We start from the raw sequence: 130395 nt of genomic DNA, 5'->3' as shown, positions 1-130395 counted from the left end.
TGTTTGCCCTTATCTACTCTTCAGCAGAGTAGGCTACTGTGCACCTGTTTGGTGCCGCAGTGTTCACTGCCATAAACAGCGCACAGCAGTGACTGGATGCAACTTTCCAAAAGGTACCATTAAAAAATCCCCTTTGAGCAACAAAAGAAAAAGGACTGGATGCAACTTTCCAAAAGGTACCATTAAAAAATCCCCTTTGAGCAACAAAAGAAAAAGGCATATAATAGCAAAATTAACTCATCGGTTTGCCACTGCCTGACTTGGCGCAGAGGGTTAGGGCGGTGGTAGGCCTAGTCATTGTATTGACGTGGTTTTGATTCCCACCGCTGCTATGCTCTTTTTTCTTCCGTAATTACCAAACAAAGTTCGAAGGGGATTTTTTAATGGTACCTTTTGAAAACATGCTGACCGGATGCCTGCGTCCCACACCATTGGACAATCTCCCCATTCTCGCTGGCATCCAACCTACTGAGCTTCGTCGCGAAGAAGCCACTCTGTCCTTCTGTCGACGGGCACTGGAGCCTAACCACCTTCTCCACCACAACATCTCTGCTCTCCCAAACGAGCAACTCCGTCGACTGAAATCAATACACCTATTCGTGCCAGCCGCTCAAATTCTGATCAAAGAAGCTGATGAACAAGACATCTCTGCGGCTACTTGGACGGACCATAGCCTGAATGGAAATCAAGCAAAATCAGACTATATTCGTTCATCCACGACGCCGACACACGCCCCATCGGCCTGACAATACCAAGACAGGCACGTGTGCGCCTCAACCATAGGCGCCGGGTTTTGAAAATTGCCGGGGGGGCAATCAAGTTTTACGTCACAATGTCTGGCTTTGATCTCCGAGTAATAATGATACGGCAAGCTTGGTTACTAAATTAGATTATACGAATAGGCTATTACAGCAAGATGCAACAAAATTTGTTAAGTTTTGGTATTACAGTAAGAAAGAAAAGACCCAAGGAAAATTCACTTTCGCTCAAATGACACGCAAAAATAAACTTAAAGAAAAAAGCCTGTGAAACTTTGCATAGCAGAAAATAGTAGTGTTGGTGTAGAAATTTTCCGACTCCTGCCCAGAGCATTGTGACGTAATACGCCACACGACCTCGTTCGGTGGAAGTTCTTCTTTCGTTTGAGACTAGATCAAATTTCAGGGCAGGTGGTGGAGAGCCAGGTGAGTGTAGCTTCGTCCAGCGTTGCTATACCATGCGTTCCATTTGGTGCCTTGTAGATGGGACATTCGAGAACGACATGGTCAGCAGTTTGTTCCTCCGCGCCGCATTCGCAGGCCGATGAGGGAGCCAGACCCCACTTGTGCATGTTGGAATGGAAGCGACCGACTCCGGTTCGGATTCTGTTGAGCTTGACCCAAGTCGGCCGAGGAAGGTCCATACCAGGGGGGCGCGCCACCGGGTGGGGAATAAAACCATGTAGTTTGGTGTCGGTGGCGCACCATGCTGCATTCCAAGTGTCTTCCATGAAGTGTGCTGCGCTGATGGCACGATCGCTGAATGGTTGTAGTAATTTAACAGCAGCTGGCACAAAGGGGTGTCTTGACTTTAGTTGCCGGGGAGATTCCTGAGGTGGGATGTTGAGTTTTGCATGGAGCAAGTGGTCAGGATCCCCCGCCCGGCGAGCCAGGTGTATAATGGCTCCCTTTCGGCGAAGCTCAGCAGGTTGGATGCCTGCAAGGATTGGTAAATACTCTGTTGGAGTTGGGCGCAGGCATCCAGTCACAATTCGCAATGCGTCGTTGATTGGGCTGTCCATGAGGCGGGTGTGGGCACTGCGGCACCAGGCAGGGGCGCAGTATTCAGCAGTGGAGTGAACCAAAGCCAGGGTTGCAGTGCGCAAGGTGTCAGCACCTGCGCCCCAAGTTGTGCCTGCCAAACGTCTCAGCAGGGCGACGCGAGATGTCAGCTTTTTGCGTAGTGACTGTAAATGGTGACGGTATGTGAGTGACCTGTCAAGTGTAACCCCAAGGTATGTTGGTTCTGGGCAGGGCGGCAGAATTTTGCCGTTAACGGTCACTTTCAGATCACGTTTTGCCTCCCTGTTGTTGAGATGGAAGGCTGCCGTCACAGTTTTACTTTCGCTGAGCTTCAGTTTCCATTGATGAAGGTATCCAGATATGGTCGTCATGTCTTGGCTCAACGTCGTTTGTAATGATTGCCAGTCTTTCGCAGAGTGCAAGATGGCCAAGTCATCAGCATATGCATATTTGTGAGATGTTGTTGATGGTAGGTCATGCGCATAGACGTTGAAAAGGAGGGGAGCCAAGACTGATCCCTGTGGGACACCGTTTTTGAGTCGCCGCAGTCTACTTGGTTTTCCGCTTCCGGTGGTAAGGGTAAAACTCTTGTTGTGGATGAGTTCCATGATCATTTTGACCATGTGCCTGTCAGGGAGTAGGCGGAGTAGCTTGTAGACTAGGCCACGGTGCCAAACAGTGTCATAGGCTGCTGTTAGGTCGATAAAAACAGCCTCCGCTTTCTTTTTTGCCGAGAAACTCTCCTCAATATCCTGAGTTAGTAGTGTGACTTGGTCTACAGTTGACCTCCCGTGTCGGAATCCAGCTTGTTCGTTGGGAAGCAGTGGGTCAATTATTGGTTCGACACGGGCGTAGATCAGTCTCTCAAGGATCTTGAAAGGGATGCAGAGCAAGGAGATGGGGCGATAGCTCTTTGCATCGTCTAGTGGTTTGTTTGTCTTAGGGATCGCGACGACCAGAGATCTTCTCCATACTTTAGGAATCTTGAGGCGGCGCAGGCAGGACGACAGGAAATCGCATAACCAGGATTTTAGAATATAACCCGCGTGGATGATAAGCTCTGGACATATCCTATCTGAACCAGGGGCCTTACCAGGTTTTAGGTGCTTGAGGGCAGCATTGAATTCGCTCCGTGAGAAGGAGCTAGAAATGCTCTCCTGGTCAGGTGTGTTGATCTTCCAAAGCTTTGTCACTTCTTTGGTAACAAACCGATCGGAGGTACGATCACACGGCTTATATATTCCATTTTTTATTACCTGTGATGCGATCTTATTAGCAGGAATGGGACATTGTCGGGGTGATTGTCTTGATCGTCCCGTAAGGTTATTGAGTGTGCTCCACGCTGTACGGCTTGAGTGCGAGAGATCGATAGATTGGATGGTCTCTGTCCAGCGTTCTTTTCTTTTTGCATCGAGTCTTTCCAGAAGAGCCTTGGCGGCTGAGGGTGTTGTTTGACCATCTGAAGAGCTAACAAAAGATTGATAGAGGCGCTCGCACTCTGCATCCCAGCACGGAGTGTAGTTACTTCTACGACCGCGAGGGATGGCTTGTTTGGCACATGTTAAGATGGTGTTGCAAAAGTCCTGGTAGGCCTCGTCCACATTGCGACAGTTAGGTGGAGGTAACTCATTTGTGAACTTGTTGGTAAGGAGGCTAAAGCGATTCCAGTCGGCTTTACGGAAGTTCCACCGCTTGACTGGTTCACTCGGAATTGGTGTCTTGAGCGGTATTGCGGTAATGAGAGAAGGTCGGTGTTGAGACCGAGGGAACTTCTGTAGCACACGTCTGTCCGGAAGCTGATTGTCGTTGCCAGTGCTAGCAAAGGCCATGTCTGGGTTTGTTCCAGTGCCCCATCGCCCGGATGTGAAACTGGCTTCGTCTTTGGTGGAAGTTAATCAGTTATGTGACGTATTGACCAGCTACACGGCGCTTTGACTCTTCAAGCGCAAGTCGTTGGTCTGATGAAAGCCTTTCAGAGTGACTTTACTGATTTTTTTAAAAAGCCTTCTAAAACCGTGCGAAGAATTATTATCAAGATAAAGTCATTAAGCATGACGATCGACTGCTAAGACTGGTGTGTCCGCCGTGAGACTTGATTTGTCCGCCGAGATAGCTGCTCAGACCGGACACGTTTGTCAGCCGTCAACAAAAACGAATTTCGAGGCCTGTAGGCTACTTCGAATTATACGCTGGTCACTTTGAACTTTAGCTCTTTTAATACGCGTAGATACTAAACTGAGCAAACAGCAAACTGCATCTCATTATTGACAATCCCAAGAAAAAACAAAGCGTAAGAAATCAAGAAAAACGTTTTTCAATCATTGTTACTATGCTTTAACGGCACCATCCTGGCGTTTATCAGCTACCGTACTTTTGTTTCTTTTGTTATCTTAGGAGCAGCGCTCTTGTTGCAACAAGTAGATCTTTTAATTGAGATCGATCCGCAATGAAGGTCAAACTAACGCAAATTTGAACTTGGAAACATTTGATTTAGGATTTTTTTTAAATAATTTGCGGAGGGGCAGCCACCCCGAGCTAAATTCACGGGGGGGGGGGGGCGCCGCCCCTCCGCCCCCCAGAGTCGGCGCTTATGGCCTCAACTGTCTCTGTACGGGCTTCGGGGCTTTCTGCTCAACCATGCACCAATGAGGAATGGCCTATTTCCCCTTCTGTGAATGTGGTGCCGAGGAACAAACAGCAGACCACATCCTCAATGACTGTAAGCTACCATCTTCAAGCCACCTAGCGGACCAGAAGGTCTGCGAGTCATGAATGATGAAACCAAAGTGGCTGTTCTTTAGTAGCCTTCCAGTGCAGTCCGGGAACATCGTGAATCTGGGGTGGTAAAAGGATAGACCCTAGGTAGGGCGGACGCGCAACTCCGTTGTTCCGCCAACATTAGAAGGGTAAATTGCCAATTTGACATTTTTTTCACGCTTTGCTGCTGACTTGCTTTCAACTAAAAACTTTAAATTACTTCAAAACCAACTTCACTCTTTTTATATAACCCATAAAAAATACATTATTTTGTAAATAAACTAAAAATTACCCTTCTAATGTTGCGGATGAACGAAAAGCGGATGTAGTTACGCATCCCGGTCCTAGGCCGCAGAAGCTCACACGACGACGACGATCAAGATCTAAAAATTACAGAAAGATAATAATGCAGTAAACAAAGGCAAAATACCACATGGTAGGCTATAAATATTTTTGTTAAAAAGCAATACTTTTCAAAAGTCAGTAGCCTACCATTGATCAGCTGTAGCAGTGAGAGTAATCTTTCACTGATTGATTGGATAGTTGGCTACAGTACAAGAAGTGCACAGTAGCTACACTTTATGTCATCGCAAAATCTCGATGCTAGTTAGGTATATTCATAATTTTCTGAGTAAGCTAATAGCTGAACTCATAAACTATGCAAAACAAAAAAAATATGAATTTTTTCTTAAACGATTGTTTTAAAGCTTCTGTAACACCTTCATTATTTCTTGTATTGCAACAAGTTTCAGAACAAATGGCTTCCTAAGCCTAGTATCTACACCGAATTCCCACGCATTCAAGCGTAACTCTCTTTAAAAACGTAGTCCGCAGCAACCAGTGTTGCCAACCTTGCGGGTTTCTTGCAAGGTTGGGCTTGTTTTTTGTGTTTGCCTATCTTTTTTTGAGTTTACAAACAGTTTGTTTTTAGCCAGTCAAACTTTTTCTAAACTTACTTTTGACACTAAAACTAAGAGTTTTTTTTATTGTAATCAACATTGTATCTTTTCTTTTAAAGATAATTACTGCCTAGAATGGCCTAAAAGTATATCTCTTTCTGAAATGAACGTAATATATTGGTTTCAAGAAGTACCTTTAAAATTTTTAATTGTCAAACTGCGTGCTTGATATTGACTGGTATTGGTTGCAAACTATTGGGCTTGTTTATTAAATTTACTTGCTTGTTTTTAAAAAATGACCTGGCATCACTGGCAGTAATATTATTTTTTTTTAGTGGGAAAGTCCAAACATAGAAATCACATGATAGTGACTAGTGAGTTTTTCGTTCTTGGAAACTGACGTATATAAATGGAAAATTTTCAATCGTTTCCTAGTTCTCATTCTTTGGTTTGAAAGTTACTTGACTAAACTTTTAAACAGATGTGGGCTAATGAAAATATTGAGACTACTGCATAGACACCAAAGTCAACGACCTGCAAACTTTAATTTGATTGATTAATTGAATCTTTATCCTTGGACTGGGAAAGCTTCTTGCAGAGCTTAATCCTGGCAGTTTCGCATACTTGTAGAGGCTTTGAATTACTGATGCAGGCCCGGTCACCGAGATTGGCAGAGTGAAGTTTTCCGATTGTTGCCGGGGAATTATTCCATTCATTAGATGCCGCTGAATGGAGAGCAGTCCTTAACGTGCATTGCTCAAGCGCACACCCCGAGAGTCGAACCAGCGCCGCCATTGATCTTGAAGTTTCTTCGTTCCAGAAGTGACGCGCTAACCAATTGAGCTATCGGCTTTAGTGAAGAAAGGAAAGGTTTTGTTTGGGTATGTATATCAATAGTTCACTAAAAGCCTTAACAGCCTGCTTCACAATTGGGTCATCAGAAGGAGCTCAGTTGGTTAGCGTGTGACTTTCTGAGCTTCAAGATCAAGCGGCCCTGGTTCGACTCTTGGGGCGTGCGATTGAGCAACGCATGTTAAGGACTGCTCTTCATTCAGCATTTCAGCGGCATCTAATGGATGGAATAATTCCCCAGATATAAGACTTCAACAATCGTAAACTTCACTCTGTCAATCTCGGTGACCAGGCCTGCCAGTGATTCAAAGCCTCTACAAGTATTTCAAACTACCTGGATTAAGCTCTGCAAGAAGCTTTCCCAGTCCGAGGATAACCTAAAGATTCAATCAATCAAAATGTTAAAGTATAATGCTATTGTGACTGTGAAAATTCAGTTTGCACATTCAAGCGTCATTTTATAGAAGTGGTCATATCTACAAAATCATAAGCTAAGCCATTTTACCTATGCCACCGTATATAGGCTACTCGAGTATAAGTCGAGATTTTCACAAGTGATTTTCACCTCAAAAAGACAGGTTTGACTTGTGCACAAGCAAGCTGTTGTCTCCAGCCTTTAAATTTACGAATTTTTTTGCTGCGGCAAAATAAATGCAGACGTAGATTATGGGTTGTGAAATGGCGTCAGCCAAAGTAAAAGTTTTGAATACGTTTATTTGCAGTGATTTAAACTTATTTTTTTCAAATTGAATGATTTCCTATCAATTCTAAATTTTATACACTTGTTGAACAATATACAAAGCTCCCGAGGCAAAACAGCAAAAAGAGCTGTTTTAAGCGATCAATTTTTTATTTTTGCGTGTAAGATAATCGTTCTTATTATGTAACATTCCATGATCGTTGAAGTCGATGTCAAAACTTAGCGGCTGCATAATGCATTCTGTTGAATCATAATTGATCTGACATCGAGAAAACCTCATTGAAAATAGCATGTCTAATTTAGCTGGTTTACTTATTCAGTCTTCAAAATTAGCCTCGGCAATTGCCGAGGTGATTGCCGACGCAGATGTATGAATAGCGCATTAGCGTCGGCAATAAAAATGCCGAGGCCACACGAGCGGTTGTAAGGTTAGGTTTAGACATTTCCCCAGTCTTTATGCCACAGCCATAGATTTGATCCTTAGTCAAAGAGACGTGTGGATGGGTAGGCCTATCAAAGCACGAAAGCAGCAAAACGTGGACGCTTCATTGCGAATGGCGAAGACAGTGTAGATTTACAGCCAAGCGATGAGCCTCTTGATGTTTCTGATTTCAGTGATGACGCGACAACCTCATCCTCCCATACAGCATCTGATGATTCCGATTCTGACAGCTAGTTCTTTATTAAACAGACTTTGTGTTGCTCGCAGTATCCCAATTGTGCCGAAATTATATTAGTCTATGTAAATCGAGGCAATCTTCTCGCCGGGAGCTATTAATTTGTTACCAGTACCTGGTTGAGCAATTAACGCATTTTATTATAATTCAACATCTCTAGATGTCGAATTAATGTAAAACAAATGTAAATTTTTTATTGGGCATTATTGTTACACAATATAACCCGCCAGGAATATTAAATCGATTTGTGCTGACTCGAACGTTGAATCAACCCAAAACTAACTTTCTTTCCCCCCTGTGAGTTACGGTATTTAACGTGAATTACAGCGTGCGTAAGCAACAGAGTGCGTACAGTTATTTAATGTGAGTTACAGCGTGCGTAAGCAACAGAGTGCGTAATCGGCAATCGCATTGCTCACTTTATTGCTACTTTTGGTATTATTACATCACAACAAATTAAACAGTGCGGTCGTGATAGAGACTAACTCTAATATATTTTTCGCTTTTTGTTTTGCATGTTTTGGTACAATTTTTTTGTAATAAACGTTCACAGCAAAGCAATTGCCGAGGCAATTTCAACTTTTGCCGTTTGGCCTCGGCAACGTTTTTGCCGAAGTAAAAATATGCTAATTTCGAAGACTGCTTATTATTGCCGTGAATAGTAACTATTCCATCAGTGTAAGATACTCCATGCTTTACTTTGAAATTGCCTCACCGTTTGTCAATGCCAATACTTAGATGGACCATTGAATAGCAGTGTAAGGAATAAGCTATTCGACTTATACATGGGAGAAGGAAGTATCATCGATTTTCAGCTCAAAAGTAAGGGTTTAACTTATACACGAGATCGACTGATGCTCGAGTATATATACGGTATGCTCTCTTAGTATCGGTAAATGGACATTATCATTACCCTGATGTTATATGACAGTTTTCAGTTATTGAGCTATAATTATAAAAAGCTATTAACTTCTAATTGAGAAAATAAAATATCTTCTGATAGTTGTTAAACAATGCTTTTTATGACCGACTTGGTTACATGTCTTGTAATAGATATGAACATATTTTCACACCAGTTAGTTCCATCATAATCAGCTAAAAATCGATTTTGATCAGCTAGCAGCTAGATCATCTTCAATTATGCTCAAAATCAAATTGAATTCGAACTTAGCTGAAGATGATCTAGCTCAGTGATTCTCAAACTTTTTTTTGTTGCGACGCCTCTGGAAAAATTTTCTGGACTTGCGACGCACCACCAAAAAAAAGTAAATGAAAAAACTTACAATTAAAGTTTTGTTTATTGATAGCCTACAACAACAAAAAGCAATGCATATTATTTAATGTGACGTGTGGGCTTGTTTGTTTTCACAAAGTTCATTGAATCTTGGGAGAATTTTTGAAATTGCCACCCGCATTTCTCTTTTGCTGTTTATTCGTGATCGATATTTGGTTTTATCACCGCCAAGGCAGAAACTCTTGTTTCACATAAATACGACGTGGCGAATGGGATAATAATTTGTAGTGCTTTCTTTTACCAAACCTGGATAATCGTCATTCATTGAATGAATCCAAAAATTTGCCGATTTCCTACAACGAAAAGATCACGAATCCATTTGTAGTTTGAAAAAGTTTTTGGGAAGTATTTTGCAAATTCCGATTCGAGCTTTGGCAAATGTTGCCCAAATATGCTTCGCAAATTTGAAGGGGAAAAATGCACTTGCAACCTCAACTCTTCACTGTTTTCAAACTGAAATAACACCAAGAAAAATGATTCAGAGTTTCCAATTTTTTTTGTTTTTGAAGGATAGACATCCAATACTACGTTAGGCCTTAGGCTATCAGCAGTGACATTTTTTTAGTTAATTGCGGTGTAATCGGCTAAGTGCATCGGACACATGTGTTCCAGCAGTCCTCAAAGGGTTAACTTCATTTTTATAAGATAAACCGAGTTCAGCCACAAAACTGAACTATTCTGTGACGCCCTTCATCATCATGAAGCCCTTGGAAAAGTGAAACGACGCACCAGGGCGTCGCGACGCACAGTTTGAGAACTACTGATCTAGCTAATTGAAATCAATTTTTAGCTGTTTACGATGGAACTAACTGGTGTGAAAATATGTTCATTTGTATTACAAGGCATGATTCATGTGAAAATATATTCATTCATGTATTATATATAGAACTTCTAATTGGTTTCAGAATTTTACTTTATCAATATTGTTTACTGTAATGAAATTATTTCGTAGTGGATGCTTGTTACCAGAATTTAATGGTGGAGTTCATCCTGTGCTGCATAGTTGCACATGGAAGCCAATTGCCACTTCAAAGTATGGCCCTCAACAAAGAAATCACCATGCTGTGTGTATTACTGGAAGGTATTTGTACATGTATGGCGGTCGTGGAAATTATGGAACGCAGAATGATTTTTGGAAATATGACCTTGATACCAAATCATGGTCTCCTGTTAAACCAGCAGGAGAAAGGCCTCCTGCTTTGGAAGGACATTCCATAGTTGAATATGATGGTGATCTGTACATGTTTGGGGGTGAGAACAGTTTTGCTTCTGCAGGAGAAGTTCCTTTATGGAAATTTAACATTAAACTTTGCACATGGAGAAAATTAGAAGGAACAAACAATAATGTGCCAACAGGTAGACGAGAGCATATTGCTGTTCGATATCGTAATTTTTTATGTGTTCATGGTGGATACGTGGACTTAAAAGGCCCAACTAATGAAATGTGGATGTACAGCTTTAATGATGGCACATGGGATCTAGTTGAGGCCGCCTCTTCTGAACAAGGTCCACTTGCTAGGTATAAACATGCTGGAATTATCCATAATGATTTTTTATGGATCTGTGGTGGGCTAATGGGAATTACTGATAAAAATGAGACTCAAGTGTGGACTTGGTGCTTTCTATCATGTTGTTGGAGTCAAATTCGAACTCGAGGAGCACCGACACAGCTTTTCAACCATGCAGCTTGTGTTGTTGATGATAAAGTTTTTATATTTGGTGGTAACCAGGAAAATGGTAAACCTGGATCAAAACTGTGGAAGGCTGCTATTGATGACGTTGATTCGATGGGGTTTCAGAATTGGAAACATTGTCAATTTAAAGACAAAGTGGTTCCATCTTCAACTTGTAATTCTTGTTTTGTTGTAATACCTGAATCTCTTTATTATGGTTCAAAAAAGGAACTTTTTAAGCCTTCTAAGTTGTTGCGGTCTGATCTTTGGCAACATTCTGATGAAAAAAATAAAAAGCCTGAATTAAGTACAGACATGAATGCAATTAACAAAAGCTATGTTTCATCCAAGCTGCCAGTTATAGAAGTAAAACCCAATTCTCACCAAAACGATGATTTTGATATGAAAACAACAGAGCTGATACACTCTTCTGGTGCACATTCGAAGGACAATTCTTTGCGTTTTGCAGAAGAAAATTTAAGCTTCCCTCAACCTTATGACTGTTTTGAGACCACTGATGACAGGAAGTCATTAATTCCTTTAGGGAGATCTAATGGTGACACTGTCAACAATACAAATTTGCTTAATGACAAAGGTGACAATAATTCTAAAAATTCACTGGACATATTTGATGACATAGGATGTGAAAGAGGTGACAATTTCTTCGGATTTGAAAGTGACAAAAATAGCTTACTATCTACTCAAAAGAAAAAGGTACCCAACCAACTAAATTATCTCAATACAAAAGAAAATGGAAATCCATCTCTCAATGGTTTTAACAATCCCACGTATGATTATTCTCCGCGCTTGCACGAGGCAGAGACCGTGAAGCGGTTTTCTTACAATCTATCAAGCACTCAAGTACCTTGGCAACCATTGCAAAAGAAGAACAGGTTTGTCACAACTTCCTTCATTGAAGCTGAGCCGCACGTGGAAGAAAAAGTTGATCAACCGCTCTCGAAAAATGAAGTACGATTTATAAATGGCGGAACAGGCGAAAAAGTTGTGCTTCCTGATATGTTTGTTGAAAATGCCAAATTATTAGACCAATTGGAAAATACCGTTGTTCGTAAATCGGACATTACTATTGAAACAACTCTTTCAAGAAGGAGTGAGGTTTTTTTATTTGTGATTGGTGGCAAAGAAGATAGGTCAAGTAAAGCCTTGGGCAAACAAGGCATCAGTATGTGGAAATGTCACATTACATATGAATATTAATATTGCTAGGATTAAAACAATGAAAACTATCAATACTACAAAAAAGTGCTCAATGCTAAGCAAAAAAGCAAAGCAGAGCAAATATATGAACGTTACATTCATATGAATGAGTTTTTCGCTATTTTAATGCAACTATTTTTGTGCATTAACATCTGCAAGTTTTTGTATATTTTCAGTAAGTTTCATTTATATGTGACTGTTATATTCCAAGAGATTACACTTTGTTTTTCTTAACCAAAATTGCTTGCTCGTAGGCTGTAGCAATTGTAATCTTGAGGATATTTTAATGGCCACCAAACTTTATCTGATTCCAAGGTCATACTTTGTCACAAAAATTTTCCTCAAACATCTTTCCATGAATTTATCAATGATTCAAGCAGTGGGATAAATAACAAATTACCAATCAAAGAAATAGAGAGTACTACCGGTACACTAAATTGATAAATTCAAATTTATTGTAAAACTTTCGCCATCCCAGTGTGGCTTCGTTAGTATTGATTTTCATACAAACATAGGTACTAAGATGGGGGTCATTTCATTATAATTCATCCAGGCCATGGAACCATAAAATTTAGAATTGTCTCATTTTTTCACAGTTTAAAATGCTTAAAATTCTGAGTTATTTGGCACAAATTTTGTCAAAATTGGTTGAGCGGTTTTTGTTTTATCGCTATTTTAATGTTTAACCACCAGGTGGCGATTTTTTTAATGAGCAGCATAAAAATGTTTATATCTTGGGACCTAGTTGCCCAATCTTCATAAAATTGGTATCTATCCCCCCATTTTCAGGGGTGGGCTTTCCAAAAATAAAGGTTAAAATGAGCTAGGAGTTATACTTTTTGTGATATAAACATTTGTAGTGCTTCGATAGCATGGCCGATTTCGCCATGCGGCCATGCATTTTTTTCAAAATTTTTTTGATCATTATTATTAGCATAGATGTTATATTCCAAAAATATCTTTTAAATCACTTACAATTCACAACCTCATAATAAAAATTGTACACAAAAATGCAGAATTTTTAAAATAGTCAAAAACATTGGATTTTAATTTTTTTTCATCAGCCAATACTGGGTGGTCCGCTCCTCCCCCCCTTACTACGCCACTGTATGTCAAGCAAAGAATAGTAGTATAATACGTTATTACACAAAGTGAAGGAGTCAAGACAAAGATGAAGGAGTTTAATACATCGAATGGATGTAATGAGCTTGTCCGATACGTGGGAAATAATTATATCATTTTTCAAACATGTCTCGCTGCTACTGGTAGGACAGTGTGCACAGTACAATTGTGTTACTTTAGTTTATCAGAAGTTACATTAAAGAACAGCGACAGTCTTAATAGTAAAGTGAGCTATATGCTTTATGCAACAATCTAAGAAATACATAAAAATCTGATAAAGAAAGTATATACATTGCAAAATAAAGTCTGAGGATATAACTACAAGTGTATACACTTCTGCTATCATTTCTGAATTAGAATATATAGGCTTAGTCTGCACTGATCATTGTAAAATTACATACATACATCATTGTAAGGTTATTATTGCCAAGAAGTATACGAAACATTAAAGACAGTTTTAAGTGACTTTCTGCAATAAAATACAATTAAAAAGGATTCAATAAACCTATAGTTTTGCATGCATAACTAGTGCATCCCATTTTGCATTTAACATTATGTGACACTGGAAAAATATGCTCACTGCAGAACCATTACAACATGTGAGGGGCAATAATCGGAATGAATAAAAATGCAATTGAACAAGGGCCGCCATGCATGTAAATAAACCGACAACCACGGTTTCTACCATGTAGCTAAACATGTGAGAGGCAGCATAAATTATTATACAATTGAACACGGGTTGCCATGTATGCGAATAAACTTTAAACCACAGCATGTACATTGTACAGTAATTAAGCATTGTGAGAGGAAGCAAAAATATAAAACATAAATGAACAAAGGTTGTTGCACACTTGGACACATAGAACAGCATGCCATTTTTGTAGCATATATCAAGACCTAGACAGCAATTTCAGGCAATCAAACCCAACATAATAGAAGCCAATCAATGCTCATCTTGAATGCAAATGAAGCGACGGTTCACAGTTTCCATATTTATAGCCGAAAATGTGTATATTCTGCCAGTTGTAGTGGAAGGATTGTCCAAAATCGTCAGGATTGAAGAAATGTACATGTAACACTTATCTTCACGGCCAGGCCAATTGAAAGATGGAGAGGGGCCACAAGGATGCATAAAATTGACCAGAACATCATTCTTTTCTTTGTCCACGATTTCAACAAGCCCAACCCACCACTGTTCATCATAAACACATGCTACATAAGACATGACACTTACATCTTGGATGTTTATCCTTGGGGCTGCATCGAAGAAACAATGTGTGCCAGCGAATTGTGAATTATCTGATGCGAGCTTAAAACTGAAAGAACCAATACAACTTGAACTAAAGTAATGGTATCCACGAGTACCAGGCACAGTGCTTCCACGCTGGAATCTTTGTTCAAGAGTCTGCAAGTTGGTTATTTTTTGCCACAAGTCATGGTAAATCTCAATGTGACGGGATTGGTGGAGTAGTAAAAAGGAAGCTGGGTAATAGGGTGGAGTGAAAAAAATTTTTTTTTTCAAATCAAAAAATCAGATTAACCCGAAGTGGCGTATGGACCTAAAATCAACTTCTGAAAAGGTTTTGGGTTTGTGCCACCTACACCCAGGTGGCTCATAATTTTTAAAGGTCATCCGAGGGTCAAATTTCATAAAAATCCCATAACTTGGAAACCGGTTAAGCTAGAATGTTAGTTTTTGGCTTAAAATTTCCAGAAGGTCCATGTTTATATATGTTCTAATGCAACTTTTGTCTCTATTTTAACTACCGTACATAAGCTGATAATAATAATAAATGACATTTTAGTTTAAAAACTAAAATGTCCTTTGTCTCTAATAAATTGACATTTTAGTTTAAACTAAAACTAAAATGTCATTTTTTATTATTATTAGCTTATGTAGTTAAAATAGACACAAAAGTTGCATTAGAGCATATATAAACATGGACCTTCTGGAAATTTTAAGCCAAAAACTAACATTCTAGCTTAACCGGTTTCCAAGTTATGGGATTTTCATGAAATTTAACCCTCGGATGACCTTTAAAAATTATGGGCCACCTGGGTGTAGGTGGTACAAACCGAAAACCTTTTCAGAAGTTGATTTTAGGTCCATACGCCACTTTTGGTTAATCTGATTTTTTAATTTGAAAAAAAAAAATTTTTTCACTCCACCCTACTGGGTAACGAAAGTCTAGGCAGACCAACTGCTAACCAAACTTTGACTTCTGCAGCTGCCTTTCAATACTGCTCTGAAGCTGTAACAAGTGTAACTTTCTTCTATATAAAAGCTGAGGAATACTCAAGAAAGTAGGCCAGTAAGAAATACTCAACAAAGATTCCAACGTGGAAGCGCTGTGCCAGTGTGCCTGGTCCTGAATTTCTTCATTTACATGCATGGCGGCCCTTGTTCAATTGCGTTTTTATTCATTACGATTGTTGCCCCTCACATGTTGTGATGGCTCTGCAGTGAGCATATTTTGTCCAGTGTCACATAATGTTAAATGCAAAATGGGATGCACTAGTTATGCATGCAAAACTATAGGTTTATTGAATCCTTTTTAATTGTATTTTATTGCAGAAAGTCACTTAAAACTATCTTTAATGTTTCGTACACTTCTTGGCACTAATAATCTTACAATGATGTATGTATGTAATTTTACAATGATCAGTGCAGACAAAGCCTATATATTCCAATTCAGAAATGATAGTAGTTATATCCTCAGAATACTAGTGTGACTTTATTTTGCAATGTACTTTCTTTCTCAGATTGTTATGTATTTCTTAGATTGTTGCATATAGCTCACTTTACTATTAAGACTATCGCTGTTCTTTAATGTAACTTCTGACAAATTAAAGTAACACAATTGTACTGTGCACACTGTCCTACCAGTAGCAGCGAGACATGTTTCAAAATGATATAATTATTTCCCACATCGGACAAGCTCATTACATCCCACATCAGACAAGCTCATGCGGCATCTAATGAATGGAATAGTTCCCTGGCAACAAGACTTCAACAATCGAAAACTTCACTCTGTCAATCTCGGTGACCGGGCCTGCGTCAGTGATTCAAAGTCTCTACAAGTATGCGAAACTGCCAGGATTAAGCTCTGCAATAAGCTTTCCCAGTCCGAGGATAAAGATTCAATCAATCAATCCTTTCGATGTATTAAACTACTTCATCTTTATGTCTTGACTCCTTCACTTTGTGTAATAATGTATTATACTACTATTCTTTGCTTGACATACAGTGGCGTAGTAAGGGGAGGAGAGGCGGACCACCCAGTATGGGCTGATGAAAAAAATTAATATCTGCATTTTTGTGTACAATTTTTATTATGAGGTTGTGAATTGTAAGTGATTTAAAAGATATTTTTGGAATATAACATCTATGCTAATAATAATGATCAAAAAAATTTTTAAAAAAATGCATGGCCGCATGGCGAAATCGGCCATGCTATCGAAGCACTACAAATGTTTATATCACAAAAAGTATAACTCCTAGCTCATTTTAACCTTCATTTTTGGAAAGCCCACCCCTGAAAATGGGGGGATAGATACCAATTTTATGAAGATTGAGCAACTAGGTCCCAAGATATAAGCATTTTTATGCGGCTCACTTAAAAAATCGCCACCTGGTGGTCAAACATTTAAATAGTGATAAAACAAAAACCGCTCAACCAATTCTGACAAAATTTGTGCCAAATAACTCAGAATTTCAAGCATTTTAAACTGTGAAAAAATGAGACAATTCTAAATTTTATGGTTCCAAAATTTCAATTTTCTGGATGAATTATAATGAAATGACCCATGAGACAAAAAAGTACCAATTTTTATATAATTTATGCACCGCAGTGTATCTTGAAACAAAACATGTTTTGCATTCGCCGAGAAGGTCAGTCGGTGGTTCATCTTTGAAAAATGTTTGGTTCGTCTTAGCACTTATCTAACAAACTTATCAACTTTGCCTGATTGCTTGTTCATGATTGAAATATTTTTGTATTCAACTTCTATGTTGGGATCCTACCGTACCTTAGCAAAGCTTATTTTGTGGTCTTCACAAGTGTTTTCAGAGGCGAAATTTTGTGTGTGAGATCTGCAGCTGTGCGGAGTTTTGTTTGTTGTGACATTTTCGGTCAGTACACGCATCCATTTTATTTGGCTAATGCAAGCCTTTATGAAGATGCAAAACAATGTGAAATGGTGGTCGAGTAATAACTCGATACATCCTCAACCAACTGCACTATTTAAATCACTTCATTAGCTCTTACATAGACCATGCAACACCATGATTCATTTATATTCCACATGTCCAAGAAGATGATTTTGCCATGACGTGTTGACTTTTTTGTAGAAAGATGCAAAGTCATTTCTTTTTTGTCAGCTGCACCAGTGGTACTGTAAATTTCTTTTAGTGTTCATATGCGATATTGCCTCCATTTGTTAACAATAGTTGTTGTTTTTTGCGCCAAGATTTCTTGGTATTTGCTTGCTTTAAACTCTAACCATTGATCTTTCTGAGTTCTACACATGTGTTGATTGTGCTCTGCAGTTGGCCAGTTGATTTCCAGACCATGACATAGTGCTCTACTGATTTCTGTCATGTAGAAATGGATATAGTTTTTTTGGAAGTGCATGCAGTTTTCTTGTAACTAGTGATATCAACGTTTCAAACCCCCTTGATTTGCTGCACTTGTACATATGATGTAACCAGTAGCAGATTTATTGAAAATTAAGTTTATCACATTTTTTATAAATAAACATTGCAAAGAAATATGCTTTGCAAGCCTTGGGCGTCCTGGGCATTTTTTTTTTCTTGTTTGAGTTGCAAAATTTTCTTAGGGGGCATGTTATACAGTTTGTTATAAGTGCTCCCTCTTCGGTCAGGTGTACCATATTGCAGAAGTTTGTTTTTATGGCGTATTAAATTTGCACTACTTGTGTTTAACAAATGATTTTTATTAATTTTAGAAAGTTCTTTTTTATTTCAACCTAATGCACTGGCTGTTATTATATGCTTTGTTTGGTGGAATTCTTGTTGCTGCAGGTCAGTTTCGAGATGATAACACCAACTCCACTTTCTTAGGAAACAAACGGCTCCTCAGTTTGCGCTATTGACAATTAGACACCCGTATATAATATTTATAACTCGCGAGATTTTAGTTATGTTGTATGCAAAAAAATTTTGTAAATGTTCATTTTTGTAATATGTTACTTACTTACTTTACCGCTTAGATCACTTTGGTGTGTGAAGTACCAGTCCCGCCCACGATTAGTATTAGGAAATGATGTGCGGAATTGATGTTAGAACAGTGCTTGGCCAACCTTAGATAGTTTTTCCATTGTGTGAATCTATTACATGTGGATAACTCCTGATGCCGTTCATGCGCAACTAGCAATATTTTTTTTTCATTGTTTCAACGACGAACGACGTTGAAGCGATATAAACTGGCTGAGCTGTATCTTCAAATTCGTTACTGTATTTCGTGTTATGTGAACGTTAACCGATGTCCAACTATCAGTTAGTTGTGTTACTATACAATTTAGACCACTGCAACCTTTTGTACATTAACTGAGCTGAGGAAAGTGATTACGTGTTGCTTTATCTTTGTGACAATTATTTATTGTCTTTTTTACTAATGTACTTAATAAATTTTGACAGAGCATGAACTTGGAAGTGCTTCATATATAGGTAATCCACTCAGGGACTGTCCAATTTTTGGTATTTTTTTGCTTTGCTCTTTGGAAACTGTGATCCAAGTAGGACATTATCAACAAAGACTAACTCGTGTTAAAAAGCGAGCTCGCTAATTAACAGAAGAAGTGATAGATACATTCGCCAGGAAAGTTTATTTGTCAGTGTTCTCCATTTCTGTCTAGCGACCATGCTCACACCAGACAGAATTACAGTTTCCGCAAACCTAACTACAACTTTATTCACCATCGCAAATTCATTCTTCAATAGATTTTATTTAAAATGAAATTCACTTCCAAGTGCGCTTACATCGTTTTACCGCAAAATATTCCACGATTATCTATAAAAAAATAACAACTTAATTTCATGATCAAACAAGCAATAAAAAATACATGATGTCTTTCAGCTAATATTATACCTATGATAAAAAGTTTGATGGAGAGTTGTACGTCAATAATATAAACGGATTGAACAAAACATGACAAGTAATTCAATAGTCGAGAGCACAGATCATTGCTACACCTCTTTTCACCCAGTACTTCTGTTCCTGGTCTGTTGGGACTTCAACAGCAATGACGTAGTTGGTGGAATGGCCGGTGGTGGACAGTGTGCCAGCTCTGGTTAGGGTCTTGTAGATCGGGCACAGATAAATACCAGTTTTTGGCACAACCCTGTAAAAAATATGCTTGATTTTATTGATCAACACAAGTGCTCTGAAAAAATGACGGATAATTGCGCAATTGGTGGCTTGTAAATAAACTTTTTTATTGCTCTGGAGAAAGATTCACTCAGAGATACCAGTTTAGTAGAAATCCGTGGATTCACCGGTAGGCAATTGACTTCCATGCTGTGAGTAGTTTGTCATCGCATGCTCACAAGTCACGACTGCTTCCACTAAACCTACTTTTGTCATATCCGCAAGCGTTATATTGCAACGTCACTTCCACAAACAACGGTCTGACCACTGAATCCTACTTTATGAACCTTTGCACAGCCAATCCTGTTGTTGTGTATAGGCTGGTGGTTCTTTATACGTGACACAAAATAATTTGAAAATTTCCACTTGACCTGAAGGTATTTTCCATTTATTTCAAAATATTTCCAGGTAAATCAGAAACGTAACTTTTCACATATCGGTGTCATACAATAGCTTTCTATAAACGATTCGACATTGCTGTGTTTAATTTTGTTTTCTCAAGGTCAGTATTTTTTTTGTAGTAAAACTTCAGTCATTGAAAGGCTTAAAACTCACATCAGTCAGCTTTGCAAAGAACTTTAATTCACCCACTGATTTTGGTTTAGCTGGAGCGAAATCAAACGAGAGTGGTCCAATCTTACACGATTCACTTAGTTTCATTAATTAATTATTTAACATGCTGTGTTTATTGCAACAGTTTAGCGAAGTTTAGTTAAAGAGTCAAATGACAAGTTGCTATAAATAATTCATTGCGTAATGGGTGCAACACCTATTCACACATGTTTTGTTTCATGCGGAAAAATTACGAAAAAATTCCATTTGATGAATTACGTATGTCGTCACAACCTCATAAAAAGAACGGATTTTATTAGCTTGGACCTTTTTGCCTTTACATTTGTAAAGTCTCTAGCAACGATAAACAAACGTTGAATAACGTGTTGAAATGTGATTCCGAATTGTGTCTTTCGTCTATCTGGGCAACATTTGCCATTAAACTTGTGAGAAAAGTTTCGGTTTTGTAATGACAAAACATAAAATGACTGCGACATTACAAAAAAAAAAGTTTATACAACATCAACTACGTGCGGCGCGTCAAGACTACGTGACGTCACACAGGTATGCAATGGCGCAAGCTGCTACGATGGATTATGGTTTGAATTTCACGTTTACTGCATTGCTTTCGACCAGGTTTTGATGACATTGACTACTTTTAAAATGTTAAATGAGCAAACAAAAGCGCACAAACAAAAACGATCTTATTTTATTTTCCACCAAACAGTTCTGCGTTTACTTCGTGTATGTTACCGCAATGCGAAATGTTAGCCTACGTTTATTCAAATAAAGCGTAAGTATACGCGACTAATGTTATAACAGGGGGAAAATGCTCTTGAATTGGATCAACAACATTAGGAATAACCGTGGAAAGTTTCCAAAAAATATTTACTCAAAATTGAAAATTACAAAACACTTTTCATGAAGTTCTAAAGTTATGCTTCACCAACATTGCACAGTTTGTACTCACACTGCTTTTTTCTCACAATGGGTCACGCATCACGGTTGAACAACAATTTTTCAAAATAGCTAACATAGTTGACAAGATAGAACGTGCAAGCACCAATCGGGTAAATATTTTTTTAATTTTTTGGGCTTGATATTCTTACTTCAGAAAACGCTTATTACTTAAGGCGCCTTGCACATGAGGTGAACGATGTTCGTAGGCCTACTTAGTTAGTATTTCACCTTTCAGAAAAGATTGTTCAACCCTACCATGGCAACCTAAAGATACGGTCTGATTTGTCACATTTTGCAGAAATTTCCAGGTTTTTCTAACTTTGGGCGAACGTTTAAATAAATTTTTCTAAAAATTAGATTTTTACGCTTTCTTTATTCTTTTCCCCAGATGACAATAGGTTTTAACATCCTCACATGTTCAAAAACAAAGAAAATTTTATTTCGAAGATTTTAGTCAGACTGTTAATTTTTAATAACAGTCTGATTTTGCGTTTTTCAACTTACTTTTTCTCATTTGCTACTGCTTCCCCAAGGCAACAAAAAAGTCTTATGTCATTAGGAAACCGCAAAAAGTAAAAACATCTCAAAAAATGTCAGTCAAGCACTAGCAGTAGCTGTAATTAAAATGTGACAAATCAGGCCGCATCTCCAGGTGGCCATGACCCTACGCATAACTCATTGGAGTTAGAGATAAACAGTGGGGTTGTGTCTGTTACAAACAAAACTGCAGCGTACTAGTTAACCACGTTCTTATTTTGTTGCGGTATAACATTTGTTAGATTAGTGGTTGCCATCTTTTTTTAAGAATGTATTTCCTTTCTCTTCTGATTTCCCTCTAAACCCGGTACAATGATACACCATAGCGCATAGCTACGACGACCCTACCAAAAGCAAGATTCCATAATTTCAATACATACCAAAAAATAATATCGTATAAACAAAAGAAATTGGTGTACCTTTAGTCCAAACCTACAGAATTAAAATAGCCTACCCTACAGTCTAGGATGTACAATGTACATGCAGTGGACAATTATTGTGTTAGACATTAAACAACGTAGTTCACCTGTTGCCAACTGGCATCAACCACATGGTTGCCATGTCAGTGTACAATTCCTTAGGCTTAGACTCCCCCAAAATCATGTTCTGGTGGTCCCATCTCGCTCCCTCCAAGTAAAGACCCCGGATGTAGCAGCCATTCTCTGGACGCTTCTTGATTTCCTCAAAATGTTCTTTCATGACCTGAACAGACAGACGTTGCCATTTTCGAAGATCATCAATAAATGCTAAAAGCACTTTGACCTGAATGCTTTATGTGAGGTATGCTCAGAACAGAACCCGTTTTTTTACATTGATTCAACGTCTAGAAACGTTTGATCAATACAAAATTACAGATTGTAGGCTACTAGCTCGGAGCATACGCCATCGTTTATCACATCACAGATCGTATTGATGCATCCATGAAATTACCTTGAAACCAAAGGTGATGGTGTCAATGGATATGATCTCCTTTCTGGCAAAGTTCTGCAAAGTTCCAGTCAGGAAAGCTTGTGGGAAAAAGAACCCGGAAATCCAAAACACCACCGGGACACCGTGATCTATCCAGTGATGGATGAATTTCATCCGAGCAAGCAAATCTTCCATCCAAGAGGCGAGTGGTTTGAGTGAAGGGTAAGCCTGAAACGTAAAGTATTGTAAACTCTAGTATGATTGAATCACAGAAGCCAAGTTGCACCCACCCACTCAGCATACCACTGCTAGTATTGGCCATATCTTATTAAGCCTACATCTACAGATATCAAATAAAGTAATAAACGATGGTTAATCTGTATTGTGCAATGTGTAGGGTAGGCTACATGGTCTCTGTCAAAGAATCGCATGTCACTATTAGTAGATATATACTATAGCGAAAATACTCAGCTGCATAATATAATAGTGCTCAAATCACCTACTGCTAATCATCTTTGTCTTTGATGGATAACTGTTCAAAATGTTTGATTTTGGGTTCTTGTCATTTTACTAGAGGTTAACTCCAAAGGAAAATATTATATTTCATGGAATAACTACTTCCATAACCAGTAACCACACTAACAGCTGGCCATCATAAAATTTAATGATTTTGTGTTAATTTTTGTGGATTTTTATCTCAAATAGCAGATGACAAGGTAACAACAAAGCAAGATGCTATGATGGTGAGTGTCAATATCTAGGCTACTAAGTTAATATCGAAAATATTTGACTTGTTTATTAATTTCGTCTCTAGCTATGCCCATTGCTCATTCGACGACATTTAAAAAACTAGCAAAAAAATTCAAATCGTTTTAATGCTTCGCTGACGTTTCGTGTCCATAACAATGTGCATCCTCAGAACAAACAATATACAAAAAAATGTCGACATTATAGAAATTAATTTATCTAACCTTTCCGGACCAAAGCGTAGGCACTTCGTTGATGTAGAGAGAATTGAACATCATTTCTAAAGACTCTGACATGACCACCAATCCCTTGATTGCTTTAAGAAGATCTCCGGAGGATTGGATGATCGCATTCAGGAGTCGATTATACCTGATCGAGAAACCAACCATCAGCATGGACTACGGTAGCTTGCTGCTATCGATTAAAATATATCGGTGGATAGAATATAGATAGAATAGAATATATCTCGGTGGATTACATATTATCGCTAGATGGTTTTACCTGATCACTTCTTGAATCAAGACGGTGTTCATGGACTCTTCATATAAAACAGGGTATTTCTTCATCAGCTCTTCCAAGTTTACTGGCTGAGGGACTTCAGCTAGAATCTTCTTCGTCACTTCTTCGACAACCTAACAAATTCATTCATCCTTTTCAATTAACACCGGGTCCAAAATGATTATGCAATGCATCCTCAAATATCGCAAAAAAAAATAGTAGTAATGGAGGCAAAAAGACGATTTAGAATTTTAAACGTTGGTGAATAAGTACATAAGTAGGGCGTAAAATCAATGACAATTTACGTCTATTTTTTGTATGGGCCTCTAAAGTTAAGTTTCTAAATGCCTATCCTCTTGTCACCTCGGGTGGTCGATTTTATGCATAGACCTAAAGTATAACATTGACAACTTATTGTCGCTTTAGGACAGGTGAGAATACGCGTACTCAATTGGCAATGAAATCAAACAGCAAATGGGTTTTTAATGCAAATGGGAATCGCTTAGTTTTCGTGTTAAAATCTGTTTTCTTACTTCTTCACTGGACCTTCCTGAAGCTGATGATGATTTTGGTTGAAGATGTATCAGAGCGTTGAGAGCGGCAAAGCTCTCATTCTGCGCGAACGTGATGTTGGCATTATCGTGCATTCCGAAGATTTCCGGAGTGTCATTGATCGGAAGACTTCGGATATACTGAATGTAACCCTACAAAAACAGTACATTCGTCCTGACGCACATACACTCAACAATCCTCATGATCATAACTGTATTGAAGAGTGGTATTAAAGACTCTCATACGATTCAACCGGGGATAGGATTCAACATTTTTTACATTAAAACAACGTTAACAGTACAGAAAATTGCACGCAATTTTTCCCACACTTACATTGTTATCGCAATCAGTGTCGATTTGCTTGTACGTTCCACTGGGTGAGTAGGCGTGGTCCACTTTGAGGACGTCATAGCTGTAGAAGTCGGATAGAATATTCATCATGCATCTTCTGTCCCAGTCGTCTGTCACTCTGCCTCCGTAGTTGATGTGGCCAGCAGTGTAAGTCAGACACTAATGGATGATGGTAATATATCGGTTATTATCATCAACGTATCACCATCAATCATGTATGTATCAACGTATCATCAATGTATTAATGTACATTGCGCTGAAGCTACTGTGTAGTGGCATGTTTAAATAGAAAACTACACAACAAAGAATCTACAATTCTATACGCTTATTACATAAATTTGCAAAAAAATTCGTTCATTGGCAATCGTGTACCCATAACTAACCGCCTACTGCAAAAAGTGAACATATCAGCTAATTTCACCGTGTTAGAGTTAGAACGTACCAGAATGTGACAATCAGTAAAATTTGAAAGACTTAATAGGAAACAATTTTTCGTGGCAGCAAAGTCTCAAAAAATATTATGCACCAACCAATAACATAACTATGTTGCAAAAACATGGCATTCCACGTCCTCTAAATTTACATCTAAAGTTGCTTTTAGGTTTCTAATTCCAGTATTTCAAACCAAAAACTATTTGTTTGCGTTGCATTGTATTATTTGTACTGTGGGTGTGCAAAGCTCAACATTACTAAGGGTCGAATGTTAATTGGCTTGAATGTTAGTAGCCCACGCTTGATGAATCAAAACTCAGTGCAAGGCTTTTCCAAACTACCTTGAAAGGAATGTCTTCGTATTCATCGAGAAACATCTTGAGTTGAGATATGCAGATGCGGAGATCTCCAGTGGTGAACTCGTATGGAATGTTGAAGCCGAGAGCGCCAAATTTTCGCCGCTCTATCGCCACACCGTGGAATAGAGACAACGAGAAGAGAAGGGATTTGAACTCAGCTTGCTGATAAAAAAACGCATTTATTTAGTGGAGTAGGGTTTCGGTTTTACTAACTAAACACATACAAAAATTCGTCGAATAGTGTTCTACCACTTGATCAGTTGATACAAGTCATTGAGCAAACACTTAATCTAATAATGTTCATACTTTATCAAACGACTTCATGCAGGCTAATTCTTGGGAACGTCGGTTAAACAAAAAGCTCTCCATAAAAATGAAAAATTATTATCTCTAAAAGGAAACAAAAAGAATTTTTGAGCGGTAGCCTACATCTGCATGACTATAGCTCTTACTTTGCTACAAGAGTTGAGGAAATCATCATTCTGAGCGTTGTAAGCCCGAAGCAGGTTAGCTTTGATACCACGAGGTGGTTCTATCGTCATCTTGCTTCCGTTTTGAAGGATGGAAACTGGGAACATGTTGCTAGGCATCGACGTTAGCCACAACCTGAAGTCCCGGTGCACCTGCGAAACACATTGAATCAATAAAAAGAATACATTTAATCAACGTTAATGGATCCTAGACAGCCACTTTATCTGGTCCAGATCTGGGCCAGATAAAGTGGCTGTCTGGGGCAGAGAGTTAAACAATTGTAACACGATTTAAAAAATCAAAAGTCATTTTAAATATTCTAACTTGTCAGATTTGAATGGACTGCGTTAGGAAAAATTGTTGTTGTCATTAATATACACTCCATACGGCGCCTCCAGCCCATGCGGCTGCGCTGGCACAGCCTACTTTGTAAAACGGTGAGAGCAACGCATTCTGCGATGGATACAGCATATAAAAACACAATCCATTGAGAAAAAAAAATGATTAAAAACTTTTGAAATTTCTTTACATGCCAAAGCCTGTGTCTCAAGTTACAAATAACAACCAATCGATTAATATCGATAATGCTGATACCTTATCGGGGTCAATCGCTTCGATAAGTCGTTCGAGATTTGGCATCCAGCTGGGTGCAAGATGACAGTTTTGGAAGAACACCCACTTGCCACGGTCCATCGCACTACGAATTAAAGCTTCTGCTCGTGGGCCCTGTGGTACATTTAACACTTAATCTATATCTCTTTTATTGTGGACATTGTGAAGTTGTGCAAACTTTTGGAGCATTGATTAAGGAGATGGCCAGATAGGATGTTGGTCAAGCTGTTTCATACCAAGATCGATAATCTGTTACTATCATGTTCTAAAGCATATTTGCAACAACCTGCATTAGTGAGCCAATCAAATCGATCTCAAGGCTATAGCATATAAACTCAGAATAACATCAGTGCCAACTTGTCAAACCCTAACCTTAAAAATGCAAAATGGGCTATGCATAAAGTATCACTTTACCTGGCCTTGTCCGAGAGAAATGGCTGACAACTTCTTTGAGAATCTCATCTCTTCCGCAAATTTATACAAATCCGCCGCAGGATCGGTTCCGGCGGAAAGGACGAAAATAAGCGGAGTTACCGGAGATGACTCTTTAAAAACAACAGCAAGATCACTGGATTGTGGTTCAATGAAGCGCTGGCCCATGTAGCGTGACACGTAATCTTGCATGGCATTGGTGACCTGAAAAACAACAATAAACAAATTGAAAAAAGGTTCTAAAAACACTGCGAGGCAAACTGGTATAAGTTTCATTGTCTTATCATGCCGCAAACACACTCTAATCTAATGATTCTCAATCTGTCTCCATGGATTCTTGAAGGTCTGAAAAGTATTGGATAGCACAATTTAAGCATTTAAGTTTCCAAAAAAAATACTCCAGATTACTCTTACCTTGATAATTCTTGCAAAAGAATCCGTAACTACAAAAATATTACAATCCACTGTTTTAATTAATTTATTTTTTGAACTTTTTTATCGTATTGCATGAAAATGGTTAAGAAAATTTAAAATGGTATAAAAACTTTTGACAAGTTTAAGTGGGGGATCATGAGCTTCCCACCTTGTCTGCTCTTAAGCAACGGAGGACAATGATCTTTTGGAAATCATCAAGATCCGTATTCCACGATCCAGGAAGAGGCTCACGATGAGGTTCAGTGGAATCAAAGATCTTCTTGAATCCCTCCAGGTGATTGCCAAAGTCACGAGCAAACTCAGAAAACTTGGGCTAAAATTAAGTACAATTAATATAATAAAAACAAACAAAGTAAAAATTATATCGATATTAAGATTTTGTTAGTTAATGCGATAACAAATTAATGCCACATCGAAATTCGTGTGAAAAAAGTATTATATAAATCAACCCCATTCTTTTGTGGTCTGATTTTCTTTTGTCGTATCCAGGCTTACACCTGGTAGATGTAAATTTAGACTGTGGGAGGGAAGACAGGGAAGCCAATTTTCGTGTTTACTTTCAAGTGAATCATTCAGTGTCTTTCAAAAAGACAGCCACAAGCTCCTGAGCGGTGTCAAACCAGTGCCTTTTCGAATGGCGAACCAGGGCTCTCACCACTCGGCAATGTAGACGACTGTCTATTGATGAATATTAAGTTTTGTGTGCGGGCAGACAAGTAAATTGATCGGGGCGTGATATCGTTAGTATATCGGAATGGTAATCTTCGCGTGTGCAGCTGACTAGCTGTATGCCTACTTCCTGCGTCTTTCAAAGACTCACGCTTTGGATGCTCCACAAACGAAAACTTCATCGATCACCTGACCAACTCACCAAAGCTGCCAGCATAAGCAAATCTCCCCAAGACCTATCTGAGATCCAAGAAGGAGATGGATTGGCAAGTTTCTCAGGAACAACAGTTCCTCCAGCAAGGAACCACCTCCATTCATCTAGGTCGATCTTTCCATCATTTGTTTGGATTCGAATCTTTAAAGCAAAATGAGAATGAAGTAGCGCCAACAAAACTGTGCTATTTTTGCCTATAACGTACAGGAGCAACTGGGCAGCGAAAAATTGCACATCAGCCTAAAAATCAAAGAAGCTCTCTCATTAAAAAAAGGAAAGCAGTTTTTCTATTAGCACATGTATTACTACAGACGTTGAATCAATTTAAACACAAACCGTCTTGCTGAGAGTCACTTACGCAAAGCAAGAAGGCAAACATGAGTTTGTGGCGTTCGAAGAGCGACCTGCAGACGTTGGAATACAAGCTGAAGGTGTTGTAGTCATTGATGTTCTTGATGCGTTTCTCCACGTTTTCTGTGGGATTGAAAACGAATTTTTAAAGCATTGTCAAAAAAGCAGCAATCGTCTGTTTAAAATAGAAATAAAGCTTGATTTTATGGTAATGTTTTTACTGCAAAGTCAAATGTAAAGGAAGTAATTTCATGAAGTGATAACGAGTACAGTCACGTTGTATAAATATAATCTTAGTCACCAAATCAATGATAAAATAATTAAATATCAGAGAGTGGTTTACTCAATGCGTGGAGCAAACCGAATCCCCTGTTTGTATGAAACTTCGAGTATTTAGTCTTAACCCAGACAGCAAATCAATCGTTTTTTTACATTGATTCAACGTTTCCACATTAAATCAATGTAAAAGACGATTGATTTGCTGTCTGGAAAGTTTGGCGACGACCCAGACTGTAAAAATCGTCATTTTGCTGTCTGGCAAGTAGCTACCTGCGCGTTCTGCATTGGCAATGCTGTTGAGAAAAATCCCAACGAACCATTCGAGCGAGTACTGGTACATGGGGTCGATGTTGGCCAGATCGGAGACGCAAAAGAAAAGGATTTGTGTTCGCACAGCCACAGGGATGTACTGGGATCTCGTCACATCAATGTCTTTCTCTGTTTGCTCAGCAATTACCACTTTAGCCTGACGGAAAAAAGCAATCGCACATTGAAATGTTATTTAAAAAGTAACATGTTTTCTAATTTTTGTATCATCAAAAAGTTTTAGTGTGTAAAAAATTCTTTATTCACAGTTTTTCAAAGTAGATTTAACATGCATGGAAAGTGTAATTCACCTTGATCTCAAGCGCTTTTAATTTTGATTGCTCCAGAACTTCGATCAGCTCAACATTATCGACGGGATTTCCTTCACTCGCGCTTAGCCGATACAGAATTTGATCCTCGATGTCTTTCAGTTCTTGCTTCATTTTGGCGTTGGTGACGATCAGTTGATTTTTCGCCTCCTCCAAATCGGGCCGTTCTTCCGCAACAGCTCGACCGAGAAGCTGATCTTCAAGGCCACTAAGCACATAAAGATATCACCTCTATAGAAGTTGGTTGTAAACATCTGAAGTTAGAACTTGTAGTATATTGGACTACCCAACACCCATCTTCTTTCGTTCAATCGCTATACACCACCTAACCTACATTTTCATTGCTAAGCAAGTTACAAAGGACGAGTTTCTACACACCATCCCATAAAAACTTAGGACTCAAGCTGATGACTCGCACAGGCTGCTTCCTCTGAGATAATAATTGGCTCGACAATAATAAGTGCGGGGCATACCTTGGCGCTAAAGTGAAGTTGACCACAGTAACTTTGACCGACACTTCGGGGGTGTAATGAGGATTGGGAAGCTTTGTAGTGATGTAGAGCTTGAAGTCGTCATGGTACGGGATGACGGCATCACCCAGTTTGATCACAGTTCCTCCTTGTTGCTTGAAAGTCTTTAAAATATTTGTTCGGATCAAAATTTTGATGATTTTTATTACAGAAACTAAAAACGTTATTCTGACTATTGCAGGTAGACGACTCAGGTCTTGTAATCCAAATCAATTTCACTCGGATCAGCAGCTCTTGATCTAAAGCTAAATAGAATTGAACTGGCACAAGTGAAAATTAATTAATTCGTATTGCTTTTAATGTAATAAGATCAAATTACATAAAGTTATTTGCGGCAAAGGACCTAATGGTTAGCGGGTTACCTTTCTATACTGGTGACCCAGGTTTCATCCTTCACGCAACAAAATTGTAAATTATTTTCGTTAAACTTTGCTAAAATGACAATAAACTGATCAGAGATTTTCCAATGATTACTACTAACTTGTTTCAAGAGGATCGGCTCAATCGCAGGATCCAGTTCTTCCAGAACGTTCTCCAGAAGCATCGGTTTCCCGAATCTCACAGCGTTTTCCAAACTTCTCAGAAAGTCTTTATCGGTCAATTTGATGACATCCAGACCGTTGTCCTTCTCCATGTTCTTGACCCATTTGTTAGCCTGAATCACAAAGTTGTGGAAAATATAAACTTATAAGCTAGTGATGCTTTTTTCGCCTCGACCTGTACCAATATTATAAAATCATAGTCATAAGTTCAGCTGGTATGCATGCAAAGAATGCACAAAATAGTTGAAAAAAATTAGATTTTTTTATTTCAAACTGAAGTCTTTTTAAAAGCAAGATTCATCCTTATTATCAAAGTTTAGTGCGCCTTTTTAAAATTACATGTCGAATGTATAAAAGAAAAAGAAAATAGGCATTGCACCAGCTTTATTGCGATGCACTGAGCATTTTTATCAGCCATAGCTGGAACCTATCTTTGCATTGTAAACGAAGCATGTCGTAAGGATGCACAGTAAAAGAAAAGATGTTTTACTGTTTATGCAATGAAACAAGTCAAATACCATACTTGTAACAAAACGGGTCTATCATACCTGGCCTTGAGGGTCGATAAAGAGGGGCCATCTTTGCGAGTACTGCACTATTACACCGTTCTCCACGCTCAGATTATCTCTCGGTAAACCGTAGATCTGCCAGTTTCTGATCTTGACCGGATCGCCAAGGGTAACCACCAGGGTGGGATGCTCAGTCCTCGGAACCTTGCAGTCGTCCAAGTGAGTCTTCCATTCACTGAGCATGGAAGTTCTGTACTCGCCCTGAATGAAAAAACGCATGTTGCAAAAAATAAGTAAGTTATCTGAGAAAAAATATCAGAAGATGATAGCAAATAACCTTCGTGATAATGAAAATTCCAAACCAACCTCACATCAGAAGTAACAAACCTTTAGAAGCAAGTGCATCAATGCATCTATCTTACTTATTCTTTCTTATTTCATATTAAAACAGGAAGGATCTTTTTGAACACTGTACAACATTTTGAGAATTCCGTGTTTTACAATACTGGTTTAATGCATTGATATTGATTACCCTTACTTTCCACATTCCGCAATACCAATTACAGGGATATCTAGAGAAGGGAATATGAAGGCTTGCAGCGATTGCCTTATTCTCATGACACTACCAGGGCGGTAGTTTGTAGTGTGATACAGTTAGTAACGTTTGGGCAGGCTCCGTTTGGGCAGGCTTATAGCAACTGGGCAGCTCCGATCGTAGCGGTGTCGAAAGCAAATGGAAGTATACGAATTTGCGGCGATTTCAAGGGACTGAACCAGCAAATACAAGTGGATCAACATCCGTTGCCGACGTTGGACACGTTGCTGGAATCGCTGGGAAAAGGTCAGTACTTTTCTAAAATTGACTTGTCGGATGCTTACTTGCAATTAGAGCTTGATGACGAAGCAAAAAAACTTTGTGTCATAAACACACCTTTTGGTCTTTTCCAATACAATCGTATGTGTTTCGGTGTGGCGTCAAGCCCAGCCCAATTTCAACGTTGCATGGATAAAATGATTTCGGGAATCCCTGGTGTAGCAGCATATCTAGATGATATCTTAATTACGGGACCGACAGAAAAAGATCATTGGAATAACTTAGAGAAGCTTATGGATCATTTAAGCGAGTATGGGTTTTGTGTTAAAGTACAAAACTGTGAATTTTTCAAGGATTCGGTTGAATATCTTGGTCATGTAATCGACAAAGACGGCAAGCGACCGTCGAGCACATCAGTCGAAGCAATAAAACAATTACCCCAGCCGCAAAACCTCCAAGAACTTCAAGCTTTTTTAGGGAAAATTAACTATTATGGTCGTTTTATAGCAGATCTTCCAGACAAGGCAAAACCTTTAAATTCCTTGTTGAAGAAAGGAGCAGTGTTCAGGTGGACACAACATTGCAAACTCGCTTTTCAACAACTGAAGGAGGACGTGATCAATGCAACCACGCTAAGTCACTACGATGAGAGCAAACCACTCATACTAGCCACCGATGCATCCCAGTACGGAATAGGAGCAGTTTTGATGCAGAAGCACGATGGTGTGGAACGTCCACTCGCCCATGCATCGAAAACTTTGAGTGAAACGCAGAAGAGGTACTCACAAATTGAACGAGAAGCGCTCTCTATCATCTATGGAGTAACGAAGTTTCACCAATACCTGTACGGTAGGAAGTTTACTTTAATTACGGATCATAAGCCACTAGTTTCGATTTTCTCACCAAAAAAGAATCTACCAGTCCTAACAGCTCAGCGTCTTCAACGATGGGCTATTACCTTAATGGCATATCAATATGATATTCAGTACAAACCAACTAATCTACATGGTAATGCAGATGGACTGTCTAGATTGCCTATGGGGTTAGACAAAACGTTTGACGAAAACGAGGAGAGAGAGAATGCAGAGGTTTCTCATTCTGTAGAGGAAACCATGGACGGTTTACCCTTAACTTCGAACGAGCTTAAAACAAAAACGCTTCACGATCCGGTCTTAAAATTAGTTCTGTCGTATATCCAGGACGGTTGGCCTAGAAGATTACCTGACAATGATAAGCTGCGCTGCTATGCTTCGTATAAAGACTCGATGTGGGTAGAAAACGATGTAATACTTTTACAACGTGACGGTTTACCACGAGCAGTAATTCCGAAATGTTTGCAGGCACAAGTTTTAAAACTCTTGCATGAAGGTCACTGGGGAATCACCCGAACGAAGCAGATGGCACGCAGATATGTATGGTGGCCGGAGTTGAACAAAAGCATCGAAGAGATGGTGAAGTCGTGCGGACCTTGCAGGCTTGTCGCAAAAGCTCCGGACAAAGAGTACCAAGCATGGCCGAAAACTACAAAGCCGTGGCAGCGGATTCATCTCGACTATGCTGGACCTTTCTTAGGAAAGATGTGGCTGATTTGCGTTGATGCACACTCGAAATATCCTTATGCTTCTATGCAGAACATCGGACAGGCAACTTCTAAAGCAACGATCAGCGCACTTCAACAAATCTTTGCAATAGAAGGCTCTCCGGACACGATTGTCTCGGACAACGGAAGCCAGTTTACGTCCGGAGAGTTCAAGTCATTTTGCATCAAGTTAGGAATACATCACATCACCTCGCCAGTGTTCCATCCTGCATCAAATGGCGAAGCGGAACGCTTCGTCCAAACCTTTAAAAGGGCGATGGAAAAAAACTATAAGAGAGAAGTGAGCAAGCAAAATGCTCATCTCTTAGTAGTCACAACGTACAGAAGCACACCTCACCCATGCCTCGACTGGAAGACTCCAGCCGAAGTTCTTCATGGGCGCCAGCCGAAAACGCTATTGTCCTTGTTCTCGCCAAAGGACAAAAGTAATTCAAAACAAGAACCTGCATCTCATAAGCGAAGCTATGAAGAAGGTTCATTAGTTTATGCTCGAAACTATGCATCTGGTTCGAAGTGGCTACCAGGTACTGTAATTAAAAGACGGGGACGTGTCCTGTACAACGTACGAACGGAACGAGGTGTTTGGAAGAGACACATCAATCAACTTCAACCTAGGTTTGACAACGTTCATACTGAAAGAAAAAGTGACTTTTCTGATTCAAGTAAAGTTAAGGTTGCACCAATTCCAAAGAAAGATTCCGAACCGACCGATACCAATGAACACTCTGGGCATAGTAAAGCTGTCCCACAAAGACGCTATCCAGTTCGAAACAGACGCAGACCTGATTTTTATCAGGCTTAGTCAATACGTTTGTTAGTCGTATGTGCTTCTGACCCTAATTGTAATACGACCTTATTGCAGTGATCTGTCAGAAGCACTATATATATATTGTGTATGTTAAGTCGTGAATACTTGGTTAGTATCACCCTCCCTTAGCTGTAATGTTTTATTTCTACTGCTAAGTGTTTATTTATAAGGGAGGAGTGATACAGTTAGTAACGTTTATTTTGCGTTATGGTTATTGCCTAGTGCATTGCACCGGGTCACGTGCACTTGATTACGTCGTGCCGCCCTGTGGCTGTGAGTAGTTGGTAATTACGGCAGCTGGACTTCTTGGTAGCTACACAATGATTTGTCCTTAGTTTATTTCTAGCTCTACTCGTGTTGAGACCTCTTTTCAATTCCTTTACGTTTACCTACAAGCGTAACATAGTGCTTTAAACATGTGGTTCGTTTTAAAATCGTAGAAAGTTTTGTAGTGCAGCTAGTACAATGAGCTACAGAAGACAGTTAGCAAATATTACGTAGAGCATATTTAAAGAATACTTGTTTGGAAAGACAGTTGAAAAGTTACCAGTAGGCCTAACCTGTTTTTTTTAAACAAAGCCTTTGCAGTAGGCTAGATATAAAGCAAGTATATGGGTAGTTGAATTAACAAGCAACTATGAGCATGCTGTGAATATCCAGGCCTGATGCTAATAGCGCAATGCAAGTTATCATAACAGGATTTATTAAACTACTATCGGTACCAATTGTCATTTTACGATAAACACAAATTATTTACGATAAACAAAAGCCCTTCTATTGTCAGACGTTATAAAAGCCTTCGTATCCTCTTCTTTAGATATCCCTGTATACCAATTATAACTGAATTAAACTGAAAATAAAACTAAATACACATTACAGCAATTTAACGTTAACCAGTGTATTATTAATGCAGCTGCAATTAAACTTGCCGTGAACGCTCCAAGATAAGCAACAAATCCCGCTGAAACCATGACGTCACCGACAATGTTGTCGATCATGTGATTCAACGACGTCACAGTGTCATGCCAACGGATCTTTTCGTCAGCTAGGCCGTTAATCAGTTTATCGGCCCGTACCAGTCTCTCTTCACACAACCTGCACTTGTTCTCCAATTCTTCTTTCTTATTGACACCTGGTGGAATGGAAATAATTCATTGCTTTGTGTGAAGCGAGCCTTGCCGGGCACATAAGATGAAGACTAGTTTATTTTTAAGGTTTTGATTTTATCAGTCATAAAATAAAATGTAATAAATACTATTTCAGCGTCTTTAAGTAAAACTTAGCTTTTTAACAATAGAATGCTTAATGCTTGTCCATGGATAGAAAAAAAATAGGAAATTTTAACTCCGAGGCTTTGAATCGCTGACCCAGGCAAGATGACCGAAGTGGAAAATTGAATCTTTTGGTATATTATTATTGCTTTTTGAGATATCATAACATATCTTGATCCACATACTTAATGAGACTTAAAGATCAACTCACACTGAGTGTATTTCTCTTGCAATGTGGCAATTCCTTGTTCCACTTCGTCCAGTTTACCTTTCGCCTCATCCAATATCGCCTGCGTGCTAGCAAGTTCAGACCGGGCTTGGGCGAGAGCTGCGCGCTTAGGAGCGACACCCTTGGCCACATAGTGGTATCTGTAGTGATGTTGTTTGAATGCATTGAAACGTCCAGGATAAGTAACTTCATAGAAATGAATGTAAGCATTTGACTCAGTCTTCAATACTTCGAGAAGTTTTTGTTGTGAGATGACTGGTAATCGGTATGGCAGACATACTTGGACACTAGTGATGACGCAGACACTAATGATGCTCTGCAGTTAGAGCGAAATGCATATGCCAATAGGGCACTGCTGATTTTCCATGTATTTTTGTAATAAAGAATGATCTCGTGTATCATAAACCCAGAAAGTACATTTCAATTACTTGGCCATTTAACCGCCTTGTGGATATGGAAGTGTATAATTTACAGTACTAAACATTTCTTCTTCGAAATTAAACTAAAAAGAAATAGGTTTTTCACGAACACTATTTTAGTTCTCAATTTCTGCATGTCCAATAGCCTGTATAAGTCATGTACATCTGCAGGCACATACACGTAGGTTAAACAAGAAATAATATTAATACTACAAAAAGTGCTCAATGCTAAGCAAAAAGCCAAGCAGAGCGAATTAAATCAAATATAGTTATTACTATCTAAACCCTTGACAGCCTATTTCACCTAAAAGAAGGATCATCAGAAGGTCCTTATTCAAATAGAAGTAGGTTACGTATGTAGTTACGTAGGTTACGTATGTGGAAAGCAATAAAACTTGCGACAACAAGTAAAATGATTTCTGAAAGTCAGTCATACAACCCAGTAAGTTATTCGTTTAATCGATAAAATGAACAAAGTGCAATAAAATTATGCGTATTTGAAAAATACTTGGCATGCAGTACACGCACTTGTGCATCGCTCTGACCCATTGGCAGATGGAAGTACAAGCCTTTGACACTTTAGCAATAGCAGCTGGCATGAAGTCATCGTTGTCAATGTAGGGTTGGATCTTTGTGATGGCCGAGTCGGATATGTTGTCCTTGTCGTACTTAAAGAGGGATTCCAGAAACTAAAAATGGACAGAAGATGGTGCTATCACACGTTGAAGTCAGCTCTTTCAAGTTTTCCTGAGGGATTTTTGAGACATGTTTTTTTGGATCTAGCTCCGTGTTTCAAGATTAAGTGGTTTGTTGGAACACAATTGTCAACGGTTAAGCATAAACATTTATAATTGCTATTCAAATACAATAACATACTTTTCCGGGATCTTGGAGAAGAGCTTTTCCAGGCTCCCAGTAATCATCTACTTTCGTTCCCAACTTCTCTCCAGCAACCTTCTTTGGTTTGACTCCCTGCATGATGCAGACTGCTTCCATTACCATCCGCACACCGGCGGGAGGACGCATCATTGCTCGCACCTGGAGGAGCAAAAATCTTCGAAAAAGCGGTAGAAGAGAACTCTCAACCATAAAAAGACGAAATAATGTTGGTTTTGCATTCTCTTATTATTTAACTAAACAAGAAATTACAAATTATCATTTTGCAATTTTTTGTATGTCATAACAAAAATAAGCTCATTCAAACTCAGGAAGACATACCTCTGTGACATCGTTTTTGTTCAGCGATTTCAAGCTTGCAAGAGCGGCTTCTAGCGCGGGCAATGCCTCATCGAGGTCGCGCTGAGCATCGGCGGCAATTGCGCCCGCCTTTTCTGCCTGGTCTGTGGCTTCTGCTTCCTGCTTCTGAACCACAACTTGAGTATCTTTTGCTACAATGGTATCTTTAGAGATCTGCTCCATGGTAGCGACTGTTTCAATTGTCGCCTCTTCGAGAAGAGGACTCATTGTCTCCAACTCCTCTTGCATCTTTGAAACGTCATCCGCTGTTTTCAGAAGCTGTCCACAAAACATATGTTTAATGTCTTGGAAAAAACGTTACCTTTAAAACTGAATGGAGAAGAAAATAAACTATCAAATTAAGTTGAAAAAAGTTGGTCCATTCCGAAGAATCGATTTAAATTAACAAACCAATGTCATAACTCATAACAAGTAAATAAAATCATCCAGGTTCGGATACTTGTATAATTGAAACTTGTCATCTGAACATCACTCATTTTATTGAGGCTGCTTGTTATGTTTAATCGCTCAGTTGCATCCTAAATGAAGGATTTTTCAGTAACTTTTCTTTTTCATTTTCAAAAAGATCATGAAATCAGAACAGAGGTTAAACGACATCAGCGTCTCCTTCATCACTTGAACTAATGTTAGTTGGTTTCCACCCACGTTCTAACGTCGAAGGTAATTTGGTTGTTATTTTCATTTCTAAAATCATCAACACATAAAGAAACAGTGTAAAAGACTTGAACATTTCTTCACCTTGTCCAAACCAATCTTCATCCTGTTTCGGTTTGTGGTCAGTTCGTTGATTTTGATGCCAATCAACTTGCTGAAAATGCCCAACAGTTCCAAATATGACGTCGGGGTGACGTAGTTATGACGCGACAGCTCGGACAAGAAGCGAACGGATTGAGAGGCGACGGATTGATGAATGGTGACGCACATAGTGATCATACCTACAATGACAATTATGAAGTCACAAAACCATTTAATATGCTAAATTTATCTGCAAAATATTTCATAAATTTCTCTTCCACTTTTTTGGATCTCAATTTATTGTTTTTCTTTTGGTTGCAAATTTTTTTTTTTCAACCAAAATAGTTTATTAAGTAGCCCATTTTTGATCCATCAGGAAAATGGCCTTACTAAAAATGACATTTCAAATGATCCTACATTTGTGCTGAAAATCTTTTTTACTGTAGTTAATAGCCTACTCATTTTAAACAAGATCAATCTATAATCGACTTAAAATTCACAATATGTATGTGATATTTATTTTAAATATTTGTGTTTTACATGACGTATGTCGAGAGATGTGTGAAGAGCAGCGGACAACTGGTTCGGCCGTCTTGGACGTCAGCACCGTGCTGACCGCGTAATGTTTCCAGAAATTTTCCATTCAGACACGTTTTAAACCTTTCAAGGTTTTGCCACCTTTTCCGGTTCATTAACGTGCTGGTAGGTCTATAATCTATATTGATTTTTGTAGTTAGTATCTGTTTCGTCCCGGACGCGTTAACAACAAAAAATAAAATGATTGATTGATTGAATGTTGATTGTATTTACAGTTGATTGTAGAGAAGGTTAGAGAGAAGATGATTTGAAAACCTAATAAGCCAGATAGAAAAGTTGCCATTTTAGCATTGATTCAACGTCGCCAGATTTAAAAATGATGTAAAAAAAACAAGGGTTTACAAAAATGATGCAAAAACTAATCGCAAAATTTTTCTGGTATAGCACAGACTTATGTGTTGGTTAATGGCTAATGTTTTGTTGCAATACAAAACAAAAAAATCAGATATATCATTATTGTGCAAGCATGTTCTCTACCATTGAGGAGTTCCTCGTTTGAAGTGTCGATGTCGGTGATTTCCCCGAGGAAGCTCTTGGCCACGCTCTGTAGCGCCTCATCCGGCCACTCGCTGAACCAATCGATGGTGCAGCACGTGATCAAGGATGGAAACATTCGAAGCCGAGCACGGAATATCTCTCCGATAGGACTGAAAATGATTGACAGGAGATGATTTGTCACACAACTTTGAGATGCCACTGAGTGTCATTATTAACATGGCAAGAAGTAAAAACTTTAGAAAAAACAGTATCAATTCTTCAAAGTGAAGAATTGTTGTCAAAGAACGTTAGTATGCTGAAAGCAAACGGTACCCACTGCAATTTGTAATGACGTTTGTAACACGTCATCGAAGGTTTGCAAATCTACATCCCTAGATCATCAACAGCAAAATGTTACATTTTTTTGCATTACGAAATTATGTTTTTTTAACGGTTACACAAATAGCATAAGAATCGATCAACCTACCTCATGCACACAATAGTGTGAAGGTTCGCCCGCACCCTCTTAGTGAAAGCGTTGAACATGTTGGACTTGGTTGGAGGAAGTCCTTGATCCAAAACCACCGGCTTCATCGCGCTGAAGATGTTGTCTTGATCTTCCAGGGCGTATATGTTCGGTACATCACCAGAGTTTAGGATGTTGTTTAAGTCCTGATGGGAAAAACGCGAATTAAGAGAGTCGCTTTTTCAATTTCTAAAACAAGGCAATTATCCAGATATATCATTACAGCAATAGCCAAGATCGCTTAAAGTCCACAACTTTATGTGCTTTATATGCATTGCAAAGTTTGTAAAGAAGCATTAAAGTTTTTGTGAAACTAAGAGTAGAGCTAAAACGAATGTAAAGAGTTCAAAACCTCTAAAAACGATTCGCTCTTGATTTGAGTGTCGCTGAAGAGGAACGAGATTGGTTGATTTTGTAGGCCCGCCTTCAACATACACTTCTTAATATCTTCCCGCCATTCTGGCATTCCATAGTTCTTTGCCAGCTCAATTTGAAACAACTCGTAGTCAGCTCTGGAAATCATTTTACGATTAATATATCGTGTTCTATTTGAATAAGCTGAAAATGTTATTATTAAAGCGAAATCAACTTTTTAATAAAAGCAAATAAAAGCGTGATTATTAATATTATTAATAAATTAGCAGTATACTACCGCCAACGTAGAAGCACGTTTGGTCATTTACATTTCGTATCCAAGTATCAGACTGGTGGTGAACGGCTATACTTTAAATGGGCGGGCAATCAAGAACGCAAATCACAGACAACCAATAGATTGTCTTGTCAATACACGCCGCGCGATTTAGCTCGGGATCAAACCAATAGGCTTTTAAAGCAAATAAACGTTTTAATTATTTGGCCAGGCAGACAACAACACAGAAATCAACAAATAAAAATCTAAATGTTAGAATGCATACTGCATAAGCATTGGTTAAGGAAAACAGAAATAAAACAACTTTTGATATAAATATGATGCAAGTTGGGTCATAAATAAGCAATAAGATCATATGAGCAAAATGATCAGCAAGATAAGACTCTATAATCAAGACGGAACATAATATAAGCAATAAAGATAATTTTAAATTTGTTGGTTAAGTTCACCTGAAATCGGTTGCTAAGTATTGCTCGCTGTTTAAACATCAAATCAGTTTAAAGTATGAAGTATCTGTCCGATTCATATTATAAAGCGACAAAAGATTTTGAAAGTCAGTGGCATTGCGGACCTGTAGTTGAAAATTTTTTTCCTAATTTACAAGTCCATGCACAACTAACATGTGAGTGGCGAGTCTTGAGAGACTCTGTCTGCCGCTTCCTCCTACTCCCAGCAGAAGAGCGTTGCCGAGGGGCTGTCTGATGATCCTCGAGATGCGGCAGACGTGCTGCACAGCATCCAGGAAGAGCACGAGCTTCATTTGAGCCGTGTTGACTTGATTGTAATCCTCCAGAAAATCTTCCATGATGGTTACCATCTGAAGAGGTAAGAATTTTGATGAAAGAAAATACTTTTGCGTAAATATGATATATTTTAACGCTATTTAATGATAAAATGCGTTGAGTACACTCGTTACGTGTGAGCTTAGTAGATTTTAATGTCGCATCACTGCGGCATCAGTTCAATCTATTATTTATATTGTAACGACCTAGTATTTTCCTGCAAACGTTCTTGCCAGCACCTGTACAGTCTTCTGTGTGTATATTTCATATTCACTTTCGTGTAGACTATATGTGGAGAAAAAATCATTTCACAACTTTTATTCCTGATAACAAACTATTCAAGAGAGAAACAAGAGCTGTCTTAAACTATTTGCATACGACTGTTGTAGACACCGATCTTCAAGCTTACTTGTGCGTGGTTTTCCACGTATTTGTAGAGCTTGACGTCAGAGTTTGGATTCATAAAATCTCCGAAGAGGACAGGGCGAACAGGTAGCACATCGTCCACTGCAAGCTATAGGTGATAGACAAGTTGTGATAAGAAATGAAATTAGGGAGAGTATCATGCTAATAACTAAACAATTGCATTAACTGCAAAATTGGTACGGTTGATATGATAACGAATTCAGGTGTCCACTTTTTTATTTAAAAGTTAAGAGTTATCCAGTTTAATAAAATGACAGTTTGCCAAACGGTTTACCTCAGCCGACCCGTACAAACATCATGAATAACTTTATTAACCTGAAACACATCTTTAATTTTATCTTCTAATTGAGCAGAAAACCAATTCCTATCTTCCGAGCTGACAAGTCGATCCTGGAAGACACGACAGCTCTCGTGGAACCACAACCTCAGCAGCATCTCCTTCGACTGAACACAATCATAGTTGGTTGTTATTGGTCTGCCTGCACTGTCTAAGTACCAAAGGATCGGTCAACAGTCTCAATATTTTAATAGAAATCGATTTCATGAGTTATTTTATTGGTTGTTATTATTAGAATATTGCTGTCTTCTTGTTAGGTTTTCACTAAAATGTGCGTTTGAACGACGTTTGTGGCGCCATTGGACTTCTATTCTGGTGACTTTTTTACAATACAATGTAAAGTATTTAGTTCACACCTTTATGCAACAGAATCGGAATAAGTGGGATTAAAATTGGAGGGAAGCTGCTCAAATCTTGGAAGCAAAAAGCCACACCTACGACACGATATGTCGTGCGGAATACCAACCGACCCAGTCAAAAAATTCCATCACTTTTACATCGATCAACCGTTGACGTTGAAAACGTCTGCACACGTTAAATCAATGCAAAAACAACAAATTCTTGCTGAGTGGGGAAGCACTAATCCTAAACCATTAAATTTGATTTTTATACATTTGTTCAACGCCTGAGACGCCAACTCAACGAAGACTGTTTTGTTAACTTGGATGGTTTCAATCTGGGACTCCACCGACTATGAGGAGGTTCATGCATGTCAGTGGCATCATCAAGTTATCCAAATCGATCAAAGAATGGTGAATTAAATTATGGTTTGGGATTAGCAAATAAGACTAAATGTTGAGATCAATTATATCAGCACTTAATTCTAAAATGTACAACGTCTGGAGCAACAGTCAGTCAACAATCTGGCGTACGGTACTTAGACAATGAATAGATAAGTTTTGCAACGTATTTATCTTGTTTACAACATTTCTCGTAAAATTATTATTATTGAACAGCTTTCGTTGGGTTAAAAGTCTCAGAACAATCCCAACTCTCGTGATAACTGCCGTTTAGAATAACTAAACTTTCGTGGATAAAGCCATTTATCCACGAAATCCTACATCGATTTCTGGCTGAAATTAAACATTGTTGGTTTAAAGTGAATAAGATTCAGTCAAAATGCCAATGATAGAGAGAAGTGGGGGAGTCGCTACAGACAACTGGTGGACCCTGATGTTTTGGGGTGAAGACCAGGATTTTTGAAGCAAAATGAAGAGAGGAGAGAGAAGGTTTAGTCATAAGCTAATTTTTTTTCCGTAAAAGGTCAAGAAACTCTATTAAATCTCTTATAAGAATAAAGAGGGAACATTCCTTCCGTTTAAATTATTGAATATTAAGCAGTTTTACAACTTACCTCAACTTTCCCAATTTCTACCATCAACATTCCCTGGAAAACTTTCGAAAGATCACGCAGGTTGAAAGTGTAGTGAGACTTGGCCGGTGTGGGCAGAAGTTGGGTGGTGATTGAGTCGTAAATATCGATGGTGGAACTGACAATGGGCGAACACAACGATCGAAGCTCGTCTGCTGCGGGCGCTAGAAACGCAAGTTGAAAAAAATGCTTGTAAGGATAAATATGAATGAAAATGGTGTTCTCGTTTTACTAAGGTCATGCTGTGAGGCATTAAATAAATCCGGCTACATTGCAAAATTTTCTTTGCTGTACCTAAATCACTTTGTAGATATGCTAAAACTAAAATAAGCAACTACTTAACATGCACTAATGTAGGTTGCCAGACTGTTATGCTCACTGCTATAGTCTCAAGATTCTAATATTCTTTCTATCTAACATTTTAAGCATTAACGTAATCTAACACAGAGTCTATTACTACATGCACCTGGAACTCCTCTGGCGTTTAAAGATATTCATTTACAGGAGTTATAAATATCCGGGAATATAAAAAGAACGCTGAAAGTTAGTAGCCTTTTTCCAAAATTACTATAAAACTTAATTTAAGTTACTTTAGAATTAGATAAACTCGTACCATAATGACCTACATACACATGCTACATGTAAAGATATAAAGTACATTTAGGATTTAGCCAACAGTTAACAGTTAAAATTACATCCGCCTCCAGTTTTTATTATAGGATTATAGGCTAGCACAGGGGTCGGCAGTCTTTATCGCAGTACGGACCGGTTTAAGGCAGGCATTATTTTGCGACCGGCCACCAATAAAATACAAGTGTTTTGTGCATTGCACATATCCTACAACTCATTCTGTCACCGTAACGCTGAAAGCCCAAGGCTTGTTTTACAGCAATATGCTGCTCCCACCTAGGAATTATGGTAGTCAATGACACCTGCAGACTGCAGTGTGTTCGTTATGTCTAGCTAACTTCGTAATCTTGTCTTGTTTTGCTGTTTTTGAAGAAAACTTGATGAAATTCTAGTTTTTTTTTTGTAAGAGTATTTTTCGCAGCAAACGTTTACTGATTCTTAGAAATAAAATTTATATTTAAGCACTAAATCGCTTTGCGATTTTGGGAGCAATTCGGCCTTGGTTTTGCTCGGCCCAGTAATAAATTTCTCACAAACTGGCACCGGTGGTTGCCGATCCCTGGACTAGCACATTGATAATGCCTTTGGAATGCACATAGGCCGTTACAAATTGCATCAACCAACTATATTCGCTTCGTGATTTCTAAATCGTTTTCTAGTCTATGCATATGTGGAACTAAAAGAATTACTACAAATTTTACAACTAAAAGAAAAAACCTATAAAGATTTCGAAGAAATTAGATTTAAAAATCCAATCATCTTCATAAAAAATTAAAGTCCCAACAAAATGCAGCGGAAAAGAAATTTACTTTTCGTGTCAACCAAAGTTATGGTAAATCAAAACAATTACCCGCCCGTTTCTTCATATATTTTAACGAAAAAGAATGGTGAAGATTGAAAAAATATGATGACAAATTCCCATATAAAAACAGGCATGCAATGATGGTATCCCACAATGAAGTGCTTTATAAGAAATGTTGATGAAGCGTAGTGCGTGGACATACTACTGCAGTGCTGGATTAAACTACATGCTGTGGTGATGATACTTGGCTACAATCTCGCACTATCTGCTGAGCGCAAACTTACGGCTCGGATCATCAAGCACCGTTCTCATCCCATCTGCAAGATCAATAAAGATTAGCTTTTGTACAAATTCAAGAAACAAGCAAAAAGAAGTCACAAAAAGTACCCAGCCAACTGTTCACTATTGTATTGAAGATTCTAGATTTGCTCTCCAGCTCCATCTCAGTGCATCCGACATAGTTGAAGTGTCGGAGGAATCGGGCAGTGATGGGGTTTCTTCCTCCTCCAGGAGGGCCCATTGCGCACAAGAACGAGATGTCAACAAGAGTTCGAAAGGATCCTAAAGACATAAAGATCACGCGAGATGTTAACAGATTAATATCCCTCTTTAAATTTTTTTGCAAATTGAAGATAGCAATTACAATATATCCCTATATCAATATGGCACGACGATGACCATTAAATATACAGTAAATACTGTATACAGTATAGTCACAATTGGTAAAATGGAAAATATGGATAACCTTCAAAACCTTATTTTATTTTCTTGCTACAACTTCAAGTAACATCAGAATAACAATCCCGTGCTACAAAAAAAAGTAAAACAAAAATTCTTATAACTTACCAATCGCCTTCCTGTCGTACCATCCATTGTGGTCCATCCACTGCCGAAGCAGCTCAATCGGTGGCTGAGCTCCGTATTTCTCCAGTGCTGGCATGTTGAGATCATCGATGAAGAAAACGGCATACTTTCCCAGCGGAGGAGCGAAAACTCCCTTTCTCCGCTTGTCAAGCTTTCCATCAATCAGATCCTGGAAGAAGAAGAAGAGAGGGGTTTCATAAAATATCATTACGTTTGAAGATTTTAGACTTGTTGTATCCAGGCTTACACCTGGTGGTTGAAGATTTAGATTAAGTGGACGGGAAAGCAATGAAGCCAATCTTCATGGCCACCTTCAGGCACAGGTGTTCAGGTACAGGTGTTCAGGCATCTTCATTTTAGATTATATTGTACATTATTATTATTGATTTATAGCCAAACTTAAATGATATTGTTAGAAATTGAATTGCATCAAATTGATGCAAAAGACAGCAGTTTGTTAAATCGTAAGAAAGGTGAAAAGTTCACGAATCTACAAAACATGTGAATGATCTAGCGTCAAATAAAATTCATTAAAAAAATGCAATAAAATTCTAACCCTTAACAATACCTGACATATAAGACCCTTTTTTTCACCTTGAAATGTAAAATTAATTTGAGAAATTCTAATTCATTCTTCAGCTTGCAACATTAAATTTATGTTTCTATTCACCTGTGTTTGATTGGCAGATGTTTTAGCCGAAAACATCATAAAGTTAGGAATGTATTCGGGAGGCATACCCTTGAGAAGCTTTTCAGCCAAAACCACGGTTTTTCCGGTTCCGGTTGGGCCGACAGTCAGAATCTATAGTTGAAATATAATATGAAATTTTAATTGACGTTGATGTTTTTAGTATCCACAATATTTTACTTGACACAAATTACACAACCCAGAGTATGAAGCATAGATAGTTATAACGGAACGATGAAGATAGATAGAGCGCAAATAAAATTGCGATGAATGGTCTTAAGATATATGGCTGACATTTCTTACTACTTATAAAGCACAAACCAGCATTTTAAAGATATTTTCACAAACCAGCATTTTAAAGATATTTTCACAAACCAGCATTTTAAAGATATTTCCACAAATCAAATGCAAATTGTTATATAAGAAGTTATAATATGTGACAAAATTTACCAAACAATTGCTAGTTTCGAATAGGTATTAAGAATCAGGAAGAAGTATTTTTACTTGTTTTTTGTGCATAATCAGCATTTCTACCAGCACGGACGTCCTAACGGTGTCAATGGTTGGTACAATGATGTCAGCGTAAGGCAGTGAGGGTGAAATGACAAATTTTGGAGCTGAATCCATCCAGTTTCTCCATCGGACCTGTGACAGACAGCATTAGTATGAGATTGGTAAAGTAGAATTGATGGATGATATTGCACTGTTAAAAAGTAGGCGACATTCATACCACTCGTGAGTCGGTTGTGACTTTTTCATCGTCGTCCAAGTCAGCTGAGCCTGCTTGCACTTTCGTGATTCCTGCGTCATCCAGCTGGTAGTCATACACAAGGCCTTCTTCAGGAAATTGAAGTTGAATCTGGAGTTGAATAAGTCAGGTAAAACTTTTTGACTTGAAAGTTAACTTTTGTCGGCTCGATAGAAAATGAACTTGATTTGAGATGTAAAAAAAACACAAAAAAATGATATAGAGACTTCAATAATCACATTTATCACGAGTTACTGTGCATTCGTTTGAACAGCACCCAAAAATTCCACACTAACAGAAAAATTTCCATTCAAAATAAGTTCCCACAACTCCACTTAAATGATTAAAATACAAATTAGTGCAAAAATAAAGAACTTTTAAGATGTTTTACGTTTTCTTCGGCCATTCGTTCTCGAAGGTACTGAGAAAACTTCTTCCTCCCATCATTGTCCGTCGTTCCTCCCACGCTCCATATAAGAGCAAAGAAGAACCAAGGTTCAATCAACTGTGACACTTTTTCAATCTGTTCTTCAGAAAGAGTATCTTGTCCCTAAAATTATGAAATGATATTAAAGCTTTTTGCATAGACAGAACGTTTGGTGTGGAAGTCTACTCTAGAACAGGGTTTCCCAAAGTTTTTTGGGCCACGGACCATTATTTCTGAATCTGTTTATTCGCGGACCCCCAATACAAAGGTAAAAATGAATAAAACCGAATTTTGTTTATTTAAAAAACTGACAACATCAATGGGACGGATGGGATTGCTTCTTATTACATAAGTCATCAATTCTCGGAGTTATTTGTGAAAGGCAAACTCGTAAGTCAGGGTCCACAGAAAGTCTGGACCTGTATTTTGTCTTCATGTTGGTAAGAGCTGAAAATGCTGTCTCACACATGGTCGTGGAAAAAGGCAATAAAATTTTAGTTGCCTTTTGAGATAGCAATGGGTATTCCTCCACAACACTCAACCAGAAAGATGCAATAGCTGTTTGATTGAAACTAAGCATTAAAGTTCAATCAGATGATAATTCGGCTAATTCTTCTTCTTCGCGTCCTGACAGATCAGTCTTTGTAACAACAAAAGGGTTTAAAATCCAGTCAAAATTATCATATGTCTCTTTTAAAAAGTACTTCTTGAAATGTGCAGAAAGCAATTCCAAATGTTGTGTAACGTCAGAGAAAATCAACTTTGTATTAATTAGGGGTTTGTTGGTAATGTAGTCACACAGAACAGGAAACATATCAACATATCAATATTATCATTTATCCTTGTTTTCCATATGTTGAGTTTCTTTATGAATGCTGTTATTTTGCTTTGAGTAAGTAAAAGTTCGCATCTCTTCCCTGAAGTGACAAGTTCAATTGGTTTAGAAGGTTAAAAATGCTTGCCAGGTAGGCCAATGCAAGTTTTCCAAGCCAAATTTCATCGGCTACTAGTGAAGCCAAGTCAGCATTGTGCGCTTGCAGGAAAACTGAAACCCCTCTCGCAGTTCAAATACGTGCTCTACAAGTTTTACTAGTAGTCCAGTTTTAATCCGGTGATGTCCCCGTTACCGAGGGTGGCCGGATTCACCTCCAAGTGCCGCAATCGCCTTCGCACCCTGCCTCCACATCAATCTGTCTAACGCGTCTTCTCTTGGCAAGCCCACCTTTCTGCTTTCTTCCTCAACTTGCCTTTTCCACGTTTTCTTGGGTCTTCCTTGTTTTCTACGACCTTCCACAAGCGCTCTTCTCAAAACATCATTTTCATCCCTTCTCAAAACATGCCCATACCACCTCACACCCACCAGTTAAAATGAGAATGTTCAATACCAGAATTTTTCGTAAACAACTTTTTAACTGCAACGAAGGTGCAACAAGTAAGATTTACGATACTGGATAGCAAAAGCTTTCGAAATCATTTAAGTTGTAAAGAACTGCGGCAATTATCTTTGACAGGGTACGTACTGTACAACGTAGCCTATATGCGTGACTTTCTAATTTCTAGTCATACCGCCACGGACTACCTGTGCAGTCATCGTGGACCACCAGTGGTCCGCGGACCACAGTTTGGGAAACCCTGCTCTGGAAAATGCAAGAGTTGTTCTTAATAATTAGAATTTTATTTCAAGATGAAAAATTTACAGCACATGCACAAATCTTAATTATGACAAGAGATTAAATAAAATTAAAGTTTGTTCCTAAAAATTAAATGCATGCATATCGCTGCAGCTTTTGTATGCCAGTATGCGACAAAACGGTTTGAAATTAATTTATTTGAAACTTCGTTTAACTTTATTAACAAAATAACTTTATTTGAAACTTCGTTTTCAAATAAAGTTATTTGGAGTTAAACGCCAAGCGCTAAGAAGTTTTTAAACATTCTAGATCAGCAGAAAACGAGCTGTCGTACTTTCATATCCATTAAAAAGTATCAGCAGAGACTCATTCTACCGTGTTTCATGCATTAAGCCACATGCGGCATTCTAAAGTTGCAATTGCATGCAAAAAAAGAAAAAGGGTTTTCCATGCGACTTGTCTTAGCTGAAAAATGGCCAAACAATGTGTCCACTTCAAGGGGAAAATGATGATGCAATGAATTATTGTTACGTTTTTTACATTAGTTTCGGGAAAGAGTTTGCTTTTTTATACCAAAGACACATTGTAGGCAAATTTTTTTGCAATTTTTGAGAGAGTTTCTAAAACTGCCAAACGGAGCTTTGAGCAAGCACAGGCAGAGAAAGCATTGCCATCTGCAGCAACCATGCGGTAACTTACAACAGGCAGGTATTTGGCAAATCTCGGATCTTTTCTAATTTTTTCCCGAAGTGCAGCGTCACCCTATCGTAAAGGTAGTTAAAAAAAAACAAAAATAACTTAGACATTACGCCATTGAAAAACTTACGTGTCTCTATTCGATGACGTGAATAAGAAAATATATGACGTAACACTGAGGAAGAAAAGTTATTTTTGAAGGGAATTTATTTGAACAAAAATGGCACTTAGATGTTGTACTGTATATAAAAATGATGAAGCGCACCAAACCTGTACAAAAAGTTCATATTCTTATCAAAAAATCTTTTGCGCTCAGTGGTTAAATCTCTGCTTTAACAAAAAATCCTAAACCTGTTACCTCTTTCGGCACAAGCGGGGCGAAGAAGCAATCGAGAAAGTTGAGCAAACTGAAGGTGAGGTTGGCATCCACTGAAGATACCATTTCTTTCACTTGCTTGCGAATGAAGGTCACTGACGACTACACAAGAAGAAAAAAATCAAACAGTTAGAAACCGGTGAGCTTGAAGGACACCGCAAATCAAAAGGTCTGGAGGGCATGTTTGTTAACACATTTGCTGTTTGACTATGTCAGACAATATACGAAACCAACAATTTCTTCACTGTTGTGATGGCAAAGCCTTCATCTTGTACTGGCAGTTGGCGTGAGGTCGACAAAAAATGAAACACTTTTCTTCATAGAAAACGTGATAATGAATAGTTTAAATAAAAACTAAAAATTTATGTACAGTTTACTTTTGCCTACTGCAAAACAGTGTAGAGAAACAAGTGATTTCCTTCATTTCAACAAATAATATGCATATAAGATCCGCTGTAGATGCCGCTATCTCTAGAAGATCAAATTGCTCCACAAAAATGTACGCGCTGTTGGCTTGTACACAAAGGGAATTAATAGGCGTACGCTAGTTATGGAAAATCTTATGCAAACCAAAATTCTCATAGTTTTACTTGTAAAAATCGATCAAATAGACTTTGCAACTGATCAACATAAGGAAGAATGGTGTCGGGAACTCGCTTCAACCAGCAGTAGACGAATGGTGCCAGTCCAATGTAGCCAGGTTCCAAGTAAACCATGCCACATCGTGACACGGTGGCAGGAGATGCCACGGCTAAGTCAGCAACCTGACAAGGTAATGATAGAAAATTAATCTGTATACTTTTATAGTACATGTGAAGTAAACCTATAGTTGAATGTCTTCCTCAAAAAACGCTGATCAAAGCTAAGTAGGGAATCGGTCACTGGGTCTTCAAATATCAAGCCCAATCTACAATAGCTGTGACACGTTTAGCATTGCCAGTTGAAGCACTTTAACGGCAGTCAGTAATTAGGGTTGCATTAAATATTTTAATCACATTACTTCACAGAACACGTCAACAAAAATTCACTTTCAAGGCAAGAAAGATTTCAACGACGTAGGCTAGTTCAAAAATCATGTGATGATTTCTTGATGTGAATAATATCAAGTGATATCAAACGACAAACAACCTCAAACATCATTGTCATGTGTGGAGTCAACTTGATGATTTCACCGCTGCTCAGACACAGCTTCTTGTTATCGTCCAGTACTGTGTTCATGTTTTCAATCCACACGGCGTCTACAGGACCGTCAAACATGTACCTGGCAGTACATAGGTAAGTAGATATGCTACATTTGCAAATGATTCAACAAGTAACAACAAACAGATAAAGGATTTCAATAAGGCGAAGTGAAAATTTTTCATTGCCCAAACTGCAGTGCTTTTCGTTTAACTTTCTCCAGGGGCATGTCGTCAGAATGAAGTCAACGTAAATGTGGTGAGTCAGTTATAGGTAGCCAATAATTATTTCTCTCTTCTTTTCCCCTTTCTGGTTCCTTCTACCTGCTGTCCTATAAATATCTCCACATTTATGTTTTATTCTGATGGCAAGCTCTTGAAGAAAGTCAGACGAAAAGCACTGTAGTTTCGGGCAACGAGTAACTTTCTCTTCGCCATATGCAAGTTCTGTACTACATATCAACTGTTCATATAAAGTATGTATTGTTGTTACGAAGGAAAGATCCTCCCTGACAAGTATTACCGTAACTTTAGATCTAATAACATAAAATCCATCGCTTGTTTAAAAATACAAGCAAATTACCATCTTTTGTCAGGATCAGTAGCAGCCACACCCTGTCTGATAAGCGTGGAGAGAATACCGTCAGTCCACTCGTGGGTCATGGCATCAAACTCTCCGTACAACTGACCCATGGTGATTGATTTTGGGTTAAGCACATTTGTCTATTGAAAATATAAACGTAATTAAAGGGCACTTGTATGGTGATTGGCGGATAAGGTTATAGTAATACAGTCTTAGCAAAAAAGCAACACAATATAAGGCCTTTTTGTATACCATGCTTGTAAGGAGATGAGCGCTTTGTTGGATGATTTTTGGAGATACTTGGTTCGAACACCTTTCTATCATGTATTATATATCTTCAATGAAAGAACCCTAACTGCTAATTGGCAACTAGTTAACTTACATGCACGGCTTCATAAGTCCCGCCACTGATCGACGGTTGTCCTCTGAGCTGAGTCAGAGCTTTCGCAAGTACGTTGTAACATTTCGTCTTTCCTGAGCAGGTTGGACCGACCAACATGAGGCCGTGACGCACGACTGTGGTCTCGTACAGCTGGATGCACTTTGTCACGAATCCTATTAAGGAAAAGATAACAATACTACAGCCGCAACCATAATAAAATACAAAAACTCAACCACTTAATATTTAAAACCAAATAACCCATACAGCATAAGTTGTTATTTTTAATTTATTTCAACGTCGCAAGACGTCACTAAGACGCTAAATGAAGTAAAATAATCTTGGTAATAATGCATGGATATTGGATATAAACAATGAAAACTATTAATACTACAAAAAGTGCTCAATGCCAAGCAAAAAACAAAGCAGAGCGAATTAAATCTATAACGTTGATTAATTGAAGAAAAAATATCTTAAACATGATTCTATGGATTCTTAGACAGAATTCTATAAACTTTTCAACCTTCAACTTCCTGTACTCCTAGTTTAGGACACGACTCCTTGATCGATTCCATGAGAGCTCCGTAATCAATTGCTTCCTCCTTGATCTTCGGGAAGAGATCGGACACAATACCACGGAAGAGCTTCAAGTCATCCAGGAGGAACTTGGGAACGTTGACATCTCTGATGGCGCGGAGACAAATCACCTCCTCATCCATATTCGGGTGCTCTCGTTTCAGGTTTCCTGGCAACGAGAAGGAAACACACAAAAAAATTATAATTTCTTTGTGAAGTCACGTGATCAAGCAAGTTATATTCGAAGTTGAAAGCGTCTTTATTTTTTTAAACATTTAAAAACGAGCATCGTTTCAAGATTATATAATTTTCGTAACTGAGCGCCCTGCAACGTAGGGCAAAAATAAAATGGTTTTGCCACGCCAAGAATACTTCTTTTGAAAGCCAAAACCAAGAGATTTTTCTTATTTCACTTTATCTAAAATGATTACCAGCAGCTGATATGACAGTCTTCACTGCCCTCATGCCGAAATCGTAGTGGTCCTGTGAGCTCAGTTGTTCCGATGACAATTTGAAGGTTGACACGATCTTCTTAGCAAGGTGCTGAAATGTTTCGAATGAAAATAACCAAGAGGTCATAATACTTTGTAACTCTATGTTTTCAATTAATCACCATAAGTACTTAAACATTTTAAAAATTAAAATATAGTTGCAAGTTACTAAAAAATTACCGACTGTTTAACCCAAACTGGGATCATCAGAAGGTTCTTATTCAAATAGAATGAGATATTTTAATATATTATATTGTATTTGAATTAAAATCTTCTGATCATCTCAATCAGTGTGAAATAGGCTATATCGCTTTTTGTAGTGTTGACAGTATTTACTGTATGAACATTTTTTAATGTAAGTTTTGATAAAAATAGTAAACGTGTGAACAAATTATATAAACAATATAGGCTACAGTGACTTGAGTACAAACCTTCGCATTGCTGAAACCAAAGCTGTACAGTGAAATTTCAGCAATCATGGCATAATCGGGAACCATCATAGCAACTGGACGGAAGAGCGCCTGAAAGTACGATGCAAAAATCTATAGTTCCGTTGCAAACTATTTCTGTTAAAAAAACGTAGTTATCGGCTATAACAACAATAAATAAACCATTTGAATGCAAACACCTGAAAAAATCAGGCTAACTAACCACTCAAAGCTGAACTTCCGATGAAAAATAACTTCTTTTTTGAAGATTACCTTCAAGTTATCTGGCAACTCTGTTCGTCCAGCGTATCCAGGGTTCATTGTGATGAAAACAGCGCACGAAGCCTTCAACGAGATTTCAACACCCTCAAACATGAACCTCTCCATTCTAGCAGCCTGTGCGTTTTGAATCGTCGCGATTTGCTGGGCTACAACCGACAGGACCTGTGGAATAACACGCTGTGCTTAAGAGATGACTGGTAACAAAACGATTTTATGTAAAACATTATGGCATATGCTAACAAAGCTTACTATAGGATGAACCATAAGTTTGCAAAGTTTGCGCACGCAAGAATGAATTGTTTTGTTTTGTTTTATTATCTTTATCCTGCATTGCGGGAAAGCGGACTTGAGCGCTATGCATCGGTGTACGCCTTCCGACGTACACCTGACCCACGCTGCAGCCGACTGCAATGTCTGTTTCCGGTTGTCTACTCTACTTATGACTTAAATTTAGTACTACCCATTACTCGAAATCGATCACTGGGTAGAGGCAATTATCGTAAAGTTTCTTGCCCAGAGAAACAACAGCAAGTGCGGGTGGCTGGAGTCGAACATGCAGGCTCTCGACTGCGAGCCCAACGCGCTAACCACTCGGCAGCCGTGGCCGAGTGGTTAGCGCGTAAACGCGATAAACAACACGCGATAAACACTCCTTCTTTCGTCCTTGAACTGATGACACACCGTGGCCAAAAAGCACAAAATGTCTAAAAATGGTTTACTTTGGTAAACGTTTACTTACAAACTTCATACGCTTTAGACAAATATCGTATTTTTAATCAGAAACACGGTTTGCATCAAATGTATAAATCAATGCTATTGAATGTATAAAAATAACAACTAACCTCGATGTCAATCCGGTTGAACTCATCAAAGCAAGCCCAAGCTCCAGAACTTGCCAGACCTTTGAAGAACTTTCCCATAGCCATAAAGTCAAGTTGGTCACTGCAGTTGAACACAACGGTTTGAATAGCCAGAGCTTTGCCTAAATCTTTCGTTGTTTCCGTCTTTCCGGTGCCAGCAGGACCAGCTGGAGCTCCACCGAACTTCAAGTGCAAAGCTCCAGTCAATGTCAAGTAGCATCTGCAGCACAAAGAAATATTGGTCAGGAAATGTTGTGTGGACGACTATGACGCGATTAGGCAGTGAACGCATGGACGTTTGAAAAAAAAACAAGGAAAAAAGTCAAATGTAGTAAGTTTCAAACCTGCACTTCATGATTCCAACTGCATGTGACATTTTATACACAGGAAAAAAGTCGTGCCATCAATCGTCAAACTTTTACCCAGTGCTAAGCTTATAGGGTGTGATTCAACCTTATCATACCACTGATCAGTTGAGACAATAAACAAAAAATGATGTGCTGCGAGGAAACAATCGGCCACCCCCACTAGTGGGGAACAAACCGACGATGGACTATGATGATGATGATTATTCTTATTAGCTACCTATCAGTCAGCGGTGTAATGACCAATCTGCCAGTGTTGCCAAGGTATTCGTATCCGTACGGAAACTCCGCGTTGACAGCGCGCACAAACATGTTGTTGTTTATCCAATAATATCTGTGAAAATAAGAAGAACCATAAAAACAAGACAATGTTTGCAATGCGGTCACGAAAAGTTCGTCTCAGATGATTTCATTATCAATCTAGTATTTCAATACAAGGTAAGTTTTCTTTGTCAGTAATGATGATGTTTAAAATAGGTTATTGAAACAAGACCAACAGAAGGAAAAGGTGGCATAACTACGAAAATTTAAGACGTGCATACGATGAAGACAAAGCTTACATGCAGATGAAAGTAAATTTAGCACTTATAAGTTCGGCACAATTTATCTTACATGCGACATTGTTCGAAAATACATCTAACGTTTCATTAGACAAAACAAACCGACCCTTTCAAGAAGTTGATGCATGTAAAAGTTACAGTAGGTGTCTGCGTGGCATACAATACAAATATACGAAGCATCATTACAACAAAGAAAGCAAAAGTGCTGAAAACATAAGATAAACAGATTGAAATTTCAAAATATGCAATCACCGAAGTTGACTGATCCATTCAAAATCGTTGACAGTCATTACTTTTTCCTCGCAAAGGTTTCCCACCACGTCTCTTGCGTGCACCTGCGAACGAGAAATATGAGAAGTAGCAATGGTTTTGAAACCTGGTTCTTCTGACAGCAGATTACTGAAGCCTACAGAAATATCACGTGATGTTGAAAGTTGCTTTGAACACATACGATCATTTTGGATCAAGAAACGTAGCGGCTCACTTTATAGACTAAATACAGAAAAAATGAACAAGGTTTTCAGTAACTTTGTCGCAACAATGCAAACCAATAAAGACAGGGTCTTTATGACAAGGTACACTGGTACAGGGTGCGCCAGAAAACCTATCACATTTCAAATTGTTACTATACTAAAGCTGTAGCAGTCTGACAGGAGGTTGAATTGAAATTTTGCAGCAAAGGACTTACCATTTGTGTTTCAGGTTTTAGTTTTTATAAGTAAATAGTTTTTGTGCAAATTTTTTAAATTTTGTATCGGGATGTAAAATGGCCTGGACTGGCGAACACCGTGCATTTATTGTGGAAGATTTCCTTAGAAATGGGAAAATTAAGAAATTTTAAGACTCATTTCAAACTAAACCGTAACGATCCTGGTCCCAATCGAAAATCTGTAATGCTCTGGGTCAAAAATTTCAGAGCTACGGGTTCTGCACTAAAGCGAAAGCCACCCGGAAGGCCTTGAAGTGTTCGCACTCCAACAAACATCCTTGCTGTAAAAGAGTCAATTTAACAATCTCTTAGTCGTCCAGCTCGCAAGCACGCCTCGGCATTGAGGCTTTTCAACGAAATGAGCAAAATACATCAAATGATAACCTTTTCACTTTGAGATGAGACAATAAGTGTTTTGATTGCTTATAAATTTTGTCTCTTTTCCCTAGTTTGAAATGTGGTAGGTTTTTCTGACGCACCCAGCACAATACCACACATTTCATGCCATAGATTACATCAAAATGATGTAGTCGAACGACTGTGAAACCGCCTTACCTCAATAACGATAAGAGCTGACATCATCATCCTCTGGAGAGAAGTAAGTTTTCCACGAACCAATCCAACGAGATCGTTCAGCATTCCTATCAACCTCTCGTGCAACTCCGGTAGTTTTCCAGCTTCAATCGCCTCTTCCACCATCTTGGCCCAATACACTTGAGAACCGCCAATCACAACTTGGCCTGAAAACAAAAAAACAAAAAAAAAACATATATGGTTGTCGTCAGTTTCGACAGTGCAATCTAATGCTTTAAGATTTTTAAGCCCTTCTTGCTTAGGTTCATCGCAATATCGATAAATGATAGACAATTTTAGTTATCTTAATTACATACACATAGAAAAAATGAAGTAACATACAGTATCATTGTTTTGATATGACGTCATTGTTAGGTAGATGATTGTTTTAAAATAATCACTGCGCGCATATCAATCTTTTGTAGCAAATAAGTATTTGCACAAAAGCAAATCTTTAGAAAACAAATAAGGATTAAGATTGCTTTGATCTGAAGACAGTTTCCATTCAAGCTTACCAGGCCATTGCAAGACCCATTCTGTCCTTTTGGTTTCAGGATAAGCAGCTACAGCTTTGCTGCATTGGGCGCGGACCGATTCCATCATCACTCGCTCCACTTCTCCCAACCAATCTTCAACGTTCCCGGTGGGATAAAGATCTTCTGAAAACTCGACGTGCTCCTGCTCTCCGGATATCATCTCCGTCATCCGCATGTCCGACTCGAAGTTGATCTATGAAGAACGAGCAGGATGAAAGTTACAATGATCCTTGGTTGCATTTTGTATATTTAATGAAAGATAATGGATGACTACTGAGAAACTATTGTCACCTTGTAACTGAAATAACCATCTTTTCCATGGTTGTTTTTTACTAAAGACTAAAAATATCAAATAAATAGTGATAAAAGTACCGTATCACTAAATATTATTATCTTCTCTAGCACATAAAGAATCTAAACAGTCATCTGTCCAACAAAAATTAAACTTGAAAATCACTATTTGCATTGAAGAAATTGAAATAAATGTAAATCCATCGAAATACGATCTTTAAAAACTTGATATTACGAAACCTTGAAAATGTTTTCAAAGCACTTCTTGAGATGAGGTTGAACGGCGGTTGGATCTTTAGTTTGTGAAAGAATCTCCAACAATTCGTCATCAGACAAGAAGTAAAATCTGCGTCAAGAAAAAAAGTATATGCAGTTCCCTACTGTCATCTAACGAGCTATCGGCTTAATCTGTTAACAAAACACAACCAAAAACAAAATTTGTTTTATTTCATTTTATATTTTCAGGAAATGCAAACCAAATTTGTAAGAATAGGTTTTACAGTAAAATAGTGATTGAGTTTAGCTTTCAAACGATGATGCACTTTAATCTGTTGCTACAAACCTGGGAAAAGCAGCTCTCTTTGTTTCAAGATATTCACTGAGACCTTTCTGGACCTGTTCAAGCAGTTTGTTGCATTCCTTCAAGCTCTCAAGCAATCGAGCATCCGAGCACAAAGATATCACCTAAGAAGAAGACCAGCCCATATTAGTGTTAACAACTGCAAAAGCTTCCCCATGCGTTTGTTGTATCTACATTGATGTTTTTACTTTAATTGCTTTACTTTGTAGTTTCATTGTCAAGTTGTATCGATTGGCATTCAGGTGCGTGCAAGTTAACCGACTAACATTTTGCTTGTATTATTATAGCGTCGGGTTTAGGTCGTTTTTGTTTTAGCTCATCCGAGCCGTTCCAACATGGGTTGCCTTGTGTTGGCCCTGTGTTGGCCGTGCCTGACAGGAATCACGATGCACCTAAGCGTCCACACGTCGATAACGTGACGATCCAGGTCGTAAAGACATATTTTCAAAGAACTTCTGAGAAGACAACTCCACCAAACTGTCCACAGTGCAACGCCCAATTCAGTCCACAGACCATCTTATATTGGAATACCATTACCCAATAACCCAGCATCAAGGAGGATACCAAACCGCCCACCAATGCAACAACGTCCCATTGGATTGGATGAATAAAAACTGCTTGGACTTGCAACACAGTTTCTCGACAGCGACAACTCTCTAGCAAAGTGTAATTTTTTTCGCCAATAAAAACTTTTAAATTCTTTAACTTTAATTAATCAATTAAATTGTTAAATTTTTTAATTTAAATTCTAATTGGCACAAAAATTCGCTGGAGTTTGAATTTCAAAATTAAAACTCGTCTCATTTGCCATTTTAATCATTAACGTCACCAAACAACTCTCCAATCCGAAGAACGAAAAATCAAAGTCAAATCAATCGGAAAAATGAAAAACTAAAGCTATCGAAACCAACTTTCATTGCACTGAAGAGATTCCTAAGATTGAAAGTTGGCCTCTGTCTGCAGTTAGTATTTAGTTATGCCCTATTAAGAGTTTTCTTTTACATCATAACAAAGAGCTTTAAAGTCATGTCATTTCACTTTGTGTAGAGCTGCACGTGCTTTAGAGGTTGATGATCTTTTTGTTCACTTGTTGAACCTATATAAAGTAGTTTATATCCTTTGTGGATCCTTCTCCTGCTTCATGGGTCAATCCGACAGATGCTTGCAGGTGCAATCGCCTTTTTTTCATACAAATGCAATCGTACCTGAGTGTTTTCATTTGCATTCTTCATTAATTTCCTCCACATCCTCTCCATGGTTTGATATCTCTTTCCCTCCACCGGAAGTTGACGGTTGATGTCCTCTGAGCTGAAGATTGGCTCCAAGTAGAGCCAGGAGCGCTGGCATACAAGCCACTCATCCATGACGTCCTGGAGGATGAGTTATTGAAAAATAACAATTAGAATTTATTGCATCGCCTTCTTCAAGCAAAATCACTAAAGCGCTGTGGTTGGAAAGTTTGAAATAAAATATGACAAAATGCAATAAAATACAACTAAACTCTCAGTTTTATGTTAAAGAAAGGTCTTTAGTTGAAAAAAGGGCATACGTCTGGAACAACTTGACCGGTCTAAGCAGTGACATATTGGAGCAAATATCGGAAGAGGCCATGTTACAGCATATGCGGATCAGCAATGATTCAGAATATAAACTTAAATGAAAACTTTAGTTCATTTACCTGAGTCATGTTCAACTTTCCCTCCCAAGTGCTGATTCTCTCTTCAAACGGTTTCTTGTAGGGGGAGAATGACATCGTCTGTGTCATCACAATGTGGTCATCCAGCAGTTGAGAAGCTTCTTCTGGGGACTTTATGATGAAAGTTCCCGTTTGTTTGTAAGGTTTCACCTAAAAATTAAATCTACAACTTTAGACGAGTTTTAAAGTGAATTTGAAGATGGGAAGAGCATGTCTTTATTTCTTTACAGCTTTGGAACAAATTTCTTCGGTAGTTTTTTTTAAATTTAATATATAATTTAATAATTTAATTTAATATCTTATGTTTTGCACCTGATGATTGTTATCTAACATGAAACCTTGGGTAGAGCATAACTTGTCCTAGGTCCATATTAGTTTTACTGTAATTGTTTTAGCTCTGCTTGCTGCATTGAGCACTTTATTTGCACCTGCTGCAATTTATGCCTGGAATATATTTCAATATTTATTTCTAAAACTATTTCAGTTCTACTACTCTCCGGCAACAAAATACTTGTTTATGATAAAACTTACAGTATATAAAGCTTTTTCTCCACTCAAACATCTGTTGCAGAGTCAATTACCTCAAAATTGATCGGTTCCCATTCTTTCTCCATCTTGTCTAGAGCTTGTTCAATGCTGAATTCCTTTCCAGCAACTTCTGCCACTTTGGCAATCTTGTCGATGTGTTCGTCCAGCTTCATCTCAAGACACTTCTCGAACGTGAGCGAAGCCTGGACAAAATCGTTTCGTAACAACAGAAAACCTGATGGTGTCACACAATTGCAAAAAAAAAAACAGGCCTACAAAAAGCTAATTTGTCAACATTTTTGCCATACACTCAATCATGGTAAAATTAAGTTGATTTTATAAGTTTACTCACGAGAACTTGAATTCGCCAATTTATTGTGGTACTCTACATTTTTAATTATTTTATCATTCTACGCATCCTTTTCGATTATTGGGAAATTTAAAGGGAAGATTTTAATGAAAAATTTACCAACGACTGACGACGTTTTACTGTATACTGAAAATTTACTTACAAGATTTGTAAAAACTGTTTAATAAAAAACAACTTTCAAACGTTTGTGTCAAGCAGAAAATTGATTCGGGAGTTTAATTGGGACCAGTTTACAAAACGCCAGGAAATAATTATTTTGTAATCATGCCATCGTTTACCTTGGGTTGGACAGAAAAGCCCAAATCTTTGGACAACATATCCCAATGCCGGATCCTCATACCGGGGTTTCTCAAGCCTTGTATAAGTGGAATGTAAGGCTTGAAATCTTCGACTTGTGCTTTCATTCCCAGCGATACTTGCTGTACCCCTGCAATTGTTATATAGCGTTTGATTTATCCAGTTTCTCGCAAACTGCCTCACTATCCATCTAAAAGTGAAAGCTTTTACAATTCGTGTCACAATAACAGCATGGTCAGGTTGTTTTTATGCAAATAAAAGCTACACAATTTATATTAATCTGTCTCCCGAACACTGAGAAGTTTGGATGTTCATCAGGATTATTATATTTTTAGCAATAACTGCAAAAAAATCTGTCTCCTCTCGCATCGAGCATTCTTGCGGTTACTTATTGCATGATTCATGCAACATATAGAAGCGAATGCACGTAAAGGTTTAAGCCTGGAACAGACATAGCATCAAAAAATAGGCTTACAGTTGTATGGCACTTGTTAACAACTTGATGCGTGGGAACGACTTCGATAACTATTGTACTTGAAGTGAACTTTTATGAAGCCACTGACCACAATAAATAAAACTAAAGTAAAACAGTTATGAGCGGTAAAATAGACTTAATGCGAACAAGTGGCTGAATGGTTATTGCCTTTGGCTCTGGTGCTGGAATGTCTAGATTTGATTCCAGTTTGGGTAGAGACTTTAAAAACGGTACCGATTTTGTTCTTTCTTGCATAAGGCAGCGAGAAAAGCCATATAACAATGTGTTAACATCGTAAATATGATGCAAAATTGAAAAGTAGTAGTTTTGCTAAAAGCCCTTAGCAGTTGTAGAGCGGCAATAAATAAATCATGCCATTATTGCAACAAGTGACCGACCAGGTATGTCTTTGAACTGTTTCCCACACTTGTGAAGAACCCGGAAGCTGTCGTTCACGTTTCGCTCCAGTTGCTCAGCATCGATTGACGTCAAGGGGTCAGACATCCATGACTCGTGCCACCTGATCCAATCAGAAGTGGTCGTCCACAAGTCCCGGTATGGTTGGAAGTCTTTGACCAGCTTGCTCAATTTATCGTACTGCATGGTGGCAAGTTTTTGGACGTTTGATGACGGGTTAGTAACGTGTTGATGACGTAAACAAGTTGAATTGTAGCGGGGAAATAGGATGTAAAAAACAGTTACCAAAATGAAAATATGACGTTGTGATGTGATTAATAAGGTTAATAAACATGAAATAGCAACGAGAAAAACATTATGAGATCAATGATTTCAAGTTGGTAAATTTGAACACATTTGAGTGTTGAAGAAAATGTTTGTTGGATGATAAAAGAATGTTATGAACATGAGATATGCCGGCAATGGTGATGACGTTGACGATGATGACGATGACACGATCAGTGAAGATGGTAACATGAAACACAAAAAAATTTAGTTTAGAATTTTCTAGACTACACAAACACAATTAAGGACGTTGTAAGTCGGGCTTGGTCTTGCTTACCTTTCAAAATTAATAGGGCCGCCAAAACTTTGTCAGTTTTTTTGATACTCGTTCAGGCCAACTTGCTTTTGCTAATTTCATTCATTCAGAAACTTAACATTTTTACTTGATTGAGAGAACGTCTATTCTCGGACGGAGAAAGGCTTTGTATCACTGAAGCAGGCCTAGCCACCGAGTGTAAACTTTCTGCTGATTGTTGAAGTGTCGTCTGTAAATTTTGCCATCCACCAAGTGCCGGTACATGAAGCTGTTTCCTTAAAGTGCGTCTGGTCAAGCGGACACCCCGAGAATCAAACCATCGTTGCTTGATCTTACTGGTCGTTCGCTTTCATAGTTGGGTGGCTATTTGCTTAGACCAATGTCGGGTTTAAGATCAATTTTCACGCTCTGACCTACCAGAAAATAAAAGACCCACCATAACCAACACGCAGGATCTGAGGGACACGCACAAATGCTGGTATAAAAACGTGGTGATGTAAGAGCAATTATATTACATAAAAGTAGGATTATTAAGTTATCAAGCAGGTATGTATGGCCTAAAAATGTAAATAAAATATTAAAATGCTAACAAAACCACATGACAACGTCAGCAGAGAACTAACCAATTCCGACGACTACACTTCCAAGTTTATGCAAGATTTAATCAACGTTCAACTATATTATTGCAGCAACAAAGAAAAACAAAACAAAACCTAGAAAAGTCCGAACTGTGACACAAGCATAGTTCAACGACAAGTTCCAAATGAGCGCATCATCAATATGCACTTAAACAGCACAAGTATTGGCAACGCAGCTGCGCGTTTAAAGATCCAAATGTTTTCACACTATAAATTTTTAATTTTTAAAGTATCTAAACCAGCTTACCGAAAAAAGCGAAGATTTTACAGCTGAAGTATAATGACTTAAAAATTAGCAGTGTCAATAATTTATAGAGGGATACCAGTGCAGAAAAGTGATAATCCTGCGATAATTGTTGCTGCAGCTCACATGTTGACGAAAATGTATAATTAAGCTTTTTCACATTGCTCAATGCTCAGTTGCCCAAACCGTGATAAGCATCGCATTTAAAAATACATAGTGACGGTAGTGATGAAAACAATCATACACTAACAAACGCTTTTTCCGTTGCGCAAGAATGGACTTATGCTTAATAGGGCAAATATGTATTATCATATACAATACAAGGCGTTTTAAATGAACCATAAAATGGATTTCTTTTGTATTAATTTAACAGGAAGGCGCTGAAATGGTAAATGAGGGTTGCTTTTACTGATAAAAAACAGTGGAATACTTCCGAACGATTTTCACAATGCAAATGTTACGTTGGCCATTTAATAATATGCCCACTACATCATTCTACAACACTAAATCATGAAAGGAATCTACCAATTCCATCTACAAAAAATTGACATCAAGCTGTGTTAATTTCATCACGTGGCGATTTTTCAAGGAACTCATATTGTAAACGTGAATAGCCTATCCGCTACGATGACCTAAGCTACAAGATGATAACGACCGCGAATTTGACACCAGGCAGTCACTCTGAAGACAAGAGCAAAAGGCAACCAATACTGCACACAAAGCTGCATAATAGACATGTTCGAAATACAGCTATTTCAAAGCACCTTGATTTTGGTTTCGCTTCGTTACATTTCAAATTAAAACAATTCTCGTAGTAAATTAAGTAATTTTTTAGGCTTGCAAGTGCTCAACATACAGTAAAAGTTGAAGTGTTTCATTTCAAATTATTGTTATAAACGGACTCTTTCGAACTAAAAAAAAAATATTTCGAATAACTCTGTTGTTGCTATAATCAAAAACAAAGCTTTGAAAACGTTAAACCACAGCACTAAGTTTATGAAAGCTAACGTTAAACACGGTTTAAGTTTTGCCAAATAGCCAACTTTTGCAGAAAAATTAGGTTGGTTAAGAGTGGCTTAACTATATAACGTAGTTATAAAAAATTATGAGGGAATAGTTAATCAACTACTTTTCAGTTTCCATTTGTTTGAAAAGTTTTGGGAATGGAAAGTTTTTCTTACCAAAAATGTTGCTGTCAAGAGAAGCAGCTGGAGCGTAGTGTGCAGTATTAGGCCAGAACAGCAATTTTCAATTCCACTTCAAAGTAGCAGTTTGAAAACGGGCCGCCCTGTCTCAGGAATAACGATGACTTGACCCACGCTGACCAAAGAAACCAACCAAAATTGCAGGACAACAACGTTGTTTCATGTTTATTAAACGTAAAACAGTGTCATTTTCTTGTTAAATTGACTGCCTCGTGATTGCCGGGTAAAAGAATAAACTTTGCATCGTTAACTGTCAGCGCATAGCTTCCAAGAAAGCATAGCTCGTACGTAGTCGGTTATAAAGGTGTATCTAGTGTTTTGAACAACACACAGCAACTTGTGGCGACTTGTTGTTGTCCAAATGTTCAACACTAGATGCACAATAGGCCATTGTTAATGAAGTAGCGCCGAAGTCGGTAAGATTTTTAACTAACACGATAGCCTATAATCATTTAAACTCATTATACCTTGCAAATATGGTATGTATATTATACAAAAATAGATTGAGTGTGTGGAAAAGGCTCCTTTTTAACTTTAATAGCGTTAATGAAAACACAAAATGTATAGTAATTTAAAAACTCAAAAGTTGAAAAAATCTTACTACTTAAAAATTTTACTATTTGAAAGATAGCCAATAATTAGCAAAACCCTACAGACTTACACGACTAATGTACACATACAATCAAAAATTATCACAAAGTTTAGTTCAGTATTAAAAATGTTGCTGTTTTAAGTCAGACTGATTTGTAATGACCAAACGGTAATAAACGTTAGTGAATTGTGGGACTTTTAATGCAATTTCACAAGCATTGACACTACATAAACTTCGATGTCGTGCAACAGGGTTATTTTTGGGAAATTGTAAACGCGTGAATGCGCTGGCAGTTGACAGGCAAGTTTATTCTGAGACAGAGTCATGAATGAAAAACCGTTTTGCTTTTTGCGGGGAAGAAAAAATAAAATGACGTTTATTTCAAACCTTGAAAAACAGAATAAAAAATTCATGAAAATGAACCTGCAAAAAATAGAATAGTTTCGGCTCGAGAGCAGGTGCACCACAGTGTCGTCTGCATCAAGCATAATAAATAGTGATCGATGCAGCAGAAATTTAGTACAGAAGACTAGTATTTGTAATTTAGTATGTTTTTGAAGCAATGTAGATAAAAATTTTGTAGCTCAGTATTAAAAGCAGTTTGTAACTTTTCATTTCAGTTATTTTAGTAAGGTAGTAAATTTTATTTAATAATGTGGAGACGCAGTTTGAAGGTAAAGCTGAATAATAGAAAAAAGAGTATAATATCTCACACTTGAGTAGGCTACCATATTATCATAAAAGATTAGTTTATAGCCAGATAATGGTTTCGACGAGATAAAGTGTCGTCACTTGAATATTTCAAACAGAAATCTATACTTAACTTGCATTGATCACAATGTTAGATAAACTTGTGACAACAATCTCAATTTTCTTTTATAGAGGAAATGTATTTTTAATGCCGCCTCTACTTTTGATTCCACGTATAAGTGAAAATGTATTTTCTACAAAGCTGTAAAAATTTTCATCTGTGGTTTTGTTTTTCAAATTTCTCACAAAACAAGAGGCAGTGTTTTTTATATTGTTTCTGACAAACTTCTCACATTGACATTTGAAAGTGGTTAACAAGAATGGGCTTCCGCAAGGCAATCAAACGTCGTGACAACAACACAAAATTTTACAAAACAACTACTCAGTCTTTTCACTTTCGACGTGATACCTGCACAAGATCATAAAAGCAACAAACCAACAAAGTAATACTTTAATTGTACACCGTGCCAAGTACTTCGGGAAAAGCCGTGCAGATGACTAACATTCACAGAAAGGCTGAAATAATAATTCGTATGAAAGTAACCAGTCACATCACCGATACATACGTTGGTAACGGGCATGTCGAAGAGACGCTCTCGCTGGTTGTAGACTTGAGATAGGCTCTGACATTCTTTCAACTGCTTGTTGATGCGTCGGACTTCGTTGGCCACTTCATGAGCTTTGCCGATGTCATTGTGCGCGGCAAATCCAGCCACCAGCATCTTTAAAGTGTAATAATTAGGTAAAGTTGCAAAAGTTAAAGAGGATTAACATTAACAACTAGAAATAAGTTAATCCCTCAACATAACTTAATAACTATATGAAAATCAGAACTAAGAACAGTTTTATGAAAAAACAACATGCAGAATAATTGGGGAATCTGCTTTTCCCTTATGTATTAAGCATTACTTTCGCAGTTTAAAACTTCAGCAATATGTACAACTATATTTTGCAACAATAATAATGCTTTGGTACGAAGATTCGAAGTTCTCATGTTCACATATCAATTTTCTGATGACCAAAATTCATTTTTGGGTAGCGAACTGGCGTAACTACAATGAGAACCACTGAACCAGCAAAGCAAGCGGTTGGCAGTGCATTACTCTAATAGGGCGCTTTTCGTTAGTCACTTTTTCTCCTTGGCGATTCGTGACTCAGATGGGAGACGCCTCATTTATTTTGTAATAGTTTCATAGTAAACATTGATCGCACATCCCTTGAGGATAATGCGTGATGGTTCGTGGAGGTAGAGTGTCATTTTTTCGATAATTATACAGTAGTTTAAAAATTGATAAAATGGAAATATAATGGGGGATATGATTTCTTGTTTGAAAACAAAGATTAGGAATAAACAGAATATATCTTTTGATTGCCATACTTGCAAGGTGTCCAGTTTATCCTGGAAGTTGTTTTGATCTGCAAGTTGGAGCTTGTGGAAGTGAGCCTCCAGCTCCTGGAGAGTGGTGTACGTGGTTTCCATCTGATCTTCCAACTTCTTGGGCCATCCAATGGCTGTCCATCTACAAAAACGAGCAAAATTCTGATGATGACAGGTATGTGAAATTCAACAAAAAATAAATCAAGTGGATAAGTAGATAAGAAAATATTCTTTTCTAGGGATATAAGCTACCGCTACTATGCATCAAAAACCAACTGTTTCTACGTAAAATTGGACGCATCGCATTCATAATTTAAAATGGGCGTATAAAATATTTTACGCTACGCATTGACATGCGTAAATGGGTTACCCACTATCGTATTTCACAACATTAAAGTATTTTTATTATGCAAAAATTGACATTCACTAAGTATCCATATCCATGTTACATACAAATTATAATCGACTGACAATCACACATGGCAAAAAAAACAACTAATCTGGTGGTCTGATACTGAAAATAGAAGTCAGCTTAATTGTTAAGTTACATCTTTCCATCTTGGATTAAGCTGTCGCGTGCTTATGTAATTCTTTATTGTGACGCAGAGTAGCAGAAAACTAGCAGCAAAGTCAAGTAGCGTATAAAGATTTTGAATCAAAAGAGATTAAAATCGGCTTTCATGGAAGTCCAACTTATCTTCAAAACTTGAAACGGCACAGGTCAACAGTAACTTTTAATCAGAGATGGCTTATAATATAATATATGTTTCTAAACGTATTTTTAACGCTGATTTTAAAACTGTTTTTATTTTTAGCACATCAATTTTTTTTTAAAGATATTTTCGTTCTTGAGGTTTTTGTTCTATAAAAGCTTGGGCAACGAGGATTTCACCATTAGTTTTTGTTTCAAAACATTACTACAGGACACCACAAGCTTTGCGAAGCCTTAGAATGAGACTTTATAGGGTATTTTGTAAAAATAAAATTACACCAAGTTTGGCTTAATTCATAAATATTACTAAATACATAAAATAGTAAGGTACAATTATTTTGAAAACTTCATCTGCTGGAAATGACGAGCGGAGATTCGAAATCAGGAAACAAAAAATACATCTAGAAAAGTGTAGGCTACTTGTATTTTGGATAAAAAAAATTAGTAAAAATTTGTTGACCAGTGATTTTACCAACCTTAAAACGTGCTTGATGTGGGTTGTAATGCTCTGCTAAATTGAGTGACAAGCAAGTGAAAATAGTTGGATATTTAACGTTTTTTAACACAGTGAAAGGCGAATATTTTACTTTCAAAAGAACGTTTGAATTATTTTTGTCACATTGACCTTAAAAGACAGACCAAGGGACTATTCGTACCCTCTTGCTATTTTATGCTCAATAGCTAGGTGAGATAAGCGTTTAAATAAATAGTTAAAAAAGCACACTATTGAGATCGCAATTTTTCTTTTGATTAACTAAAAGAAATAACTGAGTTAGCCGTTTACAGTTTTAATTCACCGTAACCCTCTATGATGGCATGTTGCAATACATTTGTAGATCCCCATTGGCTAATGCAACTTATAGTACAATCTAAAAATACACCAGGAGCTGAAATCAACATATTTTAATAGTTTTTATGAGTTTTTTCAATTATACAAGTTTTTGTGCACCCCCAAAGTCCTCGCATTTATTATCTCTACCCTCCAAGAACGAGTATTTCCACTGACTGTCTCCACTAAACGTATTCACTACAATAAACTGAATAAATTGAAATGTCATTATACAACAGAATAACGTAAACGAGTCATCCACATATCGATGCGGAGGACGCATTGGTAATGTGGCCGTGAAATGCAAAATGGTCAATGAAAGGCTACTTGTAGCTATACTTCGTACCTATGCTGATCACCAAATAAACACCATAATACACCACACTTGTACAATAAATGGAGCAGTATCAGAAAAGTACTTAAATGTTCGCTGTGCCCCGGAAAACCTTGCAAAAATTTAATGGCAATGGGGCACAATGTTTAGCTTCGTGGGGTTGTTGATTTGATATTTTTACGTTGATGTAACGTAAGAAAACGCTGACATAAACAAATAGAACGGTCGTATAAAAGCGAAGTAAAATTTATCTCAGATAATATCGTCGCCAGGATGAGAAAGATGAAGACAAATTCCTAAAAATAACGCAACGTGCATTTGAACAGTACAGATATAACAGTTGAAATATTGTATGGTCAATGTGGGTGATGCAAGCTAACGCGGTTTTATTTGATGATCAAGCCCACTACACCGTATGAAACACAAATAACTGTCACAATAGTTGCTCTTCGAATTTTTAAAATAAGCAAAAAAATTGGTAAAATGAAAAATTCTTAGCCCTGCCAATGAACGCACTCTGGTTACACTATTTAAATGTCCTTCTTTATGCACAGCTAATGCCGCTAGAAGTAAGTCGTTGGGGCTCCAAAGACACCCTTGAACAAATGAGGTTTACATAGAAGTAGCAATAAAGTAATTAAGTAAAGTGTAAGCTAATAACAATATTGTAAGGCAAAGCCAGATTTGAGGTGTAAGTCAATACTCTAGGATTTTAAGCGTTTACAACAGCCATCCAGAAATCAATTCTTACTTAATAATAAATCTCGCTGAAACCAGATCATTGTGAAGAGTAAATATTGTACTTATGACTAAAAAGCAACGATTTTGACAGAACCAAAACGCACCATACTCTATACGTCACAGCACATTGGCTACAAAATAAGTTTGAAATAAGCTACATACTGTAGAAACCAATTGTAATATACGCACCTTGCATACGATGTACGCGTCAAAGAATGAGAAAAACATTAGTAGTTTGTCAAAAATGGCAGATCATGGAAATAGAAACAAAAACTTAGCAAGCTAAAAGGGGGTGAGATCAAGACCATAATGGTTACTGAGGCTTGTGCCATGCGTGCCTAGGACAGATCTACTCGTTTATTTAACACCAACTGATTGGAACAGTTTATGAATACTGAAAAGTTTGAGTGTTTATCAGGATTATTAACTTTTCAAGCAATGGTTGCAATGTTCATCTGATGAATGCGAAAGTGAAAACAGAACATAGGAGTTCTTTTATTGCTTCACTGACGTTTCGCGTACCATGACAATGAGCATCCTCAGAGCAAACAAAGCATTATCATGATGCGCAAAATGCCAGTGAAGCGATAACAACTCGAATGTTTCTGTTTTCACTGTCGCATTCATCACATGAACGCTACAACTATTGCTAGAGAATGAACAGATCATGTTAATGAATAGACCAAAGAAAAACCGCATGCGTAAAAAAGAGGGGTCTGCTACTATTCGGTGAGTCCGATTCGGTGAGTTCCTAACCTCTAACCCCTAACTTCTAACCCCTAACCCTAAAACGGCAATGATAATTAGGCTACGGTACCCGATAATTTAAAAAAAAAAATTGAAAAAATCACCGAATAGGGATCGGACTCACCGAAACGGGCCATTCCGAAAAAAGAGAATCTACTAGCAATAGCGATGTTTATCGCTTTTGAAAATGCGATTCATAATTAACAAACCTTTCAAACTTGTTAAAAGTTAATGTTGGTAAATTGTTTTGGATTGCATAAGGAAGATAGCAGAGCGATCTTGAAAAATTTTTACAGCAACAAATCAGCAAAATAATCTACTACACAAAGAAGACTACATAATCTGGGCCAGGGCCAAATACTTTGAATTAAAAAGATACGATTTTGTTCAAGTGTAGAAGTCAAATAGGGTAATCCATTACGTTTGTAGTCCTGCGCACGGAAATGTCAATCGCCTCCTGTTTTGAAACGTTGAAAAATAGTGATTCTCATTTCAGTTGTAAATTAGAATTTCTACATTACACCGCACTTATTTGAAATCAAAAAGGTCATGAATCAATACAGGTGCTTCCAAACAGCATTGTACCAACTGATCGTACTCAGTGCAGAGGAGAGAAGAAAAGCAGAAAAAAGCAGAAAAATATCGACAAAATAAAACCTTTGCCATGAGAAACGTCGAGTGCTTGAAACATTTTTTAGGTGTTGAAATCGATTTTGACTCGTCACGATTTTGATGATGAATAGAAAGATTTTTGACGTAGGTCATCTTATTTACACCTTTGCTTCCGAAGTAGGGTTATAATAGTAGCTAGCTTAAAAGTTTCCAATGATTAAAGACCTGAAATTAATAAAAGGTAGCAACATAAAAACGCAGGTTTTGTTGGCTGAGTAGTAGATAGAACCTGTTTCATGTTTTGCAGGTTATTGGTTATTTGCTACAGCTATAAAACAAAATAATGTCAGCATAGCGGTAACAGTAACACTTGCGTATCATTAACCTGTATTGCACATTCTCAGGCCATAGCTATCAGCTTAAAAGTAAAATAATGTATAAACTTATCTAAAAAACTATGCGTTTGGGAAGGAAACAGCGACTGGGTCATCCGACAGTTGTTCTAATAGCATTGCTGGTGATAATTTTGGCTAACCCGGGGAAAGCAGGCAAAGCAAAAACGAAACCGGCACTACTGGCAGCCTCTCAAGTGAGTGGCAGTGAACCTGGCACAAGCAAAGGTAAAGATTTTAATAATAATACTGATTTAATTTAATAATTAGATAAAAGAGGATGAAAAATATCTATCAAAGCGGAAAACTAGCTGTCCTACTATACTAAATAACTTGACAGTAGTAACGAGTGATATTTGTTAGCTATGCTGCATTAAAATGTTTTAACCTCATATGAACGTTTCATGATGAAAATCAACTTTCATGCGTCAAACAAAAACGACTAAACTTAACTCCAAACCAGTGAAAAATGTAAATGTAACTTATTTACACAAAACCATATTGCAATTTGCAGTTCAAAACGTTGACTTTTCCAAGCAAACCTATCGATCTTCTAATCGCAATGTAACACTGAGTGCTTCGCATGAGCTTAAAAAGTACCTGATGGATAATTACGACAGGTCCCTTCGGCCTGTGATCAACCACACCGACAATGTTAACGTCAAGGTTGGATTTACTTTTCGACAGGTATGCTTTAACAATATTTTAAGTAGATTGTATCTAACGACACCGATGTGTTATAAAGTGTCACACAAAAGTAGACTTCCCCACAAAACGATAAACATATTTCAAAAGTTTTATTGGTTGTAACCGGCATACGGTGAGTTTTCATATTTAAGTTAATATCGGGATGAGATTTGTCTTAAGCTTGGAATACGCTAAGAAACTAATCATCACTGTAATGATGTTTTAAACCTGGTTTATATATGAGTGCTCGAGAATTGCAATGTTCAGAGATAACAGGTAGGCTAAACGGAAACATTAATGTTTTCTAAAAAAAAAGAGTTTGATGAATTGTCGAATGTTTCTGTCACAAGCTCAGCTCCTGACGGCTGTGCATTGCACTTGTATTTAAAAACAGTGTAATATCTTACCGCCAACATGTTACCACACGAAGCTGTATTGTCACAATGCTGTATGACTATTTACTAGCTATAGTAGACTATTTGCTAGCTATAGTATAGTCTATTGGTTTAATGAAACGAATAGTAAAAAAAACCATCGTTGTTGAACATTACAATACCGTATTGTAAAACAATAGATTTTGTCGTTTTTATGAGTAAGTTAAAATTAAAGCACAGAGATCAATTATGTGAGAAAAAGCTCAGAGTAGTTTAAAGGTAAAAAGTGATGGCTAGAAGTGACGAAAATTTGGTAAGCATAACGAGTTTTTCAAAAGAAAATGAGTTGTTCATTAGATTTGCAATTTTAGTTATGATAGACCATGGCGACTTATGGTATGGTATGGACATGGCGACCCAGGCCCGGAAACTTGAGAAATCACCGCGTATGTTTTGAATATAAAGCGTTTTTCTTAAAAGTATCTTGATTTGGGGCTCGAGGATCTCATTGGACCGGCCCCAAAATATCCTCTCAACGGTCCTGGTCATAACCCATTGTACAGTATTCTACTACTCGTCCGAACTATGAAAGATTGCAGTGGTGTTCATATCGGTCTATAAAAATTCATAATCACAAGAAAAAGCAGTCGTATTTTCAAAATCTGGAAGTAAAACTTTCCAAATGTGGTTAAATCTCGTATAGCTTACTACAAGTTTAACTCATCAAAGTAAAACTAATAAACATGTATAAATACAAAAGTGGTCAGTGGTAGAACAACACTCGCAATGCTGTTGAATAGTTACAAAAAGTAAGTTATATTTTTGCAATCACCTAAATTTAACGGTAAATCGTTCAACATCAAGTTTAAGCTCTAAAACCACAAGAACATATCATGCCTCTTTCTTAACGTGAGACAGAAAGACTTGAAATTCTTTCTATATTATAATATTTTCTTTATCTTTGAAATCATATGTTTGTTCTTGAAATCGCAAATACAAAATTGAATTCGGTTTGTCATGTGTTTAGATTCTTGATTTGGACGAAAAAAATCAAGTACTCAATAGTCTGATCTGGTATCGCATGTCGTGGAAAGATCAATATTTAAAATGGATACCCGATGACTTTAATGGAATCAAACAAAGTAAGGGTCGATAATTTCATATTTATAACAACTCAGCTTCAGCAAGGAAAGAATTTCGTGCAGAAGAATGTACAAAAATTTTATTCACACAAACGTCAAAAAAGAAAAAAGAGCAACTGCCCATTCCAATCAAATCCACTTATTGCACATTCATGTTAGTACAGTACTTAATATCATTTACGTGTGAGATTATCGGCCACCCCACTAGTGGGGAACAAACCGACGATGGATTATGATGATGATTTAGGCCTACGTGTGAGATTAAAATAGTGAAATTCATTCTTTTAAGCAAACCAAGCTTTACAAAAAGCTCTTGAGATTTCTCAAACAATTTCAAGCAAGGTTGAGCGTATTCGTCTCTGTTCAACAGTTGAACTTCCCTACTACGCACTTTGGAAGCCTGATATCGTTGTGTATGAGGAAATAGGCAAGAAAACTTATGGTCCAAGGCTGCAGAATGCAATGGTCGCTTACGACGGCACGGTGACATGTCATGAGCCAGTCGCATATGAAACTTCCTGCAACATTGACACAGCTTTCTTTCCGTTTGATGTTCAGGTAAGTCAACTTTGATGTAATTCTTCGGAAAAAAGTGCATGAAACTTTCCTAAATTTCCATTTATAAACTATCACTACGAAAAAACTTTGACCTTAAAAATAGTTTGTTTTTTTGTAATCAGGCTTGCGCCCGGTGGTTGAAGATTTAGATTGTAGGCGCACGCATGTCTTTAAGTGCCCTGCCAAAGACACAGCCGCATGCTCTGGCGTGGTGTCAAACCAGGGTCTATTCGAGTGCGAGTTAAAGCATAAAAAAACTTTGGCCGACTACATAAGATACTGGCATTGACTAGCTATCATTACCTTGACACATTTTATTTTACGGCATGTATTCAAGAGTTGTCAGTTTGAAAGAAAAATCATCCAAGTCAAGTAATTTCGTTGATAGAGAAATTAGTTATTAGGTTATACAAGGGGTAGGTTGAAACCACTAGTTGAGAAGTGTACACTGCGAAAAGCTTTGAAATTTGTCATACCTCGATTACAGTCACCACGTGATAGGGTGGTGACTGTAATCTTTCCCTTCAACCTTTCAACGAAAAAATGGGAGTCTGGGACTAGTGAAAAGAGGTCCGCTTAAGTGGTCCGCTTAAACGTGGTCCGCTTAAGTGGACTCCACTGTATTTGTCTTTAGGTTTGCTATATGACCTTCGTATCATGGACAGAGACTGTGAGATACATAGATCTGACAAGCGATAGAACTGCAAAAAAATTTTTTGATGACACAAAACAATACTTCATCAACACTGGCGAGTGGAGACTGGCGGGAATCGATGTCGGCAAAGTAGTAAGAACCAAATCAGCATCACTAAGTTTTTTTCTTGAATCTTTGATTTACTTTTTGGTACAAATGAAAGTGCAGACATTAGGAATAATCGGTTTACAAGCAGCATCAGCAAGCCTACACCATAATTAACATTAAAACATTGCATAACAGGCACGAGATTACGGGGACCTTTTGAGTGGGTCTTCCCCAAAGCGCATGGACGAAAATGCAACTGAAGAACCACCTACGATGCCAAATACGAACTATTCAAGCAGCAAGTATGGACAATGATATATGAAAATTCCAAAGAACCGATTTATGTATTAAATTTTACCTGTTCAATATTTAAGTTAAAAAATTATCAAGAAAACAATAAATTTCGCGGAGAAGCTGAGAATGAAATGCTTTGGCCGAATCAGCCACGACAAAAAGGCTGCCATACCTGCTGTGAAACAGTTTCGATGGTCTTCTAAAATAATTTATAAGACTAAAGTGAACGTTTTTACAATAATTTTTTTCTTGGACGCCTAGATTTTCTCTATTAATTAAACATATACTGCAGAGTTTGGACAAAGTGCTTTGATCTGCACGTATTTTTGTTTCAGTCCCAATGAAGGAACTCCACATTCCATAAGAGCATCAGAAAAAAAGCAAACTCCTTATGTAGAAAATTGTAACACCATCTTTCCCATGTCCCCACAATCACTCATTAACTACACTACTTTGGGAAACACCAGCATGAAAACCAACATGTACGCAGAGGTAATTCTTTCATCGCAGTTTCGGGGTATGATATCTTTAACATTATAACTCGTTGAATAATAAAGAGCACTAAAAGACTTGTCGTACCCAGGCTTCTGCTTGGTAGTTAAAGATTTAGATCACGTGACGGGATGCCAAAGAAGATAATCCTCGCACATTGAAAACTTACGAGCAATTTCTTCGAAAAGATAACATAGGCTGACATACTCTTCATTTAATTTTTGAAATATTCTTTAGATTAAGTTCACCATTGTGGTGCGGAGAAATTCATCGTTATACATACAGAGCATGTTGCTTCCAGCTATTCTCTTAACCACCGTCGCTATTCTCGGATTTTATTTGCCTCCAGATTCTGGAGAACGGATTGGTCTTCAAATTACAATTTTGCTCTCATTTATGGTGAGTCTTATGTTCCTCATCGTCTGTGTTTCTATGTCACTGCACTGGTTTGTTTTCTCACATGTTTTTCCATCAAAGCAACGTAAAATCCCGTCGATGGCATTCAAGGTTAATATATTGCTGTACAGGAGCTTTGGTGCATTTAGAAAGAGCGTAGCTATGCAAAGAAAATGAACCCGATGTACTGCTCCTACGATGAACGTATGCTGTGTATGTATTTGTTTTTAATGACACGTCCGAAATAAATCTTCTTTAATAAAAATAGGCTTTGATAGTGAAAAGCCTATTTTACAAAAACTACACAGAATTTCAAAAAAATCAGAACAAGATTGGATTATTATTATTATTATTATTTTCAATAATTTCAATTATTAAAATCAGGTTTTCCTTCTGGCTGTTGGTGAAATGTTTCCCGCTTCTACTGGTCCTTATCTAGGCTTGTACTTCGTCCTATGTATGGCACTATTGGGTATCAATCTCGCGATGACAGTCGTGGTGCTACACTTACACTTCAAGCCTGTCATCCTCAGAGACCCGGAATTAGACAGAAAAATAAAGAGAAGGAACTTCTTGAAATCAAAATCACAGAAAAAGTAGGAAAAATCTTTTTATAGAATGCAATGCAACTTTAGTAAAGAGTTAGTTTTTTGCATCAAACCAGTTAATTAGTCTACATACAAAGAAATCCTATGAAATATAATGTTGTTTACGAATTTTATCGCTTTACCCATGCAATGGTATTTTAACAATAGCGTTTATTTTTGGTACCACTAACAATTTGATTTTTCAAAAGCAACTGCAAAATTTAAAAAGAATAGTAACTGCGAACAGAAATCATTTTCAAGTTTTGTTATGATAGCGCCAGCAATGCCTACATATTTGCACGTTTTTAAAAACATAAAAGACCTGAGTTAAGCGTCACTGGGTTTCATTTACAAATATACACTTTACTGAAAAAACAATAAATTTTGACTGGGTCATTTCCAGAAATACTACGAAATGCTGCATGTCGTTCGAACACAAAAAAAGCTCACCCGAAATCCAGCTCACAGCCCCTCCAAAACGAGAAACAACAGTTGTGCCGCCACGCCTGCAAAACTTTCTCAAATTCTGCGACCGGTACTGGAGTTTGAAAGAATACAACGCCAGATGGCTACACGACGTCATAGACGATCAAGTAAGCTCGGGAAGCGTGGACGAAAACACGGAAGACGACTTGTCATCCGCGGGCGACGAGAGTAGCTCGTCGTTGTACTACGGGAGAAGAAGCACAATGGAATCGCGTATGAATGGAGTTAAAGTAGAAAATGAAACTGTTGTTGAACATGATAAATTACCGAAGTACCAACAATTCGCAACTAAAGTCACTGACAATCGTTTGGATATACCGTACGCAGTGAACATGCGTAAGAAAAGGTAAGAAGAAATGTTTGTAGAAAATAATATTGTATTTCCTCATTGCACAATTTGCTCAAAATTTACACAAATCGAGAATAATGCTAATCTCTACATGCTGTTGTTAAGAAAAAGTGACATATGATTTTCTCCACAGCTTGAGCGACTCCAACCTATCTCAGTTACCACCACTTGCAAAAGACAAGAAAGTTCCGTTTTCTCCAAATCTTGAAGGAACCAAGAGTTGCATAGTCGATCAACCGCTAGATCCGATAGGGCTTAGTATGCTCACTCATGCGACGCTGGGCAATATGAAGAAGCATGCTAACAATTATGAGAGAAGACCAAACAATGGGAAACTATCAAAACGAGCGGGTCTGAGTGGTATTAAGTTTGGAACCAAAGGCTACCATTCGCCAACGCATAAATCCAATCTCAAAACAGGAGAATCTAGCGACAGCGCAAATATCCTACGATTCAAAATCATGGGAGCCATAAGTGATTTAAAAAAGCACATGAAGAAGGTAATACGTTAGTCTGTAGGCCTAATGTCTTATTTGATACCAAATTCCTTACATTTTATCACCTTATCACCACTGTTATGTTACCAGAAACGCACAATTTTAACAAAAACAGTTGCAAGAAGGTAAGAAAACGTCTCCTGAAGCGTCAAGAAAATCTAACCTATTTTTTGTCATCACTAGTCTCACAACAATCGCATTAATGACATGTTTCATCTTTGCAGAACGAAAAGAAAAACAGATCAAGGCCAAAGTCCGCTAAAGAGAAAAAGAAAGAACTAAAAATTAAACAGAAAGAAAAAGAACAAGAAAGACACGACATGGAACAAGAGGAATGGAAGAGCGTTGCGAGAGCAATCGATGTATTGTTTTTTCGGTTGTACGTCTTGCTCATTCTCGTTTCCCACATCTGCCTTTTTGGTATTGCCTTGAAGACATGGTTCACTGAGCATGATATCACGTATCTAGAACATAAAACATGACAACTTCCCATTGTAGATGACGTAACGTGGGTTATAAGGTGCTTATGTGATTGGCCATGTGACACGGAGACACAAAATTACAAAGTTAGATCTGAAGTTCTATTATACTGTAGATTTCATGGGAAAAATCATAGTCTTAATAAAATGCAGTTTTTCAATCAAACACGCAAGCTAACTGTGTAATGAAATCCATTAAACCCATGGATACTAATAAGTGTAGTTGACTGTGTGCGGGTAAAGGTTGGACGATTGTAAAAAGAAATCGAAGCCAATGGAATGAGGTATATGTTGATAGAAAATAAACTTCACAATACCAAGGGGTTCATGTACGTTTCGACGTTCTTTCATGAAATGATATGAAAAAGATATTTTTGTGAAGTGTGTTGATATAGCAACAAAAAAGACAAAAAAAATTTCAAAGGGATTTAACCAGCAATTCAGTTTATTGACAGCCTTGTTAACCTTGTAGCTCGCATACTAAAGTAAAGTAGGCCTATGGCTCGTATTCCGGAAACCGTATTTACTTCATAAACATTCGTTCAAAGTGCATAAATAATGCAGGATATAGGAAGCGTTGAAAACGACTCAGCGTGACAGATAAACTAACAATTTGACACATTGATATTTGGAAAAGAATTAAATTCCTGACTGTGTCAAGCACTTTGTTATCACGTGATCAGTGATGAGCAACAAAATTACACTTTTTTGTCCGTTAATTAAAACTGGAATTCATTAACGCTGGACCGACTAAAGATAAAGCAAATACAGTCGCAGTTAAATGTCTAAATTACAAAAACAGAGAGCAACAGTTGCAGAAAAGTCTTGAAAGCTTTACAAAAGCCAGTAGCCTACAACGCGAGTAACAACTAATTGGTGAACATGAGCGCTGGTGAACTTGGCATTGACCTAATTTTTCAACAACACAAATGGTCCTAAGCTTACAGCATAAGGAAACATGATTCCAACCACAATTTTGGAGTAGAATATTGTTGATGTATTTAAATTTTAAGAAACTTACAAAACTGTGGCATTGTTCAGTTTGTGCCTGACCAAAAAGTTTCAAAATACAAGTTAAGCTTCAAAAAATGTACAGAACTTGGCTGTTGTGAACTTTCATACATTTTTTTATCGTTTGACCGCAAGTTACATTTTTCATAGGAATATTTCTGATACAATATGGTATAGAAATGTTCAGTTAATCCACAGCTTTCAGCCTCAACTCAGCCGGTGGGAGTATATTTATTTCAAAAAGTGACTTGCAATAAATTGATTGTGCAACTCTTACTTGGCTACGAAGTCATCCTGCGATAAGTTGTAATAAAACTCCTCTATCAGTTCGTAGTCTCCCAATGCTCTGTCGATGCGCTCCTGATGCTGGAGGAGTTGTTCAGGGACACCTTTCATCCAGTCGCGCATCTCTGTGAGCTCTTCAATGGTGTTTGGCTTGTCATAAAGCTTTCTGCTGATTGCTTTGCATTCCTCACATGCCTAAAGATAAAAGGAAGAAACTTATATTGTTACATCGTATGGTTGACCGTAGATCAATCCGGTAGAATCTTTTTTGTATTACAGACTCTTTCTTTAATCTGATAGGAAAGAATTTATCAACAAAATCCGGCACAATAATAAATAAACTGCGTATGATTTATTAAAAACCATCGTCATATGCTATACGATACATACTTGGCCAATTGTTTTTAAGGTCTTTGCTAGCTCTCTTGAATTGTAAAAGACGAAACTAACGCACATTAAGTGGAGAGATAATGCAAAGATTACTCGTGACAGATTTTTAAGTGAATTATTTATTGCGAAAGACACATGCGATAAATCAGTCACCGCGGCTTGCCTGTTTTTTTCGCAAATCGCCAAGTAATTTTTTACATGCATTATTAGTTTTGAACTAACGACAACGTATGATGACGTTTATTCAACTTTCAAGTTCAAGAAAAACAAAAGACAAAACAATGATCTCTGTATTTATTACAAAATATTGAACGTGAAACCATTAAACAAATATGATATTCGTCACCCATTCATTAGGCCAATAATTCTAAAACACTTTGTCAATTTTTTTAGAATACAAGCTTACCTCATCAGCTTGCTCACGTAGTTTCTTTGCCAGCAGCTCAAGGACAGCATTGGCAAGAGCTTTCCTCTTCTTCGATAAAGCTTGGCGCACGTTTTCGGTGCTGATCCAGAAAGCTCCTACGATTATGTTGGATGGAAGAGAAGCCTCTATTTTCTCCTTTTCAAGCAAATGCATGTCAACTTCGGCTTTTACTTGAGCAGCAGTGTGTTCTTGAGCATCGAATTCCCTAAAATTACAATAGGCAAAAAAATGCCATTAAATCTAAGTTTGTGTTTAGTAAAAAGTTTATTATTTTTTGTACTTCTTGTAAACACTGATATAATAGGCTCTGAGAAGCACCGATAATTTTTCACTTCCAAATAGTTTAGTATGTTAGAATAGCTTTAAAAAGCAACATGTGTGGGTGTAGCTTAAACTCGATTGATCCAGAATAAACCGGTTGCTGGTTTTAGAAGCAACCAATATGATATCACGAGCTACATGATGATCCAATAGTGTAGGTAAGGGGAGGGGTTTTGAGCGACACAAGTTACAGCACCCTTTTGAAATACGTGTGTTGTCGATGTGGACGAACAGACGAAAGTACCGATGAAAGCATCTGATTCTCTATCAAGCCAATCATGTAATCACCAGTGACACAAATTTACAAAACAAAATGCGGTTAGGTTAGTTGTCATACTTGATATAGTCGTCGACATCCAAAGCATGGAGTTCTAAATGCTTCTCATAACATTTGGCATAAGCTCGCATTGGCACAATTGCTTTTCTCACCGCAGTGCTGTAAGGCGTGAAAGACATTTTATGTATTTGAAAATCGTCAAACAGAACAAGTTCACCGAAACAGGAAAGTGGCTGCTGTTTGTAAAAATATGATAAACTCCATCTACAGTATAACTGCGCTTGATAAAAATGCAAAAAATGAAAGCGGTTGTCATGCGCTGAATAAAAACATTACGTTGGCTACACAACACTTGAAAGTACGCCGCTCTATCAAGAGCGCATGGCTGTGTCCTGACAAGATAGTTAAAAAAATAATTGAACGTGAACACGATTATTAGTTTCCTGGCCTTCCTGTAGTTTAAATTTTCAACTACTGGCTTCAGCCTGGATACAACAAAAATTACAATTTAACTGTAAAATAATTACAAAAAAGTACATTATGTTGTTTCTTAGCTCATCCACGTATGGTTCGTGAGCACCGACGGATTCAAGAAGAGAGGATCCTCTCCAGAACAGCTCTTCCAGAACAAATCGTTCCAGTTGTGGCACATGTTGCGTGGATGCGATCGCTTTGTCAAATAATCCGACCAAAGCGGGCTCAAAGGTTTCAAGGGGTGTGCTGTAATGCACGGTCTGATCTGCAAAGAAAAGACAGATACCACTATAAGAGATAAGAATAAGGAGTGTTCTGTCTCCAAAACCGGTTTAAACCGGCGATAAAAAGGATCCGAAATTGACGGCCCTGACCTTTATTTAAATTAAAAAGTGAAAACTAAAAAACAGCAACCTCAAGATATATAGTGCTATAATTACTGATGCCACGCTAGGTACCTTCTAAATTTTAACAGACAAGTCACTACAATATGTTTTTACTGTTACATGTGAATCAAAGTAATAAAACCTTTAAAAAACAAAAAAAACAGCGCAACTGGCAGCAGTTGAAGTATATAAGCAATGCACAACCATACACAATCCAAAAGAAAACCAACTTCCATTATAGTGGCAACATGTTAACCACTTGGTGGCTTATTGGTTAGTGAGTCCGCCTCTGAATCAGTAGGCATGGGTTCGATACCTTGTCGGGTCATATCAACGACTTTTTAAAAATGGTACTAAATCTAATTCCTGCTTGGAAGGGATTCGGGTAATAATGTACTCAGTTGCGCCTCTGTACGGCTGCATTGACACTGTCTGCTTTGTAAAGCGCAGAAGAGCAACGCATTCTGTGATGGATACAGCGCTATATAAAACCAAGCGTTATTATAAGATTTTAGTTACGGCTGACCCATGACGAGATCAATGACAAACAGAGGATTCCGCTTTGGCTTGTAGCTTGAGACAAGGATCGATTCCTCCCACTCCATATCATCAGGACAGTGAAGCACTTGATGACACGCATCCAGGATCATGTTTGTGAAGTGAGATAAGGAATCTTGCACGAGATAGCGCAGAGAGTCCTGTGTTTAACGTAATTGATCCATTTATTTCCCAAAACATCACTGGAGATCGTAGTAAATTGAATGATTTAAGGTGGTGCTTTCTACTGTAGTACTTTCTACGTATTTAAGTTTTATTTAGAGATTTCAAAGCATTTTTTGTTTACTTTCCAGATCGACTTGAGTTACAAAAGTTTCTTAATTGCTTTTAACAATAGGCCTTCTTAAAAAAATGCCTTAAGTATCCAATAACTTAGCACAATAGTAATTGACGTAAAAACAATAAGAGAACTGCCATTGTTTGCGCCACGAAGTGAAAAAGTCGCTGTAAAGTTCGTAACAAAATACGCTTCAACAATGGAATTGTGTTACACTTTGTGTTAAGGATATTGGGTTTGAAAACGAGCGTATTTGCTTCAGACAAATTTCAGCTTGTAAAGTTATTCTGCTTTTTCAAATTGATAACAAGTTGGACTATATCGTATTGTAGCAAACAGATTGATGAGTTAAGATATGTTGAAAGATACCACGTAAAAAGTGGAATAGAAAAAATGATCAGACTCAAAAGAAATCAAATTGCTGGATGTAGTAACTTTGAAGCAACGTCGTGATTCATTTTTAAATTCATTGTTGTCAAACCTGCATGCAGAACTTGACCATTTCCATGTATTTCCTGAGCTTGGAAATGCGATAAACTTCCCAGTTTGACTCGTACATGTTAAACCAGCCCTTTCCAACATACTGAAAACTGCCACGAACCACGCCGCGAAGAGTTGATATCCATGAATCTCTCAAGAACAACTGAACCTGTAGAACAATTAAAGCTTCATACGACTAGTGCAAGTTGTAAGCATAACATACTCAAAGATATCTCCTTTAAACTTGTCGATGAAGTGAAAAGTGGGACTATACTTCATTTTGCAGCAGGGAGTGAAAACCGATTAAACTACACATCTGAAGTAAACGAATGTATCTTGGCAGAAAATTACAATGAACATACTTGAGTGTAAGCTTGAGATTGATTTTGTTCAAACTCTTCAAGCTTCATACTTTTGGTCAGTGTTGTATTGAAGAGAGACATTAATTTGACTTTGTTGCATTCCGTGTGCACCTGAAAGAGTTGGACACAAACTGAAATGATCGGTTGATGTCAAACTTGCTACTCTACTTAGAGAATTCACGTAATCTGATGTAATAATACCAAATATCTCACAAATTAGATAGCAAAGACTAATTACTGATTAGTAGAGGATACCTTGATGAGCAATGACGTACAACTAAATGTTATGTAATTACTAAACCACATGGGAATATATCAATATACCTTCCCTGATGCCACGATTGCTTCCACTCTTGTCCACAGTGAATTAAACGCAAATATATCTCGTTGCTCCTCAAAATCGTACGAAGGCATATCATGTATTCCACCTGAAAGTGATGATCACATTTACTCGTAGACTGAATGTTTGATAGAAGAGTCTCAAACATCCAGTTTGAGACTCTTCTATCAAAGCTCAACATAAAAGACATCAGTGAAGTCCTCCAATTAGGAAGACTGAGATGGCTTGGTCACGTTGAGCGCAGCTCAAACTGGATCTGGGTCAGATGTGTCAACATCGCAGCACAGCGGGGTCAAGGTAGACCAAAAATTTCTTGGGAAGAACTTGTAAAACGTAACCTTGTAGCCCTGAACATGGACTCTGCCAACCCAATAAATCGCGAGGTGTGGAGGGGAAGACTTCGTTCTCGACAGACAGACAGGCCACACCCTCGACATGAGGATTAATTCATGGCCTGTATAATCAAAATTGGTTGATGATGATGATGATGAAGAAAAGTTGTTTCACAACAAATGTCGTGAAAAATTTGGCTTTATGGCGCAAAAAATTCAAAGATGTACAGTTGTACGCCCATCAAAGTAGAATAATCACTCGTCATTTTAACCGCGACAAATATAATAGACAAATTACAAATTAGTTGCAAATTGAGTGGTGGATCCAGTTGTATGTCGCAAGTGTCATTGAGAGACTTCTTATTTTTTACTTTAAATTTCTTTACCTGACTCAGACAAGGGTTCCTTCACTGGAGGAGGCAATGTGACGTAGGCGAAACCTTTGGGGTTTCTCGAAACAACCCGATCAAAGGTCAACTTGTTCATTGTCCGATGAAAGTCAAGTTCAACTTGCTTCTTCAGTATTTGCAAGTAATCCAACAAGCTGTCACAAGATTTGCAAACAAGAGCATAAATTTCTTGTTACATGACGTCAAAGATATTCAAGTAAATGACTATCCGTTTTCTGTCATTTAACGTTTTTTCGATTTGTTTAAAACAATTACAAATTTTAAGAAAAAACTTTTTTGTGCTGCGATTTCCGTTTCACACCATAAAAAAGTCAAAAATTACGCATAAAAAACTTTTCCGATCACTCATCCTAACTTACACCGGGTCCTCTGTTCTGATTCTTGCGGTCGAGAGAGCTTTAGAAGTAATCTTTTGGAACGATTCTTCATCCAACATAACTTTGTTAACTGTTCCCAGGTTATCAGTCGGCATGCAGTCGATATATAAATTGTATCTACACAAAAGAAAAAAAAAGGAAAATTTTAGACAAAAAGAATAAATTTAACCTTAATGACATGATTTACATCAAATACAATTTCAAAGGAGTTGTAGCCTATGTTATAAAATTGGTTTTATTATTTGTGCATGTAAATTTAAATGAAAATCGGTGTATAAAGCTAGGCTACATTGCTTGAAGTTAAGCACATCATTATGTCAATCTCAAACTTTTCATTGCCTGAAATCTTTATCCGGATAATCTAATCCCGTGGATTACAGTTGACTTCATACAGAAACGTTTCATACAGAATTGGCATCACTTTTGCTTAGTTAATAGTTATAATTTATGTCTACTGTAGCTACATGCTAAACCGTATCCTAAAAACACAATAATAGTCGCATGAAAAAGCAGTGATGTTCCCAGTGATAGTCAATTTGAAAGCAACTTCCAGGAAATCAGTTGCAAGTGCGGATGTATACTAAACTCTAAAGCTTCCGGTTCATGCTTTAGCTGACCTTTTGATCTTTCGCTGTCATCCTTGTTGTGCAAATTATTCGCCATTTGTATTTACACAATATTTTTTCTCCCAACAAGAACAAATACTGAACTCATGGAAAAGTATCTGTCATGTAAAGTAAAACATTCACCTGATCAATCCCTCCATCTTCTTGCGGAGATGGTATGCTTCCGATACTCTGCGAGCAAAAGCCGTCGCATCTTCCGCTCGAAACATGAGTCTGATCCGCGGAATCCAGTATTGGGAGGGAAGAGTCAGTCGAGTGCCTGAGAATGCAATATTAACGAAAAAATTAAACAAGCTCTAATGTTTTACCCCAGCCAAAAAATCAATAAGAGTTTTTTTACATTGCTTCAACATGCAGTGCAGAAAATTAAAAAAAACACTCATTCTACCACTCTTATTCTCCACTTGCCTTCAGCAACAAAAGTTAAACACGTAAATCAATATCCTCATGTTACTACAATGCCAAAAACAAATGCAAAGTACAGTAGTAGTAATTTATGGATATCGGCTGTCAACAGTAGTAAGAACAGAGCAACAGATAGGCTACCATTTTTGGACTTTTTTTTTTGTGAACCACTTCTCTTAGTGTTTTTTGCAGCTACAACAACAAACGCTTTCACGGTGAATTTATTCTATCATTCTTCTTCTCATGCGGCTTTCGAGCAAATTAAAAAAAAACTAAAACTACAAATAAGTTCTGACCACTACCTGTTTTTCGTACACCTCCATTAACGATTGGATTTCCTTTGCCATCTACAACGCGGCCTTGGTCGTCTAGTTTCTGTACCAACCACAGGTTTGTCTTCATGTCGTAATCCAACATTCCAACATTCACCCATTTGTACTTCAAGTTGGGATCTTTAGGGTCAGCTGTAAAAGATAACGCAACAGATGCTGTGCTAAATGAAAGATATTTCATTACATGCTTTGAAACATGACACAATATAAAGTTGGAGTCTTTCATGTAGAGATACAGATATACAACTATACATATATTTACTGGTAAAACAATGAAAACTATTAATACTACAAAAAGTGCTCAATGCCAAGCAAAAAGGCAAAGCAGAGCGAATTAAATCAAATATAGTTATTACTATCTGAAACCTTTACAAATTGTTTCACCTAACGGATCATCAGAAGGTCTTATTCAAATAAAAATTTGTTCTATTTGAATAAGACCTTCTGATGATCCGTTAGGTGAAACAATTTGTAAAGGCTTCAGATAGTAATAACGATATATTTACTGTTAAGTTGAATGTAGAAGTTTTTCCAATGAACATACGTAACTAAACCTTAATTACTAAAGAAAAACGATTTTAAAAAATCAGAAGTTTATCAAATGCTTGGAAAACTTAACATGCAAACAACAGTGATTCGTTACTGGCTATTTAATCAACTTTCATCTTATCTTGCGATATTACGCAAAATATGAGCATTGATAAAAATTTTACCTTTGACTGGTAGGTCTTCAGTAGGAAGAAAAGCCTTGCCGGGTACTGGTTTTCTAAAACTGGATCCTGATTCAAGACCCAACGATAACCATTCCTCCGGAGTCCGACAATCATACTCGGTGCTGTCGAAGATTTCAAGAGGAAGAAAAGGAGGGAATGGAGCAGGATCAGGGGATTTGTTCAATTGAACTTTATGATTCTCAGGATAATGCTTCGGTATCAGTTTGTTAGTGTCGACGCCTTCTAGCTGAAGTAAATGTGCTAGACGTTGTTTTGCATAATGTCGCTTTCCCCTGTGATGATACGAGAAATTGAAATACATTGAAAAATGTTAACTACTCATATGAACACTCATATGGGGTTGTCCGGTATATGGCGACAGAAACAACGGTAATCAAAACTAATCAAACAAACGTTGCCGTTAGCTTGCATTTCTACTATTTGTTGTGAAAAATAGATGTATTTGAGCACTATAAAATATGTTGCATGATTGAATCTTTATCTTCGGATTGGGAAAGCTTCTTTGAGAGCTTAATCCTGGCAGTTTCGCATACTTGTTTCACATACTTTTCTTTAAACTGCTTGCGTCAATGGTTCAAAGAGACGCAGTTTTGACGCAGGGCCGATTACCGAGATTGACGGCGTAAAGTTTCCTATTGTTGAAGTGTTGTTGCCGGGGAATTATTCCATTCAATAGATGCCGCTGAATGGAGAGCAGTCATGATGCGTTGCGCAAGCGCACACCCCGAGAGTCGAACCAGTGCCACTTGGTCTTAAAGCTCCTTTGTTCACAAAATCACGCGCTAACCAACTGAGCTGTCGGGACGGACTTGTTACACATGAATTAATACTCAGAAAGCAGAGTTAACACATTAAGAGGGTATGTTGTAAAGAATTTACAAAAAGATAACTCTATTCATCAAGTACCGTTCAATCTCAATCTTTCTAGGCACTTCACCGGGTGTAACATAATATGGAGTCTGAACTTTTGGTTGCCAAGCTTGAGAAGGAAAATCTGTTTTTGTTGTAAGCTCTGTCGTTTGACCGAATTTTTGTCGACTTAAAACGTCATTGAATTCTTTGCTTTCGGGTCCATTAAAACTCGTCACTAGAAAAAAAGTATATTCATATGCAAACCATTCAATATTTTCCTAAAACTAGAATCCCAAACAAGTTGTATGTTTAATTAATAGAAATGTTAAAGGTACGAAGGAAAGTGAGAAGTGCAAGAGCTGCTGCAGACAACTGGTCGACCCTGATGTTTTGGGATAAGGACAAGGCATCTTTGAAGCAAAATGGAGAGAGAGAGAGAGAGTAAGATATGTACTACGTTTACTAATGTATTGATTAATGTATACGAGAGCAATGCTTACAATTAATTTATAACTAAAAAACAAAATAGCCTATGATAGTAACGTTGGTATATTATCTCTTACATACGGTGTATATATGGCATTTATGCAGTACCAGATTTAAAAAAATTGAATTATTCTTTCTCTATTGAAAATGTGAAAAGGATAATTTCCTATATTCACAGTTAGTAGGCTGCAATATTGTAAAGCTGTCCATCATGATTGCTTCAAATTACTTACCATAGGCCACAATTTGAATGTTACCATGGACTACTTTCAAATCATTAGCAATGCAATTAGATTTTAATTTTCTAATGAAACATAAAGCACCTGAAAGACATGACATCAATAAAAAGTGGAGCAGAAAACTGAATGACTGTATATATTTTTGAACACTGTCTATTGTTTTGCATCTGCTACAATATCAATTTATTGTACAGCATACCAGTATATGTAACTCATTGCATGCAACCTCAGGAGAAGCAACATAAAAATGATTAGGCTATGATCTTAATACAGTGCCAACTATTGCAATTTTTAAATCACAACAATAGAGTAGTAATAGTAAAAACAGAGAGAGACTGTTCACCAGGCATTTTATAATAAAAGTAATTTGCGTTCTTCTGGTGACTATTTACTAGGTTACCTCCTGATGTTAAAGATGATAACTAGCTTTTGTATTTCCGACGTTTCGTCAGTCAGCACGACTGACTTTATCAAGGTGGCTAAAACAGGTTAACACAACCTGTTCAGCAACGATGGCACAACACAAAAACGTACTGATAAAATGAATAAAGTAAGCAGCAAGAATCAGAATTAAAACACGCAACAAGACACCTAGAGGTTAAACTGAATGCAGTGAATGCCTAAAACCAGTAGGCTGCTTTCCAACAGCGTAAATTTATCTATCTATTGGGCCACCGTCAAGAAACATTGAAAAGTCATCAGACAAGACAGAAACCAAGGGAATTGGCAATAACAATGATAGAGAAGACGCACTGAGAATGGAAAAGGTGAAGTTAAAGTTAAAGTAATTTTTTGTACACAGAGGGAAAATTCTGACCATCTTTCTGGTTGAGAGCATGTTGTGCTTTCTGGTTTATGTACCACTTTTCTGTAAATAATCTTTTTGTGTAATCCTTTTCAGTTTTAAGAATGGTAGCGTTGGTCCAAGTAATTTTATGGTCTGAATTTATAGAATGTTTGCAAAGAGCGGAATGCTCCGGACGTTGAAATTTAATAGCTCTTTGGTGCTCGTTGATTCTAGATTTAAGGTCACGTTTTGTCTGTCCAATGTGTCAATGTTGTCTGTACATTGGACAGACAAAACGTGACCTTAAATCTAGAATCAACGAGCACCAAAGAGCTATTAAATTTCAACGTCCGGAGCATTCCGCTCTTTGCAAACATTCTATAAATTCAGACCATAAAATTACTTGGACCAACGCTACCATTCTTAAAACTGAAAAGGATTACACAAAAAGATTATTTACAGAAAAGTGGTACATAAACCAGAAAGCACAACATGCTCTCAACCAGAAAGATGGTCAGAATTTTCCCTCTGTGTACAAAAAATTACTTTAACTTTAACTTCACCTTTTCCATTCTCAGTGCGTCTTCTCTATCATTGTTATTGCCAATTCCCTTGGTTTCTGTCTTGTCTGATGACTTTTCAATGTTTCTTGACGGTGGCCCAATAGATAGATAAATTTACGCTGTTGGAAAGCAGCCTACTGGTTTTAGGCATTCACTGCATTCAGTTTAACCTCTAGGTGTCTTGTTGCGTGTTTTAATTCTGATTCTTGCTGCTTACTTTATTCATTTTATCAGTACGTTTTTGTGTTGTGCCATCGTTGCTGAACAGGTTGTGTTAACCTGTTTTAGCCACCTTGATAAAGTCAGTCGTGCTGACTGACGAAACGTCGGAAATACAAAAGCTAGTTATCATCTTTAACATCAGGAGGTAACCTAGTAAATAGTCACCAGAAGAACGCAGAGTAGTAATACTTACCAGCAGGCATATGCTCTTTCTTCAAACTTTGATACATGAGATCTTGCTCAACGTCTGGTCCATTTGCAATATTCTGTAAACACTTTCAATATTTATTTGCAGTCTTTTTACTATGAATTTACAGTTGATAGTTTATGATGTACTGTAGGATGGTATGTTGAATTATAAGTGTGGTGTGGGAATTTAAAACATTGATCATTTAATTGCTAATAGTTGTTCACTTTTAAACTGCAGTCACTTGAAGAATAAAAAACATATTATACAAGTTTAGATACAAAAATTTTGTAACAGAGGAAACTTTAAATGTTGTCAAGATTTGAATAATGCATTTTTGAAAAAATACCGTAGGTCACTCTACCCATGTTTCAATTGAAGCCCTTAGTGTAAAAAGGTGATATGTCACTTTTTTGGAAAATTGAGATTTCTCAATTTTTGGCACTTTCATTAGGTCATCCATTTTCTGGAAAAAGATGATATGTCAACTACGGCGATAAAAGAAAGTAGGAGCAGTCAAAAGGAGATTTGTCACAACATTTTTTTAAGTTGGCAAGCAAAAGGGCGATATGTCCTGACATACCACCTTTTTGCATGATAAACGGGTAAGCAACCATGCTTCATTTGGTTTGACATAACTCCTTAAGGATTTCCAATCAATCAAATTTGCTGTTCATTTTAAAACTGTTCATTTTTTTAATTTGCTGTTCAATCAAATTGCCGCTCATTTTAAAATGCATGGAAATCGAGAACTTTTGTGGTTACACGAATGGAAACGCAGTTGAAATAATCAGTGATGCATGTCCAGTTTTCCACTGTCTGATCTAGCATGTCAAGCAGGCTAAACACGTGTCAGCATGGAACCAGGCTGAAACTTCCAGGTTTAGTATATCCAAAAGCGGTATCCAGCAGATTTTAGTTGAGTGATTTTGAGTTGCATTCAGTTAGGCTACTTCATTTCAGTTAGGCCACATCATTTCAAATCCCTTTTATTTTTCAGCTAAGCTGCTAGGCTGAAGCATGCCACACAGACAAGGTAAAGTTGCGCTAAATTCTGAGCTTGAACAGATAAGCAATGCTCTCGCAGAGAGTGATGATGAATCTGTGTGTGATGATGATATTGCAGACCCATCATATCAATTAGATGAAAACGCGAACAGAGAAGCTAGTGATTCTGATGAGCTTACGGAAATTAATCAGGAAATTGGTAAGAGTCTTCCTTTTATCACCTTTTTAAATGGTGTTTTTAGTTTCATTTAAAAGGTTATTACTTCCAGAGGTTGGTGATACAGAAGATTCGTCTCAAGTTAGTTCTGCTCCATTAAACACGGCTGAATCAGGCATCGCAAGTAATGGTAGGCCTATGTGTGGTATTCATGTTTCTGATTTATTTCTCTTTATTTTTCAATAAGTGGATTTTTTGAATTATTCAGGTATTGGTTATGGTGAAATGCATGAAAGCAGTGATGTCACAATGAAGAAAAAATCAAGAAAGCGAAAGAGTAACCAATCAGCATGGCCAAGAAACATAAGAAAGCAGAAGCGTGTTGCTGAAGAAGGAAAGGCAGTTTGTGATGGCCAGTTATGCGCCAAAAATTGCAGAAGAAAATGCTCATCAAAAATAAGCATGGATGTGCGGCAGCGCCTGTTCACAAATTTTTTCTCCAAAACTTATGATCAACAGCAACAAATTCTATTCGGTTGTATCGAAGGATTTACTCCAGTTCAAAAAAGAAAAAGTGCTGAGAAACATCATGCCATGTCTTGTACAGGGTGAAAGTTTTCACAACAAGGTGTGAAGAAACTATTGTCATAGCTGAGGAAGTTTATATCTGTAAAAGTGCCCTTATGAATATTTTTCAAGTTAAAAGAAAACGAATTGATCTCATCAATGCTCAGGTGAAGGAAGGCAATGTTACACCAAAGGACGATGGAAGAGGAAAGCACGCAAACAGACCAAACAAAATTGATGATTCAATAAAAGAGAACATTAAAACTCATATTAAACAATTTCCTAGTGTACAATCACACTACAGCCGTAGCCACAACCCGTATCGTGAATACTTGTCACCAACGCTTAGCCTTGCTAAAATGTACCGAGAATACGTCAATAGCTTGCCGCAAAAAGAAAAAGATCCGATGTTTGTAAAGCAAGGGTATTATAACAAGGTGTTCTCCGAGGACTTCAACTTGGGTTTTGGTTCACCAAAGTCTGACACATGTAGTGTCTGTGACATGATTGATAACACTAACATAACGAGCCATCTCGAAGATGTGAAACAAGCAGGCATTGAAATGAAAGCTGACCGGGAAGAAGCTAGGAGCAGAAAAGGAACGACTTTTATGTGTTTTGACCTGCAGCAAACCATGCCTTTGCCCAAGTTATCTACGTCCATTGCCTTTTATTTGCGACAAGTCTGGTTTTATAACCTGGGAATACATATGGTTCGAATGAAAGATGATGGTGATGTGGAGGAAAATGGTTTGATGTTTTCCTGGGTGGAGAATGAAGGTGGACGGGGGCCTGATGAAATATTGTCATCGTTGCATGCCTTCTTTTTAGAAGCTGATATTAGAGGTGATAAACTTTTAGCGTGGTCTGCATTGTGTGATGGGCAGAATAAAAACTTTTTTACCATCACGTTCTGGCAAAAATTGCTCCTTTCTGGAAGATTCAAGGAGATTTATCACAAATTCTCTGTTGTGGGACATACATACATGGACTGCGATCGAGATTTTGGATCGATAGAAAAGCAACTTCAACGACACCAGACTGTTTATTTACCATCCCAGTACAAGGAAATTATTCGTGACACGAAGCACAGAAACAAGTACATTGTTTATGGTGTGTCAAACAACTTCTACCGCTTCAAAAATCTTCCTTCACGCCTTGGGTTGGTGCGGCGAAAGAAAAATGAGAAGGAAGACTTCTCTATTCAGAAGATTTGCGCTTTGCGCTTTCTGGAATTTGGCAAGATTAATTACAAATACAGCTTCAACAAAACCACTTGAAAAACGATAGATATCCAACACAAACGAAAAAGCCAGAATGTCTTGGACACCATTGACATGGCAGCTCTTAAAAAGAAACAAGATTTCTCATACGGGATTGCTGCGAAAAAATTAGCAGATATACAAAAACAAATGCCTTATATCCCAGAACAACACCGCTGGTTCTACGAACGCTTGGTGGAGCGTGACAGTCTTGAGGATCGTGAAGATTGCTAATGCTAAGCAGTTTCTGTTATATTACTTCGATTTCTTTTGCTGTATCATGCAGTGTTTTTTAAACAAATCACGTTTTTCAATAAACAAAACTTCTTTCAAAGTTTGTGAAACACTGTGGATAAAGGTGATATGTCAATTTATGTTCAAATAAACAAACAGTAATTTAACCAAGATGTCATATCGATGTAAAGGATAGTTCTAATCATCACCAGCTATCGAAAGATCTGAAAAATATAAGGAATTGGGCAGATGCGTGAACACTGAACAGGGTAACTTTGCAAAGGTATGAAACTTCAAAAGGCTTTTTCTCGAAAACAACTTTTTTGACTTATCACCTTTTTACACTAAGGGCTTCAATTGTAACTGTGTTTTTATTCTGCATGTCATCACAGTAAAAAATAGTGTTTCTCTCTATTTGCTTAACAATATATACAATTAATCTTTTTACTGTTCTTGAGATTATAACAAAAATAAGAATGGCTTACTTACACTAAGCTCTTCAGAGGTACCAGGATTTATGAGATCAGAATAGTAACCCCGCTGATAAATTTCAGGTCGTTTTGTAGGAGGACCATCAGGTAAAGTCTAAAATAAAATGCAAATAAAATTAAAAAAACTAGCAAAACCCACAAGAAATTCACAAAAATATTTTGGTGCACATTGCCCAGTCAGTGTTTTAAGTGACTTCTGGTTGCTGATGTGTAGAATATAATTTTACATCACTGAAGCAGGACAACATAAATGGTACCTAGTTGAACAATACTTTTGCAACTTACAGTTTTTGATCGAAGACTAAGTTGCGATACTTGAGCAGACGTTCGCTTCCTTCTACTGGTAGGAGCTGTTTGTGGAGGTCGAGGATTAGGCGTTCCTCCATATCCATTCAAACTCATGATGATAATTAAACAATACTTATTTTTAAAAGAATTGTTGCATTTTAAAAATGTGGCTGGAAAAGATGTTTATATGACAATTTTTGTTGCTCAATGTGTGTACTCAGAAACCTTTCAGCAATCTTCACCCATAAACCATATCACCCATAAACCTTCACCCATAAACCATATACCTATAAACTATTATCGTTTCCTTCAATGCTTTTTATTATTTAAACAGTTTTTTAATTAAAGAGTTGTATGGTGCATTTTTGATATACACTTATACAGTGACGGCAAAAAGTTTAGAAACTTTTGGAGAAAAACTTAAAAAGCAGATTAATATGTTTTTTTTTCATATTTTTATTATTAAAACTTCAACAAACTTTATCATATATCGAACACATTCAATACACACCAAATTGTATCATATGTACTAATATTTAGTGTGATAACCTTTGTTTTTGATGACATTTTGAATAGGGCTGGCATAGAATCTGAGAGGTTTTTGCACACATTTTCGTCAATATCCATGCACCAAACCTTTGTCACAATTCGTTTTAATTCCTAGAGGCACGGATTTTTGAATGAGTCAAATTTTTTGCACATTGCCTCCTATAAACCCTACGTCCGAAGATCTCTTGGCTCTTCACCAGTGAACCCTCGGTACATCCAAGCAACTGTCAAGCACCCTCCGTCTGTGATGGTTTGGGGGTGCTTTTCCAGTCAGGGCCGAGGGGGCCTCTATTTCTTACCTAAAGCTCAAACGATGAATGCCATACGCTACATCAGTGTCCTAGATGCTCATCTTCTGACTTTTATGAACATTCACGGATGTACGACATTCCAACAAGACTCTGCATCATGTCATAAAGCTAAGGCAGCTATGAAGTGTTTTCAGACCAATGGCATAAATGTGCTAAAATGGCTAGGAAATTCTTCTGACCTGAATCCAATCGAGAATTTGTGGACTTTGATAAAACAGAAAGAAAGTCTCTAGATCAAATCCAAGAAATTTGAAGGAATTAAAACGAATTATTATAGAGATTTGGAGCATGGATATTATCGAAAATGTGTGCAAAACCCTCTCAGACTCTATGCCCAGCCCACCCTACTCAAAATGTCATCAAAAACAAAGGTTATCACACTAAATATTAGTACATATGATACCATTTGGTGTGTATTGAAGGTGTTCGATATATATCATAATAATGAAGCTTTAATAATAATAAGAAGAAAAACATATTAATCTGCTTTTTAAGTTTTTTCCAAACGTTTCTAAACTTTTTGCCGGCACTGTATTATCTTTTGATTTAGCAGTAAATTACACCCACAATGCAATCTGAATAAATGTCTATAGGCTATTATTTGTGCTTGTGCTATCACTATAGTTATTATACATATACAGCATATACAGGCTATACACACATATCAATACTGTATGCATTAACATTTTCAAGGTAAGAAGTTGGTTTAGTGGATGTAAAAATTAAAGATACCGATTTTTAAAGTTCAGTTTATTTGTTTTGTTGGTGAAAAACAAAAGTATACAAAATACAATAAACACAAATAATTCACACAACAAGGATGGCAGTGAAAGACCAAAAGGTCACCACTCACCAATGTCAGCTGCTACCTAAACATTGAAACAAACAACACCAAAACTTAGGTACAAAAATTAAACACAAATAATACATACATAAAACTCTTTTATTGAGGTGAATTTTTAATTTTTGAAGAAAGTATTTATTTAGAGCAGTGGTTCTTAACCTTTTCCTTGTTGGCACCACTTTGAAATCACCAACCAGTTCTCGCACCCCTTTCTAGAATGACTCAAAAATAATTTTGTTTACGTGTGTAAATAACAAACCATTGTGTTTCTTTAATCTTCATTCATATAGCTGACAATAAAACAACACATTATGATGATTTCCTCATGCAAGCATCTAAAAATTGCGTTTTTTTTCTTGCTGTTTTGTGTCTCTATCCATCTCTACAATTTACTGTCTCCTGTTCTCCATATTGCCAGAGTTGGTGGCCAACAATCTTTTTATCTGTTTGATGGCATTTCTCCATGCCACCGGTCCTGAGGGTCGAACAAGATTTGCGGTTCTGCCAACCACAGACCTTCTCGCAAAAAATTTCTCCAAATGTTTTGCGCTATGTCAGTTATTTTTTGCTTTTTTAATAAACAAAAAATGTTTGAAATTAAAAGGAACTTTTTAATTTTTAACAAGAGAAAGCGAAAATCAGATAATAATTCCATTATTTTTTATGCGATCAAAGTTTAAATATATGAATGACATTGGATGTCAAAATAGCAATCACAAAATATGCTGTTAAGATTTTATCCCACACAACAATACCACCACATTATTACAGGCTTTAGAGTATGAAAATATCTTCCTAATAAAAAAAGAATAGCCCACCTGTTTAAGTTAACAAATACAATTTTCAGAGGTGCTTGAAAAAAGGTTTGGACATTCACGACTTCACGTATGCACTAAATATATACTCCATGTGCAACATGCGTATTCACAACCGTTTTTTCACATTTACGACCACTCTGGCTAAAATTGAAAGTCAAAATAGCAATCACAAAATACACTGTTAAGGTTTTATCACACACAACAATACCACCACATTAATACAGGCTTCAGAGTACGAAAATATCTTTCTAATAAAAAAAAAACTACCTGGTTATGTTAACAAATACAATTTTCATAGGTCCTTAGAGAAAAGTTCGGATATTCATGTATGGACAATATTTATAGTCCATGTGCGTAGTTACAATCATTTTTTTAAGGTCATCTAAAAATCATATTTGTTAATAAACAATTGCTTTTTTTATTTGAAAGATATAAAACCATCCGTAAAAAACACGCAGTAAATAATGCGATGACAGCAACAACAGGTGGACCCAGATAAAAGCACTTCTCATTTACATATTTATTTTTATGTCACTTCAAAGTCAGAATGCCATTTTTTTTTTAAACATCATTTTTCTATAGGATAATTTGAAAATCTAAAAACAAGTCAGATAATTAGCGTAAAAAGATAAAAACTTACACAAGCTGTGATAACATTATTGATAAATAAACTGTTAGATATATTTGTGTCTAATTATTTTCAATTGCAAAATATTTACAAATTTGTAAAGTGGTTGCAATTACCAGTACGTTGATGGTCGCAAATAGCCTATATACGCACATGGACCCTATATTTTGACTTTATGGTTTTGTGATTTTTCCTTTTATTGGTGTCAAGTTTGTGGTGCATGGATAAACTAACGTTTTACAAAAATATAGTCTTGTCTTGTGTGCTTACTTCTTGATGCCATGTTTTTTATAAAGTGACATAAAAAACTAAAACCTCAGCATCTGTGGCTAGCTGGCTACCATGTGTGGTAACTATAGCCTCTTTCAAAGTAAAATGACAAATCCTAATTGCAAATGAATTTAAGATAAGTTGTAGGCCTGCAACAAAAATGTCATTGTGCCATTAATAGCACTGAAGATGAAGACAGTTTAGTTGTGGAAACATTTGCTGAGCGTAAACATAACATGGGCCTATACATTTTGGGTTCTTTGTTTCTTGATTAGATTAACAAGAAGTTCCGACCATTTTGCTCCTAAGTTTTTTTTAAATGATTTAAAAAATTATAAATCACTTAATTTCCGCTCTCAACTAGCTATTTAAACCAACGTCCACGCTGTCTGCTCTAAAATTATGGTTTGGCAATGGCAGCGATAAAAGTTTCTACGTTTCCATAGATACAAGCAACCGTAGCAGGCGCTAGAGCACAGCATAAGCAAGAGGATAGATCGGCTGGTGTGACGGAACAATGTAGGCTCGGCATTAGTAGCAGCCAGCAGAGCGGTGTTAGTCGCCCCCGTACCCCTGAATGAGGGGTGAGTGGCACGGTTGATTAGGTTCTCATTCATTTTTAGTTTTTCTGATGTTTTTGGCTATCTAAAAAAATAGATACGGTAGTAGCCTAGAGAGAAGTTTCCGCTTGTTGAAGTATTGTCTATAAGTTATTCCATCGATTTTACGAGCTATCGCTGAATGGAGAGCATCCTTGAAATCAGTAGCGTAGCTGGGAAATGGGCCGCCCGGGGCGGATTCAGATTTTGCCGCCCCTTCAAGAAAAAGCTTGTGAAAATGAAATGCGTTTTTTTATCAGATTGGTCTGTGATCAGATTATAATCAAAATCAAAAATCGTAGTCTGAAAGTGCCGCCCCCAGACGTGCCGCCCGGGGCGATCCGCCCCCCCCCCTCCTAGCTACGCCACTGCTTGAAATGCATTGCTCAAGCGCACACCCCAAAAGTCGAACCAACGCTAGCGCTGTTTGATCTGGATGCTTATGACAAGCGCGGATTTATGGGGGCCCGGCCCCCCCCCGAAATTTTGTGAAAAATTGTATGTTTCCGCATCAAATGGTTTGATATGCTTCTAAACAGCTGATATTAGTCCCTCGGCATCACAATTGATGAAAATGGTTGTTTTAATGTCTATTTTCTAGCATATCGTATATGTCGTAGTATCATTGTTCATATCTGTTTAGCTTTTTCTTTCTTTTTAATTGATTTTCAAATTTTCTGGCTCCCCCCGAAAAAAACTCTTAGATTCGCGCCTGGCTTATGATATCCGTATTCAAAGTTTATGCTACATTTCCGTATCCATAATCGCATACTTACTTACGGTGATAAAACATGCCAAACCATAAAAGTAGCAGCAAACTTAGACGCGTAGGCAAACCTTTTCTTATAAATTCTGTAAAAATGTAGATGAAGGCGCCCTCCTTTTTCGTTTCCGTTGGTGAAATGTGAAATAGAGATCGCCATGGTGAATGGTGATTTGATGCAAGAGTTGCCAGATAGAAAAATCCTTCCCAATTTAGGGGAATTTGATGAAATTTTGGAAATCAGTTTTGTAGCGTGAAAGAGATTGAAAGATGAAATTACGCCTATTGTGAAACTTTGTCAAAAATAAGCTAAACAGTTGTCAAGTGACATCACAACTTTGAGAAGGAGAAAACTAAGAAGCCCATAACTTTCTAATTCTATTGGAGTTTCTCTTAGCCTTTTAGCAGTTCAGTGGTTATCGCCTTCTGCTCTAGGGCTGATATATCTAAAATCCACCCCAGGTTGGGTCATGCCAGACTTTAAAAATGATATTGATTGTATTCGTTCTCACGTAATGCAATGAGGATAAGTCGGGTAATAGTGTAGTGACATTGTAAATCTCAAACAAATAAAGATAAGCCCTGTGGCTCAATGACCTTGACAGTTGTAGAGCGACAACAAATAAATAGCAACTTGTTATTATCTTGTGTTTTTCTTATATCAGCTCTATCTTCGGTGGTTTTTCACTGTTATGGAATGGACAAAACCAGCAAGGGCCAGGGGAGGACTTCGTGAAGAAGGGATCGTTTTTCCTAGCTACACTCCCTTCTTCACAATGTCCTCCCCTGGCGTTTGCTGGTTTTGTTGGCTCTTTTCTTTCCACAAAGTTAAAAGTTAAACTGACTGGTAGAGACGGTGGCTGATAGTCTGTGGCAGAATTAGTGGTGCAATATTGACAGGCCCAGCCTCATGTGCGAAACACTGTGTCTATCGCTGTCAATTCTTGCTATATCATAATTGGCTGCCGAGAAACTTATCGTTGATTGGATGTTTTAAATGGCTAGCGTGCAACTGGAAGTTACACCATTATGGTTAGCAAATCGTAGTTACTCGCTATGCAGTGCTAGTGAGTTCTCAGCCTTGAGCTAATAGCCAGGAAGAATGCTCCTTCTTTCAGTATGGTACAGTATCATTTGTTAGGTTTTGTTGATTGATAGATGTTTGCAACCAGGGATGCAAAATTGTAAACATTTAGTTTAACTTACATTGATTTTTGTGAGCTGTGTGACGTGTCTAATGTGGATAGAACTGATAAGCCTATACATTAAACATCAGATATAGGGATGGATGTTGAACATGCTTTTACAGTGGTTGGCAACTTTGGAAGATATCAAGCTTTTCTTTGTGCATGTTTGGCTTCTTCTCATGTAAATATTTTTTTGTCATTTACCATACGCTAGGCACTAGCCTAATTATTCAAGCTTTGCTCGTAGTTTACTAATAAATGTGTGTTGTATATCTATTAGTGAATAGTGATTGAATATAATTGTATTGAATATTGAAAATATAATTGTATATATGTTTGAATGTGATTTACTGTCAAAATAAAAATATTTGCTGAATCAATAGCTTATCCTGGTATGAATTGAAACATTACGGTGGTATAGATAGCTTCATGTTTTATTTCAAATTGAAAAATATTATTTGCCATAACATAGCAATGGTTTGGAAAAAAGGCAGAAGTAATCAAACGCTAATGATGAAGAGTGCTAACCAGTAATCAAATAAGCTTCTGTTAGCTTTAAAATGATACCAAATAAAGATATACAAAAAAGTAGCACTAACAAGTAAATTTGACCAATATTTTTGCATTTTTTAATAGATCTTTACGGCTTGGCAAATGCTACAAACTGTGTTTGTTGGTGCTGTTCCGCAATGGATAAATATGACAAATGCAAGTACCTATGGACCAATGCCAGAGACTATTGTCACTCAGGTAAAATTGTTTCTAGCCTTCTCGTAGCGTTTTATATTTCGTTTTGATGTAACTTATTTGAATTACAGTTTTCTTATTGTTAATCACTGGACAAAGCTTAATTTTTTATATTTATTCTTGCCTGTTCAAAATTGAGGAGTACTGGTACCTAGGCTATTTAACATGCCTCTTGAAACATCAGTTGTCTAAGCCTCTATACTGAATATTTGCAAAAGTATGTTGTAGAAATTATAGTACCGTAATGTAGTATGATATCGTGTAATTGCCTAAACAAGGCAAAATTAACTAAAATTGTTAAATTTGCTTCATTCTAGCTGTCTTGTTCATAAAGCCAATCAAACAAATAGTCATTATCTCAGTCATCAACTAATTTTTTTTGTGACAATTCAACCCTCTTTTATCATATTAATTTGCAGTGGAAATTGTATGATAAAACTTGGGTGATCAGACTTATTCAATCCCTGTTCATGTTTGGCGTATTGGTTGGTAGTCTTGTATTTGGAAAACTATCAGACAGATATGGACGGAAGCCTGTTTTTTATACAGGTACCGTAATAGTAGTATTTGTACAGATAAAAATGAAATCATGAAAGAAGTAGGCTAGGTATTACATGAATGTTATGGTTGATAAAAATTGTTTGAGACGATTATGTTGAATTTGTAACTAGGTACTTTATTTCAAATTGTTTTACAGCATTCGGAATGCTCATTTTTTCATCATTTACAACAACTTTTGCTTACAACTACGAAGTATTGGCTGCCATCAGATTCTTTGTTGGTGCATTTGAAGGTGGCACCATTTTAGTGTCGTATGTTCTTCTCCAAGAACTTCTTGGATCATCAGTATGGACTGTGTCAGGTAACATTATTATACCGTAGCAACTATTTTACTGCAATGAATTGCAAAGTTTGATGTTTAACGTTTAATTGTGTAGCCTACCTCCAAATGCCCATTGTCAGGGTTGCCAGCTTCAGTCGAACCAATTTTGAGGATTACGGTTTGGGTTTTGATTTCGGGTTAGGGTTAAGATTATGGTCCGACAACCCTTCAAAATATCTGCCAAATGCTGACAATGCTCGACAAAGCCTGACAACTTACAAGGGCTGCTCTAGGGGGTTTTTTCGGTCATTTATCAGTAATTGACCGATTTTTTAGCAAAATGTCTGAAAAAAATATAGTCAATTTGGTCAAAATGTCCAAAAAAAATATATAGTCAATTCGGTCGAAATGTCCAAAAAAAAAATAATGTTGTACTATAGCTAGTCAGGAAGTGCAAATTTTGGTTGGTATCAGCTACTTGAAAGGAAATATTTTCATCAGAAAAAATGACCAAAATAAATAAAAAATGACCGAATTTTTTCAAGTCATTTTAGACAAATGAACTAAAAGTCTCAGTGAAAAAAATAAACCAGGGGTTGCTAAATCCTCAAGTTTTGCTTGCAAATTGGGCTAGTTTTGTTTCCCAGTTGCAGAAAATTTTTAGCAGTTGCAGGTTTTGATATTGTTGATGCCTTTGAATTCCTATTATTTCGAATCATCTTTAAAAGAATAAATACTATTTTCAGTTAAAAACATCCTGCAACACTGACAATGGGTATTTAGAAGTATATACCTGTTTAATGCTCATTGCTATTAATTAACTGGATGAACTACGAGATTTCGTTATAGAATAGACTTCTCAGTATACTATTATGTACAGTTGTACACAACTGTTGATATTTCAAAGTAATTTCATGGCCTCTGGTCACCAGGATCAAGTACTGGGAGCAACAATAAAAGAGTACTAATTGTGGAAATTTTTATCCTTTGACTAAGAAAGTATCTTTGAAAGCCTTTTTCTGGCATTTTTGCATATTTGTAGAGGCTTTAAATCACTGACCCAGGTCCAGTCACCTAGACTGACTGAGTGAAGTTTGTTGAAGTGCTGTTGTCTGAATAATTTCATCCGCTGGGTGCCACTGAATGTAGAGCTGTCCTTGAAGTGCATTTCTCAAGTACACATTAGAGTCGAACCAGCGCTGCATGATCTTGCAGTTCGGAGTTTCTTCATTACTGCACTAAGTGAGGCTCTTCACCGAGCTATCGGGGTGGACTATTGTCTCCAGCTTAGAAGCAATCAAACTAAAACTTAGTAATATGCTGAAGGATGTTCAGCTTTTCAAAACACCTACCAAATCTTCTATCAACTTGTTTTTAAAAGCATTGAAATTGATCAGTGTATCGTACTTCTTATTCTTAGGAAACATGATAACTTTGGCATTTGCGATGGGAATTATGTCATTGGCAGGAATAGCCAGTATTTGTCTTCAATGGCGTGATCTTTGTTGGGGAACTTCTCTTCCTGGACTTCTTTTCTGGTTGAGCATCTTGTAAGTTTTTGTTCAGTGAATAGCCCACTGTACCAGTACAAACAAAATGTCAGAGAATTTGATTTTGACACTATTTAAAGAGTTTGATGTACAGGTGAACAGATAGTTTTACATATAAATTGTGGCATATTTCGACTGCACTAGCTATATCTTTTCCGGATACATCACAAACTACTACTAGGCTATGTATACTACAGTATAAAGTAGTACATTGTTGAGAAAAATCGACTACTTTACTTATTTTCGTCTTAATACTGGTAAAAAGGCTACACAGATCTCATAAAATTTGTCTAATTCAGAAAAATTATCCCAGGTAAATTGTCTGCGTAAATGCAAAAAACACTAGCTATATCTTTTCCGGATACATCACAAACTACTACTAGGCTATGTATACTACAGTATAAAGTAGTACATTGTTGAGAAAAATCGACTACTTTACTTATTTTCGTCTTAATACTGGTAAAAAGGCTACACAGATCTCATAAAATTTGTCTAATTCAGAAAAATTATCCCAGGTAAATTGTCTGCGTAAATGTAAAAAACAAGCAAGTTTACTGATTAATATAAATAGGTGCAACTGGTGCATATAAGTGATCATTGCTAATAAAATAGCATCAGTTTACCAGCTCATTTATTTTACTGATGAGAAACGGTATTTCATTTTTAGTGTTAACTTGGCGCTGGAGACCACCAATGCTCAAATAACAAAAACATGTTTTCATTTAAAAAATGGAGGCTTGCAAACTGGGGCTGTTTCCCTGGGCTGTTTTCGTAGCAATTTACGTATTTTTAAAAGCGATTGTGTTTTTGTAGTTTCGTAACGACAATGAATGAAAACCATTGTTAGTCAACCCAATGCATTTAATGTTGCAGCGTCATACCCGAATCTCCTCGGTGGTTGTATTCACAAGGTCGTTTGAGAGAAGCTGAAGAGGTTCTGCGTTACCTGGCCATGAAAAATGGTGTTTCACTTTTGTCATGTAAGCATTTGTATTATCTTCTATTATCATATTTGTTGTTCTTGCTAAATGTAAAAATTGTTTCACGCAAGAGCTCGTCCACAAACCAATTGCGGTCTTTTTTCGTCAAGGTGTCTTTGAAACAGGAATGGAGATCTGTTAATCTGAACAGTTTTTTTTTAATAAAGAAAGTAAATATATTATACTAAATAATAAATATAGCTACTTAAAACGATCTCTGGAGCAGTTGTCTATCGCTATGGCTTCTTGGTACACTATCTTTTATAAGTTAAGAATTGTATACCAACAAACAATTCAAGTATAATTGTACCATGTAGCGTTCCACCGACCTATTAAGTGGAGGCTGTTCTCAACTTAGCACAGCGTTTCTTAATCTTGTATACCTTATAGAACGCATGTAGACCTCTAAAAATGTGAAGGGCGCACCATGCGAGCTCGAAAAGCTTTTTAGGTATAGCTTACCAGTATTTCTATTGAATCGCTTGCAAGTTTTTATTACATAGGCCTCATAGTTGCATCATCTTTAAAGCACTGTATTCTTAATAAGATAAGGCAAAAAAGAAAGTAAAATTTTTTATATAGGAAATAAAACGTTTATATTGTAATAATTTCATATTATAAAAACACACAGCACAACTTTTGGTTGAAAAAAATGGGTTCTGACTAACAATATCACACCATTTAATAAACTGAACTACCGATTTTATTGCCTCAGATTCATAAAACACATATTTTCTATCCCTATTTCTAAAAATAATAAGTTACAGATTTTTTTTAGATATTTTTTAAATTTCTCTGCTGTACACCGGTCGAGAAGCGTTGCTGACAGCACAGAATTACGAATTCACTGCTTGTATTTTCCAGGTAGTTCAATCGTACTAAAAAAAAGTACCAACAAAAATCCGAAACGAAATCGCTATGGATTCAAGGACTTGTTTACAAACAAAGCTGTAAGACTTCGTGTCGCTGTGATGTCATATTTATGGTGTGTTGAATGAAATCGTAACTTAAGAAATTATTTTTTGTTACTTTTTGTTTCACACAAGGTTTGTAGCGGTCGCGATTTCACAATTAACTTTAATTCCAATGAACATCATCCAATCAGCAGGATACTGAAAATTGAATTGATATTCTGGATAAATTTCTAACGTTGACGTACAATTTTTGTCTGCTACCTCTTTTCTATTGGTAGTATTTGCGAGTAATGAGCACACGCTCTCCGAGTCTCCGTTCAGACCTGTTAGAGATCCTGTTAATGTAGAAGGGCGTGCTTGTCGTCGGTTTAGTTTCTAATATATTAGTCCGGGATTTAAACTACGGTCTACGTGCGGGCCCGATCCACCCAAACAGTGAAACCATCGAAGCAGCTTTAATGCTTTATAGATAGCAGAAATTCAGGTCGAGTGCATTTTTTAGTGGCCTGGACCATCCTGAATTAGGAGAATATAATCAGTAATTTACAGTACGTTCATAGTTTTGTAGAAATTTAAAACGCTTATCACTAATTGTCATCACATTAAATTCTACGTAGTTACTTCAACGTTTTCAATTTTTAGGTTTGCATGCAGTTTTGTGTATTACGGTTTGACCTTTGGCGCCGGTGAATTGAGCCCGAACTTGTACTTGAGCGTTGCTTTGTCTGGGCTAGTAGAGCTTCCTGCCATTGTCATCTGCATTGGTCTTATAGACAGGACATGGTAAGTACGACTCTCAATTTACTCTACAAACTTCCACAATACCGACAAGCAGACCTCAATTGTTGACCTGAGGATTTACGTTGACTACGATAGGGTTACTCAAACTGTGAGTCAGGGGTCGCGGAGAGAATGCCGATTTCACACAAAGTACTGCATATTATACTACGGTAGCCTAATTTTCAGAAGTTTAATTTAAAACGTAATCGTTAAAACGAGTGCAACTGTTCAAAACATTATTCTTAATTGAGCTGTAGATTCTACGTAAAAATAGGCCTAGCCCAAATAGTTCAGTTCAGCCGGCCATAGCCCTAAGAATGGCAGTAGGCATTTCTCTCTAGATCAGCGTACTGTACATACATGAGAGAAATCAAGGACTGTTGTCTAAGGGGTGCCACTCCCCAATCAACGGCGTGCCTTTAAGTGTCTTCCCAAAGACACATCCTCATGCTCTTAAACGGCGTCGAATCGGCGGCCTTACGAACGTCGAACCAGGGTTCTTACTACTCGGCTATGCAGCCGATAGTCCGAGCGATACACACTGTTTTACACATTGTAAGCTATTATTTATTGAGAGACCTAAATAGCTAGAAACATATCTCCTCAAGATGCTGTGAAATTATTAACTTTATAAAAAGTCGCGCACTCCATAAGCTTACCCGTATTTTTGCATATTGATGTGGTGAAATGGAGTTGGAATTTACTTTTTTTTTTACTGCATTGTGAAGTAAGGTGGCTTTCAAAAGCCAAAGCTTTAAAAAGGTGATTAATAGTGAAAAATAAAGTTGTGATTTTTGTAACCGAAAAATATTATTCTTGGTCCACCATTTTTGCGATGATATCTGGCTTTTAAAATTATGCTAATTGTCAGATTTGATTCAAAAACTGAAAGAACTTGATTTATTGTCCAAGGAGAAAGTAACAATGTTGTTACATTGAAATCTATAATTGAAGCGTTTATCAAAAAAAATAAACATCTGGAAACAAAAGGTTGAAAATAGTTCAATTGAAATGTCGTCATCTACTGAAGTCTGAACAGTTTTTGGTTAACAATGATGTAGAATCAAACGTCATTACATCTCTTGTTGTCGACCATTTGTCGAATCTATTGAAACAGTTTCAAAAGGATTTTCTTCCAGAATTGGAAAATGCCAAATTAGAATGAATCCAAAACTCATTTGCATTACAAAAACAAAGTATGCTGCCGAGCACTTTTCTCCTACATCTCAGAAAGAATTTGCTGAGCTATTTCCTGACTTTAAGTTTCGAGTTGAATTTTCTGGAAAAAAAGTTTAAAATTTTTGGCTTATCGTTAGATCGGGTACATCCATAATTACTTCACTCAGTAGTAACCGCGATCAAAACAAAATCCCGTTCCAACCTAAGCAATATTGAAACTGTCTTGAGACCAGCATTAACAAACATAGAGCCACGGTTGGACTTGCTTTATAGCAGAAAGCAGTCGCACCCATCACATTGAACAAATGTGTTTGCTTTTTCTTCTTTTTTCCAAAGTAGCAGGCTTCGAGTGCCGATAGTTTGTTTCCAGTTTTTGTTTAAATAAAGCAAACCTTTTAATAAATATCACAAATGTATATTTCGCATTGTTTATCATTTTAATCGTGTAGTGTCACGGAAATTTTAGAAGATTAAAGTGGGTCGCAAGCAAAAATGTTTGGGAAGCCCTGGACTATGACACTTTCATGTTTTGTGGTCTTTGTGTTTTGACAATGTTGCATACTGGATTTTGGCACTTCAAAGAACACAGGAAGTTGTAAAACTTGACGTGTTGCTGTCTGGATTTCCAGAATTAGCGAGTTTCACATAGCTTTGAATCACACAACATAAAACAATTTTTTCGATTAGAATTAATTCTCAGTTTAAGACTAAGCAGTTTCATATTACTTTGTTTATCTCAACATTGTTTCAGGGCTGGCAGAAGAAGAACATTATCTGGCAACCTGCTAATTGGTGGATTGGCTTGTTTGACTATCATGTTTGTCCATGTCAATACAGACGGTAACTAGTTTAATTTATTGATCATACTCTTAATATTGAGTATTTCCACATTGAACAACTACACTGGACTATCATATTAAATTCAACAAAGGATAACTAGCTTGTTATTTTCTCGTGTTGCAAAATACCGATGTATTTGATGCACAAATGTTAGTAATGCAGTAGTACCTCATACCACTCGCTCTTGAGCAAACGTTGTTTCTACTATTAATTGCACTTCTGTGACGTTACAGAGCACAACCAAAAGCATACTGCATTTCCTAATATGTCATAACTAGGTAGTAACAAGTTATAACAAGTAAAGTTACGTTTTTTTAGTCACTTATAGCGGTGTGGTTTTAAGTAATAATTCTGGACGCAAGGAGTAGGTTTCAAAATCTTAATTTGATAGGTCAATAAAAAGTCAATTTTTTATCCTTTGGTCAATAAAATCAATTTTATGTATATAATTGACACGTCCACTCGTCCAGTCCAAATGTTTGACAAAAACTGAGAAAAACCGATGCTTTAATAAATTCTTGTTTATCAATCTCAACTTGTGCTTCGTTTAGCATCATTAAAAGCACTCCAAAACAATGACGACATTTCTAAAATAATGAATATTTAAAGATCAAAAAGTTAATTAAGCGCCGATTCGACACTGCTCAAGAGCATGTGGCTCTGTCTTTGACAAGGCACTGAAAGGCACGCCGTAGATTGTGTAGTGGCGGCCTTTGATAAAAAATTTTGATTTTTTTTCATGATTATAAACAGTAAGCTGCTCATAGAGAGAAATGCCTACGGCCCTTCCTAGGGCTATGGCCTGCTGAACTTAACATTACGTCACAATTCAACTCTTGTTCTTGGTAAACGTCATGTTCCTTGTGGTGTTAGCTGCCTGCTCATACGGGTCTGCTACTATTCGGTGAGTCCGATTCGGTGAGTTCCTAACCTCTAACCCCTAACCTTAACCCCAAACCCCTAACCCCAAAACGGCAATGATAATTAGGCTACGGTACCCGATAATTTAAAAAAAAAATTGAAAAAATCCCCCGTTAAGGGATCGGACTCACCAAAACGGGCCATTCCGTGCTCATACAGCCTTCAGATGAGCCTAATATATTCTGTTGATAATTTCAATGTTTTTTCGCTGATGTAGCCTTGTCTTCAATATAAATTTCAAAAAAACAATTGTTCATTTAATCAAATTTTCGTTAGGGCAATAAAGTCAATTTTTTTGGTTTTTAGATCAACAAACTTGCCCTACGCATAACTTACGTTTGGTTATAAAACATAACTGCTTACTTCAGTAAAGCTAGTCTCGTAGCGTACAGTTATTATTACCACTCGACCGAGATTTGTCTTTTGTATGATAAAGCATTGAAAAGCTTACGTTTACGAAAATTTTCGTTTGCCTTCACCAGGTACATCAGATTTCAAGCTGGCGTTCGCATTGGTTGGGAAGCTGGCTGTGTCTGTTTCGTTTACAAGTGTTTATATTTACGCCTCGGAGTTATTTCCCACTGTAATCCGCAACGTAGCCATGGGCACAGTGTCAATGTTTGCAAGGTTTGGTGGAATTTTAGCTCCGTTCGCCACCAGTTTGGTAAGTTTCTTAGTGGAAATTGCCTAATTTCGATTAAATTTCATATCGCTTGTTACAAAAAAACACACTCTTTTTTTGTCTGGCGAGAGTTACCCGGAAAAAGTTATTGACGATCAAGATTATCGTCCTCGTTTCAAACGAGCTGTTCCTTTGAAAGCAATGGAGTGTGCGCTTTTTTAAGCAAATATTTTTATTTAATTCGCGTAAAATAACTTTCTGTTTTTATATAGTGCAGTATCCATCGCGGTTATGCGACATGTTTTGTTTTGTGCCCATTGCGACAACATACAGTACACTGCTAATCACGTATGTAACACAGCTGGCAACAGGAAGTAGCGAAGGGCATGTAGACATCGAGTCAACTACTTCCAACTTGCCGAGACACAGCGCTCAGAAGCGGTTTCGAACTGACGTTTCATCGCGCAGCCGCTCTCATCCCTCGGCCACGCAGCAAACAAGATACAAAAACATTTCAACGCCCATTCGTTGAACTGTACCATGCGATTTTTAACAAGTTTTACCACGTCAAGGTGTCATACTTGACAGGAAGTACACATATCATTGCAGGATGTGTACGCATCTTTCTTGCCGTTCGTGGTCTTTGGCATTGTTGGTGTCATCGCTTCGTTTTTGACACTTCTGCTCTTTGAGACTTTGCACCAACCTGTTCCTGATGGCCTGGAGGACATTGTTGAGCTTAGTAACATCCACCAGGCCCAGGAAGTTGTATTATCAGAGAAAGATGAAGAGGTAAGGATACTCACAGCTTGCAAAGACTGTTATTTTTGCATTGATTCAACTTCTGCAGACTGAATCAATGCAAAAATGATGGATTTTGCTGTCTGGGAGATTATATGTACTGAGAACTTGTTTATGTAGCGTGTAGGTAGGTGGTCATACCGCAACAAGGTTTAGTGTTTGTGAGATGTAAACTGCCAAATGCGTAATCACTTCAGTTCCAGTTTAAAACTCTTAATCGCTCTTTTGTAACGTTTGGAAATAGAAAACAAATGTTTTTTGTATTTTATTCAGGAACAACTTATTTCCAGCTGATTATTTTTCGTGATTGTCAGATTGCCACGAATAGAAAAAGAAGTTCTGTGAAGACGATTTTCACACCAAAGTAACAATTTGCAAACACAATTCCATTGTATTCCACAAGCCTTGATACAAATAATTTGCAATGATTTTTTACCTGTTGTTTGAAGGTTACTGTTTGTGTATTTCAGTGCATATTACAATCATTTATGTTCATTTGGTGTAGATCACTGTTCAATTTGTAACTATTACTGCTATTGTCTCCCTTTTTGCACCCTGCTTGAGTCAAATTATGCACACGACCTTTGCTTTGGTTATTCGCTAGGTTCACACTTCAAAAGCAACTTTAGCAAAAGTGGTAGGCTACTCACCTTCCCCTACACCAGTGCTTTCCAACCTTTTTCAGTTCGCGACCCACTTTAGTGCAAGTTTTATTGTGCAACCCACAATGACATATGAAAGTTAATGACATCTTTACTAATTGGCATACGTACTGAAATAATTAAATGCGACACAACACATCTAATTGTTCGTAATCATAATGCAATGATTTCCCGATCTATTAGTAAACAAGGTGCACAATAAATTCATGAAAATGGAAAGTCAACAAATGAAGTGAAGATAAGAGTAGCGATGGCCAAGGCGCAGTACTGTTCAAGACCAAACTGCGGCTTGTGAGATCCATAGTTATGTCGGTATTTTTAAGAAAATTTTAACATTCAATAACATTTAGAAATGCTTCGCGACCCACCTGAAATAGCTTCGCGACCCACCGGTTGGGAAGCACTGCCCTACACCACATCAAACTCTGCGAAATGTATTAAAAGCACCCTAGTTTTTGGAAAAAGTTTTGCACGAGGCTTTTCCAGTTTTGTAAAAATGTTGTTTTGATTATTTGGTGTCCTGTTACCTCAAATTGTTTATATTTTGCATAAATTGTATTTTAAACTTTTTTAAGTGCACTTCGAACTCATTTTATGTAATTGATACGGAAACTTTTTTTATTATGTGCAATCCACTTCATTTTATTTGTACAAGCGGTTGACACAAAAATAATATGGATGCATGTGGCAACGATCTGTATTGCTCTGTAATAAAATTTCTCGTTCTGATGAATGAATCATGCTCGTTTTCTAATTTTTAACAAAACAATTCATCAAAAGGTTTAACTGGAAGCTGATGCACATGCCTGCGTGATGCCCCGGTGATGTTTAATGAAAGAATTTCTCGTGGCAGAAATATATCAATCAAGTGTCTTTCATATTGAATTATCCGTAGCATAACTTGCCATGTAAACAAACTGATGTGGTAGCTGGACACCTTCAGTTGTTCATGTTATCTCTATTGAGAACATGATCTATTCCCGACCATTAAAGCAAAAAAATATTACTTGCAACAACATAGTAGGTGTCTGGAAAAAGGTAGAAGCGACAAAACGCATATGTTTGAGCGTTTTTGAGACCGAAATGATTTTCGAAATATGTACAAGGGTTCGGCATGGTCGCAACACCTTGAGAAATTTAATAGTGAAGAACATGTGAAACAAATTTCAAAAACGGGTGACCAGAAAAAAAAAGCAATGTAAAGCCTAACGCAACCATGATAGACAATTGCTATGATGGTCTGCCGTTAGCAAGAGTGTTGCTAATCAATTAATACGTATTATATACTCTTGATCAACTTGCCTCTAACTTATGCTTTTGTTTAACTGTCGTATGTCCAGTTGTTCTTTCGTTTGAAGTATTCACCATACAGATATTAAACTGGTGCGAACGTGTATGTCTTCTGTATCTTGTATTTCGATAGAGCATCTTTCATTTCGCTTTTACTTGTTATTCTACAGCATAGCTGTTATTTTTGACCAAATTTAATGTTATGTGGTTATGATTAATAGCCTTGTTTGCATTAAATGTTTGCAAAAATATGTTGATTACTTGGTTACGGTACTCTGTTGATTATGTTTATTGTTTATTACATAGGCTATTTTGCTCGCAGGAATTGGTTAATTATGGAATGCTTATGCGTGGGAACAGCATTAAAGTGGTAGCGGATGTATGAGGTCACCCAGGCATATTCTGGCTATAACAATTGACAAATAAATATTTGTTTGAGCATTTTAATGTTTTCAGTTTCGTTCTATCTTGTTACTTAGCATGTATCCGCTCGTTTATCGAAATAAAGCAAAATAATAAGGGATGAGGTGTTTGTTGAATAAGAATTATTAAATTTAAGCAAAAAATAAAGAGCTTAAAATGTAGGTACTAAACTCTTGTTCAGCAAACGTTTCGAAAGCTGAACAGTTTTATGTTTTCAAATTTTTCATTTCAGTCCTATTTTCAATATTATCACAGTATTACTTTCAGTCTTCAATTTTATATTCAATTAAATTCAACAGCATTGAAGATGAAAACGTTTTAGCTTTCGAAACGTTTGCTGAACATGAGTTGAGTATCTACATTTTTGGCTCTTCATGTTATGATTAGATTGACCAGGCGTTCTAACCATTTTGTTCCTAAGGATTATTAAATATACTGTATTGTTTACGGCTTCGAATATTTTGGGAAACCCTTTTGCTAACAAGCCTGCTGCAACGTTGCAGGAACGCAATTGTTTACATTTTGAGGAAGATTAGAAGATAGCGGTGTGGTGGATGACGTGCGTTCGTACAAGATTTACCTATGATAACTTATTTGATTTAAAAATGAAAAGGTCACTTTTATATATAGCGTGGATTTTTTAACAATGCGAAAGGTTACGGGATATTGCAAGGCAATCGAAATCACGTTTGACGTTGGAACACTTATCACAGCTTTATAATCTCAAACGCAATCTTGTAGTCTACGTTCGTAATGTATTTTTACCAATGATAGTCTATTGTTTCAACTGAATTTAAAGTATCAGTGAAACGTTTACAGGTAGGCCTAGTTCCTATTTATAATCCGGGATTTGACTTATTAGAAGCCCATGACTGTTGTTTTTGCTTGTTTGTGTCACAACGGCTTACTTTGCCTCGGAAAAATCTTCGTAGTACTGTAAAGGCTGCTCATATTAGACCTATTATATAGGTTTTGAGAGTTCCCTAACCACAGGGCTGTTTAAATATCATGACCCACTAGAGGGAGAGGTGGTGTAACTCAGGTTTTGGCAAAATTACTGAACACCTCTAAAAAAAATACGAGACGGTACCCTGTCACAACCAGTACGTAGGCTATAGCCCAAGTGGCAGGCTGTATTTTGTGTCCTCAGGTGTGTGCTTTTTTGAATTATGAAAATTCTTGTTATTGCCGATCATATGTTTGAAAGTAACCTTTGCTGAACTCACTTCTAGAGAATTGGATACATGGTATTTCTGCAAACTTCTTATGACTTGAAGTTTAAGGAATGTTCTTATGAATTGTTCACTCTTATGACGTCATATGTATGTTTGCGCGTTGCAAGATTTCTCCAGAATGATTTCGCTCTTGGAGCGTGACATCATCGTAGCTTCTAGTCAAATCAAATGAGTTGTAAATGGCTAAGCGTTTTTTTTTTACTGAGGTAGGAATTATAGTAGGCCTAATTGCTGTCTAATAGTGATGTGGTAAGGGGCTGTTCATAACACAACGTCCTCGTAAAAATGCAAAAATGAACCTCCTCCCTCATGTCCGCAAAATGTCTAACACTGTGTCAATGAAAAGCCAGCAAATGTAACTTTCATGGAGTAGGCCTACCTATAACTTAGTAGACCTAGTAGAAATCGTGAAACAAGTTATAGGCCTACTGCACAAATGTAAAGCAAAATTGTAGAAGTCATGAAATGTATTTTTTCACTCCAATATCTCAGTTTGTTACGTGACTGACTTTCAGCACGAAGAAACCTCAAGATGAAGCAGCGCTGGTTCGGCTCAGTTGTGTGCTGAAGCAACGTGTTTTTAAGGACTACTGTCCGTTCAGCGACACCCAGTGGATGAAATAATTCACTTACAACAACACTTTGACGACCAGAAACGTCATTCTGCTAATTTTGGTAACCGGGCGTGCGTCTGTAGGTCAAAGCCTACAAGTATGGAAAGCTGTCAAGGTTGACCCATCAGAGGCTTTCTTAGTCCATGGATAAAGATTCAAGCCAACCAACCAAAGTCCTAGTGACGCAATCTTACTTTTAGTCGTTGTTCAGAGTTTGTGCTAAACGGTTCACGTCTAGTATTTTATTAAACTACATTATCTATATCGAACCATAGGCACACGAAGCCTAGCAACGTAATCAAATTTAACGTATTTAAGTTTATTACAGTAATAATAATTACAGAAGTCAAAAAAGAAAACTACATGGAAACAAATTGCGAACATTTTCGACATCACAAGATGTCCTCTTCAAGAATAACAGCAAACGGTGTCAAATAGAACACATGATGTGATCTGTTTGACACCGTTTGCAATGACCTTTGAGATTCTCTTGTTGTTGTTGGGTGTTGAGCTAGTCAGAAGCACTGTGCAGTTTTTGTTTTTTCCTGTTGTTAAATTTAATATTTAACCATTATATTTTGTTTAGATGTAAAAGTACTGTCTAAAGATAGCCTAAAGCTATCCACTAAATTTCATAGTTATGTGTTATCTGCGTTCTCAGATTCTAGTCCCAGTATATTCCGTTTCGAATTTACAGCAGCCTACATACCGAAATGAGGCTTGCAAAATGACAAAATAGTTTAGGCTATGTCGAAAAGATGTGAAATAGGCTATTTTGAAATAATTGTGTTTCAAACAGCCTTAGAACTCCAGAAACTTTAAAGAATAAATTCGCAAATTAAAATTTATAAACACAAAAAAGTAAACCACAGTGTGCAGAATGTTCCTATTTACTAACGCAAAGGAGTTGCAATGATATAATTGTATGGCACAAACAAACGAATACATTAACAAAAGACGCTCAGAAAAGTTTGTGTTACAAACAAACAGGAGTTGTTACCCAGTGCAGTGCTGTTCTAACTCCAATGCGCAGTTCCAATAAATTATTCTGAAACTCTCACAACGATCGCGTAAAGCACGGAAGCACAACAGGAACTAGAAAAAGTGATTTATTCTGAAAAAGCGCTAGCTTTATGACCTGTTCAAGACTGATAAAGCGTCCACGGATAAAATAATGACAAAAAGCACCTAAACACGTTCGCTGTTCAAAACAAGCGCGGTCAAAAGTAGCATCATTATTGTGCTTACAAAAAAAATTCCGCTTTGACGGCAAGATCACAATACAATAGCTTGGTCAATTTTGACATTATAGAATCAATTGATATTGTTGTTGTTTTTATTAAATTTTTAATCATTTTTGATAATAAGCCGAAAGTTAACGATTCAAAAAAAATATTTAAATTTTTAACATATTCACCTTTCTTTTAACTTAACATTTATCGAAAATAAAAACTACATCCTACACATCGAACGTTTTCGACATCACGTGATAACTGAAAAAGGACATCCTGAAGAGAACATCAAGTGAAGTCGAACACGTTCGTTGTGTAATTTGTTTCAATGTAATTTTTATAGCTTTGGTAGAGAGATCATTTGAATACCATAGACAGATAATAATTGATAGCAACTTGATAGGATTTTATTTTATTTCTGCAGAAAGTTATTTTCCTGACGAGGGCAGAAAGTTTTGCCGAAAACTTTCGAATTTATGTAGTTATCTTTTATTTTATGTATTGTTTTTGAAAGATGCAATTCAATCCTAGCAAGTTGCTATCAATTATTATTCTTCAATGTAGTTTTTGATTTCTATAAATGTTAAAATAAACAATAAAAAACATGAATATGTAAAATATGATTACGCTACTCGGCTGCCTATGGCTCAACAAGACAAGCACTCCATCGAAGCTCTTTACAAATTGTTTTGAAATCTTGTAAGTTTTTCAATAATTTGCACCATGCAGAAGATTTCAATCCAATCCAAAACCGTTTTCTTTCTGTTTTAAAGATTTTAGTTTAACAATTTGAAATAGCTTGGAAAGTGCAACTAGTTTAGAAACAATGCAAGGAAAAAAACTTTACAACCCCTCAAACGCAGACTTTTCCACAAGCAAATAAATTCTATTTTCCTAATCGTTCAATAAGAGTCTTTTAGTTTCATCATCCAATAGAAAGAATTGTCTAAAAACAAAAGGAATCACTAATGTTATTTATTAATAAGCAATAAACATATTTCATTTTATTTATAAAGCCTACTATCAGGTAGATATATAGCCAAAAAATAACAAAAATCAGCAGTAAAAATGTAAAGCATAGCGTACAAGGCAAAATGAAGACTGAAGAGAAAATACATTTCTACCTGATAAAAATAAATAAATTTTATCAGCAACGTAGCTATGTATTTTCACATCATTTATCGACTTGAACCAGCTAAACGCGCTTGCAATACTGCGATACAAAATGTCCTGCGGCATAAAAAAACACTCTTCTATAAATCATAAACCAAATTTTCCAAAACGCGAATACGTCGAACAAAACGTTAACCCTGTAGCCTAAACGGAAGTAAACCGTATCGCCAAATTATATTTTTGTTCAGTGTATTGGTTTGGTTTCTGATTTCAAATAATTGTTCAACCATTCATTTTAACTGCCTGTTCGAATTTTTTGCTCCTACTTATTCTTCCCTTTATAGAGATACCAAATACGACGCTTTCAGCGAATCTGCTGTAGTCTACATACATAGTGATTCTGACAATCTCCCACCCAACCAACAAAAAGTTATATTTGAACAGGCCCTTGGTTGGTTTGAGAATCTTTATCCTGGGACGGACCAAGCCTTCGATAGGTTATTTCTGGTAGTTTCGCATGGCCTACTTGTGGAGGCTTTTGACGCAAGGCAGGTTACCGAGATTGGCAGAGTGAATTTTCCAATTGTTGAAATGTTGCCAGGGATTTATTCTATCCACTAGCCTACGTGCCGCTGAATGGAGAGCAGTCCTGAAATGCGTTGCTCAAGCTCACACCCCGATAGCCGAACCAGCGCCGTGCGATCTTGAGTCGAGCGCTTGAACACTTAACAAACGGAGTTTTTACCAGAGTTTTTTGTCAAATTTTTCTTTACACAGTTATTAAATTGTCCGCTTTTGCTGTTCATTGGCTACTGTATACGCTTCTTCATAAGGTATATTTTGTATACAATGAAACACTTGCACAGTAGGCTAGCCTACGCTTTTCTATAAGCTAGTTATGGTACCTTTGGAAGAACACATTTATGAGCGGCCAAAGTGCGGAAATGACAGAAACCTCTTTTACAGTGAGAACATTGAAAGGGCTTTTCTTTGGTATGAGTGAATCTGAAAAAACAAATTATGTTGCTTATAGTTTTAATCGACATTGACCTTCACCATAGTGTAGGCTACATCAACGTAGCTTATCCAGAATGAAATAATTTGCTACAGTTGTTCCACAAAAATTCGGAAGCATTTAATACTATTTTGGGTAGAATTTTTAAACGTTTAAATTTTTAGCAGCCTGATTGCGGTAAAAAAATTCTAAGTTTCCAAGAAATTAAGTAGGCTAGAGCTAGCTTAATCAAAGCTAGTTCAAAATACCTAAATCAGTGAAATAGACTTAGAAAAATTTTCTGACATCAGAAAATGCTTCCCAAAAAATAATTAATTACGAAACTCCTGTTTTTGACCACGCGAAGCAAAATCTGAAAGAATAAGATTATATTTAATCATGCCCTACGTCTCTACGTTTATTAAACTTTTCAGATAGTTCAGGGTTCCCAACAAAATATCTTCTGCATACTTTCACACAGTTTATAAAATTTTTGCGAAGCCATTTTAGGAGCAAACTAGAAAAAAACTGTCAGTAAAATGGCAGCTATAAACTTTTGTGAAACACTTTTCATCGATCAACGCGTCGTTAGTTGCAAAATAAAAGAAAAATAATTTATATTAGTCATTGAACAAATAAGAAAAAGCCCACTGCCGCATTTTCACTCTAATGAAATTGTTTTTTCTTGTTGTTTTGTAACTATTTGCTGAAATAAACAATAATGATACAAATCGTAAACATAAGCAATAGGCCCACCTCCAGTTTGTGCTTTGGCTTACATTTTTAAAAAGACTTTTGCAGCGTGCAGTCATGTGGTGGGGCACCGGGCGAAAGTAGTGGGGCACCGGGCGAAAGTGGTGGGGCACCGGGCGAGCAAAGAGAGTGAAATTTTTTAGTATCTCGACATTTCTCTATTGTATTGCTTGCAAATGTTTATTGCACTTTCAAAGTAGTGTATGCTTAATGAAATAAGCCGAAGAAAACAAAACAATTTATAAGAAATAGAGCCTTTTAATATTTTAATAATTTCAAATTATTATAAAGACATGCAGCACAACTCATGGTTGAAAAAACTGGTTCTGACCAACAAAATATCACAACATTTAAAAAACTAAACTACCATTTTCAGATTCAGAGAAGACATACGTTCTATCCCTAATTCTAAAAATAACACAAATGTTTTAAAAGTATTCCTTCAATTTCCCTGCGGCGCACCTGGCGACCTTTCATGACACACCGGTGAAGAAAAGCTGGTTTAGATAGAAGGCCTTGGGGTTGCCTAACACTATAACAGAAGTGACTTCAATAAATTTTGAAAAATAATCAAAACCTGACATTTCTTACCTATGATCGCGAAGATGATCTTGGCGTCTAAAAGCTTTGTTGCAGACTTCACAGGAATAAGGCCTCTCGTCGGTGTGAGTTCGTTCATGTATCAACCGATTGTACGACTTTGAGAATTCCCTGTTACAAAATTTACAAATATGTCGCTTTTTTGGCCTTGAAACTTTACTGTGGTTTCTTTTTTCTTGGATGTTTTTGGTTTTCAGTGGATGTGCGACAAAGGAAGTATGACAAAACCTCAAAGAATTGGGCCGTGCGCAAAATAACTCAGCACGGTTTGAGCTTTTAAGTCTTCCGTTGTTTATTCCTGCTTTCTTTTCATGTTGAGACTTCGATGGAGGCGAATTTGAGATCATGTTGCTTAGAGTTTTCTTAGAGATCGGATTGTAAATTTGACCAGAAGCTGATATGGTAAGTTTTTTGCTTCTTTCAGAAATATAATCATTAATTAAACACTTTAAGCGATTTTGTTTGTGATTTACAATATCTGGTGGTAATTTCGGTTTTGCAAAAGATTCCAAATCTTGGGGACTGCTTTTTGAGTAAAATGCCAGTAATGATGCAAATTGTTCTGAAGACTTTTCTGGCAACGTTTCAAAATATTTAGATTTTTTATCAAAACTTTCATTGTCTTTTAATAAAAGGGAACTTTGCGATTCTTGAAATGTGTCTTTAGTTTTGATACAATTTTCTACAACGCTTGGAGCAAATTTGCGTTGTCGCTTTGTATCATTGATGTTATTATTCTTGTAGTCTGGTTGGCACAATGCACCACCGTGCAGTGCATCCGATCCAACAGAGATAGGGTTCTGCTCCATGTTTGTCACAAACAAAGGAACAGTTGGCAAAGAACTACAGACATACAAAAAAGGAGCAGATGTATTTGTGAGAAACATAAATGAACCTGAGTTTGCAATGGTTGGAAAAAAACATGCCAAAGAATTCGGATAATATTGATCACAGGGAAGTCGTTTACTCGTTAATGAGCACGTTTTGTCTGAAAAGCCTCGGTTAGAAATTGAGTTTTCAGTTGCACTAACTGGACAATTTTTTCGTTTCTTGACTGAGAGATCATATGGTTCTTTTTGAACAGTTCTAATATTTTCTTGCGAAAATGACACTTTATTTCCCACCAAAAATTGTGTCGTAGAGTAAAATTTTCGCTGTTTCTCTGACATCAGCCTGTGACTTTCCTGCATCTCACAAAATACAGTTTTTCCCAATGACGATTCCGGAAAAGTCTTGGCGCTGAGCTGGAAACTGGAGAGATTTTCTTCTATATTTTCTTTTTCAAAATCTTGCGTTTACTCCTTTTCAAATGCCATGCTGACTTGAAATTACTTGTCGAGAAAAAGCGTAAGAACAATAACAAGTTGCAGAAATCCCTGATGAGTTGTTGCTCGATAATGCGAAATAAAATTGTTGGTCCAAAAGCTTTTACTTTTTATTACCTGTTGGAAATGCAACTGTTGGAAGCCGCTATCTCTTCCCTTTATATACTTCGGAGCAGCGCTGTTCAGTAAAGGCTTTTTTCTTTCAATTTTCATATATTCTCTTCTTGATTGGTACAGAGCTTTGTGAAAAAAAAAAGTACAGAAAGTTAATTTGAATCTCACAGTAGGCCCTATTAACAAACATGAAAACTGAAAACAAAAAAAATAACAATTTAAGCTCTTCTTGTAACTGAAACTCGTTGGTTTTCATTTCGAAACTATTATAATACCGTTGACGTTGTATGCAAATTTTCAAAACAATCTTTTATTTCGCAAATCATAGCTACACAATTAATAAGATAATGCGTTTCAAGAACGAAAACGTTTCAGGCTAAATTCTTTCATTTGTTTGTATTCACAAAGAGTCATTGAGAAGATTGTTTGTGATTTTCAATATTTTAGCAATGTCATGGAAGAACTATCTTCCGATCAAGCTTTCAGTCCCCTATACGGCATCATTTACAAACTTGAAGTGTTCTTTCGTTTTCTCATACTACAAAAAATCACAATATTTAGCTTACAATTACATTCCAACAGATTTTGTGTTCAATTGCAAATTTTTAGCGATATGGTAGGAGGTTACTTATTTTTATAAAGCTTTGGTAGAGAGTTTGCTTTGTTGAACTCGAACCATAGACAGACAAATCAAAGTAACTTTAGTGGGTTTGACATATTTATTACACAACGAAATAAAACATTATTTAAAAATAAACTCAAACGCTTTCGACACGTACTTGTGTCCTCATTAGGAATTATATTAAATCTGCACTATACATAAAATGATGATGATGATGATACATAAAATGAGAATTATAAGATAAATCTGACTATACAGATTTATCTGCAGATCTGCATAGTCAGATTTATCTTAGAATTCTCATTTTATGTAAGTTATAGTGCAAATTCAAAATAATTCCTCATGAGGACACAAGTACGTGTCGAAAACGTTTGAGTTTATTTTTAAATATGTTATATTTCGTTGTGTAATAAATATGTTAAACTTGCTAAAATTACTTTGTTTTTTCTGTTTATTTTTATAACTGGGCATAATATTATAGAATAACTTTCTCTTACCAAAATTACACATATGGTCTGTGCTATCCCTGGGTCTATTGTAGAAGTCATACTTCTAGCAATTTAATGAAAAAAATTCTTCAGTCCATCTATAGCAGGGGTTCCCAACCTAGGGGCCACGGCCCCCTAGTGGTCCATGAGCCTTTTTCTAGGGGGCCATGGAAAAATTTGAAAAATAATATTTTTTTAAATTTATTATCTCTAAGTCCACTCCAACACTATATAACAAAATAAATAAATTAAAATTTAATAAAAATACTAGTACATTTTGCCAAAATCTTCATGAAATGGTCTTTAAAGGTTACTGTATAAACAAGTTTTTTAATTAAAATGACGTTTCTTAATTTTTTCAAAAGGTTGAAAACAATAAGGGGGCCATTGATTTTTCAAAATTTTCAAATGGGGCCACAGTGTAAAAAAGGTTGGGAACCCCTGATCTATAGAGTGAAAGTCGATGCATTATTTTTCTTCCTTGTGGATACTTTTCTTTTCTTTCAACCTATGAAAGCTCCGCCCACGAAAAGTGTATTTGATCACATGAACGATTAACGGGAAGCTTTCTTGATAACAAGATAAATAGGATAAACCACAAAATTTTCATGTAAAGCAAATGCGAAACGACAAATAATCGAAAGTCTTACCGACCCAAAAGAAAAATAACAAAAAACCACAGCCTACTTAAGCTTATGATGAAGTTAACTAGTTTCGAAACAACTCGATAGTTACTTCAATTGACAATATTATCAATGAAAAACATGCGACAACTTTGAGACAAAAGTAGCTTATGCAATATATGGCCCGCTAGCTAGAACACGGGTTCGCAGCTCTTGTTCGGGTTGTCTTCTCACTGCGCGCCAAAGTTCTTTTAATTTTACAAGTTCCAATGATTGTAAAGTTTCAGCTCTCCTAGCTGTAGTTATCAAATCAAAATGTAATGTAATCAAAACTAATCAAAACTAATATTTCAAAAATTGATTGATTGATCAAGCAATTATTTTAATTCAAACTGCTTTCTTGAAGGGTTTTGTTTCATTTCGAAGCGCTTTGCATACAATAAGATTAAAATCAAAACTACGCTAATTGCGTTTAAACGACATATTCTAAAAAATTTTCAAAGGATAGCCAATTTTGTTTTGTTTATTTTGACTACTCTTAAACCGGAATAAACGATAATGGTACAGTAAATAAGGGATTAGCAACTGTAAACTAAATAAAGCTTGCACAACAAATTATGGACGGTGATTTGAAAAACGAAGCATTCAAAGTTTGTTTGCTTGCAATATTCAAGATGTTGGAGTGATAAAAGTAGTTTGGAATATTTTCAAGATGTGATTTTAATCTGCAAAATGATGGAAAATTTCTTATTTAAGTTTCACAGGCATAATTTTTATAACCACTTAATTCTCACTGAAAAGTTCAGATGTTTCGTGAAAGTCATACCGTTGCATTGCTCTTGGAAATTGTAACAATAAATAATAAATGAACGATCTAAAACTAGGTAGGCTATGTTATCAATGCCTAGCAAGTTTACGACTTGCACAGACAAAGTGAGAAAGGTTATTTTGCTTTTCTGTAAGGTTTTGTACCGGTCGAAATATCGTTTTTGTTAGACTGATTAAATGGGGCTTTGTTATGATATGCTTGGCTAAATTTGACAGTTTATCAGAATTAAAGATTTATTAATACCTTCGCACAAGGGCGCGGGAAGTAGGGGTGCTCAAGGGGCTTCAGCCCCCCCTAGAGCTAATTCAGCCCCCCCTGGAATTTTCCAAAATTGCTTCAGCCCCCTCTAGAAAATTGTGAAAATTTAAGGTAGCCTACATAACATATTTTCAGAAAATTATTCGAGCAATAATTGCTACGATGAATCGAGTTCCTGTTACGTGTGGTCGCGCTCATCATTCGCAATAAGAGTCGTCAATCACATGGAGGTATAATACCTCGCAGTAGCGGTACCAGCCACCCTCCTTACTAACACGGCGGTCCATCATTTATTGGACATCATTCTGCAATATCCACTTTGCAGCATAAAACAGCAAGAGATCTGGTTGTTATAACGGAGTGCGGCCAAACTTAAAGCATTATGCCCTGGATCGTTATACATTCACTGCAGTAATCATGCTTTCGATTTGATTTTGCGAGACGTTGTAAAGGAGGTTAGGCTTATTGCCGATGCCTTAAACTTCGTTTAAAGTGTTACAGTTGTAATTCGTAAATCGATCGTCTAAACGTAAATCTTTGTTTAGGCCTATGTCGCTTTTTGGTTTCGATAAAGTTGCCTGCAATTTGCTGGTTTTGTTTCCTACTCGTTGGTGCGTTCGTGCTTCTGCCCTTGCTCATGTTGTTAAGTGCTACCCTACCCTATTTGGCTGTTGCAATGTCTGACCCACTTGACAGAAGATAGTGCAATGACAGGAGACGCACGTGCAAAGATATTCAGCTTGGTAAAATAAGCACGCGATGTTGATTTATTTTGCGATTACCTGCAGCGGTGAAGTTTTTCAGTTTGCAGAAGCCGTAGCAAGACAGCTCAAAACAAAAAAATCTCTGCTTCATCACCATTTTCCGCAAACGGATCAAAAATCTCAGAAAAGATTAATCCGTTTCCATGCTTGTGGAAGCAGCGAACGTCTTTGTGTCTGCCAATAACCTAACGACGCCAAAGAATCCCCGAGTGAGCAAAACTCTAGCAAGATTTCGAAACACAAAGGAATCGGATGGTTTGTCGTCTGCGGGAGAAGGAGCGTGGAAACGGCAATACATCGAAGCCCTTGATTTTGTTCAAGCTGAGCTTGATCGAAGATTCGACCAAGTGGATCTGCTTACAGCAGCCAACAGAGAGAAGGCCCTTCCAAGCTGTGCAAACGGTGAGGGAGGATCTGATACTGAGATCAGCTTACCCGATGCCATCAGAAAAGATCGCCTAAAAACGGAACTTACCTTGCTCAATGCTCAGCGAATGGTAAGTGGAAAAACCGCAAACTCCGTTAAAAAGGTTGCTGAGATATTATCGCAACTAAACCCTCGAAGACTAAATCTTTTCAAAGAAACGTAAAAAGTTGTGGAGCTCTGCCTTTGCCTCCCGATTTCAGCTGCATCATCAGAACGTTCTTTTTCTGCTCTATGGCGCCTGAAAACGTGGTTGAAAAGCTCAATGACACAAAAAAGATTTAGGCCTACTCGTCTTGCGTTGATGCATGTCCACTAAAACATTTTGAACATTGTCGATGTCAAAAAACTCATGACACAGCTCATAGAGAAAATCCTGAACGAAAAGCGATCTTCGGAAGCGTGTGAGAACTCATTTTCACAAACTGTCGTTTTCATATCACTTTCTAATTTTTTCGTTTTCATTTAAATTTCCTGAACGCTGCTTTTGTTGTTGCCGTTCTTCGTTACTTACAACTTACAATGTGTGTGTTTTTGGCGTCTTATTACACACTGTAGGGGGACCGATAATACCTACTACCAGTTTTTAAATGTTCTCCCACGTAAGGGGGGTCTGGGGGGCTTCGCCCCCCAGAAGCTCACAACACTACGGCAGCTTCAGCCCCCCCTAGAGAAGAATAGTTCCCGCGCCACTGCCTTCGCACAATCTTGAATCACGGAAATACCCTTTTTATCGTTTTTAAGGCTAAAATAATACAATGCCATAATGATTTTAGACAAAGGAAAATAAGCAGTGTTGTACGTTGACCAATTTGACGGCGTCAACTTTTTTTTGACGCTGAGGCTAGCGCCGTCAATTTATTTTTTAGTTGACGGAAGTGATAGCACCGTCAACTAGTTTGCCGATTTTAAGCGTCACGCGCTATGCGTCATTTTTTGTTTTCAAAGAAAATCTCGTTTCACAATGTATTATGGCCAGCGCGACTCAACCGCATTACCGGCTTTCGCGTTGGTTGGAATGGCTACCTGGAATACAAGCGGAAGAAGTTCGCCAAATGGTGATCACTCATATCGTGAGCAGTATCGAGAACGAGGGATCAGAGAGAGAAAGCGAAAAATCAATGAATGTCGGAGGTTGAAAAAGATACTTTATTTCAAGAGCTCTACACTCCTGAAAAGAGCGATGCTGGTGCAGTGGACCTTGTCAAATGATTTATAACTTACGAGTATATGCTAAACCATCACAGCACGGTTGGAATAGTGATACCTTTCCGAGTAAACGTTTTCAAGGCATAGCGCTGCTGTGGAACGCATGTTTTCACTTGGAAAGGATATTATGCGTCCCAAACGCAGCAGATTGTCGGACAAACATTTTGAAATGCTTGTGTTTCTACAAGACAATAACTATAATAGGCTAAGCAGCCAATTTCAATACAGTCTCAAAACATAATACCTGCTCTTTATTTTTAGCTATTGTTAGCCTAAACTTGGTTGAAATACTTCTGTTTTGTGAGACCCTGGCTAAAATAGCGGTGGGAATTAGCGCTGACGCCGTCAATTTCTTTAAGATCTGACGCAGTACTTTAGGCTACGCCTTAAAGTTTTTAGGCAATTCGCGCTGACGCCGTCAATTTATTTAATTGACGCGTAGGTTATAACACTGAAAATAAGTTTATGCAGTTATTAAAAAATATTGAAAGTACGCCGTGACGTAGAAGCATTTTTTAGTCTTGACTTTGATTGAAATAAAATTAGAAACAAAATTGTTTAACCACAAACGTAGGCTAGCCTACTTAGAAAATTGCTGGAAGTGGAATACCAAGTTTTCGAGTAAACTGAAAATTAAAGTTTGAAACCTCAAAAGTTGAAATTTGAGGTCATTAATTGTAGTATCGTTACGTTTGTGAGGAAAGTATTTCATATAGGCAAAGCATTTCTGAACAAAAACATGAAGTTGGGATCCACATTTTACAAAAATATAAAAAACATTAAAAACAAAAAAACTGGAGAATGATCGTTTTGTGGCTGAACCCTATTATTTTAAGGCCTTATTGAGAGATATTAATGGTTTTTCCGCAAAAAAAGGCTGCTACATACTAAAAGTTTTGATGTTAATACAACGGGAGATGGTAAAATCTAACAATTACAAATAATGGAGTTTGATCGTTATGCACCTGGAGTCCTGGACTCTTCATAAAGCAATTTGATGGTGTCGACAAAGCTTTCTCTTCAAAAAAATCATAGGATATTTAAACAACTCCATTGTGTAGGCTATTTTGTTTTGTTTTCAGAAATGTTTATTTTGTTAAGTTCGAGAATTTTGCTAAGTCAATCCATTAAAACTATTTATCTCAACGTTTCTTTAATGTAAAATGTCGAAACAATGCCTTGTAATACACAAAACGCATGCATGACAGCAATGTAAAATCTTTGTTTATTATTTGCAACTAGTTTTTGTTGCACTAAATGCATTTCTAAAGTGTCCCACTGCTTGCTCAGGTTAGGCACCAGTGGGACAGTAGCCTATAGTACAGCATATAAAACTTAAAAATAAACGTCAAAACATCAAAACATTTTGTTGAAATGTTTTGAAGATGTGAGCAAAAGAAGGAACTTTATAAAAAATGTGGTTTGGTATACATTGCTCTTAAATTATTTGGGTTATTAAAGAAAAAGCTATTTTTGTCCCTCTGGTCCCGGATCTCCCCTACTTCTTCTTCATGGTGTGACACTGTGACTGCAGGGGTGCATTCCTAGCATTTTATTTGGGGGGGCTCTATTAACACCTAGCTGTGTTGTTATAGACAAAGGATAAGTAATCGGTGTAGGTGAGCCAACAATCTTTACCTTTTTAAAAAAGAAGCCGCAGGTTGCCGACCGCTGTTCTAACTCAATTCCTACTTATTTGAATGAGCCAATTCTAAGCAAACTTGCAAAAAAAAGTTGACTGTAGTAAAGTGAGGAAATGCATCTCCTGAAATGAGCGCTTGTGTTTGCAGCTTTGCGAGTAAGAACCAATAAGCTGCCAAAGTGACAGTTACACTAAAATCTCATTTAGCTAACGAACAGTAGCCTACAACTCTAAATACAGCAAAAGCATATTCCAAGTTGGTGCAAACGAGATTATAGGCAACAAAACAAATCTGCCAGGTATTTGGTTTTATGGGCTAAGCACCACGCCAGTCTTTGATTTTAGCCAGAAAACAGTTTTTGCACACATCTGAGTTCATTAAATGTGGGCAGCTTAGAATGCTTAACCTGAGTATCCACAGCCGATCGATGAGTCCGCAACCACTTCTGAGTTGCCGCAGTGCCATTCTATATATGAGGTCTGAGGAGGTGGTCCATTGATGCCGATGAACAACATCACTAAAACAAGTGATTTGGTCAGCCGTGATCGTAGCGGTGTGATGACCAAGTTCATTTGCGAAAATCTACGTTCGGCTTCAGCAGAACTTTTTAGCAATCATGTTTAGTAGGCCTACTACATTCTTGAGCAACTTTATCGTATCTGGTATATGGCAAGGATTGTCAACGTAGGCTACAATCGAAAATCGGAAATAAGAGTGGTGAAATGAAATCTCTCCTCTATTTTCCGTAATATCTGCTCCCCTTTTTGTCATGGAACTTCGATTACAGCGAGCCATAACTCTGGTACAATAATTTCCAAGCTCTTCACAAAATTTTCTTTGTTGTTGTCCACCATCCTACTTCCAATGTTGTCAACTGAAGCTTGAATAAACCGATTACGATCAAAAGAAGGATAGTCTCTATGGCGAGCTTTGAACTGGTCCAACGTTATGCCTTTAAAGGAGTAGTTTTTGTACTTCCAGGACTCAAGTTAACAACTTCATCAAACGAATACTTTCCTTCTTGAACAGTTTTTTTTAAATTTGAAATAGAGAATTAACAGTCCATTTGACGTGACGATTAGCTACTACGAAGTTGATATTCTCAATCTGGAGAGTTTCTAACAAAAGCGATAATTGCTGAAGACAATCTTTTAAAAGCGCCAGATCTTCTACGAATTCCCTGATGGTCATTTTGATGCAGAGCTCTGAGACTCTGAACATGGCCTGATCTGTTTTTCTAATATTCTTCTTTTCTGCGAGGGTTGTGAAGTGTTTATACAATGCTGGGAAACTATTCCACAGACCATTGATATCACTATGTGCGGAGTGAGGACGCAACATAACGCACACTGAAAATTTTACCCACTTTCCTAAATTTTAAGCCACATGGACGGGAAAGGCTATTCAATGCAAGAGTCTAATCACACGCAGACATCTAGAATGTCAAAAGAGCCACAAAATGTTTATGTCGTTCTTTATTGCCCTATTTGCAAAAAGTTTTATTTGCTGTGTAGGCCTATACATGTAGATTGCATGATGGAATCAAGCTAACTATAACGGGACCTAATCACAGAAAACGGCGATTGCTACCAACCTATGTTCGTGTATTTCTGCAGTTCTGTTGTGAGAAAGCTGTTAAAGGGTACTTGTTCAGTTTATAAGTTGTTGTTCAGCCAGAATAGCTGAAAAGTGGAAGCTTGAATGAGCCCCCCGAAGCCCCCTTACATCAAGCGTTTTTCATATTTCGGGGGTCTGAGCTCCCCCGAGCCCCCCCAGGAATGCAACCCTGGGTGTAAG

At 37.2% G+C, this 130395-nt stretch overlaps 5 protein-coding genes across 6 annotated transcripts; 3 read left to right on the top strand and 2 right to left on the bottom strand.

Moving 5' to 3' along the window:
• The first annotated feature begins 9895 nt into the window (after positions 1-9895).
• Positions 9896-12219, top strand: LOC145780028 (uncharacterized). The gene has a single exon (XM_082591731.1). The coding sequence runs from the start codon at positions 9896-9898 to the stop codon at positions 11849-11851; it is 1956 nt and encodes a 651-aa protein (XP_082447857.1). The 3' UTR covers positions 11852-12219.
• A 6717-nt stretch (positions 12220-18936) lies between these two features.
• Positions 18937-95371, bottom strand: LOC145780285 (dynein axonemal heavy chain 1-like). The gene is made up of 80 exons (XM_082591988.1): positions 95255-95371; positions 94968-95063; positions 91257-91329; positions 88821-89001; positions 87894-88186; positions 87151-87312; positions 86567-86702; positions 85800-85934; positions 85417-85574; positions 84683-84786; positions 84359-84469; positions 83998-84165; positions 83208-83379; positions 82359-82560; positions 81882-81980; positions 81203-81428; positions 80399-80601; positions 67661-67802; positions 66849-67004; positions 62255-62453; positions 61363-61511; positions 60768-60917; positions 60169-60336; positions 59696-59860; positions 58473-58594; positions 58151-58256; positions 57599-57812; positions 57066-57250; positions 56054-56136; positions 55462-55575; positions 54859-55096; positions 54008-54178; positions 53738-53827; positions 53247-53358; positions 52763-52984; positions 52243-52415; positions 51861-52000; positions 51228-51360; positions 50690-50863; positions 50082-50201; positions 49727-49789; positions 47361-47519; positions 46952-47080; positions 46726-46866; positions 46204-46335; positions 45516-45702; positions 45057-45230; positions 44954-44986; positions 43220-43401; positions 41844-41972; positions 41512-41616; positions 40941-41137; positions 40024-40183; positions 39633-39817; positions 39146-39315; positions 38075-38271; positions 37298-37594; positions 36956-37117; positions 36608-36768; positions 35643-35800; positions 35090-35292; positions 30978-31199; positions 30369-30542; positions 29831-29991; positions 29340-29565; positions 28993-29188; positions 28451-28566; positions 28081-28233; positions 27358-27522; positions 26757-26978; positions 26325-26456; positions 25712-25882; positions 25242-25421; positions 24451-24627; positions 24099-24269; positions 23569-23699; positions 23292-23436; positions 22342-22548; positions 21938-22113; positions 18937-19336 (listed from the first exon to the last, which is right to left on the bottom strand). The coding sequence occupies exons 1-80, from the start codon at positions 95369-95371 to the stop codon at positions 19156-19158; spliced, it is 12792 nt and encodes a 4263-aa protein (XP_082448114.1). The 3' UTR covers positions 18937-19155.
• Positions 72093-79428, top strand: LOC145779631 (uncharacterized). Its single transcript, XM_082591267.1, has 12 exons — positions 72093-72255; positions 72542-72714; positions 74116-74230; positions 74601-74788; positions 75423-75575; positions 75726-75832; positions 76160-76316; positions 76554-76715; positions 77097-77308; positions 77703-78131; positions 78268-78634; positions 78856-79428. The coding sequence occupies exons 1-12, from the start codon at positions 72093-72095 to the stop codon at positions 79111-79113; spliced, it is 2484 nt and encodes an 827-aa protein (XP_082447393.1). The 3' UTR covers positions 79114-79428.
• Positions 95372-101323: 5952 nt separating the features above from the next.
• LOC145780284 (solute carrier family 22 member 15-like) lies at positions 101324-113843 on the top strand. The gene is made up of 12 exons (XM_082591987.1): positions 101324-101407; positions 101863-101976; positions 102393-102522; positions 102671-102835; positions 104217-104346; positions 105220-105326; positions 106191-106311; positions 106883-107023; positions 108951-109039; positions 110443-110624; positions 111192-111374; positions 111657-113843. Exons 1-12 carry the CDS (start codon positions 101324-101326, stop codon positions 111675-111677), a joined length of 1467 nt encoding a protein of 488 aa, XP_082448113.1. The 3' UTR covers positions 111678-113843.
• Positions 113844-115911: 2068 nt separating this feature from the next.
• Positions 115912-120896, bottom strand: LOC145779954 (uncharacterized). Of its 2 annotated transcripts, none has more exons than XM_082591648.1 (3): positions 120291-120896; positions 118858-118957; positions 115912-117785 (listed from the first exon to the last, which is right to left on the bottom strand). In XM_082591648.1, exons 1-3 carry the CDS (start codon positions 120376-120378, stop codon positions 117734-117736), a joined length of 240 nt encoding a protein of 79 aa, XP_082447774.1. In that variant the 5' UTR covers positions 120379-120896; the 3' UTR covers positions 115912-117733. The 2 variants fall into 2 exon arrangements, with proteins under 2 accessions (XP_082447774.1, XP_082447773.1); XM_082591647.1 differs by having other exon boundaries at positions 115912-117601.
• Positions 120897-130395: the final 9499 nt, after the last annotated feature.

This window comes from Aplidium turbinatum, chromosome 11 (genome assembly GCF_918807975.1).
Source record: "Aplidium turbinatum chromosome 11, kaAplTurb1.1, whole genome shotgun sequence".
Lineage (NCBI taxonomy): Eukaryota > Metazoa > Chordata > Ascidiacea > Aplousobranchia > Polyclinidae > Aplidium > Aplidium turbinatum.
This window is presented reverse-complemented; position numbering and strand designations above follow the sequence as displayed.

Coding starts and splice junctions, on each gene's coding strand:
- LOC145779954 (XM_082591647.1), bottom strand. CDS start 120,646: ATGATCTCAAATTCGCCTCCATCGAAGTCTCAACATGAAAAGAAAGCA. Junction 118,958..120,290: donor GATCATCTTCGCGATCATAG/GTAAGAAATGTC, acceptor TTGTTTTTTCAG/ATTCACTCATACCAAAGAAA. Junction 117,602..118,857: donor ATAAATGTGTTCTTCCAAAG/GTACCATAACTA, acceptor TCTTTAAAACAG/AAAGAAAACGGTTTTGGATT.
- LOC145780284 (XM_082591987.1), top strand. CDS start 101,324: ATGGATGTTGAACATGCTTTTACAGTGGTTGGCAACTTTGGAAGATAT. Junction 104,347..105,219: donor CTTTTCTGGTTGAGCATCTT/GTAAGTTTTTGT, acceptor TTAATGTTGCAG/CGTCATACCCGAATCTCCTC. Junction 109,040..110,442: donor TGTCCATGTCAATACAGACG/GTAACTAGTTTA, acceptor TGCCTTCACCAG/GTACATCAGATTTCAAGCTG.
- LOC145779631 (XM_082591267.1), top strand. CDS start 72,093: ATGCGTTTGGGAAGGAAACAGCGACTGGGTCATCCGACAGTTGTTCTA. Junction 75,576..75,725: donor GAATCGATGTCGGCAAAGTA/GTAAGAACCAAA, acceptor ATTGCATAACAG/GCACGAGATTACGGGGACCT. Junction 77,309..77,702: donor AAATCAAAATCACAGAAAAA/GTAGGAAAAATC, acceptor GGTCATTTCCAG/AAATACTACGAAATGCTGCA.
- LOC145780028 (XM_082591731.1), top strand. CDS start 9,896: ATGAAATTATTTCGTAGTGGATGCTTGTTACCAGAATTTAATGGTGGA.
- LOC145780285 (XM_082591988.1), bottom strand. CDS start 95,371: ATGAGTTTGAATGGATATGGAGGAACGCCTAATCCTCGACCTCCACAA. Junction 59,861..60,168: donor GAAAGTTGAACATGACTCAG/GTAAATGAACTA, acceptor CTCATCCTCCAG/GACGTCATGGATGAGTGGCT. Junction 58,595..59,695: donor ATGCAAATGAAAACACTCAG/GTACGATTGCAT, acceptor TCTTCTTCTTAG/GTGATATCTTTGTGCTCGGA.